Genomic DNA, 112,218 nt, shown 5'->3' on the forward strand with positions numbered 1-112,218 from the left:
AATTTTAAGAATTATTTGCTCAACTCTATACAGATATACTTGAAAACTCCCATGAAATAGATTTTTATTTTTTCTCTTTTATACCCCATTCCCATTTCCCTTACCCCTTAGGGATCTAACCTATTGTCTTTACTGTTGACACTTTTATTTGTAAAATGTCTTTACAAAATGTGAGTCGATGTTTTATGTGCATTTCTTTCTAACACATGTAAATAGTATTGTACCATATATTTCCCTTCTTTTACTTAGTGCTGTTTTAAAAACACAAGTTTCTAAGATCCATCCATGTACCCACCCCATTTTGCCTATCTTCTCTTCCAGCTATGGGCACCCAGGTTACCACCAACTTACCACACTGCTAAGACTACAATGAACACACTGTGGCATGTCCACATGAGTATGGATGAAAACTTCATGCAAATATCAGATTATAGGATGAATTTCCTTAATCTCTCTGGAGAGTGCTTTCTCAGAATGGTTGCACCAGTCTACACTCCCACCAGCAATGCAAAAATGAGACTCTATTTTCATAGCTCTGCTAAACATTGGCATCATCCAGCTTTCTTATTTTTGTCGGTTCACTCGGTGCAAAATGGCATCTCATCACTTTTTAAAATTGAATTTCTCTATTTTTTGCATCTCTTCATCTTTGATAAATTGCCAACTCATACCCCTTGCCCATTTTTCTTAGGGGATGGTTGTCTTCTGAATGTTGACTTAAAACTATTGTAGCAAGAACACATCATGAGGTCTATCTACCCTCTGAAATTTCTTTAAATATGCAATTCAGCATTGTTAGCTATTTCAAAGAAATATTAGCACGTTCATGCTCATTGACACACTATTCACAATAGCCAAGATGTAGAAACAACAAAATGCTTGTTGATAGATGAGTAGATAAAGAAAATACAGTATATGTGTGCATGCTAAGTTGATTCAGTCATGTCTGACTCTTTGCGACCCTATGGACTGCAGCCTCCCAGGCTCCTCTGTCTTTGGAATTCTCCAGGCAAGAATACTAGAGTGGGTTGCCATTACCTCCTACAGGGGATCTTCCCAAGGATTGAACCTATATCTATTATGCTTGCCGCATTGGCAGGTGAGTTCTTTACTACTAGCGCCACTTGGGAATATTGTTCAGCCTTTAAAAAGAAGGAAATTGTGTAATATGGGCCAATGTGAATAAACTTTAAGGATATTATGTTAAATGAAATAAGCCAGTTAGAGATGGAGCTCTTCCTGTTAATTGATTTTAATCATCTTTTGTTTTTCTCAGGTTTTAGCAATTGCAAAAATTTCCTTTCATTGTCTCTCCAGAAACCATGTCCATGGTATTTGTTTTTTTAGCAGAAATTCTTCATTCTTAATTTTGAAGTAAAAAGTTGCATCAACATTTTTTCCTTATGATTTGTAAGTTTTCAGTTTTGATTAATAAGACCTTCACTACCCTGGCTTAAAAAGAACGTAATAGTTTGCCTTTTATGTTTAAGTGTTTGATCCACTTATGATTATCTGTATATACAGGATCAAGATCAATTTTTATTTTTATCCATAAAGTTAGGTGATTATATTTCATGGGGAAATGCTTGTAATATGTTGGTATATAAATGTATAGGCCTATCTTCAAATGCTCTGTTCTGTTGTACTAGTAGTTTATATGTTTTTGTACTAATATTACACTGTTTTTAGAACAATGGCTTCACTGCATGAATTACTGCTTTTTATAACACTGACTTAGCTCTTCATGGACCTCTATCCTTCCAAATAAGTTTAAGTTTATTGAATTTTTCAAGAAATCCAATTAAAATAAACAATTTTATATTTAAAAAAATTTAAAAATAATAAAATAAAATAAATAAAAATAAAAATTACTTAAGCATCTTTAAAAAAAAGAAATTCAACTAGAAATTTAATTCGGATTATGTTGAATATATTGGAGAAGGAAATGTCAACTCATTCCAGTATTCTTGCCTGGGAAATCTCATGGACAGAGGAGCCTGATGGGCTACAGTCCATGGAGTTGCAAAGAGTTGGACACCATAGTGACTAAACAACAACAAAATATTGAAAATATAAATTTAGAACAAATTTACATCATTTTAATGGTAAATATTTTATCCATAATCATGGAATATCTCTCCATTTATTTAGATCATCTTCCATGATCTTTTATTAATGTTTTTAAGTTTTCTGTAAATAGGGGTTGAGTGTTTATGATTAAAATAGTTCCTCAGATAGTTCATGATTTTTATCACTTCAAGGATTTAAATTATGAAAAAATGTATATTTTATTACACTTTCTAGTTAGTTTTTACTGCTATTGATTTTAAAAACTGATCCTTTGACCAGCAATTGAATTCTCTTTTTAGTTGTAATCATTTGTCTGTGAGTTCTTTTGCTACCCAGGTATATGATTATAGCATCTGCACATAATGATAATTTTCTTTCTGAAGTTCCACCCTGTCCAATCTCTTCTGTTTTTTTCTTCATAGCAGTGGCTAGGACCCCAGGCAAAATGTTAAACAATAATTGTGGACTTATTTGTCCTGTTTCTCCTGAGAGATAATTATCTGTGCATATCTGGCATTTCTGCATGTCTTACAAGCAGAAATGCTGACTGCTTCTATATTCTCTTTTTAGAGATGCTTGTATCCAAAGTAAAAGGCAGATTTGGCTACAGCCTTAGGAGTAAGGGATAGTGTCTCTCTCCAGAGAGAAGGACAGGCATACTTCTCATGATACACCATTTGTGTTCCTAAATTAGTTCAGGGTTTCTCTCCTATAACACAGCCTTCATTGTGTATGCAGTGTCACTGAGTCCTCTGAATGTAACCTTGTGGGAATTTGGGCTTGGGAAACAGGCACAAGAAAATACGGATTTCTGCTGTTGTAAATAATAAAGTCCTATATTTCTAAACCAGCAATCCCCTGTATTCTGCTAGGAAACTGCAGCAAATTAACTTGTAAGCTTGCAACGATAAAATCTACAATCATTTGTTTGTAATAACCCCAAATTGATGGCACAAATGTTCATCTATGATGGAACTGATACATAAATTGTAGGCTGTTCATAAATTTGGAGCATGATAAATCAAAAAAAAAAAAAAGAACCACTGTATTAAAAAGCATGGAAGAATCTTGCAAATATGATGCTGACCAAATGAAGCTAGACTCAAAGGAGCACATACTTTCTTTTCAAGTAAAACTAATATCTGACTACAGATTAGAAGTCAGGACACTAGTTATCCTTGGCATGCACTGTTGCAGAGGTGGTAAGTGATAGCTAGAAGAGACACATGGGGGCTTCTAACATTCTGGCCATGTATTTCTTCATTTAGGTGCTATAACACAAAGAGCTCACTTTGTGAAAGTTGATGTATTTATCACTTCCACACTTTTCTGTATACATGTTATATTCTAACAAAAGTTATTATATATATATATATTATTTCATTAAAAGTAATCAACAGAAAATAATTTGTATCAAAATAGACACAGTTCATAGGGGAAATGATTATACCTTAAAGGTGTCATATCAAATCAGTTGAGAAAAGATAGACTATATAAAATTACATTGAAGCAAATGTATAATGACTTAGGAAATAAAAATCAAGCAAAATCCTTTTCTAAATCCTTGTGCCAAAATGCATTTAGCAGAAAAATTTCAAATGCAATACGTGATTCCATAGTAGTATAAAAAATGACATAACTTATTTTACACTTTTGATGTGAAATATTTTGTGGGATACAAAGGAAAATGTCAATGAATTTGCCTAAAAAGTAAAAACTCCTTTTAAAAATAAACCATAATAAGATTAACAAGTACCCTTGAGAGACTATTTCTTAGACCCTGCTTCTTCCAACTTGCCAAGTATTTGATTACCTCTAAATTGTTCAGCCATGAAATTAAAAGACACTTACTCCTTGGAAGGAAAGTCATGATCAACCTAGATAGCATATTCAAAAGCAGAGATATTACTTTGCCAACAAAGGTCTGTCTAGTCAAGGCTATGGTTTTTCCAGTGGCCATGTATGGATGTAAGAGTTGGACTGTGAAGAAATCTGAGAGCTGAAGAATTGATGCTTTTGAAGTGTGGTGTTGGAGAAGACTCTTGAGAGTCCCTTGGACTGCAAGGAGATCCAATCAGTCTATCCTAAAGGAGATCAGTCCTGGGTGTTCATTGGAAGGACTGATGCTGAAGCTGAAAGTCCAATACTTTGGCCATGCGAAGAGTTGACTCATTGGAAAAGACTCTAATACTGGGAGGGATTGGGGGCAGGAGGAGAAGGGGATGACAGAGAATGAGATGGCTGGATGGCATCACTGACTCGATGGACATGAGTTTGGGTGAACTCCGGGAGTTGGTGATGGACAGGGAGGCCTAGCGTGCTGCAATTCACAGGGTCACAAAGAGTCAGACACGACTGAGCAACTGAACTGAACTGAACTGAAATTGTTCGGCAACAAAATTTATGTTGAACAAAAGGAGAGAATGACAATTTTGAACTTTAGCTGAACCCTTCGCTCCCAGAAAGCAGTAATGGTTGAGAGATTTCCACTGTTTATTATCTGGGAAATGGCTAAATCCAATGACCCACCATATTCTGGCATTTCCCAAGATAAAACCTACCTCCATCCTTATCAATAATTCCTTCGTCTACTTCCCTCTGTACAAACAAGGCCCCCTCCTTTTCTCTGAGTGTGCTTGGTCACTCAGTCATGTCAAACTCTTTGCAACCCCCTGGACTGTAGCCTACCAGTCTCCTCTGTCCATGGGGATTCTCCAGGCAAGAATACTGATGTGGGTTGACATGACCTCCTTCAGAGGTCCTTCCCAACCCAGGGATCAAACCCAGGTCTCCTGCATTGCAGCAGATTCTTTACCAACTGAGTCACCAGGGAAGCCTTTCTTTGAGTAATTTCTCATTAATGAATGCCTTCCCAATTGCAACAGTCTGAATAAAATAATTTCCTAAAATATTAATCAACAAAATTATAATAGAATTGACAAATTCATAACAAATATCTGAACATATAATGTTCTTATTTTCTTAATACCAACAGACACTTATAAATCAATATTATTTAATTTATTTATTTTTAATTGAAAGATAATTACTTTACAGAATTTTGTTGTTTTCTGTCAATCCTCAACATGAATCAGACATAGGTATACATATATGCCCTCCTTTTTGAAACTCCCTCCCATCTCCCTCCCCATCCCACCCCTCTAGCTTGATACGGACCCCCGTTTGAGTTGCCTGAGCCATACAGCTAATTCCCATTGGCTACCTATTTTACATTTGGTAATGTAAGTTTCCATGTTACTTTCAACATACATCTCACCCTCTCCTCTCCTCTCTCCATGTCCATAAGTCTATCCTCTATGTCTGTTTCTCCACTGTCTGTGTTAGTCGCTCAGTCGTGCCCTACTCTTTGCAACACCATGGACTGCGATCCACCAGGTTCCTCTGTCCATGAGATTTTCCAGGCAAGGATACTGGAGTGGGTTGCCATTTCCTTCTCCAGGGGATCTTCCCAACCCAGGGATAGAACCCGGGTGTCCTGCACTGCAGGCAGATTCTCCACTGCTGCCCTGCAAATAAATTCTTCAGTACCATTTTTCTAGAGTCTGTATATATGTGTTAGTACACAATATTTGTCTTTCTCTTTCTGACTTACTTCACTCTGTATAATAGGCTCTAGGTTCATCCACCTCATGAGAACTGACTCAAGCCTGTTCCTTTTTATGGCTTAGTAATATTCATATTGTGTATATGTACCTCAGCTTCTTTATCCATTCATCTCTCAGTGGACATCTAGACTGCTTCCATGTTCTAGCCATTGTAAATAGTGCTGCAGTGAACACGGGGATACATGTGTCTTTTTCAGTTTTGGTTTCCTCAGGGTATATGCCAAGGAGTGAGATTGCTGGGTCATATGGTGGTTTTATTCCTAGTTTTTTAAGGAACCTCCATACTGTATTTCATCATGGCTGTATCAATTTACATTCCCACCAACAATGCAAGAGCGTTCCCTTTCCTCCACACCCTCTCCAGCATTTATCATTTGTAGACTACTTGATGATGGCCATTCTGACCAGTGTGAAATGATATATCATTGTAGTTTTGTAAATCAATATTTTTTAACCTAGCAGACTGACCAAAAAAACTGTTAAACTTTCATAATGTTCAGTATTGGTGAAAACGTAGGAGAAACAAGCAGTCTTAATATATTTGAGTTTATACTATCATTGTTGGTGCAAATTTTTGGTAGGCACATAGCTATAAATATGTCAAAACTGAAAAAAAAAAATTGGCCCAGCAATTTCAACTTTAGGAACTTACCTTGTATATGTACTTGCAAAAAGTTGCCTTGACATGTATACAAGGATATTCACTAAATATTATTTTAGAGCAAAAAAGAGTGGGGGGGGGGGGGGGAATCCTTACATGCTCTTTAATAAGAAATTAAATAAATAAATTCTAGTTCATCTATGCAGCTAAATGGCTTCCCTGGTGGCTCAGTGGTAAAGAATCTGCCTACCAATGCTGGAGATTCGGGTTTGACCCCTGGGTTGGGAAGATCCCCTGGAGAAGGAAATGGCAACGCTCTCCGGTATTCTTGCAATAGGACAGGACTGACTTAGGAAACAACAACAACAATGTATCCAATATAGCCAAACATAAAATAGCTCCCCCCACCCCCATGGTTCAGTGGTAAAGAATTTGCTTGTCATTGTGAAGATGCAGGAGACATGGGTTTGATCTCTGGATCAGGAAGATCTTATGGAGAAGGAAATGGCAACCCACTCCAGTATTCTTGCCTGGAATTTCACGGACAGAGGAGCCTCTGACTATAGTCCATGGGGCTACAAAGAGTCGGACGTGACTGAGCGACTGAACAGCAACAACAACATATAATAGGAAATAAGTGCTTACATAAAGTGATTCACAGGATGATTTCATACATTTAGCAACAACAACAAACACAAGATGTAAGTGTGATTCCATTTATGTATCAATTCCATTTGTGTGTACACATGAAGCTGCTGATAGTCATCACTTCTGCACATTGAGAGCAAGGTTTTCTTTGGTAGTTTTGTATGTCTTTTTTTCATTTGACATATCTTTACAGTTACATTTAACCCATTTTCATGTCTGACTTACTGGTTCTTAACTCCAGTCCGTTCTGGAACAAGTCAATTTTAAAATATAGAATCTATGTCTATCAGTTTCTCTTTATCTTCTATCCTGGCCTTGCTAGGTCAGCCATATTCCCTCCAACTCCAATGCCTGTAACCAGCAGTACCCCAATGTATTAGTCCAGATACTTTCAATCTACTAGGCATTCATTTATCCTCATTCTCTCTCTCTCTCTCTCTCTCTCTCTTTCTCTCTCTCTCTGCCTTCCTCTCCCCATCATTTCTCCTTTTTCTCTATCCTCTCTCCATTGCACAGTTCATTAATTTGATCATCAAATGAGAAATAACATGATATGTTCAGTGACTTTTATGGTTGTGATATGCATCAGATGTGGAAATAGAATGGAACGGGAAGGACAAATGCTCCATCACAACAGCTTATCCTTTATTGTCATCTACTAGAGAACCCAGAGCTGGTGCTGGCGTAGCATTTCACTGTGAAGAAAACTGCCAGTTATAGAAAGAAATACACGGAAACTCATCATTATATATTCTAAACTTTTATGATACTTTTCTTCTGAGCTTTTAAAATTCTGCTGGATAGGTATCATTTTTCTGTTTATCAAGATAGAGGAACTGAGCCATAGGTGAGATTAAGTGGCTTGTTGTAAGAGTTCAAAGCAAGCCTGATAAGAGTTAGAAATCATTCTGGTTGTTGAGCCCAGCTTCTCCACCACAGTGATCAGAGGATCAATATCACTTTTCACCTCTGCAGGACTACAATTTCTAAGCCTTTACTGTGTCTCTCTGTCATGCAAAATTTTTAAAACGCTTCATAAATACATAACCTTTTCATTTCAAATACACCCCAAACCCTGGGGTATTTCTCACTACATAGCCCGGAGACACTGCTGCCCCTGGGTGCAGAGACGAATGAGAAAAGGAAGAAAGTACATTTAATTTCCACCTCAGTCACTGAATTACAGCATCTTCAACAAGTGACTTTGCTTGTATGCTCTGACTTCTCAGCTACAGAGTTTGGATAAAACTTTACTTCTCCTTAACTAAAAGCTACTGAGATAATTTGTTTAAAACCCTTGGAGCTCAATGATACTAAATGAAAAGGAAGAACAGGAGGCCATCTGTATCATTCTATTACTGAGTTAGGACCTCAGAAATCTGTATTGCTTCAGAAAGTTGTCTTCCCCAGCAGTCCCTCTGATTTATTAAAGCTCACAGGGTGCTTGCAAAGGCAACAAATCTAGAGAATAGGGTAGAAAAATAAACCACATGCAACTTGGCCTCTGTAAGCCATTGTTATGTCTCTGAATAACCTGGGTCAAATCCACTTACAGGCAGTGTAATTTTAGGTGGGTTATTTACTCACTGTGCCTCAGTTCCTTTGTTTAGAGAAAGGGGTCTAAAACTGTTATCAACATCCTAGTATTGTGAAATTAAATTAGTTAATATGTACAGATAACTTAAAAGAATGTCCAGCACATTATATGAACTAAAAATGTGTTAGCCGTAGTTATTGTTGTTATTGATATTAATTATATATTTATACCTAACCTGCCTCTTGAGAAATCTGTATGCAGGTCAGGAAGCAGCGGTTAGAACTGGACATGGAACAACAGACTGGTTCCAAATAGGAAAAGGAGTACATCAAGGCTGTATATTGTCACCCTGCTTATTGAACTTCTATGCAGAGTACATCATGAGAAACACTGGACTGGAAGAAACACAAGCTGGAATCAAGATTGCTGGGAGAAATATCAATAACCTCAGATATGCAGATGACACCACCCTTATGGCAGAAAGTGAAGAGGAACTAAAAAGCCTCTTGATGAAAGTGAAAGTAGAGAGTGAAAAAGTTGGCTTAAAGCTCAACATTCAGAAAACGAAGATCATGGCATCCGGTCCCATCACTTCATGGCAAATAGATGGGGAAACAGTGGAAACAGTGTCAGACTTTATATTTGGGGGCTCCAAAATCAGTGCAGATGGTGACTGCAGCCATGAAATTAAAAGACCCTTACTCCTTGGAAGAAAAGCTATGACTAACCTAGATAGTATATTCAAAAGCAGAGACATTACTTTGCCAACAAAGATCCGTCTAGTCAAGGCTATGGTTTTTCCTGTGGTCATGTATGGATGTGAGAGTTGGACTGTGAAGAAGGCTGAGTGGCGAAGAACTGATGCTTTTGAACTGTGGTGTTGGAGAAGACTCTTGAGAGTCCCTTGGACTGCAAGGAGATCCAACCAGTCCATTCTGAAGGAGATCAGCCCTGGGATTTCTTTGGAAGGAATGATGCTAAAGCTGAAACTCCAGTACTTTGGCCACCTCATGCGAAGAGTTGTCTCATTGGAAAAGACTCTGATGCTGGGAGGGATTGGGGGCAGGAGGAGGAGGGGACTACAGAGGATGAGATGGCTGGATGGCATCACTGACTCGATGGATATGAGTTTAGGTGAACTCCGGGAGTTGGTGATGGACAGGGAGGCCTGGTGTGCTGCGATTCATGGGGTCACAAAGAGTTGGACACAACTGAGTGACTGAATTGAACTGATATATAATTTCTTATATAATATAGTATATATATTATACTATTGTTACATATGTTAGAATACATGAGATGTGGATTTGTCTAAATCTCACAAATGACCCAGTCATTCTATTAATTGGAGTTACTTTGCACTGAAATGTTCCTGCTTTAGACAAGCCAAGGATCAACAAATGTTTTTCTGTGAAGTGCTAGATAGTAAATATTTTTGTTACAGTCTCTGTCACAACTACTTAGGGTTCAGCTATTTTTGTACCTTGAAAATAACCATAAAAAGATTTAAACAAATGGGTGTGGCTATGTTCCAGTAAAACTTCACTTCTAAAAGCAAATCATAGCTTGCCAGCCGCTAAAATGAACTGAGAAGCCTTTCATAGTCATTGGTTTTACTTAGTGAAGAAAACTGGGACCTCAAGAAGGAAATTACTCTTCCTCCCAAAAGACATGAGATAAAGCATATTTCCCATTATTACGCCCCAGATATCACCTCAAGGCAAAACGATGATACTCCTACAGGACAGAGTGCTCAGATTAGAGAGCAAGGCCATAGTACTGAGGGAGAAGCCACTCCTAGAGCAAGGAGTAGGATGCATTTTGTAAAGAATCAGAAAAAATAATCATCTCTGAGAACATGGTTGATGAAGTTTTGGTACTTAAAATGAGTCTTGAGCCTTATTAGATGTAGAGACTGAGAACTTTCTGAAACACTAAGAAATACTTTATTTAAAAGGCTTCCCCTGTGGCTCAGTGGTAAAGACCACACCTGCTGATGCAGGAGACATAAGAGACAGGGTTCGATCCCTGGGTTGGCAAGATCTTCTGGAGAAGGAAATGGCAACCCACTCCAGCATTCTTGCCTGGAGAATCCCATGGACATAGGAGCCTGGCGGGCTACAGACTATGGGGAAGCAAAAGAGTCAGACACAACTGAGCAACTAAACAACACACAGATCTCAGCACACATTGGTGTGGGTCAGGAACAACGTGGAGGTGGCAGGGGTGAGGGGGCATCACAGAAAAATTAAGGATCCAGCATAACACAAGCCATGCAGGATGAAGAGAAATCTGGACCAGACCAGAACCAAGAACTATTCTCATAGCTACTTAAGAGTTTTTACCAGGTCTGTAGTGAAAAGAAGCTAAACAATAATATCACAGCTGCTTCATATGTCATTTACAGTTTTAGTACTTAGCTGAGGATATTATTCTGTCCTCAGGGTATTAGTTGCTCAGTTGTAGTCAACTCTTTGAGACCCCATGGACTGTAGCCTGCCAGCCCCATGGACAGTAGCCATGCCCGGTCAGTTGTGTCTGACTCTTTGTGACGCCATGGACTGTAGTCTGCCAGGCTCCTCTGTCCATGAAATTCTCCAGGAAAGAATACTGGAGTGGTTTGCTATTTCTTACTCCAGGGGATCTTCCCAACCCAGGGATTGAACCCAGGTCTCCTACATTGCAGGCAGATTCTTTACTGGCTCAGACAGTAAAGAATTCTATTCCTAAGATACTGAGATATTGAAATAATTTCATTGAAACCTTGTAGACCTGGTGGCTCAGCTGGTAAAGAATTGGCCTGCCAATGAAGGAGACACAAGAGTTGTGGGTTTGAAACCTGGGTTGGGAAGATCCCTTGGAGAAGGAAATGACAACTTGCTCCAGTATTCCTGCCTGGAGAATCCCATGGACAGTGGAGCCTGGCGGGCTACAGTCCATGGGGTCACAGAAAGTCAGACATGACTGAGCAGGAATGAACAGCCCAAATGGACCTAGGGAAAATAAGATGAGGGCTCCTCCTGCATTACTTCATTACTAATTTAACACTTGGTCAATTTGTTGTGCATAAGGACATTCTCATCCTAAGCATTAAATATTTACTGTATGAAATCCCTTGGGATGAGAGGTTTTCGAGAGGAATTTAAGGAAGAAGATAATTTGAAAAATGACTGGACCATAAGCTTCTTAAAGGCAGGAACTCTAATGTTCTGTTAACCATTAACGTACCTTGTCTGAACGTTAGATGCCCAAACAGATGTTGAACAAATGAATGAATGATCATTTACACTGTATAGTTATATTTGGAGTGTCTGTGTCTGCACTCAGTTGTATCCTACTCTTTGTGAACCTATGGACTATAGCCCACCAGGTTTCTCTGTCCATGGAATTTTCCAGGCAAGGATATTAGAGTGAGTTGCCATTTTCTCTTCCAGGGGATCTTCCTGATTCAGGGATCAAACCCACATCTCTTGTGTCTCCTTCATTGGCAGGCAGATTCTTTACCAACTGTGCCACCTGGGAAGCCCATACAATTATGTTTAGAATAACTATATGTCATTTATGTTTTTACTCTATTGGATAAATTCGGTCATTCTCGATCCACTCAGTGCTTCACAGAGCTCTATATTAAAATTCTCCTCCAAATATTATCTTTATTATATGGCAAGGTGGACCTTCAGAACTACCATGGTCAAGAGCATTGCCCAGATTGAGTAAAAAGAGCAAGCATTAACAGTAAATCTATTTCTCTCTATAAATGTTCTACATTAACATATATAAGACTTCATAAACTAAATGAAATCTTTAATTTATGGGACTAATGAAATGTTTTCCATGTAATTCTCCCTAGGTTGTTTTATAGTCTGCAGTGCTACATTTTTAAAGTAACCAAAACAGCATTGGAACAATAAATGCATCTTCACTTAAACTATTCTGCCATAATCATAATTTTAATTTAAATCACTATAAATTTGCATTATTAAGTAATTTGAAAACAGGATTTTAAATAATTGAGATATAAGCTTTGCCATAATTGAGACAGAGGAACAAGGCTCATTCACAAGAACGGAGATATCTTTTTCCTCAGCCTCCTAAATGTTATCCTGGTTAGCTTAAAGGCATTTAGAGTTATTTCTTTTTTAAGTGCAGGAGGATATTGCAAAGAGATGGAGATTATGGTAAGTGGAAGGCTTATAACTTTCAAGAAACTCATATTATATATATATATCATATTATATATATATATATATCTCCAAGGGATCTTCCCAACCCAGATTTCAAACCCAAGCTTTATGTTTTATATATATATAAAATACAGGAGCCTGGCAGGCTACAGCTATGGGGTCACAAAGAGTCAGACACGACTAAGCGACTGAACACACTTGCAATATATGTGTGTATGTGTATATATATATATAAAAAACATAAAGCTTGGTCAAAGGTTGTTTATAAATTAAAACTTTGAAAAATTAGATATATCAAACATTCTTTCTGAGAAAGAAAAACAAACAAAACTTTATAATTGTCAACAGTCATTGGAAGTGTTCCCAATCATGCAGTGCTAAAAGTGGGCAATTAGAAAATGTTTGTATGTGTTGTGATTAACAATGTAAAGCCAGGCTACAATTTTAAAAATTGGCCCCATCACTTTCTAGGTGTGTGGGGACAACCGTGTACTTAATGGCATTAGGATGAGCTAGGTTACTGTCCAATAACAGCCCCCCTAAAACACAGTGACTTACACAATAAGCTTTACTTCTTACTCATACAAAGCTTACTATAGGTTCTCACAGCCCTCCAGGGCAGCTATGATCCTTCAGTTGGCCTAACATTCCAGACTGCTTGAACCTGATACATTCTTCATGTTGGCAAGGGCATCCATGTCATCATAACAGGGAAAGAGAAAACATGGAGAACCCAAGCGTCAGTTCAATATTGAGTACTGTGAAATCGGCAGAAAAGAAAATTAAGACAAAGTTAACCTGAACTATTTAAAAACCATATCATCAAAATTCAGAACTTGAAAGGGCCTAAAAATGATCCAGTCAAGCCCTGTATTTTACAGATGTGGAAACACACTAGAGAAAGTATAAGAATGTTTACCCAAGGTTATACAACCAGCAATAGCACAGTCTGGAATGAAATCCAGATTTCTCTCCTAGCTCCCTACTGGCTGGAAATTCCACCACTAACCTTTGGAAGTGTAGTAACACTCTTGCCCCTCTGTCATATGGTAGAGACCAGGGCAACATGATGCTTAGGTATCCTATCCCTTTTCTAAAATTACGTTTAATAGAAAACCCAGAAATGATGGTAATGATAGGGAGAATGTCTGCAGGCCTCAAATGTTATTGTGACACTTATTATTTATTCCTAATCATGGCATTTTAGCATTGTGATACATATTATCCAACCCAACTACAAAGCCAAAGTTAAACACCATATTGAAAATTAACTGAGAACCTTTTTACTCACACTGCTCTGCAAGGTCCACTGCTATCAGTAGAAAGAATCAGAGTGCTGAGCTAGCTGTCACAGGTGGCTTTTGTTTCCATTTGCTGAGTGAAAGAGAAATTGAACAGTATGTCAAGATTAGTGAAGGGTCTATTGTGTCTATTGAAGGGTATGGCCGGCAGTGACTAATACAGTCACTTTTCACTTGCACAAAGTCAGGTTCAAAATGTAGCTTCACTTATCTTCAATATGAAAGGAATGATCAGAGTTCTATTATCACATCCATGTACTTAGATCATTACCATATGAACCTCGTCCTTTCCCTTTAAAGGCAGCCTTCATGTCACGAGGCTGAGCTGTGAAGGAATACTACCCTAGAACATCCTGGGAAATACTGGACCAGAGCTATTGCTGTTACTTCTTTGTTAAGCCCCACATCTTTCAAAACTGATGATTCTTAAAATGAGTTCAGAAATTCACTTATTGTACAAAACACCCCAAATACTCTGGATAGAAATGTTTTTGTGAGGTAACCTCCCTTTTATGCCCTATATACTGTTATCTAACTTTAACAACTAGAAATTGTTAATTATTCAAAGAGCAGCTTGCTTACTTTATGACACTGGCACAAAATAGTTACATGCCTAAAGTCAGAATGTCTCCACCCGAAGAGTCTCCAAAATCTTGTTTAGTGTAGTGAGGACCGTAATGACATTCTTAAGTACAATAGATATTTTTAAAACAAACAAAGCCAGTACCTCCTATTTTCTTTAAAATAGCATTGATGATATTCTTCCTCCAGTGGATTATAGATCAGAGAGGTCTAGATAAGAATAAAAGCAGCCCCTTAGCAAAGTAGCTTGGACCTCTGAAATGAAAACAAGATGCTATTTTTCATTCACATCAAGCCTGAGCAAGTATTTGGGTTAGTTTTATATGTCAAAACCAAAAGGTAGGCTTAGCAAAGACATTGTCTCTTGCTTCAAATAAGGCAAGCTGAGGAGATGTACATCATTTCGCTCACACACAGAACTCCCCTCCCTTTTGTTCTTGCTTCTCTCCTGCTTAGAGCTGACTGACTCCTCCTTCCTGCAGCTCTGAGGATCACAGGCTGACTGAAGAACACAGCAGTTCCGATGGGGAGCTGTGCTCAGTGACTCTCTCTCTCATTTTCTCTCTGTCTCCCTGTCTGTGAACCGGCCAAGCTGAAAACTACCCGATAATCTGCCTTTGAATCCAGCTCTGGAACCAAATGCATCATTTTACTGCTCTTAAAAAGTGAATACAGTTTGATTACCTCAAGCCAAAGCTGCTTTGCTCCACAAGAAGGACCCAAAAGGATCCAGACATCATTGTTTTCCAGTCTACTTGAGGAGCTTTTGCTTTCATGCCTGAAACTTGCTGGTTTCAGGAGGGAGTTTTTGGCTTTTTAATTGAAATGTTGAAAAGTTTCTTATTGCTGCTTTAAGTGGAACCCATTTTTCAAATATGAGTTGAGTCAGGTCTAATGGAGACTTGTCTGACCGTATTCTGCAGGAATGACCGTGGAACATCTTGAGGGAAACTTGGTAGGAGAAAATGAGATCTGATTTGCAACTAACAGCCATGCTTATTAATTGTGAGACTATTTACAGACCTACTGAAAAAGAAATTGAACATTGACCAAGAATAATGTCTGTGTTTCTCAGTAACTTATCAACAGATGACTCTAACCTGTGGAAAGGAAACCATAATTCGACAGACCCTTTAAATCCGCCAGGAACCGTGAATATCTATCTTTTTTGCCTGACGTGCCTAATGACTCTGGCAGCCCTGGCAGGCAGCATTTATTCACTAGTTTCTCTGCTGAAAATGCGGAACAGAACAGTTGTGTCCATGCTTGTGGCTTCCTGGTCTGGGGATGATCTCATGAGCGTCTTGTCGGTGACCATCTTCATGTTTTTGCAGTGGCCAAATGGGGTCTCTGACTACTTCCAGTCTCTGTGCACCATCTCTGCCTTACTTTATTTATGCCAGGGCCTCTCGAGCAACTTGAAGGCGACTCTCTTAGTCTCCTACAACTTTTACACGATGCACAGGGCTGTGGGGAGCCAGGCAACCTCCAGAAGATCTGGCCAGGTGCTCGGCGTGGCGCTGACCGTGTGGGCAGCCAGTCTGGGGCTCTCCGCGCTCCCTCTGTGCGGCTGGGGCGCCTTCGTGCGCACGCCTTGGGGCTGTCTGGCCGACTGCTCCAGCTCCTACGTGCTGCTCCTCTTCGCTGTGTACACTTCGGCTTTCGGATTACTAGCCGGCCTCTCGGTCCCGCTCTCTCACCAGTTGCTGTGTTCCGAGCAGCCGCCGAGACTTCACGCCAACTACCAGGAAATTTCCCGCGGCGCTTCCACTCCAGGGACCCCTGCAACTGGAGGGAGAGTGCTTTCCCTGTCCCCAGATGATGCTCCAGGTCCGGCCCCGCGGTGCTCTGGAGAATGCTCCCCGAGCTCGGACACCGTGTTTGGACCGGGTCCACCCGTGAGGAGCGGAGGGCCAGGGCAGGAGCCGGGGCACGGTGCTGCCTCTGTGGCTGGAGACTGCAGGCGCGAGAACCGGGGCACTCTCTTTGGCACCAGGAGCTTCACCGTGAGCGTAGCGCAGAAGCGCTTTTCTTTGATCTTAGCGCTGATAAAAGTCACCCTTTGGCTGCCCATGATGGTAAAAGTGCGGTTGCTCACGGTGTGCGGATGTGTATGCCAGACAGTATGAGTGCGTGTTGAGACCAGCGCCCCTGGTTTGGAGGGTCACCCAGAGATGTACAGTTTAGTCCGCTTACAAATCTGCCTCGGTTGGTTTTAAAGAAGCGCTTGGAGGAAAGCAGTTCACGAGTAGGACTAGCAGCCCCGAAGCCTTTGCTAAGTGCTTCTCGGTTCAAAATTAGGGAGGAGGGCGGGGAGCGCTTTCAGGCGCGGGAGACTTAGTTTTCCCAGATCTGTCATGGTCAAGGGTGTTTTCTCTCCGAGCAGTGTCTGGGAGTATTCAGAAAAGGAGGGAGACAGTGAAGGAAAACAGCGTACGCCTCTGTTATTCCCCCAGTCTTCAGTCCTGCGCTTATCTTTGCTCCATTGCTCCCTAGTAAGGTCGCAGCCCATCCCCATCAGGAAGGGAGGAGAGGCATAACCACTAGTACAGAGAACAGAGAGTAGACAAAACAGGCTTTTGTTCACGCCTCCAAGAGAGAGCCAGAGGAGAGAGGTGGCAGGTGGTGCCCTAGTGTGACCAGCATGGCCTGGCAGGGGTGAGGGGCTAGGGATATGACAAAGGACATCTGGAGTACCAGGTACAGGTTTCACAGATGCTGGCCTGTTTTCTGGGATAGCGTTTTTTCATATGGTGAACTGTGCTTTCCTGGTGGAAACTTGAGCTGGCAGCCAGCACAGACCGGGCACTCAAGAATGGAAACCCTCAAAAGCCTGTGCAGTCTGGGGCAGCTGGCCTCCTCTCAAAGGATCCTGGTAGCCCCAAACCAATGATGCCAGCCCAGGAGCAGAGCTTCTAGCTCTCAGATAGGAAAGGGGCCTGGAGAAGGGAGCTGAGGCATGCTTGGGGGAAAAAGGCTTGGCAAAGTGGAAAACGTTTTCCTGGGGTAGGTCTGAAGCTCTCTGCTTTTACAGATCCACATGGCAGTCCAGCACATCTCGGGGTTTCAGAGCCTTCCCTTTGAGATGCTCAGCTTTATGCTAACCCTCCTGGCCACCACTGTAACTCCAGTGTTTGTCTTGTCTAAACATTGGACACACTTGCCCTGTGGCTGCATCATCAACTGCAAGCAGAACCCATATGCAGTGGCATCGGATGGGAAAAAACGTAAGTCCTGGATAGTGCAGAGGTTGAGAACAATATGCAGAGGGTCAAAACCAGAAAGGTGGTCTATTGAGAAAGTTGCCTTAGTAGGTGATGAAGAGTCCAAGGACAAGTTAAATGGTGCATAAAAGGAAGAAATGTTAAACAATTATCAGCACAGTGCTGGAGTAAATTTTAAATGAGGCAGGTTTGAAACAACTCTGTGAACTGCATGTACATTGAATGGTTATTTTAGGTGATTAAAAAAAGAGAGAATTCATTCAACCCAGCATGAAATCAACAAAGGACTTTAGATGTTATATCCACCATAACTCTTAGCTCTGAGTAGAAAATAAATCCCCCTCCCAAGTCTACGTAGGAGAAGCCTGCATCTTTGAAAAGTTAAAATTCATTATGTTAAAGTTTATTATTATTGAATAGAACAGTAAAGAAAAGCATTTCCATTATTTTGCAGATTGTATTCTTCCAGGGTGTTGGAAAATTTTCAGAGTAAGCAATAGGAACACCTAAAAACATTTCCAAAACAAATTTTAAGTGTATGCCTCTGCTTTTAGAAAACATACAGATATATACACAGATGACATCCCCCCCAAATACCTATAATTTCAAGAAAGGACAAAGGTTGGCAGAGTTGTTCGTGTATAAATCTCATCATTAGTTACTTTTAAAAAATATATTTTACAAACTGCATCTTTAACAGGAATGGAATCAATTATAAAGCTCACTAGAGTGTAATTGTTCCTATACTAAGACAGGAAAAGTTGAGGAATGGCCTGTATTTTTTGCTCTGTCAGGAAGGAAAAAGATATCTTTTTTGTCATTCCAGAAAAAAGATAGGATGTTCTACATTTAATCAATTCAATACACTAATAAATGCATTAGTGTATGCTGAATTAACTCTTCCATTAATTGTCCTTTGCTCAGAATAAGCAAGTATATTTTTGTTTAACAAAGAAGAAAGAGTGAATGAAAACAGTCCATCTCAGACTATATTAGGGCTATAAAAACTGGAGGCTATTAAAGAATACTCTGTAATCAATTCTTCAACAGGGCTATTTTATAACATTCAATAGTCATGAACTGCTCATTTTCCATGTATTCATGACATTTAATGTCTATATAATTTTCAAATAACCTGAAGATTTTTTTAGTGTTAAGGGTGCCATAAAGTTTTATTGTCAATAGATGCCAAATTCGTCTATGCCCTTAAAATACAATAATCACAGAACTTGTAATAAGTGTGTGCTTCTGGAGATTAATATCCAGAGCAACAGTGACATAGAAAATGAATAATAAATCTTTTTGATAGAAAACACAGAAGAACATAGAACATATAAAAATTATTTACAGACCTGAAAGTTCTACCATTCTATCAAACATTCATATTTTGCCACTAAATTAATGAAACAATCCCACTTTATATATTTAAAATTGTAAGAGAGACAAGAAGAATTTAGAGCAGTCTTTTTAAGAACTAAAGGACACCTCTATCAAAGTCAAAAACAAAGCAGTACAACATTTCTATCACTATAAATCATCTAGGAAGCAGTCTCTCTGGTACTGCACAAAACAGAAGAACCTACAGCAGGCTGGTAGAATCAATAATCAAGTTACTATCTCATGTTTGAAATTAGAACCACACCTTTCAAGATCAAAGTAATACTTTTCCTCTAAAATTCCCATTGCCTTTATTTGTATAGGGCAATACAGGGAGAGATGTAAAAATTCAAGGAAGATGTTGAAATGTAAGCCTAGAGACTCACGGCTTCAAAAACAAAACGTGACAAACATTCATTTAAAATGGCTTCATTCTCTTTTGATCCCAGGCTCTGCCACAGGGAAATTATAAGAATGGTGTATTTTCATTGTGTGACCCACCATAAATTTTCTTATTGCTAGGATGACACACAATTTTGAAACTCCAAAGATGGCTCATCCTCAGGTGGGCAGGAGCTTGATCAGTTACTTGATATAGTACTTTGATTTTATATAGTTATAGTACTTTGATGGCTCCAGTTTCACAGTTAAGCTTTTTCTCCCTAACAAATTAATGTCCCCCCACCTTTAATTTTTTTTTGTTGCTGTTGTTTTGGTTTTTGTTGAAAACTCCAGGAACAAGAAAAGGAGCATATTTTTTCCTAATTCATACTTACCGTAAATATGATATAAACATGATTCTACATCTCAGCTTCACTATATGGAAACTGAGAGACATGCAACCAGAAAATGAAGTTTCCAGGGATAATAGTTCTCTCCCGTTTTCAACAATAATCTGTATTACTACTGTCTCAAGACAAAAGTGGTTTTAAAACAAGATGGTTTTAATACAGAGGTCTCAGGTGGCAGACATTTGGGTTGGATATGGCTTTCACACCCATTTTGTTTTAAAATTAAGCAGACAGTTCAAGTAAAATACTTTCTAAGTATAAAAATCAGATTTTCAGCTTCCTTTTTTTTTGATGAAGTCAAAGTATCTGGTGGCATATTACGCTGAAGAATTGTATTTATAAGCTGACTTATAAAATTACTTATTTTATGTCTAAAATTGTCATTGGCAAGATGTGATTAAAATCAGAAGACTAGAGCTAATTCACGTCCTAAATAGGATTTTGCTTTTCAGAACAAATGAGCGTGTGTGCTCAGTTGTGTCCAATTCTTTGTGACCCCATGGACTGTAAGCTCACCAGGCTCCTCTGTCTGTGGAATATTCCAGGCAAGAATACTGGAATAGGTTGCCATATCCACCTCCAGGGGATCTTCCCCACCTGGGGACTGAACTCACGTCTTCTGCATTGGCAGACGGATTCTTTACCATTGTGCCACCTGGGAAGCCCCAGAACAAATGTAACGGTGTACTTATTTCTCATAAGTGTAGTATTGATTTCCAAAAGATCCTGACTCTATCCAGATGGTCCTTAAGCTTCTTGTAAGTTACTAGTCAGTTACTGTTCACCTTGTTATATTGTTATAGCCTATTATCTTCATTAGTTAGTCAGAATTTACCTCTAGTGTTAAGGAAAAGTAACTAACAAGAAATATTTCTATTGGTTACATTTTATAATTAGCATACTTCTGTTAACTTAAAGATAGCATATTGGAGACATTCTGCTTTTATTAACATATTTCTCTCAATGGTCTGATTAGCAGTACAGCAATTTCCCATAGAGGCTAATAACTCCAATTCTGGAGTCAGGTTTAAATTCAAATCTCTTTAAGTAAGTAATCTTAGGTTTCCTTTATCAGCCTCAGTTTTCTCAAATGCAAAATAGAACCAATTTGCCTATTATTATGTAGGGTTGTTGTTTTGTTAAATGACATGACCCATGTGCCTAACTGGACCTGGAATGCTCTAGTTCCCCATTGTATCTTTCACAATCAGACTTCCTTCTTGAAGCCTACCTCAGACTGCCTCTTGCACCTCATAACATGCAGGTAGATTGTCCATTGAACTAATTCTTTAAAAATCTTGCTCATTTTTGCTTTCTATACTTCATAGTTGTGATGTGTAGCTAATAAGATATATAGCTACAGATATCAATTTACATGATAAAATTGGGGTTTTATGACAGTTTTTGTTTGCTTAATATCCTTGAATTGACCACTTGTCACTTTGTATCTTATTTTAGAGAAAAAGAAAACCTATCAATAATTGAAACATCCCTTTATTCAGCTTTCACACTATTAAACTAAAAATTCTAATTTAATTTTACTGAACTATATTATTAGAAAAACTTAAGTAGTACTGTAAATGAGACAGTGGATAGTGTTAACATCTGTTTCTACTTTTCTATTTTCTTTGAATAGAAATTTTTGTTTGTGTCCTGGTTCAAACAAAGAGTGTTTTTGGCTCAAATACTGAATGATAACTATAAATTCTGTCTTTCAGTCAGTGAAATTGGTTTGTAAATCTTCAGTTCTGAGACAGTTTCAGTAATAGAATCAGCATATGAATGACACAAGGATGTACTAGGAAATAAATCAAACTTTACCTGTTGTTTTCATAGAAAGTTTATAGTTTTTAATAAACTTTTTCCCCAAGGATCTCTCAATGTGTGCTAAGTGTGTGCTATAAAACACAGAGCTATCCAAGTAGAAAAAAGTTTTGAAATGAGCCATATTTGAAAGATGAAAACCAAAATATTACATGGTATTTTGTCTACCATCTTGATATAGCTTCATTCTTAATACTCAAAAATTATCTAGTATTTAATGACATTCACACAAAACAATTATATCACTTTGTCACGTTCTCATTTGTTATTTTACTAAAACTTTATACTGTATTCACCAAATAGTAGTAGTGTATATAGGATATCATCATATTTCAAAACCATAGAAAGTTTTATGCATTCCTGCCAGACTCATCTTGTAATTAATAAGGTATAGACATGTTGTAAAATGCTTAATTTCACAGAAATATAAATATATGCACATTTTTACAATTCATTTCAAATTATTCATGCTATTTTTAAACATTTAAAAACTATTTCAGCATTATCTAATTTTTAATGTATTCATTTTTAAACATAAATGTCAGCAATGATATACATTAAAATATTGAAAGCAGTTATATCTATTGTTGGTATTGTCAGCTGAATAGCTCAAAGAATATTAAAAGCTTCCTTTTTGAGTTTTTTATTTTAAGGATAAATTGCTTTTGTTATGTTTATTTATCTATTTGGCTGTGTTCGTTTACAGTTGTGGCACGCGGGAACCTCACTGTATCATGGAGATCTTTTGTTTAACACGCAGACTTTCTCTAGTTGTGGCACATGGGTTCAGTAGTAGTTGTGGCAGCATGGACAATCTACTTGTGGTGTGCAAGTTTAGTGACGCTGATGCATGTGGGGTCTTAGTTCCCAGACCAGGGATAGAACTCACATCCCCTGCACTGAAAGGCAGATTCTTAACCACTGGACCACCAGGGAAGCCTCTATTAAGAGCTTCTTAGTTAATATCTAGTAAAATTAAATTTATAAACTATGTATTTTATCCTAAAATAAAGAAATGCACAATTGGTAGACCAATATAGCTACCCTAAAACTGAAAGTATATGACTTTTTTTAAATTTATAGTTAAAGTTTTAAATAAAATTTGTTAAAAGACTTCAGGATTCTGGAGCTGTATGTATGTCAAGGCTTTCATTGTGTAAGTGACAACAGTTAGACCCAGAATGACATGATGGCTTGAACTTGTAAGGACTATTTTTTTGCATAATTGACAAGATCATTTTAAGAGTTCATACTAATCAGGTTTAACTCACTTTCTTATTTTTATTCACTTTGTATATTCAAATGCTGTTTACATCTACATTCCTAATCATGGAATTTTGTTTTTGTTTTTACATAGCCAAGAGGAGATGCTTTGAATTCAATCTATCATTTCAGCAAAGTTATGGAATTTATAAAATAGCACATGAAGATTACTATGATGATGATGAAAATTCTACAGCCTGTCACAATCTCATGAATTATGAGTGCACAACTACAAAAGACTCTCAGAGAGACACTCATATCTTCAGTGCCATAAAAGTGGAAATCAGCACCACACCCTCTCTGGACAGCTCCACACTAACAAGCATCAACAAATGCACAAACACTGACATTATAGAAGCTGAAGAGGAGTCCCACAATGAAAGAGGTGTTGACCCACTACTCTCTGAAAAAGCAGAAGGTGATATTAAATACGATGAAACCACCTTTTTGGAAGGGCCAGAAAGAAGACTTTCTCATGAAGAGAGTCAGAAACCAGACCTTTCAGACTGGGAATGGTGTAGGAGTAAATCAGAAAGAACCCCTCGTCAGGTACAGTAAAGATTGCTATTATTGTAAAGTAAAAATAAGACCAAGCATGACAGCATGCAAAAAAATTATCAGTTGTTTATTTCATTCAAGATAGTATTCACTTTCCTCAGTTAATTTCCATATTAGATTTATTTCAAAGTGTCTTTTGAAGGACTTCTAAATGTTTTTAGTTAGTTCTATACTTTCATTCAAATTCTATATATTTGGGGATTAGCAGAGTTAAATATGCTTTTTGAGAAGAGTAGAGCATTCTAACTTCATGTAATCTGTATAAATTCAGACTAGACCCTTGAAACTTATTTCAAGTTAATTAACTTACAGGTTTATTTTTCTTCACCTGAAAACTTTACACAAGTCCTTGAAAGAGGCCTGGGGGCAAAAGTTTATACAACTAGTGATGAAGAAATAGTCCTATTGCAACTGTATTAGATAGCTAACCTATTAACCTTGCTGAAATTAGTCCTTCTAATACTCAGCAAGGAAAAAAAGATCTATTTCAGAATATACCCAAGTGAACCTTTACAAAAACCCTGCTTAATGTTCCATCTTTTTAAGGATTGAAGAATGTTTATATAATGTTTTTAATGGAAGAATTTGTACCTTAAGCTCATCTCATTCTTTCCTAGATTTCAGCCTGCCTGTAATGGTGAGGAGTACTTATTTTATTAAAATCATAGTGTGATATTGATATAAGATTGTTCTTTCCTCTAAATGCTCATATATGATAATTAAAGTTGCCTTGCTTTCCACACAATTGATTTACTAGGAAAAGATACCTTTTTCTACCTGACAGTATAAATCAAAATCCACTTGCCCATAGTCTCTGAAATTAAAAATACAATTCTTTAAATATCCACTAGTAATAATGTAATCATTGATCAAAAATATGACCATAAAGCACCAATTATGAATATGAACAGAATAATCTGAGATTTCCTTTATTCTTCTAATTAATTAAAACTATGAGTTTTACTTTGATATCATCAGTTTTAAAAGTTGGATAATATAACAAAGCATACAAAACATATGATTAAAAATAATTACACATAGTGTTCTGTGATTGGATATCTCAAAAAAAAATCACTAAATATTTACTGTAAATTAACAAATATAATAAAAAGTATATTACTAATAGGACACACACATTTTAAAAACAATGTGGTATCCCAGCTAAAAGGGGCCTCCCTATAATATCATCATCAATTTGCTCCTAAATAATCTAAACCTCCTGGTTTTCTTGCACTTAAAAATTAAGTAATATTCATGATGAAGTGAGTATGTATATGTGTCAGTGTGCACCCATGTTCACCCCAGTAACTTGGAACCACAGTACCCTGTGCTATTCCTCTGTCCCATCCTCATGCTTACCTCTTATTGGTTACAGCTATCTTGACTCTTGCTCATGCTTTTTGGTTTTACTGTATTATCACAACTGAGTGTATTTCTAGCATAATATATTCCTTAGTTTTGCTTGTTTTGAGTTTCCTAAAGATAGCAACATATCTGGGTGGGACTTGTGTTTTTTTCCATACTACCTTACTTTAAATGACTTCATTTTCTAATTTATTTTGTCAAAACAATGGGAAATGCTGCCTCAATTATCAGAACTTACAGCTGTTATTTAAAAGCCTTTAGTTATATTTTTGAAGAATATAATCCATTCTCCTAGAATTGGGGGAATATGTAAAAGGATCAGACACTGCTTACATCTAAGTATATTGTCTTATGAGAATAGTGATGTGCAACTTACAAACCTCTGTAAATCAAAAACCAAAATGATATATGGAAAGCACAAAATGCTGATCAACCCAGGTATCTTTCAACTACAAAGATTTCTTATTAAGTATTAATATTGTAACATCTGTGAAGAGCAAATAGTTCAGGAAACTGATTTTAAATGATCCTTTAAAAATATTTAGTGGTAAAATAGATAATACAATGCTTAGGGAAGGTAAATTTATATTTTAAGAGACTAATTAAAATTAAATGAAATACTATCATAAATCTTAAAACAACAGCAAGAAATCCTTAAGCTACAGGCTGATGTTATTGGTATGACTTTTCCTTAGCATATCACCTATGGGCTTTAAGGTTAACATTATAACCAAAATGTATTCTAGGGTTGAAAAGCTTTTCCTCTGACCAAAGATTGGTTTTAACTCTTAACCTATTCTTCACCAGCAGATGTTTCATGGGAAAAGGTAATGACTTGAAAAGCACTTTCTTTTCATTCTCTCCTTCCAAGTTCTTTCTTTGCTCTGAAATCAACTTAACTTATATATATTATAGTGATACATTAAACTTTGGTAGATATTGTAGTAGTTATGAAAACACTATCTTTTTATCTTCTATGGTTGTATTTTCTAACATTTAGGTTCAATTTATCAGCTTATTGAATTATCCATGTTCTTTGTTATGGGGATATAAAAAACACAGGTTTGATTTAAAATGTATTTTACTGTCCCTCCCGTATTTTTACAATGCGCTCAATCATTCAGTTGTGGCTGACTCTTTGCAACCTGATGGACTGTTGCCCGCCAGGCTCCCCTGTCCATGGGGTTCTCCAGGCAAGAATACTGGAATGGGTGGCCATTTCCTACTCCAAGGGATCTTCTCAACCCAGGGATCAAACCCATGTCTCCTGCATCTCTGCACTGGCAGGCGGATTCTTTATCACTTCACCACCTGGGCAGTAACCCCCCTCCCCTTTTTTTTAGAATACAATAAACGTTGCTTTTTTTTTTTTTTTAGTGTTTATGCAAGTAAACAAATTCTCAGTATATCCTGTTGGAAATTCTGGTAGGCGTGAGAGTGTCAGATCAAAGTTAAGTTATAAAGAAAATGGTAGTAGGAGGACTTGAGTAGGTTTAAATGCTGTCCAACAAAATGTATCAGAGGTGAGAGCGTTTGTAAGACTAAACTTCAGTGTTATACTTAGCCACACAATTGCTTCTTTTTGAACCCCTAGTAGGTTGAATCTTAAGCAGTTTATTGTTTTAAAGTTCAGGAAAAAAAATGGAAATATCAGAGGTATTCAGTTACAAAGTTTTAATGTGGTTGCCATGGTATGACTGTCCCTCAAATGAAATAACAATTTTCTAGAACCTCAAAGTTTTGTCATCTTTGAATGAAGAAAATTGTACTTCTAAAATAACTTGGTAGCTTACTGGAGATCACTTTGGGCTTTCCTGGTGGCTCAGAGGGTAAAGCGTCTGCCCACAATGCAGGAGATCTGGGTTTGATCCGTGGGTCAGGAAGATCCCCTGGAGAAGGAAAAGGCAATGCACTCTGGTACTCTTGCCTGGAAAATCCCGTGGACAGAGAAGCCTGGTAGGCTATACAGTCCATAGGGTCGCAAAGTGTCAAACATGACTGAGCGACTTCACTTTCACTTTTTCTCTTTTAATACTAATCTCATCAGGTTATCCATGGATTTCATTTTCTCTTCTTTTAATTTGTTGTCTTAGAGCCCTAGAAATTCATTTATTACTATGAATTAGCAACAAAGATATGCTGTTATCATGCACTTAGTCCCACTTATAATTCTATATCATCATAGCATTTAAAACATGAAAGGTCCTCTACTACGCCAATAGAATATAGAAAAATAGATTCTGAAACAATCCTCAAAAGTGCTGGAAGTGACTGCTTTTTGAATTAGCCATACCAACCATTTGGAATAATGAAGAATAAACCAGCAAGAACTAACTTAAAACTCACTGGGGAAATCAAAGAAATTTTAATTTTAAAGAAAATGTTTTAACTATCTAAAAATAGTTTTACAAATCAAAGTTAAGTACTTCTTTGTAATATTTAAGTACAGCTTTAATATCTAATCACCAAGAGATGGATATTAGTTTAAAGAATGGGGCAAAGTCATTCATATCAATGTATAGCAAGAGCTACCACAATGCTGTAAAGTAATTAGCCTTCAGTTAAAATAAATTAATTAATTTTCTAAAAGTAAAAAAAGAATGTGGGGATAAAACATTTGAGTGATGTAACATCAAAACTCTAATAAAGAAATACACTGCAAAAAAAAAGAGGATGGGGCAAAATCAATCCTTGTCACTTAATATATGTCCCCAAAGTGAAATAAGACTTGAATATCCCAGTATACATATCTCTTTCCTCTCCCTAAAAAAGTGCATCTTCTCTTTTCATTTTAAAAAATAAACTATTAAAAATTTAAATAAAGCATAAGATGTTAGTGTTCCTCTGACACTGTCACCTTGATAATTGCAAATGCTTAAACTTGTTCTCTGAGTAATTTTTGCCATTTTTAAACTGAAGTGACATAAGGGGAAAACTCACATACCACCTCCTGTTTGTAGCCTCAAGGCAAAGATGTAGCCTCATCTGAACACAAAATGAGTGTTTGGAATATAGATTTTTTTTATATTTAGCTACATCTGTTTGTTTGGAGTGGTTAATTCCACTCACTATTCAGAGATCTGAAAATTGTTACACTGCTTTCTTTTTTCAAAACATTTATAATCTCTTTTGTTTTATGATTACAAGGTAATATAATTATTGTAGAAAAAGTTTAGAGTTTGCTGCTAAGTGAAGAAAAACACTCACTTTTAACCACCCAGAGTTAATCACTGTTTACATTTTATCATATAAAACTTTAGGCTCTTTCCTAAGCATATATTTTCACTTTTGACAGAAATGGGATTGTAGTGCACATATTGTTTTGAAATCTGCTTTTTTCCACGTAAGAGTATAATTTTCACCTGATTTAAATTGTTTGAGCCATTTGTGTGATTATCTGGTATAGTTTAGAATGGCTGTTTAGAGTGTGGTTTAAAAACTTGTTCACAAATGTAAATTTGATCTCAAGTATTTAAAGTCTTGAAAGTTGAAACTAAGGAAATTTCATTGTAAACTAATTTGAATATTTCATAACATATTTTGTGATCCTCACAGCATGTACCATTTGCTGAAATGAAATAAAATTGAGCTAACTATTCAATTTCTATGGATTCAAGAGGATTAGCATTGGGTCAAGGCTTATGTAGAATCTTATTCACTTTTTAAGCTAAGGGTTGTGTTAATATCCTCAAAAAATGCTATGGTTTAAACCTTCAAGGCTTTGTGTTGGAACGGCCCAGTTATGGCTTAGATCTCTTCTACAGCTCCAATTGTTATCCCTTATTTGAACTCAAGTAGCTGGAAACACTATATTTTAAAATCCTTTTATTGTGAACTCACTTTAGAGTTATAAAACAGTTTTTAAAATAGTATGAGAGTTCTAATATATCCTTCATCCACTTCTATTAATGTTAACATGTTACATGATGATAATATAATTATTAGGGAATTAATAACTAATTTATAGACCTTATTTCAGTTTTACTAGTGTCCTGTTTATGTCCTCTTTTCTGGTCCAGAACCTGTTCCTCAATTCATTACTGCAGTTACTGTCATGCCTCCTCAGAGTCTTCAGTCTCTAGCAATTCCACAGTCTTTTTGTCTTATTACAGATGACTTTGACACTTCTGAAGACAACCAGCCAGTTTGTTTCATTTTGCTTTGTTTCTAGAATATCCTTGAGTTTGTAATTAACACATGTTTTCTATTAATCAAATTGAAGTTGTAAATTTTTGACAAGAATAACGCAGAAGTGCTGTTTGCCCTCCCCAGCACACCATATCAAGAGGTTCATGATATTGATATGTCTATGACAATGATATAAACTTTGATCACTTGGTGGTGTCTGACAGATCTCTCTATGTAAAGTTACTATGTTTCCCTTTGTAAATTATAACTATTTTGTAGGGAGATATTTTTGAGGCCACGCTATGCAAATGTTCTGTTTCCTATCATACTTTTGCCCACTAATTTTAGCATTAATTTATGAATCTTGCCTGTAACAATTATTATGTGAAAGTGATTTTCTATTTCTATAAATTCTTCTATATTTATTATTGGAATTATCCTGCAAGAAAAAAGTGATCTCTTCTCCTGTTATTTGTGTTAGGATGAGATCATAGATACTTATTTTAATCTATATGTTATTAGCAACACTATTATTTATTTTATCACTCCAGTTAGCCTACATTTGGCCATTGGGCTATTCTGAGGTATTCAGGTTGATGCCTTTATCCATTCAACATGCCATTCTCATCTCTTTTTAGCACTTCCTTACTTTCTAACAACACAAGGTATTAATCAGTATCATCTTGTATTTTTCCTGACCCATTCCTAGAATCAATCATTTTCCTGAGGAGTTCTAGTTCCTTCTGTTAAAGAATGGGATTTAGAAACCAACATCTGGGTTCTATTTATTGTTACTAGTTATTGTTACTGAGATGTCGTGCTTCTAGACTCTATCATTGGACAGATCATTAATATATGTATGTATGCTCATGTGTGTATGTATATATATATTTTTATATCAGTTTCTCTTTAAAAATCATTTAAAACTATGAGTTTAAACTGACAGCTCCTAGTCCAGTCGAATATCCCAGCATTTATTCAAACCCTTCCTTTTTCTTTTTCTGATAGTGAGAAAACTGGTTCTCATTCTCCACAGATTTATTTACTTATCTGCTCTATCCTGATATACACATAAAGTAGTTTTAGAAATGCTAACCCTAGTGGTCCAGTGCCTAAGATCGAGGGCTCCCAATGCAGGGGGTCCATGTTTGATCACTGGTCAGGGAACTAGATCCCACATGCTGCAACTGAGAGTTGACACGCCTCAACTGAAGAACCCCCATGTTGCAACTAAAAGAAAACGCATGCTGCAGTGAAGACCGAAGATCCTATGTGCTGCAATTAAGATCCAATACAGCCAACTGCATAAATAAATATTTGAGAAAGAAGTACTAACCCATACTGCTGCTGCTGCTACTGCTAAATCACTTCAGTCGTGTCCAACTCTGTGCGACCCCATGGACTGCAGCCTACCAGGCTCCTCCGTCCATGGGATTTTCCAGGGGAGAGTACTGGAGTCGGTTGCCATTGCCTTCTCCCCTAACCCATGCTAGTGTGGGAAAAAACATTAACTAGAATATAATAGTTGTGTATAGCTTTTTTTATTTTAAACCTTAGAGTTGACACAGTTGTCCACTTTTAGTTAGGTTAGTTATTTTCATTTCCATTCCCTTCATTTTGTATTACATATTGAGTTTCTCTCACATTCTTTTTGATTTTGATTATTTATGTTTAAGTATGTGAAATTACTGGGTTTCTCCGGTCACTCAGTAGTAGTAAAGATCCTGCCTGCCAATGCAGGAGACATAAGAGATGAAGGTTCAATCCCTGGGTCAGGATGATCTCATGAAAGAGGAAATGGCAACCCACTCCCATATTTTTGCCTGGGAAATCCCACAGACAAAGGAGCCTGGCAGACTATAGTCCATGGGGTCGCAAAGAGTTCAATATGATTTAGCAACTAAACAGCAGCAGCAGCAGCATGTGAAATTATTACCATGTTTCCAAGAGTCAGAACTATTGAAAAGGTAGACCATCCACCCTCATTCCTTTTTCCTACTCTCATTTTCCCATTCTTACCTCCTGTTCCCACCTATCCCCTGTGAATAATCAGTATCATACTTTCTAGTTTAATCATCCTGTATTTCTTTTTGTGCAAAGAGAAGATACATGCACATGTTCTTACATCTTCTTCTTCCTTACATATATTCTTTTATACTTTGCTTTTTTCATTAAGTAATATGTCCTAGAAGTTTCTATATATCAGTCATAGAGATATTTCTCATTCTTTATATAACTGCATAATAATCTATAGTGTAGATATACTATAGTTAATTCCACTACTCTCTTATATGCCCCTTAGATTATTTCTGATACTTTGCAATTAAAAATAATATTGCAGTGAATAACCTTATACAAATGCATTTTCATATTGTTGGAAGCATATCTTTAGGATAAATGCCTAGAATTAGAATTTCTAGGTCAAAAATTAAGTGTAATTTTGTTAGAAATGGTCATACAAGTTTGCACTGCCACCAGCAGTGTGTAACAGAAGACCCTTTCCACCACCTCCTCAATAATAGAATATATTATCATGCTTTTTAGTTCTTGCCAGTCTGATAGTAGAGAAATGCTATCTCAGGGTTGTTTCAAATTATAGTTATATAATTGTAAATGAGTTTAAATTGTTTTCATTTAAGAGCCTTTCCCTGGTGGCTCAGATGGTAAAGCGTCTGTCTACAATGTAGGAGACCCAGGTTCGATCCCTGGGTTGGGACGATCCCCTGGAGAAGGAAATAGCAATCCACTCGAGCACTATTGCCTGAAAAATCCCATGGACAGAGGAGCCTGGTAGGCTACAGTCCACGGGGTCGCCAAGAGTCGGACACGACTGAGCGACTTCACTTCATTTTTTTTGTTTTTTGTAAATTGTTTTTATCTTTTCCCATTTTTCAATTGGATTTTTGTCCCTTTAGCCTTTAATTTTTAAAGGTTCCTTACATATTGCGGATATTAGTTCTTTGTGACATATGTTGTAAATATTTCCCCAAGTTTTCCATTTGTCTTTTAACTTTACTTACTCTGTCTTTTGTATGCACAATTTTTAATATTTTTATAGTAAAAATATCAACTTTTTATTTACTTGTCTCTGGATTTAGAAAGTCAGTTTTTTATTTTATTTTGTTGAAGTATAGTTGTTTTACAATGTTGTGTTAGTTTCAGATGCACAACTCAGTGGTTCAATTATACGTTCTTTTTCAGATTAGTTTCTTCCCCATGGACAGAGGAGCCTGTTAGGCTGTAGTCCATGGGGTCGCTGAGAGTCGGACACGACTGAGCAACTTCACTTTCACGTTTCTCTTTCATGCATTGGAGAAGGAAATGGCAACCCACTCCAGTGTTCTTGCCTGGAGAATCCCAGGGACGGGGGAGCCTGGTGGGCTGCCGTCTATGGGGTCACACAGAGTCGGACACGACTGAAGCGACTTAGCAGCAGCAGCAGAGTATGTTGAGTATAATTCCCTATGCTATACAGTAGGTGCTTGTTGGTTATCTGTTTTATATGGTATAAATATGTTAATCCCAACCTCCTAATTTATCCCTCCCTGACTTTCCACTTTGGTAACCATAAGTGTGATTTCTATGTCTGTGTGTCTATTTCTGTTTTGTAAATAAGTTCATTTGTGTAATTTTTATTTGTCTTTCTCTGTCTGCCTTAGTTCATTTAGTATGATAATCTCCAGGTCCATCCATGTTGCTATAAATAGCATAATTTCATTCTTTTTATAGCTAAGTAATATTCCATTGTGTGTATGTATATGTGTGTGTGTGTATACACATACACATGTATATCTCACATCTTTATTCATTTATCTGTCAATGGACATTTAAGTTGCTTCCATGTCTTCGCTATTGAGAACAGTGCTGCAGTGAACATTGGGGTACATATTTTCAAATTATAGTTATATCTGGATATATGCCTAGGAGTGGGATTGCAGGATTGAACAGTAACCCTATTTTTAGTTTTTAGGGGATCTCCATACTATTCTCCATAATGGCTATATATAGTGGCTTCAGTATACATTCCCACCAACAGTGTGGGAGGGTTCCTTCTTCTCTACACTCTCTTCAGCATTTGTTGTTTGTAGACTTTTTGATGATGACCGTGATGACCAGAGGAGAAAGCCAATTTTAAATGGAGTTCACTCGAGTTTTCTTACTTGTATGGTTTTAGTTTTTACATTTTTATCTCCAATCCGTTTGGAATTTATTTTTGTGTTCGGTATAACATGTGAATATTTTAGACGCTTACTCCTTGGAAGAAAAGTTATGACCAACCTAGATAGTATATTCAAAAGCAGAGACATTACTTTGCCGACTAAGGTCCAGCTAGTCAAGGCTATGGTTTTTCCTGTGGTCATGTATGGATGTGAGAGTTGGACTGTGAAGAAGGCTGAGCACCGAAGAATTGATGTTTTTGAACTGTGGTGTTTGAGAAGACTCTTGAGGGTCCCTTGGACTGCAAGGAGATCCAACAAGTCCATTCTGAAGGAGATCAGCCCTGGGATTTCTTTGGAAGGAATGATGCTAAAGCTGAAGCTCCAGTACTTTGGCCACCTCATGCGAAGAGTTGACTCATTGGAAAAGACTCTGATGCTGGGAGAGATTGGGGGCAGGAGGAGAAGGGGACAACCCAGGATGAGATGGCTGGATGGCATCACGGACTCGATGGACGTGAGTCTGAGTGAACTCCGGGAGATGGTGATGGACAGGGAGGCCTGGCGTGCTGCGATTCATGGGGTCGCAGAGTCAGACACGACTGAGCGACTGAACTGAACTGAACTGACTCATTATTTACTAAAGGGAGTCATTTATTTAAAACTCAAATATTATCCACAGTGTTTTGAGACATTATCTTTATCTTACACTAAATTTCCATATTTACTTGGGTCTACCTCAGGTCTTTCTATTCTATTCAGTATTTGTCTATTCATGCACTGGCATCTCACTGTTTCAATTAGAGAGACTTTTAGATTATAATAAATTTTAATGTCTAGTAGTCCCGACCTCCCCATTCCTCTTATTTTTTTTTTCTTTCTCAGTATTTTTCTTGCTATTCTCGTATGCTTGCTTTTCCATAACAACTTTGATTTCAACTTGTTTACGTCCTTTAAAAAAGCTTTATCAGGATATTGTTAAGTTTATGTTGGTCCAAAGAAAATGTTATCATGTTAAGTTGTCCTATCCTTTTCATTTGTTCTAGTTCACACTTGTATCATTCCTATAAAAGATTTAAAAATGCTCTTCCTATAACCTTTACACGTTTTAGTTAGGTTTATTCTTGAATATTTGATATTTTTTTTATTGTAAATGAGGTTTTTCTCTAATATCTGGTACTCTAGATGGTTATTGTCTGTGTGTATTAAAGATATTGATTCCTGCCCCTTAGTACTATATCCGTTATACTACTATATTATTTTATTGTTTAAATAAAATCATTGGTTATCATTAATTATTTAGGATTTTCTCAGTGTACCATCATACCATCAACAAATAGAATAGTTTTACTTCTTCTTTATCAATACTTATGCCTCTGTTTAATTTCTTCTCTCTAGTTGTACTTGCTGATCCCTCTAGAATAATATTGAATCGGGAAAGAGACAGGGAAATCAATCTTGCCTTGTTTCTGGTCTTAGTGGAAGATTACTGATTTTGTCCCATTGAGGAAAATACTGGCTCTTGTTACTTTCTCTAAGGCAGTTAATTTAATCTTTGGTGATGATGATGACTATGATTAATACTTATGGAGCACTTGCTATGTGTCATACACAGTACATATAATTGTTTATTTAGAATTCATAAGGATTATCTGGTAGATCAGTTCAATTCAGTTCAGTCATGTCTGACTCTTTGAGACCCCATGGACTGCAGCACACCAGGCCTTCCTGTCCATCACCAATTCCTAGAGTTTACTCCAACTCATGTCCATTGAGTCAGTGATGCCATCTATCCATCTCATCCTCTGTCATCCCCTTCTCCTTGCACCTTCAATCTTTCCCAGCATCAGGGTCTTTTCAAACGAGTCAGCTCTTCCCATGAGGTGAAAGTATTAGAGTTTCAGCTTCAACATCAGTCCTTCTAATGAATATTCAAGGCTGATTTCCTTTAGGATGGACTGGTTGGATCTCCTTGCAGTCCAAGGGACTCTCAAGAGTCTTCTCCAACACCACAGTTCAAAAGCATGAATTCTTCACTGCTCAGCTTTCTTTATAGTCCAACTCTCATATCCATACATGACTACTGGAAAAACCATAGCCTTGACCAGACAGACTTTGTTTGGCAAAGTAATGTCTCTGCTTTTTAACATGTTGTCTAGGTTGGTAATAGCTTTCCTTCCAAAGAATAAGCATCTTTTAATTTCATGGCTGCAATCACCATCTGCAGTGATTTTGGAGTCCCCCCAAATAAAGTCTCTCACTGTTTCCACTGTTTCCCCATCTATTTGCCATGAAGTGATGGGACAAGATGCCGTAATCTTAGTTTTATGAATGTTGAGATTTAAGCCAACTTTATAACTCTTCTTTTTCACTTTCATCAAGAGGCTTTCTAGTTCTTCTTCACTTTCTGCCATAATAGTGGTGTCATAAGGGTGGTATCTGGTAGATATCATTACTCAATTTTATAAATGAAAAAAACTGAAGTAAGTTAAGTCTAAAGTCCATCAGAGCCTGGGTGCAAACTCAGACCATGTGACTCCAGAGATGGTCCACATATCCATTAACATAACTGCTCCAGAGAGATCGATTTGATAGTTAACACATCATTTCTTACACTAAACTCTAATCTATTCCTCTCACATAGTCAGATTAATATCACCTGGGACACTTTTTAAAGTGTCTTGACTCTACCCACAGAAATTTTGGTTTAATTGATCTGGAATCAGATTTGGATATCAGCATTGTGTAAACTTTTCTGTGGGTGGATATTTGCAAAATATATAATCAACAAAGAACTTGTATTTGGGATATATAATTCATAAAGAACACCAATAAATCGATAAGAACATGACAGATAACACAGTAGCATATAAGCCAAAGATTTAAACTGATACTTCTCCTAAGAGAAATTCAAATAGCCATATGCATATACAAAGGTATACCACATCATGAATAATATGGAAATCTCATTTAAAAAAGCAATGAGATACCACTGCACACCCACAAGAATAGCTAAAATTAAACAATCTGACAATGCCAAGAGTTTGGAAATGTAGAAAAACAGTAAATCATATGAACTGCCTGTGGAGTAAATTGTTAAAATCACTCTATAAAACAGATAATAGCTACAAAAGTTAAATATGTACAAGCCTTGTGACCCAGCAATTCCACTCTTGGATATACACTCTAGAATGCACTGTCCAACACAGTAGTCACTAGCCACATGTAACCATTTAAATCTAAATTTATGTAATTTTTTTAAATTTAAAATTCAGTTGCCCATTTGTACTGACCACCATTCAAAGTCCTCAGTGTCTAAACGTGACTAGTGGCTACTGTATTGAACAGCACAAATATAAAACATTTCCTTGACTGCAGATATATTAGACAATTCTACCCTCAGTTTAGTTCAGACGCTCAGTTGTGTCCAACTCTTTCAGACCACATGGATGGCAGCACACCAGGCCTCAATGTCCATCACCAACTCCCGGAGATTACTCAAACTCATGTTCATTGAGTCAGTGATGCCATCCAACCATCTCATCCTCTGTCGTCCCCTTCTCTTCCCACCTTCAATCTTGCCCAGCATCAGGGTCTTTTTCAGTGAGTCAGTTCTTCACATTAGGTGGCCAAAGTATTGGAGCTTCAGCTTCAACATCAGTCCTTCCAATGAATATACAGGACTGATTTCCTTTAGGATTGACAGGTGGGATCTCCATGAAGTCCAAGGGACTCTCAAGAGTCTTCTCCAACACCACAGTTCAAAAGCTTCAATTCTTTGGGATTCAGCTTTTTTTATAGTCCAACTCTCACATCCGTACATGACTACTGGATAAACCATATCCTTGACTAGATGGAACTTTGTTGGCAAAGTAATGTCTCTGCTTTTTAATATGCTGTCTAGGTTGGTCATAACTTTTCTTTCAAGGAATAAGTGTCTTTTAATTTCATGGCTATAGTCACCAACTGAAGTGATTTTGGAGACCAAAAAAATAAATCTGTAACTGTTTCCACTGTTTCCCCATCTATTTGCTGTGAAGTGATGGGACTGGATGCCATGATCTTAGTCTTCTGAATGTTGAGCTTTAAGTCAACTTTTTCACTCTCCTCTTTCACTTTCATCAAGAGGCTCTTTAGCGCTTCTTTGCTTTCTGCCATAAGGGTGGTGTCATCTGCATATCTGAGGTTATTGATATTTCTCCCAGCAATCTTGATTCCAGCTTGTGCTTCATCCAGCCCAGCATTTCTCATGATGTACTCTGCATATAAGTAAAATAAGCAGAGTGACAATATACAGACTTGACATACTCCTTTCCTGATTTGGAACCAGTCTGTTGTTTCATGTCCAGTTCCAACTGTTGCTTATTGACCTGCATACAGATTTCTCAGGAGGCAGGTCAGGTGGTCTGGTATTCCCATCTCTTTCTGAATTCTCCACAGTTTATTGTGATCCACACAGTCAAAGGCTTTGACATAGTCAATAAAGCAGAAATAGATGTTTTTCTGGAACTCTCTTGCTTTTTTTGATGATCCAATGGATGTTGGTATTTGATCTCTGGTTCCTCTGCCTTTTCTAAATCCAGCTTGAACATCTGGAAGTTCATGGTTCACATACTGTTGAAGCCTGGTTCGGAGAATTTTTTTGAGTATTACTTTACTAGCATGTGCTGCTGCTGCTGCTGCTGCTAAGTCACTTCAGTGATGTCCTACTCTGTGTGACCCCATAGATGGCAGCCCACCAGGCTCCTCTGTCCCTAGGATTCTCCAGGCAAGAATACTGGAGTGTGTTGTCATTTCCTTCTCCATTACATGCATGCATGCTAAGTCGCTTCAGTTGTGTCTGACTCTGTGCAACCGTATGGACAGCAGCCCATCAGGCTCCTCTGTCCACGGGATTCTCTTCACAAGAATACTGGAGTGGGTTGCCATTTCCTTTCCCATGTGAGATGAGTGCAACTGTGTGGTAGCTTGAGCATTCTTTGACATTGATTTTCTTTGGGATTGGAATGAAAACTGACCTATTCTAGTCCTGTGGCCACTGCTGAGTTTTCCAAATTTGCTGGCATATTGAGTGCAGCACATTCACAGCATCATCTTTTCGGACTTGAAATAGCTCTACTGGAATTCCATCACCTCCACTAGCTTTGTTCATAGTGATGCTTCCTAAGGCCCACTTGACTTCACATTCCAGGATGTTTAGGTGAGTGATCACATCATCATGATTATCTGGGTCATGAAGATCTTTTTTGTACAGTTCTTCTGTGTATTCTTGCCACCTCTTTTAATATCTTCTGCTTCTATTAGGTCCATACCATTTCTGTCCATTATTGAGCCCATCTTTGCATGAAATGTTCCCTTGGTATCTCTAATTTTCTTGAAGAGATCTCTAGTCTTTACCTTTCTATTGTTTCCCTCTATTACTTTGCACTGATCACTGAGGAAGGCTTTCTTATCTCTCTTTACTATTCTTTGTAACTCTGCATTCAAATGCTACCTTAGAACACATTTGTGTTTTTGGAAAATCAGTTCATAATAACCACAGCGTTTAGGGATAACCAAAAGTCCATCAACATCAGAATAGGTAAATAAGTTGTTGAATTTTTTACAATAAAATACCACAACCAGAGTATATTTTTCATAAAGCCAAAGAAGCTAAACTTTAAGTCCTTGGCTTGCCCTCATCTCTTCCTAGGCTGGCAGTAGCCTTAGCAATGTGTTCATATGGACATACATTTTATTAAATTAAGAAAAACGACTTTTCTTATCTTTTCTCTTAATGAACACCAATACTAGCTTCAAGTCCCTCAAAATCTGTTTCAACCCCTAACCAAAATAACATGCAATTTAATAAACTAGAGTACCACATAATGTCTCCCAAAGAAAGGCAATGTCAAAGAATGCTCAAGCTAGCACATGATTGCACTCATCTCACATACTAGCAAAGTAATGCTCAAAATTCTCCAAGCCAGGCTTCAACAGTATGTGAACCATGAACTTCCAGATGTTCAATCTGGATTTAGAAAAGGTAGCGGAACAAGAGATCAAATTGCCAACATCAATTGGATCATCAAAAAAGCAAGAGAGTTCCAGAAAAACATCTATTTCTGCTTTATTGACTATGCCAAAGCCTTTGACTGTGTGGATCACAATGAACTATGGAAACTTCTGAAAGAGATGGGATTACCAGATTTCTCTGCCTCCTGAGAAATCTGTATGCAGGTCAAGGAGCAACAGTTGGAATTGGACATGGAACAACAGACTGGTTCCAAATTGGGAAAGGAGTACATCAAGTCTGTATATTGCCACCCTGCTTATCTAACTTATATGCAGAGTATATCACGAGAAATGCTGGGCTGGATGAAACACAAGCTGGAATCAAGATTGCTGGGAGAAATATCAATAATCTCAGATATGCAGGTGACACCACACTTACAGCAGAAAGTAAAGAGGAACTAAAAAGCCTCTTGATGAAAGTGAAAGAGGAGAGTGAAAAAGTTGACTTACAGCTTCAGAAGACTTAGATCATGGCATCCAGTCCCATCACTTCATGCCAAATAGATGGGGAAACATGGAAACAGTGAGAGACTTTATTTGGGGGGCTCCAAAATCACTGCAGATGGTGACTGCTGCCATGAAATTTGAAAATGGTTACTTCTTGGAAGAAAATTTATGACCAACCTGGACAACATAATAAAAAGCAGAGACCTTACTTTGCCAACAAAGTTCCATCGAATCAAAGCTATGGTTTTTCCCTTTGTCATGTATGAATGTGTGAGTTGGAATATAAAGAAAGCTGAGTTCAGAAGAATTGATGCTTTTGAACTGTGGTATTGGATAAGACTCTTGAGAGTCCCTTGGCCTGAAGGAGATCCAACTAGTCCATCTGAAAGGAAATCAGTCCTGAGTATTCATTGACAGTATTGATGCTGAAGCTGAAACTCCAGTACTTTGGCCACCTGATGTGAAGAACCAACTCATTTGAAAAGACACTTATGCTGGGTAAGATTGAAGGCAGGAGGAGAAGAGGATGACAGAGAATGAGTTGGTTGGATGGCATCACTGACTTAGTGGACATGAATTTAAGTAAGCTACAGGAGTTGTGATGGACAGGGAAACCTGGCATGTGCAGTCCATGGGGTCACCAAGGGTCGGACACAACTGAGCGACTGAACAGAACTGAACTGAACTAACACATAATATGAATGAATTTTGCAGATATAATGAAAGAAACGTTAAAAAAAAAGGAGCATGTAATTTATTCATTTATTTATTTATTTATTTATTTTTGATTGAAAGATAATTGCTTTACAGTATTGTGTTGGTTTCTTCAAAACATCATCATGAATCAGCCATAGCTATACATATGTCCTCTCCCTGTTGAATGTCCCTCCCACATCCCTCCACATCCCACCTCTCCAGGTTGTTTCAGAGCCCTGGTTTGAGTTCCCTGAGTCATACAGCAAATTCCCATTGGCCATCAATTTTACATATGGTAACAATGAATGTTTTCATGTTATTTTCTCCATATATCCTACCCTCTCCTCTCCTCCTCCTCCATCTTCATAAGTCTGTTCTCTATGTCTGGGTCTCCATGGTTGTAAATAATTTCATCAGTATCATCTTTCTAGATTCCATATATGTGTGTTAGTATACAATATTTGTTTTTCTCTTTCTGACTTACTTCACTCTGTATGATAATCTGTATGTTCATCCACCTCATTAGAACTGACTTAAATGCATTCCTTTTGTGGCTGAGTAATATTCCATTGAATATATGTACCACAGCTTCTTTATCCATTCATCTGTCAGTGGACATCTAGGTTGCTTCCATGTTCTAGCTATTGTAAATAGTGCTGCAGTGAACATTGGGTTATGTGTGTCTTTTTCAGTTTTGGTTTCCTCAAGGTATATGCTGAGGAGTGGGATTGCAGGGTCATATGGTGGTTTTATTCCTAGTTTTTAAAGGAATCTCCATACTGTCTTCCATAGTGGCTGTATCAGTCTACATTCCCACCAGCAGTGAAAAGGGTTCCCTTTTCTCCACACCCTCTCCAGCACTTATTGTTTGTAGATGTTTTAATGATAGCCTTTCTGACTCTAGTGAGGTGATATCTCATTGTAGTTTTGATTTGCATTTCTCTAATAATGAGAGTTGTTGAGCATCTTTTCATGTGTTTATTAGCCATCTGTATGTCTTCTTTGGAGAAACGCCTTTTAGGTCTCTCCCACTTTTTGATTGGGTTATTTGTTTTTCTGATATTGACTTATATGAGTTGCTTGCATGTTTTGGAAATTAATCGTTTGTCAGTTGTTTCACTTGCTATTATTTTCTCCCACTCTGAGAATTGTCTTTTCACCTTCTTTATAGTTTCCTTTGCTGTGCAAAAACTTTGAAGTTTAATTTGGTACCACTTATTAATTTCTGTTTTTATTTCCACCACTCTAGCAGGTGGGTAGTAGAGGATCTTAAGCCTGTGTTTTCCTCTAAGAGTTTTATAGCTTCTGGTATTACATTTAGGTCTTTAATCCATTTTGAGTTTATCTTTGTGTATGGTGTTAGGAAGTGTTCTAATTTTGTTCTTTTACATGTAGCTGTCCAGTTTTGCCACACCACTTATTGAGGAGGCTATCTTTGCCTCATTGTGTATTCTTGCATCCTTTGTCAAAGATAAGGTAACTGTAGGTATGTGGGTTCATCTCTGGGCTCTCTATCTTGTTCCATTGGTCTATATTTCTGTTTTTGTGCCAGTACCATACTGTCTTGATGACTGTAGCTTTATAGTCTGAAGTCAGGAAGGTTGATTCCTCTAGCTCCATTCTTCTTTCTCAAGATTTCTTTGGCTGTTTGGGGTCTTTTGTGTTTCCACATGAATTGTGAAATTTTTTGTTCTAGTTCTGTGAAAAATACCATTGCTAATTTGATAGGGATTGCATTGAATCTGTAGGTTTTATTTGGTAGTTTAGTCATTTTCACAATATTGATTCTTCCAACACAGGAACATGGAATATCTCTCCATCTGATTATGCCGTCTTTGATTCATTTCATCAGTGTCTTGTAGTTTTCTGTATACAGCTGTTTTGTCTCCTTAGGTAGGTTTATTCCTAGATATTTTATTCTTTTTGTTGCAATGGTGAATGAGATTGATTCCTTAATTTCTTTTTCTGAATTTTCATTGTTAGTATATAGGAATGTAAGTGATTTCTGTGTGATTTTGTATCCTGTGACTGCTAAATTCACTGATTAGCTCTACTAGTTTTCTGATAGTATCTTTGAGGTTTACTATATATAATATCATGTTATCTGCAAACAGTGAGTTTTACTACTTCTTTTCTGATCTGGATTCCTTTTATTTCTTTTTCTTCTCTGATTGCCATAGCTAGGACTTCCAAAATTATGTTGAATAACAGTGGTGAGAGAGGGCACCCGTGTCTTATTCCTGATCTTAGAGGAAATGCTTTCAGTTTTATACCATTGAGAATAATGTTTGCTGTGGATTAATCATATATGGCCTTTATCATGTTGAGGTAGATTCCTTCTATGCCCATTTTTTGAAGGGTTTTTGTCATAAATGGGTGCTGAATTTTATCAAAGGTTTTTTCTGCATCTATTGAGATTTTCATATGGTTTTTATGTTTCAGCCTGTTAATATGGTATATCACATTAATTAATTTGCATATATTGAAGAATCCTTGCATCCGTGGTGCAGACTTGACTTGATCATGATTTATATCTTTTTGATGTGTTGTTGAGTTCTGTTTGCTAGAATTTTGTTAAGGATTTTTGCATCTATGTTCATTAGTGATATTGGCTGGTAATTTTCTTTTTTTGTGTGTTGTTTTTGTCTGGTTTTGGTATCAGGGTGATGGTGGCCTCCTAGAATGAGTTTGGAAGTATTCTTTCCTCTGCAAATTTTTGAAAGAGTTTTAGAAGGATAGGCATTAGCTCTTCTCTAAATGGCTGATAGAATTCATCTATGAAGCCATCTGGCCCTGGGCTTTCTTAGGAGTTGGGGGGAGAGTTTTGATCACAGTTTCAATTTCAGGAGCATGTAATTTATGATTGTATTTAATAAAGTTTGAAAGCAGACACAGCTAAGTGATTTAGGGATATGTACAAAAATGGTAAAACCATAGAGAAGAGTTTAGAAGCAGTTATCACAGAAATCTGAACAATGTTTGTCATTAGAAAGAAAATAAGCTGGAAAGTACACATGGGGTCCCCGTGGGTGCTGAAAAGGCTCTATTTCTAATATTGGGGAGTGATGATTATACTATTTTATACTGTGTATTAATCTTTAATGCTCTTTAGATCATGTGTTATATTTCACAATTTTAAAGTTAAAAATAAATAGTTTGTCTAGATGATTCTGATGAGCACCCATTGCCCTAGGCCTCTCATCCTGCTTTGCTTCTGCTGCTTGGGCCACCCAGAACCATTCTGGTACCTCTCTGACTTGCTGTTGCTGCTGCTAAGTCACTTCAGTCGTGTCCGACTCTGTGCGACCCTATAGACAGCAGCCCACCAGGCTCCCCTGTCCCTGTGACTTGCTGTTAAGTTAATGAAATATGGTTACCTAATTCTTCACATTGCTGTCCTTTCTCATCTAAATATAATTACTTTGCTCAATCTTTTTTTGTGTGACAAATTCACTTAAATTAGCCCATAGCCAACTAAGCGACTAAGCATATAGAATCAAACAGAATGTTCAGGCTGTCTTCTTCACTCTATGAGCTATAACTCTCTTAATGCATCTTAAGGTCACATTCAATTATTCGGCAGCCATATCACACTGCTGGTATGTTTAACATCAGCTGACACTGTTAAGCCCCTTTTGCTCATGCTGCTGCTTAGCCATCTTGTACCTTTGTAGTCTGTTGTTAAGACTCATATCTTATCTGAACTGTTCAAGTTCATCTAGTTCCATTCAGTTCACTCTTCCATTTTTTCAGCAATCTTTTCTAATGCTATCAAAATGCTTTCAGATGCTGATTCTAAGACCTTACTTCTATACTATAATTCCAAAATTTGTACCACCCATGAGTTTAATAAATCACCCTTCATATTTTTCATTAAACTGTTGATTAAAACTGTGGAGCAAGGCAGAGCTAAAGAAAGAGGCCTAATGTATACTAGCAGAAACAAGTCCCTCCTTTAGTCTGGTTTATTTAAAAATACCTTTGGTACTGTGGTTCTAATAGGTATTTATCTCCTTCATTACCCTTGCAATGAATATATTTTTACTCCCTCTTTTTCACATGAGTGTCATTAGGATATTGCATGATGCTTTAATGAAATACAAATATAAAATTTTCTATTGCATCTCTTTTATCTGCCATTAGTTAGTTTGTTTATTCAACAATTAGTATTAATAGAAACACTATGGATGTAAAAGAGCTTCCCAGGTTGTGCACTGATAATGAATTCACCTGCCAATGCAGGAGACTCAGGAGACATGGGTTCAATCCCTGGGTTGGGAAGATCCCCTGGAGTAGGAAATGGCAAGCCACTCCAATATTCTTGCCTGGAAAATTCCATGGACAGAGGTGCCTGGTGGGCTACAGTCCATACAGTCAGTCTAAGGGGTCACAAAGAGTTGGAAATGACGGAGCATCCACACAAACATGGATATAAACATGTAAGCTTCTTGCCTTCAAGTTAGGAAATAGACTTTCAAGCAAATAACTGCACCTCAGTGAGAAAAGAATGGACAGAACACAGACATGTTTAGACCATAGAGGATGCAATGATTAGGTCCAGTAATGCTGAAGAAGAAATGAATTGGTCTAGTGAGACATAGTGTCGGTAAACTCATACTGTGTCATTATCTTAAATCTTTTTTCTTGACTTTCAAACTTTATCTTTTCATCAAGTAAATCTTTGAAATTTTCGTGGAGTTAATGAAATATCACCGGTCTAGTTTATTAGTATCACTTTTTTTCCATTTGACAAAGGAGAAACATTTGCACATTTCCAATGCTCAAATTCTCATTTGCTTAAAGGTCATCAACCATGTTTATACAGAAACTTTTCCTGGTAACTTTGAATATGATCATTTTCAGGGATATATCTTACACCCTTGCAGTTGCAAGATTCTCCCCCATTAGTCCTTATTTCAAGTTGTACTTACTTTATTCTCACAGGTGTTTTCTTTACATTTTAAAATTCCTTTACAAAGGACACATAAGCAAATTAGGATCTGGGGATATCTTCTTTTTTTGTATCATCCTTCACTTGATGACATTGACTACAAGCAGTGGCCTATCCCTTTCTTTGATCTTCTGATCTGAATGTATTTCCATAGTTTGTTGCCCTCAATATTTTCACAAGTCACAGATAATTTTCTTCATTTATCCTTCCAAAGACCAATCTTCCCATCTTTGGTGATGAGTCATTTATTCTAGAGGTCCCCTTAAGCCTGACCTGACCTGCACTGAATTTTTAATATGCAATCTTCTCTTCTTCCTCAACTAGATCACTTATGACTACGTAGCCAGAAATGTAATCTTGTGCTCATATCTATGTTTGCTTCTCAGTTTTTCGTTTCAAAGTTGGCTTATGAAAGTTTAAAGCTACATCCAACGTACAAGCTACATCCAAGCTTTCCCTCCCAGTTATCATGTATTCTAGAAATAAACATTTTTTTCCTTACATGTCCAACTCTTCCAATTTGCCAATCACTTCCCTTATTGGTCAGAATTAGAGTCGAAGAAACTGTACCCTATTACTGCCTGTAATCTCTTTGAGGTGAAACCATGAGCAAATCAAGGCAAAAGCACCCTAGATGGCCTACTTTATGTTTAAAAATACCTTCAAGCCAAATCTTTGGAAAACATTGCCTTGCCTCTGGGCAAACATATACACTCCGCCTTCCTGAACATATCTCTGGTTCAAGAGCCATCTTTCCTGTATCTTTAGCTATGATCTAGAAATGTAAATTCAGTTCATGGACACTATCTGCAAAGCCAGAACAGTTTTGAAATAACCACTAAACTAATTCCACTTATGGCCCATTCATGGTAACAAGTGATTTTAAGCAGCTACAGGAATAAAAGGGGGGAAAATCTTTTAAGAATTTAAGAAAGTAGCTAATTGTGTTTTGCCTTTCATCTTTCAAAGAAAGATAACTTGAACTAATCCCCTCCTCCCATGAATCCTATAGCAACAAGTGGTAAAACAAAGGCTCAAACACATAGGTCATCCTGTGAAACAATTCAGTCATATTTTAGTGTAAAAGTCCAGCAAGCATCTTATGAACATCCATTCATTTTGGAGCAAACATTACTCTAAGCAAAATGAAATTTAATACTAGGTTGTAATCATGGGTTATAATGTATTTTCACTCTAGCAGTGACTAGTCTTTGATGGACTATTGCAGATAGAGCATGAGCTTTGAAAATGGGCAGGCCTGAGTTGTCTTGCCTCCACCTCCTTGTACTCCTGTATCTTCACAGATAATACAGGCAAATAATAAAACAAATGTTGAAAAAATTAGATAAGATAATCATATCAAATATTTATTTCAGTGTTTAATGCACAATAATATAATAAGAATGTTTGATGCTGTTATACTATTCATTCTTTCATTCAGCAGCTGGTCAATGAATGCATACTTGGTGCCAGGCAGTGTTTAATGCAAAATAATATAATAAGAATGTTTGATGCTATTATATTATTCATTCTTTCATTTAGCAGCTGGTCAATGAATGCATACTAGGTGCCAGGCACTATGCTTGGTGCTGATGGTAGAATAATCAACAAAACAGAATCCTCTCTTTCATTGTGGGGTAGTTCTTAATATACAAGAGGAAAATTAAATTAATGAGTATTTAATAAGTAGAGGGCATAATAAGGGCTTCCTCCCTGGTGGCTCAGATGGTAAAGCATCTGCCTGCAATGCGGGAGACCCAGGTTCGATTCCTGGGTCGGGAAGATCCCCTGGAGAAGGAATCCACTCCAGCACTCTTGCTTGGAAAATCCCATGGATGGAGGAGCCTGATAGGCTACAGTCCATGGGGTCCCAAAGAGTTGGACACGACTGAGCGACTTCACTTTTGGGTATAATAAGAGTGTCTAACTGAAAATCTAGGAAAGACTTGCCAAACTATAAGGCTTTTGCTTAAACAGAGACCCAATGACAAGTAGGATTTAGCCATACAAAATGGGAGAGAACACATCCAGGAAAAGATCTGTCAGACTTGAAAGCTTATCTTCTTTGTAGAATTTCCTCATTTCTACAATCCTATAACAAATGAAGGACTTCCTTGGTGGCTCAGATGGTAAAGCATCTGCCTACAACGCGGGAGACCTGGGTTCAGTCCCTGGGAGGGGAAGATCTCCTGGAGAAGGAAATGGCAACACACTCCAGTATTCTTTCCTGGAAAATCCCATGGACAGAGAAGCCTGGTAGGCTACAGTCCATGGGGTCACAGAGTCAGACACGACTAAGCGACTTCACTTCATAACAAATAAAAGTAGAAGATATATATTCTAGATACATTTCCCCAGATCTACTGAGTAGTTTTAAATTTCCTATGAAGATATTCAAGGTTACCTATAAAATGCTTATCAACTTAATTCCAAGAACTGAGGAAGGTAGTTTTACAACTTCTGTTTCATTGCAGTAACAATGAAGCAGGAATCACTCCAGAAATTATGTCACCTAATTCAATAGAATATAGTATTATATTACGAGGGGAGGCTTTGGGATTTTTATATAAGCAGAGCATCAAAATGACAATCTCCTTGTAGAAGGGACTTATATTAAAGTGGTATTTAACTCACTGATTATGTTAAGTGGTAGTAAGCTCACTGTTTTCCATTGGAGAGCAAATATATTGAAGTAACTTTGGGAGCATTATTGAAGAATATTGAGGAGGATAGGAAGAACTTCCCCTAGATTGTCCATTGGCACAAATACTATATGTTATAAGAAGTATTGTATAAGACAAGTAATGTAATCTCTGGCCATTAGTAAGCTCATAGGACTACTACAAGGATTTTTTAATCCTTAGTAGTAGTTAGTTAGTTACATTGGGTCTTAGTTGTTGCAGTGCATGGACTGTGGTTATTGTGGTCTGCAGGCTCTACTAGCGGCATGTGCACACATGGTCTTAGTTGCTCCATAGCATGTGTGATCTCTGTTGTCCTACCAGCAATCAAACCCTTGCCCCCTGCATTGGGAGCATGGAGTTTTAGCCACTGGACCACCAGGGAGATTACTGCTATGAGGATTTACTACTGTAATATAAAATGATTTCAAATACATGAAACCTTTTACACATGTATATGATTATGATATTACATATATATGCCTTCCCAAAGAAGGGCAATGCTTATTTCACATGCTAGCAAAGTTATGCTCAAAATCCTTCAAGCTAGGCTTCAGTAGTACATGAACTTCCAAGTGTACAGCTGGGTTTTGAAGAGGCAGAGGAATCAGAGATCAAATTGCCAACGTTCATTGGATCATGGAGAAAGCAAGGGAATTCCAGCAAAATATCTACTTCCAGTTCATTGACTACACTAGAGTCTTTGACTGTGTGGATCCCAACAAACTGTGGAAATTCTTAAAAGGATGGGAACACCATACCACTTTACTTGTCTCCTGAGAAACCTGTATGCACAGCATCAAGTAACAGTTAGAACTGGACATGGAACAACAGACTGGTTCAAAATTGGGAAAGGAGCGTGACAAGGCTGTGTATTGTATTTAACTTTTATGCAGAGTACACCATGCAAAATGCTGGCTGGATGAAGCACAAGCTGGAATCAAGATTGCCAGGAGAAATATCAATAACCTCAGATATGCAGATGACACCACCCTTATGGCAGAAATGAAGACGAACTATAAAGCCTCTTGAGAAAATGAAAGAGGAGAGTGAAAACGTTGGCTTAAAGCTCAACATTCAGAAAACTAAGATCTTGGCATCTGGTCCCATCACTTCATGCCAAATAGATGGGGACACAGTGGAAACAGTGTCAGACTTTATTTTGTCACTACAGATGGTGACTGCAGCCATGAAATTAAAAGACGCTTACTCCTTGGAAGAAAAGTTATGACCAACCTAGATAGCATATTCAAAAGCAGAGACATTACTTTGCCCACAAAATTCCATCTAGTCAAGGCTATGGTTTTTCCTGTGGTCATGTATGGATGTGAGAATTGGACTGTGAAGAAGGCTGAGCACCGAAGAATTGATGCTTTTGAACTGTGGTGTTGGAGAAGACTCTTGAGAGTCCCTTGGACTGCAAGGAGATCCAATCAGTCCATCCTAAAGGAGACCAGTCCTGGGTGTTCATGGGAAGGCCTGATGTTAAGACTGAAACTCCAATACTTTGGCCACCTCATGCGAAGAGCTGACTCATTGGAAAAGACCCTGATGCTGGGAGGGATTAGGGGCAGGAGGAGAAGAGGATGACAGAAGATGAGATGGCTGGATGGCATCCCTGACTCAATGCACATGAGTTTGGGTGCACTCCAGGAGTTGGTGATGGACAGGGAGGCCTGGAGTGCTGAGATTCATGGGGTTGCAAAGAGTCAGACATGACTGAGCAACTGAACTGAACTGAATAATATAGATAGGATAATAATAGTATATTATGCTATTGAATTAATGGATAAATGTCAGTGAAAGTAATTATGTATTTCAAGTTGGATGATGGAGATGACTTATGTGTTTGTTAAAGAATTATTTTCCTGCTCTCTGGTAAGGAGAACTCAGGATGTCAAATGACAAACACTTTTGAATAATAGTGCCACAAATATACCTCAGGTAATATCTTCAGATACTTCTAACAGTCCTGTCCAGGTAAACGGACCATCTGTCTTTGGGCCAGAGGAAAGCTGCCAACAACTCTGGAAACACTCTATGGGAATTTTTGTTTCAAGTTCTGAGATGGATTTGGGTTTTAAAGATAGAAGTGAACAGAAGGGAGGAGTCCAAAACCAGTCAAAGGATAAAGGTGATATTTATTACACAAAATAATAATTGACAATTTTTAAACATTTATGGAAAAATATAGGTTACAACTTGCTTTTCTTATTCTCAAAATATTAACTTTTTAGTAGCATTTATTCACTTTTTAATGCTGTTTAAGATCAACTTTTACATGAAAAGTATAGTTTTATACAAAAATTAGAAAAAAAATATTGCAGTCTGAATATTTGAAAAGATATTCATGTTATGAATACAAGCTTTGCTTTATGTTTAATGAGCTTAATCTCTGGAGAAATACTTAATAAAGAAAAGCACCCTAAATCCAGTGGTTCTCAACTCTGTCTGAGCTGATAAATTATATGAGGTGTTTTCAAGAAATACCAATAGTCAGTCCCCACTTCCAACCTACCAATTGAGGATCTCAACCAGTTAGCTCTAGTATTCAATGTTTTTTAGGCTGTTGATTTCAATGAACAGCTTAGATTTAGTACGACTAGTCTGTACTTTATAAACCAAAGTTACAAAGTAAAGGAAAAACTGCCCCAGTTGTAATTAATCCTTTCCTCTGCCCCTTATTTTTACTGGAATCATGTTCAGCTCTATGAATGGGATGAGCCATCATACTTCAATGGTGAAAACTAAACAAGGTTGACTTGATCCAGTCATTCTTCAATTGGCCAAGTCAATCAGGTGTTAGTAACTATGTCACTGAACAAATGACATTGCTTCCTCTGAATCAGTTCCTACACTGATGAGGTGAATCATGACCACTTTTAATTATTTTAAGATCCAAGAGCATATATGGAAATATTTGGGTCTTTGAACTTGTCATTTTACCCAAATTTCAATTATAGTAACTATATTCTGCTTACATCATTTCCCCATGATTTTTCAAGGTTAGTGTTTCTTTCTTTCTTCTTTCTTCTGGTCTTTTCTTTTTAAAATTACACCCAAATCTTCCTATTCTCAGTTGCATATATTGAGAAACTATAATGGTTTCAATTCAGCTAGAAATAATCATTCTAAATGGTCTAATTTTTAATTTAGGATAAAAGACTATAAAAATAAGCAAGAAAAATATCAGAGATGGATGAAATTGACACTTCATCTAATCAACAAAGCAATTTTCTTCCCCAGTGAGTCTTTATTTCATGAAGTTTCTTTCCTTTTAAAGCCTTTAAGAAAATCTGGATGAAAAGAAAAAAGGGTGCTTTACCTTCTCTAATCATAATCTTAATGGGAATTTGTATAGCACTTCACAGTGTACAAAGAACTTTAACATATGTTGCCTAATTTTATCTTTCCCCTAGACAGTAACAAATGTTTTCATCTGTTTGAGGAATAAATAAATTCAAGTGAGATTAATATTTCAGTGGTGCAAATATATACCTAGGGATATAAGTGGGCTTCCCTGGTGTCTCAGATGGTAAAGATTCCACTATAAGCACATGAGATTATAAATTTTGCTGATATAAAGTATATATGGCAAACAATTCTTTAACAAATAAAACAGATGCTACTCTTAATTGTACATTCCATATAGCCACTTGATTCTCAGAGAATACTTTCATTGATTTCTGCCAAAATTTTGAATTCATACTTAAGTCTCAATTGTCAAACAGATGTATTTCTCATAGGAATGTTGGTTAGCATTCTCATATGTTAATGAGTAAGATTAAAGTAAAACAACAAAGATGTGTTGTCCTTTGTTTGTCAATGATATAAGAAAAACTTCTTTGAATCAGATAACACTTTTTAATTTTCTGTGCTTTTCATAATGTAATTGGCTATAGACAAGACACAGTTCAGTTCAGTTCAGTGCAGCCGCTCAGTCGTGTCCAACTCTTTGTGACCCCATGAATCGCAGCACGCCAGGCCTCCCTGTCCATCACCATCTCCCGGAGTTAACCCAGACTGACGTTCATCAAGTCTGTGATGCCATCCAGCCATCTCATCCTCGGCCGTCCCCTTCTCCTCCTGCCCCTAATCCCTCCCAGCATCAAAGTCTTTTCCAATGAGTCAACTCTTCGCATGAGGTGGCCAAAGTACTGGAGTCTCAGCTTTAGCATCATTCCTTCCAAAGAAATCCCAGGGCTGATCTCCTTCAGAATGGACTGGTTGGATCTCCTTGCAGTCCAAGGGACTCTCAAGAGTCTTCTCCAACACCACAGTTCAAAAGCATCAATTCTTCGGTGCTCAGCCTTCTTCACAGTCCAACTCTCACATCCATACATGACCACGGGAAAAGCCATAGCCTTGACTAGACAGACCTTAGTCAGCAAAGTAATGTCTCTGCTCTTGAATATGCTATCTAGGTTGGTCATAACGTTTCTTCCAAGGAGTAAGCGTCTTTTAATTTCATGGCTGCAGTCACCATCTGCAGTGATTTTGGAGCCCCAAAAAATAGTCTGATACTGTTTCCACTGTTTCCCCATCTATTTCCCATGAAGTGACGGGACCAGATGCCATGATCTTTGTTTTCTGAATGTTGAGCTTTAAGCCAACTTATTCACTCTCCTCTTTCACTTTCATCAAGAGGCTTTTTAGCTCCTCTTCACTTTCTGCCATAAGGGTGGTATCATCTGCATATCTGAGGTTATTGATATTTCTCCTGGCAATCTTGATTCCAGCTTGTGTTTCTTCCAGTTCAGCGTTTCTCATAATGTACTCTGCATAGAAGTTAAAAAAGCAGGGTGACAATATACAGCCTTGACGTACTCCTTTTCCTATTTGGAACCAGTCTGCTGTTCCATGTCCAGTTCTAACTGTTGCTTCCTGACCTGCATACAGATTTCTCAAGAGGCAGGTCAGGTGGTCTGTTATTCCCATCTCTTTCAGAATTTTCCACAGTTTATTGTGATCCACACAGTCAAAGGCTTTGGCATAGTCAATAAAGCAGAAATAGATGTTTTTCTGGAACTCTCTTGCTTTTTCCATGATCCAGCGGATGTTGGTATTTGATCTCTGGTTCCTCTGCCTTTTCTAAAACCAGCTTGAACATCAGGAAGTTCACGGTTCACATATTGCTGAAGCCTGGCTTGGAGAATTTTGAGCATTACTTTACTAGCATGTGAGATGAGTGCAATTGTGTGGTAGTTTGAGCATTCTTTGGCATTGCCTTTCTTTGGGATTGGAATGAAAACTGACCTTTTCCAGTCCTGTGGCCACTGCTGAGTTTTCCAAATTTGCTGGCATGTTGAGTGCAGCACTTTCACAGCATCATCTTTCAGGATTTGAAACAGCTCACTGGAATTTCATCACCTCCACTAGCTTTGTTCATAGTGATGCTTTCTAAGGCACACTTGACTTCACATTCCAGGATGTCTGGCTCTAGATTAGTGATCACACCATCATGATTATCTGGGTCATGAAGATCTTTTTTGTACAGTTCTTCTGTGTATTCTTGCCACCTCTTTTTAATATCTTCTGCTTCTGTTAGGTCCATACCATTTCTGTCCTTTATTGAGCCCATCTTTGCATGAAATGTTCCCTTGGTATCTCTAATTTTCTTGAAGAAATCTCTAGTCTTTCCCATTCTGTTCTTTTCCTCTATTTCTTTGCATTGATCGCTGAAGAAGGCTTTCTTATCTCTTCTTGCTATTCTTTGGAACTCTGAATTTAGATGTGTATATCTTTCCTTTTCTCCTTTGCTTTTTGCTTCTCTTCTTTTCACAGCTATTTGTAAGGCCTCCCCAGACAGCCATTTTGCTTTTTTGCATTTCTTTTCCATGGGGATGGTCTTGATCCCTGTCTCCTGTACAGTGTCATGAACCTCATTCCATAGTTCATCAGGCACTCTATCTATCAGATCTAGGCCCTTAAATCTATTTCTCACTTCCACTGTATAATCATAAGGGATTTGATTTAGGTCATACCTGGATGGTCTAGCACTTTTCCCTACTTTCTTCAATTTAAGTCTGAATTTGGTAATAAAGAGTTCATAATCTGAGCCACAGTCAGCTCCTGGTTTTGTTTTTGCTGACTATATAGAGCTTCTCCATCTTTGGCTGCAAAGAATAGAATCAATCTGAAAATAGTGTTGGCCATCTGGTGATGTCCATGTGTAGAGCCTTCTCTTGTGTTGTTGGAAGAGGGTGTTTGCTATGGCCAGTGCATTTTCTTGGCAAAACTCTGTTAGTCTTTGCCCTGCTTCATTCTGCATTTTAAGGCCAAATTTGCCTATTACTCCAGGTGTTTCTTGACTTGCTACTTTTGCATCCCAGTCCCCGATAATGAAAAGGACATTTTTTTTGGATGTTAGTTCTAAAAGGTCTTGTAGGTCTTCATAAAACCATTCAACTTCAGCTTCTTCAGCGTTACTGGTTGGGGCATAGACTTGGATAACTTTGATATTGAATGGTTTGCCTTGGAGACGAACAGAGATCATTCTGTCGTTTTTGAGATTGCATCCAAGTACTGCATTTTGGACTCTTTTGTTGACCATGATGGCTACTCCATTTCTTCTGAGGGATTCCCGCCCACAGTAGTAGATATAATGGTCATCTGAGTTAAATTCACCCATTCCAGTCCATTTTAGTTCGCTGATTCCTAGAATGTCAACGTTCACTCTTGCCATCTCTTGTTTGACCACTTCCAATTTGCCTTGATTCATGGACCTGACATTCCAGGTTCCTATGCTATATTGCTCTTTACAGCATCAGACCTTGCTTCTATCACCAGTCACATCCACAGCTGGGTATTGTTTTTGCTTTGGCTCCATCCCTTCATTCTTTCTGGAGTTATTTCTCCACTGATCTCCAGTAGCATATTGGGCCCCTACTGAGCTGGGGAGTTCCTCTTTCAGAATCCAATCATTTTGCCTTTTCATGCTGCTCATGGGGTTCTCAAGGCAGGAATACTGAAGTGGTTTGCCATTCCCTTCTCCAGTGGACCACATTCTGTCAGACCTCTCCAAGTGCATTTATAATTCTTAATAGCTGCTGTTGTTCCTATATAAGACTCCCTGGAGAAGGAAATGGCTATCCACTCCAGTATTCTTGCCTGGGAAATCCTATGGACAGAAGAGCCTGGTGGGCTACCGTCCATGGGATTGCAAAAGAGTCGTACGTGACTTAGCAACTGAGCACGACTGTACAAGTCTAAAAGATCAGGAAAACTATTAATAGTCAAGAAACATACAACTTTCAAACATTACATAAATATTTTGAAGGCCCTGACTGTGTTTTCATATCAGTAAATTTAAATTACTTTTATACAATTTCCTGCTTTCCCACATATGGTTTGGTTTTGTTGTTGCTATTGGCTGTATTCATCAAGGTTTGGAAAACATTGTCTTTACTTGACAGAGTGTATGATTTATTAGGTATCCATGGTTTTAGTCTTGCTCTAGAAATTACTGAACAACCTGATTTTAAATATACTAGATTTCCCCAAATCTACCTCTTCACTTTTCTACTCACATCCTAAGAATAAATCAGTTCTTTAAGAATATTATTTATTTGCTTTTCTAGGATAGAATCTTCAAGTCTGATTTCGTTTCCCAGAATGTTAGTATCCCAACACTCACATTTCCTCTAAAATATGCCAAATTTTAAAATTTCTTCCCCAGGATAGCTTTTCACATATATGAATTACAGACTTGCTGATCTAAGACAATATAATTCAGACATGCAATATGTAAGAAAGTATTTACTGTTTTTACAAAGCCAAAAGGGAGGATCAGCTTGAATGACAGCTAGGAGACAGAAACTACTTACTGAAGAGTTGGAATTCAAGCTCCTTAGACGATAATTATCATAAGGCCTCTGGCAGCTGATTGGTTAGTGCTAATCAATGAACATCTGCATATTTATATAACTGGAATATTTAAAACATTTAGATTTGGGTAGAAGCCTATAGTATCTAAAACTTTCTTCCAGATGTATTCTAGAGTAACTATTTTTGTTAATTTAGTTGTTAATCTACATTGGACTTTTCATCTCAGTTTTCTGGGACCAGATCTTCTATGCTCTAAAGATGCACTGTCTAACAATGTAGCCACTAACCAAATGTAGCTTCAGTTCATTTCAGTTCAGTTCAGTAGTTCAGTTGCTCAGTCTTGCCGACTCTTTGTGACCCCATGAATCGCAGTACGCCAGGTCTCCCTGTCCATCACCAACTCCCGGAGTTCACTCAGACTCATGTCCATTGAGTTGGTGATGCCATCCAGCCATCTCATCCTCTGTTGTCCCCTTCTCCTCCTGCCCCCAATCCCTCCCAGCATCAGAGTCTTTTCCAATGAGTCAACTCTTCCCATGAGGTGGCCAAAGTACTGGAGTTTCAGCTTCAGCATCAGTCCTTCCAAAGAACACCCAGGGCTGATCTCCTTTAGAATGGACTGGTTGGATCTCCTTTCAGTCCAAGGGACTCTCAAGAGTCTTCTTCAACACCACAGTTCAAAAGCATCAATTCTTCGGCACTCAGCCTTCTTCTCAGTCCAACTGTCACATCCATACATGACTACTGGAAAAACCATAGCCTTGACTAGACGGACCTTAGTCGGCAAAGTAATGTCTCTGCTTTTGAATATGCTATCTAGGTTGGTCATAACTTTCTTCCAAGGAGTAAGCTTACATTAATTAAAATTAGAGAAAATTTAAAAAGTCGTTTTGTCAGTATCATTAGTCACATTCCAAGTGCTCAGTACTTCATGTGTCTATGGCTACTTCACTGGCGGAGAGTGAAGTCAGAACGTTTCTATCATTGCAGAAAGTTCTACTGGATGGAACTCCTCTACAACTTCCATGTTTTAAAGCTTATTTAAATAGCTGAAGTGCATTTAGCTATTTGAGCTGGCACAAATTTGCCAGCCCAAACTCAGGAGGCTTCAGTCTGCACTAAAACACCTACAAAACATTTGATTTTATATATACTAATCGCAAACAGTCAGACACAACTTAGCAACTGAACAACAACAATACTAATCCCAGGAGACATATGTTTCCCTTGCTCTCTCTGATTTGGAAGTCTCATAGGAGATAAGGTCATGTTCAACGATGATCTGGACCTATCTCCCAGGTGGCTTCAGTAATTCGGATGGACTCTGCCCCCAGCCTAAGCGATGGTTCTTTCCTCTGTGCCTTTGTAAATGCATCTTGTGCTTGTGTTCATTTGCTACGTTGGGTCCGACTCTTTTGAGATCCCATGAACTGCAGCCCACCAGGCTCTTCTGTCCATTGGATTTTCCAGGCAACAATACTGGACTTGGTTGCCATTTCCGACTCCAGGGGATCTTCCCAACCCTGAGACAGAACCTGTGTCTCCCTTATTGGCAAGTGGATTCTCTGCCACTGAACCACCTCAGTTCAGTTCAGTCACTCAGTCGTGTCCGACTCTTTGCAACCCCATGAATCGCAGCATGCCAGGCCTCCCTGTCCATCACCAACTCCCGGAGTTCACTCAGACTCACGTCCATCAAGTCAGTGATACCATCCAGCCATCTCATCCTCTGTTGTCCCCTTCTCCTCCTGCCCCCCTAGGAAGCCTAAATGCAGCTGTGCTCAGTTGCTTCAGTCGTGTCCAACTCTTTGTGATCACATGACTGTAGCCTACTAGGTTCCTCTGTCCATGAAATTCTCCAAGCAAGAATACTGGAGTGGGTTGCCATTTCCTTCTTCAGGGGATCTTCCCGACGCAAGGATCAAACCCACATCTCTGTCTCCTGCATTGGCAGGGAGGTTCTTTACCACTAGCATCAATTATAAAGCCCAGGTGCAGCTAACCTGTCTTAAACATGTGCTTTTGTAATTATGTATTTGCGTGTCTGCCGCCTCCACCAGATGGTGATTGAATCTTTGTGCCTCCTAGAGTCTTTATATGGTGCCTGGCATAAGCCTGGCATGAGTTCCATAATGATGAAAAAAATGGATGAATAAATTATCTGGGACTCAACCGCTCCCAGATTTTCTACAAGTGGTTACCTTTTCTCAAAACTCTGAGGTAATCCATTCGTTCCTTCTCCTCTCCTGTGTTAGTTCCCACTCACAGTCACTAGAAAGTGTCCTCATACAGACAAAGTGGTTCTTTGCTTTATTTGAATATGTATTTGCATTCGTGAAGTGTTTAGCATAACAGTGGGATCCTGGTTCTCCTGACAGTGGCCAATTCATGAGTCAGAGTTTTGCTCTTCCTCTGCCTGTGCCGTGAACAATATGGTTCTGTGCTCCTGTAGTCCACCTGCAGGTCTCGTGGATTGGCGTCTTCAGAGCAATAGAGTTGAATGGAATAGAGTCACAGGATGCTTAAGTAATTATAACCTGCCTGCCCCGTTCCTGCCTTTTAGCTCTACAGACCTTGCTATAGTCGTATTTTCTTTGGAAGCACAGAGTCCTAACTACTGGACCACCAGGGAAGTCCCATATATTCTCTGGATACTGCTTTCAAGGAACCAAAAAGTCATTGCTTAGTCAGTCCTCAGGTAAGCGCATATAGTTAAAAGCTGAAGTATTGGGCTTCCCTTGTGGCTTAGCTGGTAAAAAATCCACCTGCAAACAGGAGACCTGGGTTCGATCCCTGGGTTGGGAATATCCCCTGGAGAAGGGAAGGGCTACCTACTCCAGTATTCTGGCCTGGAGAATTCTTGGGGTCGCAGAGTTGAACATGACTGAGCGACTTTCAGGTTCACTTTCAAGTATTTATAGACTCAAAATAAGAGTTTAGATGCATGGCAAAATGGGGGGTGGGAGATACAGGGACAAAGACAGATGTTTGAAATTCTCCTAATACACACAGAAAAAAAAAAGGAAAATTTAATATCAAATTGGTACTGTTCCCACAAATTACAGTTCATAACAGCCCATAGACTTTGAAATGCTGCTATTTTCCACAGTTCATTTTGTAGATGAGAAAATCTAAATGTAAATGTACTTAAAATGTAAGGTAACAGAATCATTGGTATTTTCCAAATAAGTTATTAACTAAAACTTAATTTTCCAAAACAACCTGAAAAAACAGTGGTATTGTTTTCAAAGTAGATGTTATTAGAAACTGTGTATGGTTCACACATCAGTGTGCTTTCCTCTAACTCAAAGTAGGCAAAATAATATTATTTCTTTTAAAAGCCTTTGCCTCTTGAGGCAAATTATAAATAATCACTGGTCTTCCACAAAAGTAATGCTCAGGCTTATTTTTCTCACTGTCTTATTTTTTGCTTCATATTTCTAGAGCCATACCATAGGGGTTCACAGGATGTTTACTGTTTAATAATAGAAAGCACAAGTATAGTGAAAATGTTTCCAGGTTCTTTTCTCTTCTCAGGGTAAATTTTTCAGCACTCTGGAGAGTGCCAGGGGCTTGCTTGATGTGACGATAATAGACTCTATAATAAGAAATCCTGGTTCTCTAAATGTGGTTTTATTTATTTTCCACCATTCCTGTGAGGTAGGAGAAGGTACAGCTTTCTGAGGTTTAATAAGACATCCAGATATAGAATATAATTGAAAGGGAAATCGTTTAGGCTCACTGACTCCTGCTCTACCAAAATTAAAGAAGACAATGAACCCTGATGTATGCTTGGCTCCAGTCAGGTTTGAGTTTATGTCAGGTCACTGCATCTTGACCTTATGGGGAGAATGTCAAGGTACATTCGATTGGGACTATATTATTCACTCAAAAAAAAAAAAAATCATTGAGTCCAGGACTTAGGTATTATTATTCAAAGGCAATAAAATAGAGCCCTTGCTCTCAAAAGGGATCAGGAAGGGAGGAGGGCACAGATAATGATTCAAGATAATTGATTACTATCGTTTGGGCAAAACTGCTACAGGCACACTTAATTCTACTGAAGAGAAAACTAAAATAATCACAGCTTTCTGTCAGCTTTGAAAGGAATAATAATTCATCCTGAAGAAAGAGTGGGAAGAAGAGAGCACACAGAGGCATGAAAAGTCCAGGAACTTTCCACATTTTTGTTTCAGTACAAAATTGCTACTAAAAAATTGCACTGATAGGTATTGTTTATATATATTCAATTATGCATTTTAAAATTGAGTATGTGGTGACCATAATTCTGAGATTTTCTTGGATATTTCTTTTAAAGGGGGAAAGAGAAGAAAAATATACTTCAACCCTTCTTCCAGAAGAGAAAAGCTGAATTCACCACAGATGAATAGAAAGGAAATACATGTTTAATATATTATTTAACATATTAAATAATGCAATATTTTAAAATACTATAATATTTGTAAAATATTGACTCTCCTATTTAGGCATTCCTAACTTTATTAATTAGATATGTCTTTACAAGAAAAAGGTAGTTTTTAGATGACCAAATCTTAGTGTCAGCTCTACAAGAATTAAATCTGCAGTGGCTATGTTTCTTTTTTGTCCCCAGTTCTGTGTTTTTTTCAGCAGCATCTTTCACAGGAGTCTCTTGCCTATAGAGAATGAACAGTCTGTCTAAGGCAAGTGGCTGGGTGGACTCAAAGAGTGAGAGGTGGTCTCTTCTGAAGATATGATGAATGTGGCCTTAAGGAACTGGTTTATACTACAAAGGGCTTCCTATTCAGTCAGGTAGATGGATACAGGCTCCACTGTGGAAATATGATCTCTTTTAAAACATCTGTACATACAGCCCTTTCCTATGATCACAGAGTCACACCGTGAAACATCATCATCCTTCTACCTCAATAGACTATTCTGTTAAGGTCATGTTTCAATTTGGGCTTCCCTTGTGGTTCAGCTGATAAAGAATCTGCCTGCAATGCGGGAGACCTGGGTTCGATCCCTGGGTTGGGAAGACCCTCTGGAGAAGGGAAAGGCTACCTACTCCAGTATTCTGGCCTAGAGAACTTCATGGACTGTATTGTCCATGGGGTCGTAAAGAGTCAGACACGACTGAGCGACTTCCAGTCACTTGAATATGGGCGTGGGGAAGTCACCTGTCAGGCTGATTCTATACTGGTGCAGACAAAGGTAGAGAGGCACTCTTAGTCTTAAGGAACAATGTCTAGCTCTTTGCACGTGTGTAAGTTGTAATTGTGGTCTCAGAAGCACAAAAGCTGACACTTTCTAGTTCTGATTTATGACCATTTTCAACCTTGACTTGACACAATTCCTCTAAACATTCACCTCACAGGGTATTGATGTGAAATAAGCTAAAAGTGTGATGCATCTTTCAAATACTAGGTGTTTATTGTTGATTAAATATCTACTTATTCATGTATTCACCTAACTAATATTTGTTATGAGCCATTAGTCAGTCCCCTTATCTGTACCAAAGAGTCAGAAGGTTACAGAAATTTGCAAGTTATCGCATCAGAGAACTTTGGATTTATGCCTGTCTCTCAACCAGTTCTTAAGGGTATATAGTTCATCTGTAGACTTGATGGTAAACAGACCAAAAGGAGGTCCCCTAAAATCACATAGCTGGTAAGTACCTGGACAAGATTGTAATCATAGTGTCAGACTCCAGGGTTCTCTTTTACCTCTCTTCTTGTCCTACTGTGCTCTATAAGTAGCCTCAAGAGGACTAGACAGTTGCTCAAAATGAGCACAGTGATTGGTTTATTGAAATTTTACAAGAAATTTGTACCCAGGGCTGTCATGCCTATGGTAAGAGTTCCTCTTCTGAATTTAAGCTTCTTAAGTTTAGGTAAACTCAGGTGTCTTCCAGCCCTAAAATGCTATGTTATATAATTCATTCACACACTGCACTTACCACCAGTCCAAAGAAATATTTGAGTGTCTATTCTGGATTTTCCAACTCCAAAAGCTACACAGGGTTTGAATAACCTCCAAACTCACTGTCCTTGCTTGCCCTATAGCAGGCATACTTCAAGTTTCTTTGCAGGGAACAAGTTTTCCGCCTAACATCTAAAAACCCAAGACCTCAAACATCAGTTCAGTTCAGTTCAGTTGCTCAGTCATGTCTAACTCTTTATGACCCCATGAATCGCAGCATGCCAGGCCTCCCTGTCCATCACCAACTCTCGGAGTTTACCCAAACTCATGTCCATCGAGTTGGTGATGCCATCCAGCCATCTCATCCTCTGTTTTCCCCTTCTCCTCCTGCCCCCAATCCATCACAGCATCAGGGTCTTTTCCAATGAGTCAACTCTTTGCATGAGGTGGCCAAAGTACTGGAGTTCCAGCTTCAGCATCAGTCCTTCCAATGAACACCCAGGGCTGATCTCCTTTAGGATGGACTGGTTGGATCTCCTTGCAGTCCAAGGGACTCTCAAGAGTTTTCTCCAACACCACAGTTCAAAAGCATCAATTCTTTGGTGCTCAGCTTTCTTCACAGTCCAACTCTCACATCCATACATGACCACTGGCAAAATCATAGCTTTAACTAGATGGACCTCAAACATAGACTGATTCATATACAATGAATAAGCTCAGATATGCACTATAAACTCAAATAATTAAAGAAATAGTATTTCTCAAAACATAGGCATACATGTAATCATACTCACAAAGCAAATAATATGCATTCACAGCTATAGCTTACTTACATATCCATTTGGGGGAAGTCCATCAGATAAGTGGTAGAAGAGAAGGTGAAGAAGAATCAGCAGTGACTCATACATCATCCTCTTCTGCATAGAAGTACTAATAGATATTCTATAGTTATTCAATGACCAAAAAGGAGTAGTCATCCTGATGATGGGATTTCAACCATGATCCCCAAGTTAGCTCTGTTGTTGCTGTTCAGTCACTAAGTTGTGTCTGACTCTTTGCTACCCCATGGACTGCAGCACTCCAGGCTTCCCTGTCCTTCACTACTATCTCCCAGAATTTGATCAAACTCATGTCCATTGAGTCAGTGATGCTCTACCCTGACACAAAGTAATTACACATAAAGTCACATAAGCCCCAGGATCTTAGTTGGCTTTCTTGTTGCTAGGCAGAATTTGGATTCTGTCTCTGGCATGGGGACTGATTATGTGACATGGGGCAGACTCTTTGCCTTTTTATCACACCTGAAAAATGAGATGTTTGAGAAAATGAAAAGATTGGAACTAGGTAAACTCAGGTCTCTCTCAGCCCTAGAATGCTATTGTATATAATTCTTTCACACATTGCACTGTCACCAGATTTCACTTTAAAAAGCTTCTCCCCAAGGTAGTAGGGCTTCTCTATCCCAGTTATGTAAGCTCAAATTTTAGGCTTTCTCAGCTTACTATGGAAGGTACCACTAGGCTAGGGGCAGTAATGGTAAAGAACCCGCCTACCAATGCAGGAGACATAAGAGACACAGGTTCAATCCCTGGGTCAGGAAGATCTCTTGGAGAAGGAAATGGCAACCCACTCCAGTATACTTGCCTAGAGAATACTGTGGACAAAGGAGCCTGGCGGGCTACAGTTCATGAGGTCGCAAAGAGTTGGCCACAGTATAGTACACACACACATGGCAACTGAATTATTGCCTTGATATTTCTTATTGAAGATGTTTGTATCTATTAATACTACTGAGCTGTGCACCTTGAGGCAGTGATTGGTGAAGCAAACAGACTTCTGTTTTGAATAAATCTGTCCATGTTTGAGTAGTTCTGAATTACTTGATGTGATAAAAGAGTCTGGAAATGTTTCTACATGAGAAAATGACTAGACCTTTGCTTTACTAGTAATAGCTATTTATAACTTTTATTCTTTTAAGTTTAGTTTACTGGAAATAAAGTCTCACCTGAGACTTCAGGAAAATGCCTGGAGCTTTAAAATCTTCAGTTTTCTAAATCTCCTCTGAACTTTCAAGTGCAGAGGGCTTGGTTTCAATCCAGCATCTGTATGTAACTTTCTTCCTCAAAGGTCAAAGTAAAATTGTAGCATCACTGTGTCTCAAGCATATGCCTGTGAAATATGGGACTCTTCCTGCTGGGAAATTTGCCAAACAAAGCATAAATTAGAACTTTGTCAGGAGAAAACCCATAAATGATTTGACTTGAGTTTTCAAGAGTCTACATATAACTATATCAAGTCAACAAGCACTTTTTAACCCATTTCAGTGCGCCCAATACTGTCTTTCATATTCACTGCTGGGGACTGAAACAACATAAGAACTGAAAATACTGGTTCTTGGACTTCCCTGGTGACCCGGTGATTGAGCATCCACCTGCCAATGCAGGGGACATAGGTTTGATTCCTTGTCAGGGAGGATTCCACATGCTGTGGGACAACTAGGCCTATGCAGCACAACTACAGAAGCCTGTACTCTAGAGCCCATGCTCCAAAAGAGAATAGCCCCCACTCGCCACAACTAGAGAAAGCCCCCGGATAACAAAGAAGACCCAGCACAGCCAATAATAAAATAAATAAATGATTTTTTAAAAAAGTCTCAACATCATCATTCAACAGCAAATTTTTTTTTTTTTTTTCAAATACTGCTTCTTTTTAAGTAGAGAAATCCACATAGAAGTAGGTGCCTACAGACTCAGCCAAACCCTATTTAAATTATCTCCTATCTTGGGACCACCCATGACTTAAAGGAAGTAGAGATGAGTGTGTGCTCTAAGATGGTTTAACTGTGGCCTGCTCAGTAAAGATTCTCAGCCCCAAGCCTGTTTTCTGAGTTTCCTCTTTCCCCAGTCCTCCCACAGCTGGGTCAACTAATTTCATCTTCTGCAGATCCAGCCTATTTATTTTCAGAGCAATTTGAGTTTTAGAGGCTATAAATAAGTGGCCTCTGGCCCAATGCCTCCATTCATCCAGGATTATTATAACAGCCCTTTTCAGATATGGGGCATAGGCGGTGTGTCCTGGGGTACCCCTGCTATGATCTAAACCAGAGCCATTTTTACTCTTTCCAGATCTTGACTTCCTTATCTCAGCCTTAATCCTACCCCAAATTCCAGCTAACAGCAATTTATAAAAAATCAGTTCTCTGAAGAAGCAATTTTCTGAATGACTAATTCACTGAATTTAATACATTTATCAACATACCAACAATTTTTTTAGAGAAATTTCTTTTTGAGTATATTAAATGAATTTGGATATATTATTTTTGAATATATATTTGAAAATATATTTTAGTTGAATATGATCAAGCATATGTTGTTTAGTTGCTAAGTCCTGTCCAACATTTTTTGTGACCCCATGGAATATATTTCTTATAAACTTATTCTTCATGAAAATATTCATAAGAAAAATGAATGACCCATATGACCCCCAGCATTTAATAAATTGAGCATTATTAAAATAAAGCTAGAGTGAAACATTAATAAATTCAAAAAAACTGTTGATCTGTCTGAGCTTTTGATAATCAGCAGCTTGATTAAATGGTTAAATTTGACAAATTGATCTTTTAGTAAACTGGCTTTCTGCAAAATAAATTTTGGTGAAAGAATCTAGGTTGACCACGGTGCTGTGTCTGTGTTTCCACGGACAGACTGATGACTAACCTTCCTGAATTTCTGTTTCTTTCACCACCCACCTGTGGCTGAACTCAGCTACACCTGGCCCCAGGTGTTGATGGGAGAATGGATGCCACTTCCTGAATAGCTGAGATTTACTCATGTGACTGAAATGCCTTTGCTGGCTATCTTATATCATCAATGTACTCAACTCCTTTTCTCCTCACTCCCTCCTGCTCAGCCTAACTGGCAAATTTCAAGATGCAACACAGCCAAAGATCTGTCCTCTTTTTCTTTCAAACTTGAAGTTTTTAAATGTTACCTTGTCTCTCATAGTAATGCCAGAGTTCTAAGAAATCTTGAAACCCAAAAGGAAATATCAACTTCCTGTGTTGAAAAAACTTTCCTGCATTTAACAGAATAAGCTCTGTTGGAAGGTGTCTTGTTGTTTGGAGTATGATGGAAGTAGTTGGGCAGGAAAATAGGTAATTGTAACATCAATTGGACTCATTTAGGTTGAGAATTACTCCTTACTCTCTTCTAAAGACAAATGAGTATTTCTAAGAAACTTGTGCTAGGAAGTAATCACATCTTTTTTTTTTTTTTTAATTTTTTATTTTTACTTTATTTTACTTTACAATACTGTATTGGTTTTGCCATACATTGACATGAATCCAGCACGGGTGTACATGCGTTCCCAAACATGAACCCCCCTCCCACCTCCCTCCCAATAACATCTCTCTGGGTCATCACCGTGCACCAGCCCCAAGCATGCTGTATCCTGCATTGGACATAGACTGGCGACTCGATTCTTACATGATAGTATACATGTTACAATGCCATTCTCCCAAATCATCTCACCCTCTCCCTCTCCCTCTGAGTCTAAAAGTCCGCTATATACATCTGTGTCTTTTTTGCTGTCTTGCATACAGGGTCATCATTGCCATCTTTCTAAATTCCATATATATGTGTTAGTATACTGTATTGGTGTTTTTCTTTCTGGCTTACTTCACTCTGTATAATCGGCTCCAGTTTCATCCATCTCATCAGAACTGATTCAAACGTATTCTTTTTAATGGCTGAGTAATACTCCATTGTGTATATGTACCACAGCTTTCTTATCCATTCATCTGCTTAAAACATAGTGCATATCACGACATTCAATTTTAAGTGCTATCACAATAACATATGACTCCACGCTCTTGCATAAAAGGACTTCAGATCATCAAATCATTATCTTTATTTCTCTGATTAGCTCTTAGTTAAGGTGTTAGTTCCACATCAAATATCTTTTTTTATTTTTTTCCAGCTGTGCGGAGCCTGAGTTGTGGCTTGCAGACTCTTAGTTGCAGCATGTGGGGTCTAGTTCCCTGACTAGGGATAAAACCCAGGCCTCTTACATTGGGAACACAGAGTCTTAGCCACTGGACCACCAGGAAACTCCCACATCAAAACTCTTAAAACAAAAAAGTCTGTTTTAATCTTGAAGCTTCTCACTCCCACTAACACCAAATATATTGACTTTATATTAAAAATCTTACAGCAACTAGAGATTTCTGGTATGGTAGGGAAATTTTCAAAACAGTCATTCAGTTCAGTTCAGATCAGTTCAGTCGCTCAATCTTGTCCGACTCTTTGCGACCCCGTGAATCGCAGCACGCCAGGCCTCCCTGTCCATCACCAAATCCCGGAGTTCACTCAGACTCACGTGCATCGAGTCAGTGATGCCATCCAGCCATCTCATCCTCTCTCGTCCCCTTCTCCTCCTGCCCCCAATCCCTCCCAGCATCAGAGTCTTTTCCGATGAGTCAACTCTTTGCATGAGGTGGCCAAAGTACTGGAGTTTCAGCTTCAGCATCATTCCCTCCAAAGAAATCCCAGGGCTGATCTCTTTCAGGATGGACTGGTTGGATCTCCTTGCAGTCCAAGGGACTCTCAAGAGTCTTCTCCAACACCACAGTTCAAAATCATCAATTCTTCAGTGCTCAGCTTTCTTCACAGTCCAACTCTCACATCCATACATGACCACTGGAAAAACCATAGCCTTGACTAGACAGACCTTTGTTGGCAAAGTAATGTCTCTGCTTCTCAATATGCTATCTAGGTTGGTCATAACTTTTCTTCCAAGGAGTAAGTGTCTTTTAATTTCATGGCTGCAGTCACCATCTGCAGTGATTTTGGAGCCCCCCAAAATAAAGTCTGACACTGTTTCCACTGTTTGCCCATCAATTTGCCATGAAGTGATGGGACCGGATGCCATGATCTTCGTTTTCTGAATGTTGAGCTTTAAGCCAACGTTTCCACTCTCCTCTTTCACTTTCATCAAGAGGCGTTTTAGTTCCTCTTCACTTTCTGCCATAAGGGTGGTGTCATCTGCATATCTGAGGTGATTGATATTTCTCCCGGCAGTCTTGATTCCAGCTTGTGCTTCTTCCAGTTCAGCATTTCTCATGATGTACTCTGCATAGAAGTTTAAATAAGCAGGGTGACGTACTCCTTTTCCTATTTGGAACCAGTCTGTTGTTCCATGTCCAGTTTTAACTGTTGCTTCCTGACCTGCATATAGATTTCTCAAGAGGCAGGTCAGGTGGTTTGGTATTCCCATCTCTTTCAGAATTTTCCACAGTTTATTGTGATCCACACATTAGTTATAAGAAAAATGAAATTCTAAATATTTGGAGACCAACAGAACTGAATTTTAAAATACTGCAATTCAAACAATAAAACTTTATTTTGTCAGCACTCTTGAAAAATGCTACTTGAAAAATCTTTATTTCTCAAATCAAAATTTGTAGTGATTGTTGATCTGCAACATTTATAATGTACAGTTATCTGAAAAGCAAGTATACACTGAGCAACAAGAACACCAGTTCTTTAGAGTATTATCTGTCACACTGTGGCCACATGAATGGAAGAGACAAGCTCACATGAATAGCAACAGCCCTTGAGGTCTAGTGAATGCACCTGGATAGTCTGCAGAGACCATCTCCCAAGGGCATCCAGGTTGTTTTCAGTATATTTTAACCTGGAAAAAAAAATCTGTCTTGCATCCATTATGTTGTTGCACTTAATTGCCTCTTTGAGGTTTTTCCTAGAACAGTGATTCTTAAGCCTGACTGACCATTAGAATTACCTGATAATGCCCAGTCCCTACTAGGCTAATTAATTAAAATTTTCTGAGTGTGATATCCTGGTATTTGTATTTTTTAATTTTCCTGAACTGCTGGTGCCTATCTAGATTTGGGAACCACTAGTTTAGAGTATAATATCTGCTAAATGCAAACAGTAAATTAGTTATAGGATTTTTTCCACCTGCTTTTTCAGCTCTTGGGCTTGGTTGTTAGCTTTCAAGGTCCTACTTTTAAAATCCTGTATATGACATTAGAGTAGCTCAATAGGTGGTGTGCTTGGGTTTGCTCAGAATTTATTTGGACATATGACCTAATAGCATGTAGTTAAGCTAACAAGTGTCTTTTTCTTTTTTACTCTATGTGAATAATCTTAGCCTTAAGTGCTTTCAGTTCAGTTCAGTCGCTCAGTCGTGTCTGACTCTTTGCAACCCCATGAATTGCAGCACGCCAGGCCTCAAAATTGGATATTGACAGTTTGGATTTAATTTACTTAGGCACAACAGTTTTGACCTTGAAATAGTCAAAATTTAGTGTTAATTATTAATTTAAATATTAAATTTGAAGCATGGTAATTTCTAAAAGAAAGATGGGAAAGAGAGAGATTAATTTGGGGTGGTATTAAAGGGTTATTTGCAGAATACAAGAGCCTATTTGATGAACCACCTGATGAAAGAATGATCTCCATTTTTCTTAGTCATAGTAAGGCTCACATAATTCTCATCAGTATAAAGGTTAATCATTAATGAGCAATTATCTCTACATTTAGTGAAATTAGGTACAAAGAGAATCACAAAATGCTTTAAGAAGATTCAGCAAATATATTTGTCACTTAAGTGACACTTCAAGGTGGTTCCTTGAACACACCTGATATTAATGAAATCAGACATCTAGATAATAAAAATCACTACCTTTGTGAATTATCTTTTTAATATTTCCCTTCTGCGAGAGCAGTCAGCACCATGCTGGTGTGATCCTGTAACAGTAAACTGAGCATGGCATCTTGTATGCAGATGGAGCCCTGAGGTGAGGTGTGGAAGAAAGGACAACAGCTAAGTCAAAGAATGTGTCATAGTAATCTCAATTATTCTTCATGTAAAAGGAAATTTAAATGGGGCATTACATGGAGTAATATTGATTTATTTCTATAAATTATGTGAATAATAATTTAATGTAGTTACATAAATGTAGGAATAAATAATGTAGAAACAATTCTCTTGCAGAAAGGACAGTTTTCCAGCTTACCTAATTTTGTTTTGTGCCATGTTTGTGTTAAATGGCAACAGTGAGGGTTTGGGAAATGAGCATCAGTTCAAACAGTAGGAAAAAAGTCTTTCCACCAAGCAATAATTATGTGGATTCTTCTGGTACAAAATAATGCATGCAGTTAACTCCAGGGCAGTGGATTTTCAGAATAAAATTTCAGCCCCATAAGGAATGGTATATCACTGATGCTTACAAGTTTAACCAATAGGAAAACACACACTCACTTTATCAGAGGAGTTAATGAACAAGGACTAGCTAATGTAAAAACTGTGTGCCACAACAAAAATATTTATATTCATTTACCATACAATCTTAAACCTTTGATTTTATAGGATATATGTGAGGGTTGGGAGTATTTTGTTGTTTTTGTTTGTTTGTTTGTTTTAGTGTTTCAACCAAAAAGATGAATAGAAAACACACACCCCAACATTTACATCTTAGATTTTTAAATAAAAAGAATGCTATGATGGTATGAAAGGATGAGCAACAGAGTCATAAGTCATACACTCCCTGATTTCAAAACTTACTATACAGGCACAGTAGTCAATACAGTGTGGTGCTAGCATAAGGATAAAAATATAGATAAATGAAACAGAGTTGAGTCAAGGGAAAAAAAATCTTCACATTAATGGACAATTGATTTTTGGCAAAGAAACCAAACAATTCAACAGGGAAAAGATAGACTTTTCACCAAATGGTGCTAAGAGTTGGATATCAATATGTTAAAAAAAAAAAAGCTTAGACCCTTACTTTATACCGTATACACAAGTTAAAACAGGTCAACGATATAAATGAACTTAAATGGCAACACACTCCAGTATTCTTGCCTGGAGAATCCCATGGACAGAGAAGCTTGGTGGGCTACAGTCCACGGGTTGCAAAGAGTTGGACACGACTGAGTGACTTCACTTCACTTAAACTACAAAACTTGTAAAGGAAAACACAGGAAAAAAATCTTTATAACTCAGATGACCATTATATCTACTACTGCAGGCAGGAATCCCTCAGAAGAAATGGAGTAGCCATCATGGTCAACAAAAGAGTCCGAAATGCAGTACTTGGATGCAATCTCAAAAACGACAGGATGATCTCTGTTCATTTCCAATGCAAACCATTCAATATCACGGTAATCCAAGTCTATGCCCCAACCAGTAATGCTGAACAAGCTGAAGTTGAACGGTTCTATGAAGACCTACAAGACCTTTTAGAACTAACACCCCAAAAGAGATGTCCTTTTCATTATAGAGAACTGGAATGCCAAAGTAGAAAGTCAAAAAGCACCTGAAATAACAGGCAAATTTGGCCTTGGAATGCGGAATGAAGCAGGGCAAAGACTAATAGAGTTTTGCCAAGAAAATGCACTGGTCTTAGCAAACACCCTCTTCCAACAACACAAGAGAAGACTCTACACATGGACATCACCAGATGGCCAACACTATTTTCAGATTGATTCTATTCTTTGCAGCCAAAGATGGAGAAGCTCTATATAGTCAACAAAAACAAGACCAGGAGCTGACTGTGGCTCAGATCATGAACTCTTTATTACCAAATTCAGACTTAAATTGAAGAAAGTAGGGAAAACCACTAGACCACCCAGGTATGACCTAAATCAAATCCCTTACGGTTATACAGTGGAAGTGAGAAATAGATTTAAGGGCCTAGATCTGATAGATAGAGTGCCTGATGAACTATGGAATGAGGTTCATAACATTGTACAGGAGACAGGGATCAAGACCATCCCCATGGAAAAGAAATGCAAAAAAGCAAAATGGCTGTCTGGGGAGGCCTTACAAATAGCTGTAAAAAGAAGAGAAGCAAAAAGCAAAGGAGAAAAGAAAAGATATAAGCATCTAAATGCAGAGTTCCAAAGAATAGCAAGAAGAGATAAGAAAGGCTTCTTCCGCAATCAATGCAAAGAAATAGAGGAAAAGAACACAATGGGAAAGACTAGAGATCTCTTCAAGGAAATTAGAGATACCAAGGGAACATTTCACGCAAAGATGGGCTCGACAAAGGACAGAAATGGTATGGACCTAACAGAAGCAGAAGATATTAAAAAGAGGTGGCAAGAATACACAGAAGAACTGTAGAAAAAAGATCTTCCTGACCCGGATAATCACGATGGTGTGATCACTAATCTAGAGCCAGACATCCTGGAATGTGAAGTCAAGTGGGCCTTAGAAAGCATCACTATGAACAAAGCTAGTGGAGGTGATGGAATTCCAGTTGAGCTATTTCAAATCCTGAAAAATGATGCTGTAAAAGTGCTGCACTCAACATGCCAGCAAATTTGGAAAACTCAGCAGTGGCCACAGGACTGGAAAGGGTCAGTTTTCATTCCAATTCCAAAGAAAGGCAATGCCAAAGAATGCTCAAACTACCACACAATTGCACTCATCTCACATGCTAGTAAAGTAATGCTCAAAATTCTCCAAGCTAGGCTTTAGCAATACATGAACCATGAACTTCCTGATGTTCAAGCTGGTTTTAGAAAAGGCAGAGGAACCAGAGATCAAATTGCCAACATCCACTGGATCATGGAATAAGCGAGAGAGTTCCAGAAAAACATCTATTTCTGCTTTATTGACTATACCAAAGGCTTTGACTGTGTGGTCACAAGAAACTGTGGGAAATTCTGAGAGAGATGGGAATACCAGACCACCTGACCTGCCTCTTGAGAAATTTGTATGCAGGTCAGGAAGCAGCAGTTAGAACTGGACATGGAACAACAGACTGGTTCCAAATAGGAAAAGGAATACTTCAAGGCTGTATATTGTCACCCTGCTTATTTAACTTATATGCAGAGTACATCATGAGAAACGCTGGACTGGAAGAAACACAAGCTGGAATCAAGATTGCCAGGAGAAATATCAATAACCTCAGATATGCAGATGACACCACCCTAATGGCAGAAAGTGAAGAGGAACTCTAAAGCCTCTTGATGAAAGTAAAAGAGGACAGTGAAAAAGTTGGCTTAAAGCTCAACATTCAGAAAACGAAGATCATGGCATCTGGTCCCATCACTTCATGGGAAATAGATGGGGAAACAGTGTCAGACTTTATTTTTGGAGGCTCCAAAATCACTGCAGATGGTGACTGCAGCCATGAAATTAAAAGACGCTTACTCCTTGGAAGAAAAGTTATGACCAACCTAGATAGCATATTCAAAAGCAGAGACATTACTTTGCCGACTAAGCTCCGTCTAGTCAAGGCTATGGTTTTTCCAGTGGTCATGTATGGATGTGAGAGTTAGACTATGAAGAAGGCTGAGCGCTGAAGAATTGAACTTGATGCTTTTGAACTGTGGTGTTGGAGAAGACTCTTGAGAGTCCCTTGGACTGCAAGGAGATCTAACCAGTCCATTCTAAAGGAGATCAACCCTGGGATTTCTTTGGAAGAAATGATGCTAAAGCTGAAACTCCAGTACTTTGTTCACCTCATGAGAAGAGTTGACTCATTGGAAAAGCCTCTGATGCTGGGAGGGATTGGGGGCCGGAGGAGAAGGGGACGACCAAGGATGAGATGGTTGGATGGCATTACTGACTCCATGGGTGTGAGTCTGAGTGAACTCCGGGAGTTGGTGATGGAGATGGAGGCCTGGCATGCTGTGATTTCATGGGGTCGCAAAGAGTCGGACACGACTGAGCGACTGAACTGAACTGAACTGAACTGAACCATGAATTAGGCAAAGAGTTCTTAGTCATGATATCAAAAGCATAAGTCATAAAAGAAAAAATTGATAAAATTGAACATGAAAATAAATAATTAAATAGGTTTGAAATTAAAATACACTTGCTCCTTGGAAGAAAAGTTATGATCAACTTAGATAGCATATTAAAAAGCAGAGACATTGCTTTGCCAACAAAGTACTTTTCCATCTAGTCAAAGCTGTGATTTTTCCAGTAGTCATGTATGGATGTGAGAGTTGGACTATAAAGAAAGCTGAGTGCTGAAGAATTGATGCTTTTGAACTGTAGTGTTGGAGAAGACTTTACTGCTCAGCCTTCTTTATGGTCCAACTCTCACATCCATACATGACTACTGGAAAAACCATAGCTTAGACTATATGGACCTTTGTGGGCGAAGTAATGTCTCTGCTTTTTAATATACTGTCTAGTTTTGTCAACTTTTCTTCCAAGGAGCAAGCATCTTTTAATTTCATGGCTGCAGTCACTGTCCACAGTGATTTTGGAGCCAAAGAATAGAAAGTTTGTCGCTGTTTCCATTGTTTCAGCATCTATCTGCCATAAAGTGATGGGACCAGATGCCATGATCTTTGTTTTTTGAATGTTGAGTTTTAAGTCAGCTTTTTCACTCTCCTCTTTCATCTTCATTAAGAGGTTCTTTAGTTCCTCTTCCCTTTCTGCCATTAGAGTGGTGTCATCTGCATATCTGAGGTTGTTGATATTTCTCCCGGCAATCTTGATTCCAGCCTGGAATTAATTCAGCCTGGCATTTCGCATGATGTACTCTGCATATAAGTTAAAAAAACAGGGTGACAATATACAGCCTTGATATACTCCTTTCTTGATTTTGAACCAGTCTGTTGTTCCATGTCCAGTTCCAGCTGTTGCTTCTTGACCTGCATACAGGTTTCAGAGGAGGCAGGTAAAGGGAGTCTGGTATTCCCATCTCTTTTTAAGAATTTTCTATAGTATGTTTTGATCCACACTGTCAAAGATTTTAGTGTAGTCAATGAAAGAGAAGTAAATGATTTTCTGGAATACTCTCACTTTTTCAATGACCCAACAGATGTTTGCAATTTGATCTCTGGGTTCCTCTGCCTTTTCTAAATTCAGCTTGTACATCTGGTGCTTACAATAACAGGTAACGTTTTTGGAAACATAGCCTCTTCTACATACTTTATGGCTTCCCTGATTGCTCAGTTGATAAAGAATCCACCTGCAATGCCAGAGACCCTGGTTCGATTCCTGGGTTGGGAAGATCCTCTGGAGGAGGGATAGGCTACCCACTCCAGTATTCTTGGGCTCCCCGTGTGGCTCAGCTGGTAAAGAATCCGCCTGCAATTCGGGAGACCTGGGTTCGATCCCTGGGTTGGAAAGATCCCCTGGAGAAGGGAGCGGCTACCCACTCCAGTATTCTGGCCTGGAGAATTCCATGGACTGAATAGTCCGTGGAGTCACAAAGAGTCAGACTTCTTACCTTACTTCATTTAATTCTCAAAATATTCCTATGAAACAGGCATTATTGTAATCCCTTTATAATATGTTAAAGGAGAGGGAAGCACAGGGAAATTGCCCAGTGTTACCCCTGTCTAAAGTGATAGAGCCAGATATGACTCCAGAGTCCAGCCTCTCGAACCACTGAGCTGAATGTCTCTCAAGAGCGTTGCCAGGTAGGGAGTGTTTTACAGTCTCCATTTCTGTTACAATGGACTTCCCAGATAGCACAGTGGTAAAGAATCCTCCTACCAATGCAGGAGACACAAGAGACACAAGTTTGATCCCTGGGTCAGGAAGATACCCTGGAGTAGGAAATGGCAACCTACTCCAGTATTTTTATCTGAAAGATTTCATGAACAGAGGAGCCTGGCAGACCATAGTTTATGGAATCACAAAGAGTGGAACATGACTGAGCAGCTGCTTATGCATGCATCTCTGTTATAATGACCCTGTTTTCTTGAGTATTTTTATATAAAACTCTGTAAGACAGGAATGTCCTGAGTGTATGCTGCTCCTTTCTTCCTGTTTCTCTAAGACAAACAGTGTGTGGGTTAGGGAATTTGTTGTCCACTCTTCCAAAATGGGCTTCCCTGGAGGCTCAGACAGTTAAGAATCAGCCTGCCAGTGCAGGAGACCCAGGTTTGATCCCTGGGTCAGGAAGATGCCCTGGAGAAGGAAATGGCAATCCACTCCAGTATTCTTGCCTGGGAAATCCATATATAGAGGAGCCTGGCAGGCTGAAGTCCACAGGGTTGCAAAGAGTCAGACACGACTGAGCAACTAGCACACACACACACACTCACCGCCGAAATAGCATCTGTTTGGTATTAGTAATTGGGAAAAAGTATACACATACATATATATGTTGTGAATATACACACATTATTTGACTTTGTGGTAGAACTTTGAATTTAATCCCAGTAACTAATCTCTTTGTACACATTGCTTCATCCTGAAATGTACAATGTACATAACGAGGAATAACTTGAACAGAGAGAATTGACTTATAAAAGCTACTATAGATGCAGTTTTAGAAACTTTAGTTGTAGCAGAAGAAATGAGTATCTTTAAGAAAATCAAAGCCCTGACTCTAAGTCTTCTTTTTAAACAATTTGATGGGTAGTGCTAAAAAAAAAAAAGCCTCTTTTAGCAACTAAAATTTGAATAATTAAAGCACTAATGATGAAAACAAGGGAATTGTTTTATACTTTTAATCAGGGATATGTACATACACTTAGTTCCAGTATAGCTCATCTTTTATAACTTTTTCAAGATTGACTGCCACTATGGGTTATGAGTTATGACAAAATATAATTTTGTTCATGAAAATTTTCACTAGTAGGGTCTGTTCAGCATGTTAAAAAATTAACATCCTGGCACATCTAGTCCTCTGGTGAAAATAATGTCCCAGTTTCAAGTCGACAAAATAGCATAAAGGTGTTTTGGACAGAAATTTATACATGTTTAATACCAACAAAGATGCCCAGTGGCAAGCTTTGATGATAGTATTGAAGAGAGTTCACTGGGGAGAAAAAAAAAAAAACTGTTAAAAGAGATGAAAGTCACTTGAAAAAATACAATATTTACACAATGTAATATTTTGGCATGCAACTGCTGAGGACAAAATGTTCTCAAACCATTTAAAATTTTTTCAGGGAACGTTTCCTACTTCAGTTCAGTTCACTGTCTTAGTGGTGTCTGACTCTTTGCGACCCCATGGACTGCAGCATGCTAGGCTTCCCTGTCCATCACCAACTCCCTGAGCTTGTTCAAACTTATGTCTGTCGAGTCAGTGATGCATCTAACCATCTCATCCTCTATCATCCCCTTCTCCTGCCTTCAATCTTTCCCAGCATCAGGGTCTTTTCCAATGAATCAGTTCTTCGCATCAGGTGGCCAAAGTATTGGAGTTTCAGTGTCAACATCAGACCTTCCAATGAATATTCAGGACTGATTTCCCTTAGGATTGACAGGTTGGATCTCCTTGCAGTCCAAGGGACACTCAAGAGTCTTCTCCAACACCACAGTTCAAAAGCATTAATTCTTCAGTGCTCATCTTTCTATATAGTCCAACTCTTACATCCATACATGACTACTGGAAAAACCATAGCCTGACTAGACAGACCTTTGTGGACAAAGTAATGTCTCTGCTTTTTATTGTGCTGTCTAGGGTGGTCATAACTTTTCTTCCAAGGAGTAAGCATCTTTTAATTTCATGGCTGCAGTCACCATCTGCAGTGATTTTGGAGCTCAAAAAAATAATGTCTGCCACTGTTTCCACTATTTCTCCGTCTATTTGCCATGAAGTGATGGGACCAGATGCCATGATCCTTGTTTCCTGAATGTTGGGCTTTAAGTCAGCTTTTTCAGTCTCCTCTTTCACTTTCATCAAGAGGCTTTTTAGTTCTTCTTTGCTTTCTGCCATAAGGGTGGTGTCATCTGCACATCTGAAGTTATTGATATTTCTCCCGGCAATATTGACTCCAGCTTTTGCTTCATCCAGCCCAGCATTTCTCATGATGTACTCTGCATAGAAGTTAAATAAGCAGGGTGACAATATACAGCCTTGTTGTACTCCTTTTCCTATTTGGAACCATCTGTTGTTCCATGTCCAGTTCTAACTGTTTCTTCCTGACCTGCATACAGATTGCTCAAGAGGAAGAAATTCCCAAGAGCTCCTCAAAATGGATTCCATAAGCTGCTGTCCCCACCTTGGGCCCTGAGTAGGAAGAGTATATGTGTGCCTCTTTGCATTGATTCCATCTGGATTGACCTGATTCCCCATCTCATTTCTTACCTGTCCCTGGATCAATGGACTTTTGGGTCTTTATCCTAGCTGGCATCTCAGCAGCATTTGACATTATTATATCTCTATTCCAGAAAGTGAAGAAGAACTAAAGGGCTTCTTGATGAAAGTAAAAGAGGAGAGTGTAAAGTTGACTTAAAGCTCAACATTCAGAAAACTAAGATCATTGCATCCGGTCCCATCACTTCATGGAAAATAGATGGGGGAAAATGGCAGACTTTATTTTGGGGGGCTCCAGAATCACTGTAGATGATGACTGCAGCCATGATATTGAGACACTTGCTCCTTGGAAGAAGAGTTATGACCAACCTAGACAGCATATTAAAAAGCAGAGACATTACTTTGCCAACAAAGATCCGTCTAGTCAAGGCTATGGTTTTTCCAGTAGTCATGTATGGATGTGAGAGTTGGGCTATACAGAAAGCTGAAGAATTGATGCTTTTGAACTGTGGTGTTGGAGAAGACTCTTGAGAGTCCCTTGGAGAACAAGGAGATCCAACCAGTCAATCCTAACAGAAATCAATCTTGAGTGTTCACTGGAAGGACTGATGTTGAAGCTGAAACTCCAATACTTTGGCCAACTGATGTGAAGAGATGACTCATTGGCAAAGACCCTGATGCTGGGAAATATTGAGGGCAGGAGGAGAAGGGGACAACAGAGGATGAGATGGTTGGATGGCATCACCATCTCAATGGACATGAGTTTGGGTAGACTCCGGGAGTTGGTAATGGACAGGGAGTCCTCGCGTGCTGCAGTCCATGGGGTTACAACGAGCTGGACACGACTGAGCAACTGAACTGAACTGAACTGAACTCTTCCCTTGGTTCCCATTACATTCTACATTTCTGATTATTCTCCTTGCTCTTTGGCTTCCCCTTCATGGAGTCTTTTATGATCTCTCTTATCTCTGCCCATTCCTTAAATGTTCATGTTCTTCAGATTCCTCTTCTCATTTCACATACTCTCCTGATTCAGTCTCATCTCAAATATATAAACAGGTGGATTCTTTACCAGCTGAGCCACAAGGGAAGCCCAAACAAATGTATATTTCAGGTCAAATCTCTCCTGAACCCCAAGTCCCAATATCCAGCTTCCTCCTGAATTTCCCCAGTTGGACACTCATCAAGCACCTCAATTCCAGCTTTCCAACACTGAATTCTTAATTTTCTCCTGACCCTTACATCCCATCCCTCCAAACTTGCTTCTCCTCTGTGTTCCTTCTCTGGAAATAAAACTACCTTCCATCTAGTTGACTAAGCCAGATACCTGGTCCACCTTCTTGATTCTTATTTCTCTGTCACAACTCCTATGAAATCAGTCTCTAAGCCCTTCATCATAAATATATCTTGCTATTTCCATGTCTTACCATAGCCATTGTTTCTCCCCTGATTTAGATCACTATTCTCTCTTCTTTGATGGCCTCTTTTCTGGTCCTCCTGCAAAGTCTGAACCCTTCCAAAATATTTTACTGACCATGGAACAGAATAAATTTGCAAAAATGCAATTTTCATCATATCAACCATTTGTTTAGAACACTTTGTGGTTCCTTTATCATTCAGGACAGGGTTCCTTAATGTGGCTCAAGTGATTGGTTACTGTGTTTTCATCTCTCCTCAATCCTCTCTTAAACTCCTTGCTCCAGTTTTTCTGACTATTAATCATTTTACTTTTTGAATGTGTCCATGCTTTTTCTTTCCACCAGACCTTTGAACCCCCTAGTCAAGTGTTCCATCTAAGAAGTGTTTTTAGAGGATCCTTCAAAGATGATCTAGTACTGCATGCTAGTATGTGATCTCATGTCTAATGCTTCACCAGTGGTGGTGCTTTAGTCACTAAGTCATGTGCAACTCTTGCCACCCCATGGACTCTAGCCTGCCAGACTTCTTTGTCCATGGGACTTCCTCAGGCATGAATACTCAAGTGAGATGCCATTTTCTTCCCCAGGGGATCTTCCCGACCCAGAGATCTAACATGCATCTCCTGCACTGCAGGCAAGTTCTGTACCACTGAGCCACCAGGGGAGCCCAACAGTAGTGTGTCTCTAAATAAGCCTGATCTTCATTCTATGATTTCTCACTACTGTCACTTAAGACATGTATACAGGTTATGTGGGACTTGACTATTACATATTTGGAGGAGATATATTTTTTAAGTATACAAATCATGAATAAAAATAAGGCATGAAAATTAATATTTATTTAGAATAAGAGAAGAAATCACAACAAATTATCATTACCCTGGAGATTCAGGCATCTTTTTTTCTGAGATCTCTTTTAGGCCATTTCCCAGGCACACTTACCTAGAAATGCTTTCTAATTGTAACCTCATTTCTCATTCCCCACTCTGGGTACTTCCAACAATAATCAGTTCTCAGAGTAGCCCATTTCTTGTGAGTGGCTCTGGAACATTAAGTTTAAGATAGATTCGTCTCCTCCCTGAAGTTTTTATATTTTTAATAGATTTTCACATGTCATAACCAATGCACATACTCGTTTGCTTTTTTAAAAATTTGTAATTCTGACTAAAGCTTTAAAATCAGAGACTAGGGGCTTGTAGCAAGATATTTCTTAGCATCCTCTTCTGAAGTGTTCAGTAAATTAACCAGGAATTATTTACTTTGTGTGACATCACAGCTCTATCTTCATTTTCTTGTATCTGTGGTTCCCAAATCAGGCTTTATATAGGAATCACTGGGAAAGCTCTTTACAAATTAAATTCTTGGTTCTGATTGTAAACCTACTTAGTTAGATTCTCCCACAGTGAGACCAGATATCTATATTTTTTAACAAAATATACTGGCAATTCTTGTGGAGTCAGTTCAGCACCAATCTTGGCATTTGAAAACCACTGGTCTAAAGAACTGAAGAAGGCAAGTGGAATGCCTGACTCATTGAAGAACAATAGCGCCAATCAGTAAATTAAATTTTCTTCAAACACTTTCATAATACAGAGACTCATCGGTTTTCAGAACCTAGATGCTCTACTGCAGATTTCTAGGACTGCCACATTAGGATAGCCAACTTATTCTGAAACCTTAATGATTGTGAGGAGAGAAAAAACACTATCAATTGGCCTAAAAATTTTTTAAAGACTTTGGAACGTCACCAATTTTCACCCTGTGAAGTCAAAAACATGCATTAGTGCATATGGCTGTCTTATCGCCCACTACACAAATAACTTACATAAAACAAAAATTCAGGAAAAGTTTAAACTTAAGGTTCTGAGTAATTCCATCATTTTATACCCTCCCTGGAATAGTGTCTGGCTAAAACATGTAGATTTTATTAACACAAAGACTTTAATCTATTCCTGATGTTGTTATATATGTGTATGTTATTCTCTCCCAGAAATAAAAATACTATGTCAAATGTGCCCTTTCCACTTTCATAAGACTCACTTCCTCTGAAAGCAAGTGGTTAATTTCTGAGAAGTGTTCAAATGGGTGATGTGTAACTGCATCATTAGCGTTCTCCTCTTTGAGATCTAATAATATCACTAAGACTTTTTAGTTAATATTTTCTAAAGATCCTTTGTAATAATGTTTTTAAAAAGAATTGCTTTAGTATTTTCTGTGTGGGATAGAAAGGATTTGGAGACCTTGACTTCTAAATCAGACTGAGAAAACAATTTCCACATGTCATATTCTATTGCTTTGCATGGAGTGAAAAGAAAGAATGAAGCAGTCTTTTCATACTCCTTTGAATTGAAGATTTGAAAGTTTTCTTTGTGTTTTCTTCAAAAGAGAAATGAGTCACATTAGGTTTTCTCTTAAGAATAATGACCTTATTGTTTTAATAAAAATAACATATGATTCTATTTTATAAATTCAAGCAATACAGAAAAGCATCAAAAAGAGAAAGACAACTAACCTTAAATTATGCAACCAAGGAAGAACCACAGTTTTCCATGCACATATACAGAGAGAAAGATGGATGGATGGATGGGTGGTGGGTGGGTGGAAAATCATTTTATACCCTCCCTGGAATACTGTCTAGCTTATAGTAGATTCTCAGTAAAAACACAGTAAATGAATGAATTGTATTGAATAATAGAATAAAATAAATTAGCTTTTCTTCTGGAACCATACTGCCCAAATTAGAATCTCATTTCTACCACTTAATATAGTTTGGCCTTGAAAAAGACACTTAACATCTCTGCGACTCAATTCATCTGTAAAGTGGGGATAATAATACTACTCACCTTAATCAATGACATTCTTAAGTGATACTGGATTGTGTGTGTGTGTGTGTGTGTGTGTGTGTGCATATAATTACACGTACAGTGGTGGAAGGCACATTGCCTACTAGTAGATTTGGGGCCGACTGCCATGAACCTTGTTGTTAAGTGCAAGCAGTTTTACCAATCATTGTTTTTGTACCAGCAATGAACATGTCAGCACAATGAAAATAGCAAACAAAGCTTTCATATTATTATAAAAATTAGTTTTGACTATACAGATCTCCCTCATTTCGAGAACTACTTCTTGCCAAAATAAAATTGACAGCCAGAATTCTCAGGATATTTTCAAGTCATCTTCTTTCTGTACAACTGCTTTTGGAAGTGGGTATCTCCTCTGTTTCTTTTTGGGGTCACTACTCTTCATGAGGCCGAGCCCTTCATTTGGTTGTTGCCTGAACTCATGGATGTTATTTTTTCACCTCATTTTATTACTGGATGAGACAGATTCTGTGATTGGACTGCATTCTACCACCTTCATCCATAAATATATTTTTGGTTTTCAGTTAATTATAAATAATTGTATTTTTTTAACTATTAAGGTTGGAGTTTCTCTTCCATTGAATGGGATTTTGATTAGATAAGGTTTAGTCAGGGGAGCAGAAGCACAATAGTTATTGGATAAGAGACTTATTTAGAATTGTGGGAAATCTGGGGAAGAGAAGAGTTGAGAAGAGAAGCTGGAGGCTCAGATCCAGAGTTAACAATCAGTCAGTTTAAGAAGCCATGTATGTCTTGTCCCCAAGTAGGAACAGGAATGGGGAATTTGTGTAGAGTTCTATGAAAAACTGTTGCCTGTGAAAGATCTGGCTTAGACTGTAAAGAATCTGCCTGCAATGCAGGAGAACTGGGTTCAATCCCTGTCTCAGGAAGATTCCTTGGAGGAGGAAATAGCAACTCATTCCAGTATTCTTGCCTGGAGAATCCCAAGGACAGAGGAGCCTGGCAGGGCCAGGAGTCCATGGGGCTCCAGAGTCAGAAACGAGTGAGCAACTAAACTCTTTCACTTTTCACTAAGAAAAACTGTTCCTATGAATAAGCCACAGCTTCTATGGGTCCACAGCCAAGTATCCAAGGGTGTATCTGAGCCACTGTTGGTGTCAGAAGCTACTGCCAGGAGTCAGGAAGCAAAGTTAGATGTGGAGCAAGGGAGTCAGATGACACGGTGGCACATGCTATGTATCTCTACTTCTGTCTGTCTCTGTGCCTGCTTGTGAGAGGAGTTCCAGATGATTGTGGCCACTACCTTTTCTCTACCTTCCAAATATTGAGCAAGCCCTGTCTTGGTCAGTTCTAACCTGGAAGCATACAAGGAAGATACAGAGAAGGTAATTCTAAAGTTAGCTACACAGATAGAGCAGAGTTTGATGACATACACTGTCTTTTGTTAAGGTATAAATATTAGAGTTATCAAATGATTATCTAGATAAAGATGTATAGAAAACTTTCCAGAGAATTTTGCCACTGTTTTACAAAAAAATAATTTTGAAAAATATTAGGAGAAATTCCCATTAATTTAGGTAGCTCATAATATCTACATAGGCTGTAGAGTTGAATGATTCTTTTATTCAAAAGGATTAAAATTCTTAAAATTATAGTCACATGGAAGTCATCCTTAATTTTCTATGACCCGAGGGCTATTTGGTGTATATTCTTAAGATAATTTTATAATTGTAAAAATGTACAGTAATGTATTATTTTTATCATTGAAAAAAGTTAACTATAAATGATTATGCTGCTGCTGCTGCTGCTAAGTCGCTTCAGTCGTGTCCGACTCTGTGCGACCTCAGAGATGGCAGCCCACCAGGCTCCCCCATCTCTGGGATTCTCCAGGCAAGAACACTGAAGTGGGTTGCCATTTCCTTCTCCAGTGCATCAAAGTGAAAAGTGAAAGTGAAGTCGCTCAGTCGTACCCGATTCTTAGCGACCCCATGGATTGCAGCCCACCAGGCTCCTCCATCCATGGGATTTTCCAAGCAAGAGTACTGGAGTGGGGTGCCATTGCCTTCTCCAATAAATTATTATACATACATATATAATACACACATACACAAACACATATATACTCATATATGTAGGATTCTACATGGTCTTTTAACTATATCTAGTGTTCAATAGATATTTCCTATGGTTGAAGATTTAAATTAGAACTATATAAGCATCATGTAACTCTCCTTACAGGTTTATTTCTAAACAAAGGTTTATAATCTGCTTCATTTTCTTCCTTGCTGTTTTATTTTCCCACCACGGGCATTTTCAATGAAGAGAAAGCATGGCAGCCTAGATTGAATATACTTTGAAAGCATAAAAAATGTTCCATCAACAGCAATGTCCTATTGACAAAGGAGGGGGGTGTGTCTTTGAAGGGTCTTAGATCCCTAATTTGGGGGGCACATTTTTAAGGGAAATTTTTATATTTCAATTCCTTTCAGAAGAGCATCTCTGCTTAGATATTTTTCAAGGAACAAAATGCTTTCTTTGAGGTTGCTGCTGCTGCTGCTAAGTCGCTTCAGTCATGTCCGACTCTGTGTGACCCCAGAGACAGCAGCCCACCAGGCTCCCCCGTCCTTGGGAGTCTCCAGGCAAAAACACTGGAGTGGATTGCCATTTCCTTCTCCAGTGCATGAAAGTGAAAAGTCAAAGTGAAGTTGCTCAGTCATGTCCGACTCTTAGTGACCCCATGGACTGCAGCCTACCAGGCTCCTCTATCCATGGGATTTTCCAGGCAAGAGGACTGGAGTGGGGTGCCATTGCCTTCTCTGTCTTTGAGGTTAGCTTTGCCAAAGTAGAGTCAAAGAATATAGAAATGCAAGAACCAAAAGATACTTTGGGGATCATATGCTTGACCCGCTCTTTATATGGATAATGAACTAAAGGCCTAGAGTGAATGTGCTACTTGTCTAGAATCACATAGTTATTATTTATTGGAGAACAGTGGCTTATTTCAGCGTCTCCTGAAAATGCTCTTTTAAAAATACTTCAGTTTTTTAAGGAACTTCCATACTGTTCTCCACATTGGCTGTATCAATTTACATTCCGACCAACAATGCAGGAGGGTTCCCTTTTCTCCACACCCTCTCCAGCATTTACTGTTCATAGATTTTTTGATGGTGGCCATTCTGGCCATGAGGAATGATACCTCATTGTAGTGCTGATTTGCATTTCTTTGATGATGATTGATGTTGACCAATTTTTCAAGTGTCTGATGGCCATCTCTGTGTCTTGAGCGGGGGAGGAAAGAGAAGGTAGGATGAATTGAGAAAATAGCATTGACATATATGAGTAAAATAGAGAGATACAAGGAATCTGCTATATAGCACAGGGAACTCAGCGTGGTGCTCTGTGATAACCTTGAGGGATGGGATGGGGAGGTGGTAAGAGGAAGGCTTATGAGGGAGGGGATATATGTATACATGTAGCTGATTCACTTTGTTGTACAGGAGAAACTAACACAACTTTGTAAAGCAATCATACTCCAATGAAAATAGTTTAATTAAATAAATTTAATTGAGGAACATTTTATATAATATATAATTCTCTCAAGTGTACAATTCAATGATTTCTAGTAAATCTGTTTCAGAACATTTTCATCACACTGGTTAGATCCCCTGTGCCCTTTTATGCTTAACATATAACCATCCTTGTCCCAGGATACCTCTAATCTGCTATCTATCTCCATGTGTTTCTTGGTTCTTTTTCCTATATTATGCAGTCTGATAAAAGTATTTTGTCTACTACATTTTTATGAATACCATCAACATGAATTTTAACACATTTTCTAAAGTACAGTCATCTTATTTAAAAAAATGTATTTGTCCTTTGGAATTGTCTTATGAATGAAAATATACATTCATTCTTGACCTAATTGAGGTTCATGAAGTATGAGAAAAGAAATTTGTGCAACAGTTTTTAGTAGGATATCCCTAAGTTATACAACACCCAGTTGAATGGTGTTTAGCATTTAGCTGAGAAAAACCATTTCTTTTCTTATAATTCATCAATCCTGCTAAAATTGTATATTCTAAATAGAATCAATGTATGTTGATTCTATTTAGAATCATGATGTTTTCTTTCAAATTACAGTCTATTCTCTATTTGTTAGAAGAACAGAAAGAGTTGGTAGCACATGGAAATAAATTTGGATACATACCATGTTGTCAGGGAATGTTTAACAGGAGGATTCCTATGTGCTGTTTCTCATAAATCCTCTGTTCGTTATCAGTTTCTGGCAACAGAAACAAGTGGAACAGCACGCCGCTCCCAGGACTGAGGTCATAGGATGAGACATGTATGAATCTCCTTCAGTAAACATTCTCCTTACAACAAAACTGCTTAGTCTCGATCCTCTTTCTTGAGATATGAATTGTCTCTTGACCTTATGACCATTGTTAATCCCTTGTTCCCTTGGTAATGGTTGCTGTATATTTGATATTCTGATCTGTATCATTGTCAAAAGAAATTCCGTATACAACAGCCTATATATACTCACAGAAAGATCATTAAAGCACCTCTGCTCCATCAGAGCTTGTGTCCCCGTGTCTTTCTCTCTCTCTCTCTCTCTTTCATTTTCTTATCATCGACTCCAGACCACCAGGTTCTAGTCCATTAAAGGACTGCAACACCATGTCTAAACCAAAATGTCATTATTAGAGATACAACAAGAAATTCAGTTTCTACTAGACTAGAGAATGGAAAACCTATCCAACAATCCCAAGAGCTACAACACAGTTAAATTCAGAATACCCACAGGATTTCTTATAGCCTGTGATGATTGTGCTCATGGGTTCAGATAAAGTCCCAAAGTATGAACTGAAAATATGAGAATAATAATTACCATAAATAAAAAATAAAGCAGTTTAAATGCAAAGATATATTCATTTCAGAAGCTTATGTTTTGGTCATAAGATCAATGTAAAATTAAGATTCATGCTGAAACATGATCATTTTTCATCAGATGGTTACTCATTTATAATAGATGCCATTTGAATAAAATATTAGAATAGATGAAAGGCATGTGAAAAGATAAGAGTTTGTTTCTCATCACATTCAGCTATAAATTGGCTCTTGGGGCCTTTCTATTAACCTGTCAACTGAAATTGAATTCTCTCCTCTACTTCTCTTAACTGCTAATACTAGAAAATAACAAATTGTGTTCACTTGTGAAATCATATAATTTTAGAACCATAAGGCTTACAGGGGTATGTCCTTTGCTACTTAAAATGTGGCCCATGGACCAGCAGCATCAGCATCATCTGAGAAATCTTTTTAAGCACAGAATCTCAGACCTCCACAAACCTACTGAATCAGAACCTGCATTTGAACAGAACAAATGTTCTTAATTTTGATGGTCTAATTTATTAATTTTCCTATTACAAATTGTGCTTCGATACCACATCTAAGAGCTCTTTGCTTAGCCTTAGGTCTCAAAGATTTTCATCTATGTTTGTACTAAAATATTTATAGTTTTACATTTTACACTAAGTCTGTGATCCATTTTGATTCAATTTTTGGATAATATATGAAACTTAGTTCTAGGTTAATTTTTTTACCTATGGATGTCAGTTGTTTCTGCATCACTTGCTGAAAAGTCTATGGAATTGGTTTTGCACCTTTGTCAAAAAGCAGTTGGGCATATTTGTGTGGGTCTACTACTCCTGGGTTCTCTATTCTATTCCATTGATCTACACGTCTATCCGTGCACCAATAACACAGTCTTGATTTTTGCAGCTACACTGAAATTAGGTAGACTGACTGCTCTCACTATATTAACTTTTTTTTTGTTTGTTTGGTTTTTTTTTTGTTTTTTTTTTTAGTCTGGATTTTTTTTTTATGTTTTTTTTTTTAATTTTTTTTTAATTTTAAAATCTTTAATTCTTACATGTGTTCCCAAACATGAACCCCCCTCCCACCTCCCTCCCCATAACATCTCTGTGGGTCATCCCCATGCACCAGCCCCAAGCATGCTGTATCCTGCGTCAGACATAGACTAGCGATTCAATTCTTACATGATAGTATACATGATAGAATGCCATTCTCCCATATCATCCCACCCTCTCCCTCTCCCTCTGAGTCCAAAAGTCCGTTATAGACAGCTGCGTCTTTTTTCCTGTCTTGCATACAGGGTCGTCATTGCCATCTTTCTAAATTCCATATATATGTGTTAGTATACTGTATTGGTGTTTTTCTTTCTGGCTTACTTCACTCTGTATAATCGGCTCCAGTTTCGTCCATCTCATCAGAACTGATTCAAATGAATTCTTTTTAACGGCTGAGTAATACTCCATTGTGTATATGTACCACGGCTTTCTTATCCATTCATCTGCTGATGGACATCTAGGTTGTTTCCATGTCCTGGCTATTATAATCAGCGCTGCGATGAACATTGGGGTACATGTGTCTCTTTCAATTCTGGTTTCCTCGGTGTGTATGCCCAGCAGTGGGATTGCTGGGTCATAAGGGAGTTCTATTTGCAATTTTTTAAGGAATCTCCACACTGTTCTCCATAGTGGCTGTACTAGTTTGCATTCCCACCAACAGTGTAGGAGGGTTCCCTTTTCTCCACACCCTCTCCAGCATTTATTGCTTGCAGATTTTTGGATCGCAGCCATTCTGACTGGTGTGAAGTGGTACCTCATTGTGGTTTTGATTTGCATTTCTCTGATAATGAGTGATGTTGAGCATCTTTTCATGTGTTTGTTAGCCATCCGTATGTCTTCTTTGGAGAAATGTCTATTTAGTTCTTTGGCCCATTTTTTGATTGGGTTGTTTATTTTTCTGGAATTGAGCTGCATAAGTTGCTTGTATATTTTTGAGATTAGTTGTTTGTCAGTTGCTTCATTTGCTATTATTTTCTCCCATTCAGAAGGCTGTCTTTTCACCTTGCTGATATTTTCCTTTGTTGTGCAGAAGCTTTTAATTTTAATTAGATCCCATTTGTTTATTTTTGCTTTTATTTCCAGAATTCTGGGAGGTGGATCAGAGAGGATCCTGCTGTGATTTCTGTCAGAGAGTGTTTTGCCTATGTTCTCCTCTAGGAGTTTTGTAGTTTCTGGTCTTACATTTAGATCTTTAATCCATTTTGAGTTTATTTTTGTGTGTGGTGTTAGAAAGTGATCTAGTTTCATTCTTTTACAAGTGGTTGACCAGTTTTCCCAGCACCACTTGTTAAAGAGATTGTCTTTACTCCATTGTATATTCTTGCCTCCTTTGTCAAAGATAAGGTGTCCATATGTGTGTGGATTTATCTCTGGGCTTTCTATTTTGTTCCATTGATCTATATGTCTGTCTTTGTGCCAGTACCATACTGTTTTGATGACTGTGGCTTTGTAGTAGAGCCTGAAGTCAGGCAAGTTGATTCCTCCAGTTCCATTCTTCTTTCTCAAGATTGCTTTGGCAATTCGAGGTTTTTTGTATTTCCATACAAATCTTGAAATTATTTGTTCTAGTTCTGTGAAAAATATGGCTGGTAGCTTGATAGGGATTGCATTGAATTTGTAAATTGCTTTGGGTAGTATACTCATTTTCACTATATTGATTCTTCCGATCCATGAACATGGTATATTTCTCCATCTATTAGTGTCCTCTTTGATTTCTTTCATCAGTCTTTTATAGTTTTCTATATATAGGTCTTTAGTTTCTTTGGGTAGATATATTCCTAAGTATTTTATTCTTTTCGTTGCAATGGTGAATGGAATTGTTTCCTTAATTGCTTTTTCTACTTTCTCATTATTGGTGTATAGGAATGCAAGGGGTTTCTGTGTGTTGATTTTATATCCTGCAACTTTACTATATTCATTGATGAGCTCTAGTAATTTTCTGGTGGAGTCTTTAGGGTTTTCTATGTAGAGGATCATGTCATCTGCAAACAGTGAGAGTTTTACTTCTTCTTTTCCAATTTGGATTTCTTTTATTTCTTTTTCTGCTCTGATTGCTGTGGCCAAAACTTCCAGAACTATGTTGAATAGTAGCGGTGAAAGTGGACACCCTTGTCTTGTTCCTGACTTTAGGGGAAATGCTTTCAATTTTTCACCATTGAGGATAATGTTTGCTGTGGGTTTGTCATATATAGCTTTTATTATGTTGAGGTATGTTCCTTCTATTCCTGCTTTCTGGAGAGTTTTTATCATAAATGGATGTTGAATTTTGTCAAAGGCCTTCTCTGCATCTATTGAGATAATCATATGGTTTTTATTTTTCAATTTGTTAATGTGGTGAATTACATTGATTGATTTGCGGATATTGAAGAATCCTTGCATCCCTGGGATAAAGCCCACTTGGTCATGGTGTATGATCTTTTTAATGTGTTGTTGGATTCTGATTGCTAGAATTTTGTTGAGGATTTTTGCATCTATGTTCATCAGTGATATTGGCCTGTAGTTTTCTTTTTTTGTGGCATCTTTGTCAGGTTTTGGTATTAGAGTGATGGTGGCCTCATAGAATGAGTTTGGAAGTTTACCTTCCTCTGCAATTTTCTGGAAGAGTTTGAGTAGGATAGGTGTTAGCTCTTCTCGAAATTTTTGGTAGAATTCAGCTGTGAAGCCGTCTGGACCTGGGCTTTTGTTTGCTGGAAGATTTCTGATTACAGTTTCAATTTCCGTGCTTGTGATGGGTCTGTTAAGATTTTCTATTTCTTCCTGGTTCAGTTTTGGAAAATTGTACTTTTCTAAGAATTTGTCCATTTCTTCCATGTTGTCCATTTTATTGGCATACAACTGCTGATAGTAGTCTCTTATGATCCTTTGTATTTCTGTGTTGTCTGTTGTGATCTCTCCATTTTCATTTCTAATTTTATTGATTTGATTTTCCTCTCTTTGCTTCTTGATGAGTCTGGCTAATGGTTTGTCAATTTTATTTATCCTTTCAAAGAACCAGCTTTTGGCTTTGTTGATTTTTGCTATGGTCTCTTTTGTTTCTTTTGCGTTTATTTCTGCCCTAATTTTTAAGATTTCTTTCCTTCTACTAACTCTGGGGTTCTCCAATTCTTCCTTTTCTAGCTGCTTTAGTTGTAGAGTTAGGTTATTTATTTGACTTTTTTCTTGTTTCTTGAGGTATGCCTGTATTGCTATGAACTTTCCTCTTAGCACTGCTTTTATAGTGTCCCACAGGTTTTGGGTTGTTGTGTTTTCATTTTCATTAGTTTCTATGCATATTTTGATTTCTTTTTTGATTTCTTCTGTGATTTGTTGGTTATTCAGAAGTGTGTTGTTCAACCTCCATATGTTGGAATTTTTAGTAGTTTTTCTCCTGTAATTGAGATCTAATCTTAATGCATTATGGTCAGAAAAGATGCTTGGAATGATTTCGATTTTTTTGAATTTATCAAGTTTAGATTTATGGCCCAGGATGTGATCTATCCTGGAGAAGGTTCCATGAGCACTTGAGAAAAAGGTGAAATTCATTGTTTTGGGGTGAAATGTCCTATAGATATCAATTAGGTCTAATTGATCTAATGTATCATTTAAAGTTTGCGTTTCTTTGTTAATTTTCTGTTTAGTTGATCTGTCCATAGGTGTGAGTGGGGTATTAAAGTCTCCCACTATTATTGTGTTATTGTTGATTTCCCCTTTCATACTTGTTAGCATTTGTCTTACATATTGCGGTGCTCCTATGTTGGGTGCATATATATTTATAATTGTTATATCTTCTTCTTGGATTGACCCTTTGATCATTATGTAGTGGCCTTCTTTGTCTCTTTTCACAGCCTTTGTTTTAAAGTCTATTTTATCGGATATGAGTATTGCCACTCCTGCTTTCTTTTGGTCTCTATTTGCGTGGTATATCTTTTTCCAGCCCTTCACTTTCAGTCTGTATGTGTCCCTTGTTTTGAAGTGGGTCTCTTGTAAGCAGCATATAGAGGGGTCTTGTTTTTGTATCCATTCGGCCAGTCTTTGCCTTTTGGTTGGGGCGTTCAACCCATTTACGTTTAAGGTAGTTATTGATAAGTATGATCCTGTTATCATTTACTTTATTGTTTTGGGTTCGGGTTTATACACCCTTTTCGTGTTTCCTGTCTAGAGAATATCCTTTAGAATTTGTTGGAGAGCTGGTTTGGTGGTGCTGAATTCTCTCAGCTTTTGCTTCTCTGTAAAGCTTTTGATTTCTCCTTCGTATTTGAATGAGATCCTTGCTGGGTACAGTAATCTGGGATGTAGGTTATTGTCTTTCATCACTTTAAGTATGTCTTGCCATTCCCTCCTGGCCTGAAGAGTTTCTATTGAAAGATCAGCTGTTATCCTTATGGGAATCCCCTTGTGTGTTATTTGTTGTTTTTCCCTTGCTGCTTTTAATATTTGTTCTTTGTGTTTGATCTTTGTTAATTTGATTAATATGTGTCTTGGGGTGTTTCGCCTTGGGTTTATCCTATTTGGAACTCTCTGTGTTTCTTGGACTTGGGTGATTATTTCCTTCCCCATTTTAGGGAAGTTTTCAACTATTATCTCCTCAAGGATTTTCTCATGATCTTTCTTTCTGTCTTCTTCTTCTGGGACTCCTATAATTCGAATGTTGGAGCGTTTCATATTGTCCTGGAGGTCTCTGAGATTGTCCTCGTTTCTTTTAATTCATTTTTCTTGTTTCCTCTCTGATTCATTTATTTCTACCATTCTATCTTCTATTTCACTAATCCTATCTTCTGCCTCCGTTATTCTACTATTTGTTGCCTCCAGAGTGTTTCTGATCTCATTTATTGCGTTATTCATTATATTTTGACTCTTTTTTATTTCTTCTAGGTCCTTGTTAAACCTTTCTTGCATCTTCTCAATCCTTGTCTCTAGACTATTTATCTGTGATTCTATTTTGATTTCAAGATTTTGGATCATTTTCACTATCAATATTCGGAATTCCTTCTCAGGTAGATTCCCTACTTCTTCCTCTTTTGTTTGGTTTGGTGGGCAACTCTCCTGTTCCTTTACCTGCTGAGTATTCCTCTGTCTCTTCATCTTGGTTATATTGCTGGGTTTGGGGTGGCCTTTTTATATTCTGGTAGTTTGTGGAGTTTTCTTTATTATGGAGCTTCCTCACTGTGGGTGGGGTTCTATCAGTGGCTTGTCAAGGTTTCCTGGTTAGGGAGGCTTGTGTTGGAGTTCTGGTGGGTGGAGCTGGGTTTCTTCTCTCTGGAGTGCAGTGGAGTGACCAGTAATGGGTTATGAGACATCAAGGGTTTTGGAATAATTTTGAGCTGCCTGTATATTGAAGCTCAGGGGAGTGTTCCTGTGTTGCTGGAGAATTTGAGTGGTATGTCTTGTTTTGGAACTTGTTGGCCCTTGGGTGGAGCTTGGTTTCAGTGTAGGTATGAAGGCATTTGATGAGCTCCTATTGCTTAATGTTCCCTGAATTCAAGAGTTCTCTAATGTTTTCAGGCTTTGGATTTAAGCCTCCTGCTTCTGGTTTTCAGTTTTATTTTTACAGTAGCCTCTAGACTTCTCCATCTATACAGCACTGATGATAAAACATCTAGGTTAAAGATGAAAAGTTTCTCCACATTGAGGGACACTCAGAGAGGTTCACTGAGTTACAAGGAGAAGAGAAGATGGAGGGGGTAGTTAGAGGTAACTGGAGTTAGATGTGGTGAGATCAAAAGAGGAGAGAGCAAGCTAGCCAGTAGTCACTTCCTTATGTGTGCTCTATAGTCTGGACCGCTCAGAGGTATTTACGGAGTTATACGGGGAAGAGGAGAGGGAGGAAGTAGACAGAGGTGACCAGGAGGATAAGAGAGAGGAATGAGAAGGAGAGAGACAAATCCTGCCAGTAACCAGTTCCTTAGGTGTTCTCCACCGTCTGGAACACACAGAGATTCACAGAGTTGGATAGAGAAGAGATGGGGGAGAAAAGAGACAGAGGCCACCTGGTGGAGAAAAAGGAGAGTCCAAAGGAGGAGAGAGTGGTCAAGCCAGTAATCTCGCTCTCAGGTAAACTTGGGTAGTGAAGTTTGGGTTTTTAAATGTACAAAATTGACAACAGAAACCTAAGAGCAAAGATTAAAAATCTAGAGTAGAGGTTGGATTTTAAAAAATACAATATTAAAGAAAAGAAGCAGAAGGAAAAAGGAAGAAAGAAAAAAAAAACACAAGAATTATTTAAAAAACAAACAAACAAAAAAACAAAACAAACCAAAAAAAAAAACAAAAAACCACCACCAACCATCCAAAGGCTATATATGGTGTTTGCCTTAAAAAAAAAAAAAAAAAAAGTCTTTTTTTTTTTTAATAGTAATAGTAGGTTATAGAAATAAAAATTAGAGGATAAATAGAAGACTTAACAATTAAAAAAATAGTTAGAAAAAAAAAGAAGAAAAAAAAGAAAAAAAAAAGGAATGATTTTAAAATTATTAAAAATATATCTGGCCGTTCTCTGATGTTTTGGGCCGTGTGGGATCACTTCCAAGGTGGTTCCCTCTGTTTAACTTCTTCTGTTTGCTGGTTTTTTAGGCTCACTAGTTCAGTCGCGCTGTGGGGAGGGGGGATGCTGCAAACAAATAGCACTGTCGTGTGCACAGTGTCTCAGCCCCGCCTGACTTGTCCCTTCTTGCGGCGTACAAACCACTCCGGCTCTACGATGCTCAGCCGGGAACCGTCTGGGGCCGGCCCTAGGCTGCGTGCACTTCCCTGGTCCAAGCTGCTCAGGCCGCCCTCAGAGGCACAGATTCGGCTGGGACTGCGTTTTGTGCCCTTCCCAGGTCCGAGTAGCTCAGGAGTTTGGCGAGCGCGATCGCCTCGGCATGTCACCTTTTCTGCCGCTGCTGCTCAGCTTTCTGGGTGGACCGCTGGCGTCCCCCGTGAGGCAGATTGTGAGTGTCCAGCACCCCCAGAAGTCTTAGCAAAGAGGCCTGCTTGCAGTTAGGTAAGTAAAGTCTCTCCGGGTCTGCAATTGCCCCTTTCCAGTCCTTACGGCTCTGGCTGCCTGTCCCCGGCGGGGGATGGTCTGCAGCCGGCTTTTTCCGTTCCGTCCTTTGTTCTGTGCTCGGTCCTGGCGGTGTCTTATGTTCGAGCTTTTCGGGCGGTAGCTATCCCACAGTCTGGTTTGCTAGCCCAGGTTAGATCGTTCTGGTTGTGCGTGGGGCGTTCCTGTCCGATTCTTACAAAGCACTGCAGCCCGCGCCTCCCGCGCGTCCCTGCCCTGCCCCCACTTCCCAGTGGCGGATGCAGGCGTCTGTGCCGCTTTTCCGCTGGGGGAGTTACTGTTGGGCTTGTAATCTCTTGGTCTTAATTATTTCTTTATTTTTCCCTCCTGTTATGTTGCCCTCTGTGTTTCCAAGACTCGCCACCGACTCGGCAGGGAGAGTGTTTCCTGGTGTTTGGAAACCTCTCTTCTTAAAATTCCCTTCCCGGGACGGGCTTCCCTTCCCGGGACGGAGCTCCCTCCCCACCTCCTTTGTCTCCTTTTTCGTCTTTTATATTTTTTCCTACCTGTTTTTGAAGACAATGGTCTGCTTTTCTGGATGCCTGATGACCTCTGCCAGCCTACAGAAGTTGTTTTGTGGAGTTTGCTCAGAGTTGAAATGTTCTTTTGAGGAATTTGTGAGGGAGAAAGTGGTCTTCCCGTCCTATTCCTCCGCCATCTTTATCCCGTCCCCTATATTAACTTTTTTTCAAACTAAGTTAATGTTTCTGTTCATTTGTCTTTTCATATTAATTTTAGAATAAACATGTCTGTATATGCAAAAAAACTTGATATTTTATTAGGAATTACATTAAATCTATTGGAGAAGGCAATGGCACCCCACTCCAGTACTCTTGCCTGGAAAATCCCATGGACGGAGGAGCCTGGTGGGCTGCGGTCCATGGGGTCGCTAAGAATCAGACACGACTGAGCGACTTCACTTTCACTTTTCACTTTCATGCATTGGAGAAGGAAATGGCAACCCACTCCAGTGTTCTTGCCTGGAGAATCCCAGCGATGGGGAAGCCTGGTAGGCTGCCGTCTATGGGGTCGCACAGAGTCGGACATGACTGAAGCGACTTAGCAGCAGCAGCACACTAAATCTATATATCTATTTGTGGAAAACTGAAATATTTAATGTAATGAATCTTTCAACCCATGTACATGATATGTCTCTCCATTTATTTGGAGCTTCTTTCATTTTTTTTCATGCATCATATAGTTTTCCACCATATAAATTCTATATAGGCTTTGTTAGACTAACAGTTAAGTATTTCATTTTTTGAGCAATTGTAATTTCCAATTTTGATGTCTATACAGTCATTTGCTTGTATATAAAAAAGAATGATTTTGCGTGTTTAACTTGAAGGCAACTTTGATTAGCTTATTTATTAGTTCTAGGAGTTTTTGTAGATTCTTTGGGATTTTCTGCCTAAACCAAATAGTTTTTCTGCATCAACTCATTTAATTATATGACTTTTCTTCTTTAACCTTCTTTAATATGGTGGGTCACATTAACCTGTTCCTGAGTAGTGAAACTAGCTTTGTATTTGAAATAAACCCCACTTAGTCATGAAGTTTAATTCTTTTTATTGTTTGCTTAATTCCATTTACTAATATTTGTTAAAATGTTTGCATTTATATTAATGTTATATCTTCTGGAGTTTTCTTTTTAGGGATTGTCTCGTTTAGTTTTAGTTTCAGAGCAAAATTAGCGTTTATAAAATGATTAGGAAATAAAGATTGTTAAAATAGCATTAAATTATCAACATCCTCCTAAGCCCCTTATCTCAACTTCTAGTACTCGATATTAGCCTCAAAATCATTGTGGTTTCCTCCGTTTTACTTGCCTCCCCAAACAGCTAATAGTTATGGAGCACTTAGTTTGTGTGAGGCACTCAGCTAATCATTTTACATTCATTAACTCATTTATTCATATTTTGCAAATGAGACAAAGATACTGACTCAGCTGATTTCAAAGGCAGGTATACATGACTCCACAGCTGTATTTGCCCAGGACCATCCTCAATCACAAGAGTTTTGCCTCTGCAATTCCCCTGTAGTCCATCCCACATATGCATTTTCTACTATCTGTACTGAAGTTCAGATCTCTTTTTCTTTTGTACATCTGCATGCTCAGTCACAATGAGTTAAAAAACTTCCTAATTGGTTTCCCTAAAACCACACTCTTCTTCCTCCAATCTGTCTTTCACAGGTTACCCAGTTATCATGTTAGATCAGAAGAAGCATAGCAGAAAGCATATGAACTCTGAGATGATTTTAAATCACAACTCAAAACTTAACTTTCTATCTAACCTAAGTCAATTAACTTCTTCTCATTTCATTTATCTATAAAATGAAAATAATTTTACCTTCCTTATGGATCATTATATTACATTTCGCATGTAAAGTGCCTGTATAAAATGCAGGGCCTCTACATAGTAGACCCTTCATACATCTTAATTCCCTTCCTTTTTGTAAACAAAAATGAGTGGTCCCCTCTTAGTTATGAGATGTGGTTAGAACTCGTTATCCTGATGGACAGGGCTCTTGACCCTAAGCCCAACCTGTTTCCAGTCTTATTTCCCTCTGCTATGTCATTTCCTCCAAATTCCAATTTGCCTTCCCTCATCCTGGAGTACATTTTCCCTACTTTCCTGCTAACTTGTCCTACTTAGAAATCACTCTCTCTCTCTCTCTTTTTTTTTTCCAGTTTGGAAAATGGCATTTGACTTTATCCTTGACAATGTTTGGGTGGGTTTACAATAAACTTTTGGAAGCACATTAAAAATTACGTGAAGATTACCAGGGAGCCTGGTGATCTTCACTAGTTATGCCATAAGTGCTTGTGAGGTATGTGCAAAGTACACAATAGTAATGGTCTGAGTTTTCTAAGTTTAAATTTCTTTTTAAACCAAGTGTTTTGTATGTTTCTTTTCAATAAGTGCCAAAATGTGTCAGTATTACATGTAAATAATTGGGGGGTTTTATTTATTTATATATTTACTTGCCACACATTGTGGCTTGCAGGATCTTAGTTCTCTGACCAGAGATTGTACCTGGAACTATGGTAGTGAAAGCACCAAGTCCTAACCACTGGACCACCAGGGAATTTCCATTTAAAAAATGTTAATTCTTTTATTGTAGCATAGATTCTATTTGGAAAATGTTTATAAAGTTTTATGGACTTTTACAGTAAAGTGTAGAAACAATTTTCTAAAAGATCTCTAAATACTCCCTTCTCTTCCTACAGTGCATAAATCCCTCCATCTCCCTTGTTCCCATGAGACATCACAGGCTCCAGCTGGATTAGGAGAGTAAAGTGTTACTCATATTTTAATCCCTAGCTCTACTCGTTGAAGTAGCAAAAGGGCTAAAACAGAGTGTTTGAGACAGATAGTCCTGGATCTGAATTTGACTATGCCATTTCCTAACAGGTACTTCCCTGGTGGTTTAGACAATAAAGAATCTGCCTGCAATGCAGGAGACCCAGGTTCGATCCCTGGGTCAGAGAAGACCCACTGGAGAAGGACATGGCAACTCACTCCAATATTCTTGCCTGAAGAATCCCATGGACAGAGGAGCCTGGCGGGCTGTAGTCCATGGGGTCACAAAGTGTCAGACACGACTGAGTGATTAACACACACACACATTTCCTAACTGGAGTTATTGCCCCATGAGCCAGTTATGTCATCTATAAAATTAGGATGATGAATGTCTTTATTTAAAAAGGTTGATGTGAAAATTAAATAAGAAAATATATATAAAGTGTTTTAGTAAGAAGTCTAATATATGTTTGGCAGATCAGTAAGTATTTGTTATGGTGATTATCAATCCCAAATTTGCTACTCAGTTGTGAGACTCTTCATCACTATAAAGACAAATCTTAATTTATACCTCAAAGGTCTGTGAGAATTGAAAGTGGAATATGCTAAAATACCTAACACTTTCTGTGCCACATAGTAGGAGCATAGAGGCCCTGCTTTCTCACTCTTACTCTTTTCTTTGAGCAATTCATGTGTCTCCTTCATTTCGGTTTACTAAAGATTTAAATGAAGGTGACGAGATGACACGAGGAATATTTGGGAAATTAAATATATGAAAATATATCAATCACATAGTTTTAAATAAATTTCCAGATGTAAATTATTAATAGTATAGCTTGTCATTTTTCTTACAAAGTTTTCACTCTCCCTGCTATTTATTTAAGTGTCCCTATATCTTCTCCTCCAATCTCTGATACACTGCTTAATTCCTCAGTGTCTATACTTTGAAATGCCTAAAATTCACCTAAATCACCTCAAGACCATCTACATAATTTTAATTTGGATTAAAATTGTCAGTCACTTGGATTATTTATGAGTTAGTGATAGAATTCTATCTTCCAGGGCAGAAAATCTGTGATCCACCACTTCCAGCTAAAGCAGATTTCTTTTAAAGTGGCAACATGGTGGAGTGGAAAGAGCATGTAACTCAGAGTTAAACCACCCAAGTCCTGGGGCCAGTCCTCCTACTATTACCTGTGTGGCCCTGGGCAGATTCCCTGCTCCGGCTGCCAGCTCTCCTTTTATAAAATGGTCTCTTATGAGCCCTATGATCCTATGTGTTGAAATACTGCTTTCATAAATTGAACAACTCAGATAATCATCAGAAACTTCACCTGTTAGGAGGGATGTTTTAGAGCAACTCTTTTATATTATAATTTCACCCTGGATTCACCTAGAGGTTTGCAGTGAAGAAATAAAAAGTTCTCTATGCTCAAGGTCAGTTAGTCTGAATCAATTATCACAGCAGATTATTTGTGCTAATGTGTTTACATGACTTGCTGTCTCCTCCTAAAGCATTACTGAGGAGACTGCTTTTCATTTTCAGATAAAAGAGCTCCCAGCCACCTACGCTCAGGAATACAGAAATAATGGATTATCATAAATCCTGACAGCATATGCTAATTCATAGACTTTTAAATGAAAAGAAAGCAGAGACTATGAAATGAGTAGGTTTATGTTCTCTGAATCTATCATTTTTTATCATGCAATAAACTTTCACATACAATTCAGTCCCTCAATATTTGATTTGATTTTTAAAAAGAGTATGGTCTAACACGACCTTCTGATGCACTTTAACTATCATAATTTATTGTATAAGACTGTTAAAATACAAATAGATATTGTAAACAGCAATACAGTTATCCCCTGCTTTTTGAAAATTCACTGTATTCCACTTCACTTTTATGAAAGACCTACATTAGTACCTCTTTTCACTAACCGAAAGAAATCTGAAGAGGATTTTTTATTTTAATAAGAAAGGCAAAAATGAAAATAACATTCAGTGTTTGTTTTGCAACAAGCCTTTATAGAAGCAGCACACACCCAGAGCTGCAGGAATGGCACCACTCAGCTCCTTCTCTGGAAAATGTACTCAGCATCTCAGCATCAAGCTGCCATAGCTTTGAACTGTGTCTGTGAGCATCTGTGCTTTATCTCAGTTTATTTTGTGTATCTATTGGTAAGATGTGTCCTAGAGGAACTGCTTCTTCACTTTATACCACTTCAACTTATAAAAGGGTTCATAGGAATGCTCTACTTTCAGATAGCAAAGGAAACCTGAATTTTTAAAAGTTGATCTTATGTTTTGTGCTTTAGAAAGTCAAGATAAACAAAGCACCATTGTATAGGACAGGGAATTATATTCAATATGCTATGATAAACCATAATAGGAAAGAATTTTTAAAAGAATGTTATGTATATATATCTGAACCACTTTGCTGTACAGCAGAAATTAACACTACATTGTAAATCAACCACACTTCAATTTAATAAAAAGAAAGAAAAGATATGGAATCTAAAAACTCTACAAAGTCAATGCTGTGGATTCATTCATTCATAGAAACATTTATTCACACAACAAATATTTTTTGAGGGGTTGTCATGTGCTAGCCACTGTTAGAGATAGCAGAGAAAATCAAGATCAACAAGGAAATGTTCCTTTCCCTTGAGGAGATTACATTCTATGTGGATTTGACAGACTTGTTACAGTTCCAGTCTCCACAGGCAAATAGGCAGTTATACAACTTTGTAAAACGTTTATACGCATATTTATTTTTGTGCCTCTTTGCATAAAATATTGTATTAGTTTTGTAGGGCAGCTGTAACAAGTTATCACAAACTTAGATAGCCTAAAACAACAGAAATCTATTGACTCATATCTCTATGCTCCTCTGAGGCTCTAGAGGAGGATTCTGTCTTGGTTTATGACAGCATCACTCCAAATGCTGTATGCTTTACATGTTCACCTTCTCTCTGTGAATCTATATCCAAAATCTTGGGATTAAGGTTTACTCCAATCCAGTATGACTTCATCCTAATTTGAGAACATCTACAGTGATGCTAGGCTTCCCTGGTGGCTCAGTGGTAAAGGATCCGCCTGAGATGCAGGAGACATAGGTTCAATCGCTGGGTGGGGAAGATCCCCTGGAGAAGGGAATGGCCACCCACCCCAGTATTCTTGCTTGGGGAATCCCATGGACAGAGGAGCTTGGCTGGCTACAGTCTATGGGGTCGCAAAAGAGTCAGACAGGACTTAACAACTAAACAACAACAACAAAGATTCTATTTCCAAATAGGTCATATCAAATTTTATCTTAAATGTGCTACAAAAATATTATCACCAAGATTACCAATTGTCTTTACCATTGCTTTCAGCATATACTTCTACACAGACATTTTGAAATATATATATTTATTATTTATTTGGCTGCATTGGGTTCTAATTGCAGCATGTGGGATCTAGTTCTCTGGCCAGGGATCAAACTTCAGCCCCCTGCATTGGAAGTCTGGAGTCTTAGTGACTGGACCACGAGGGAGGCCCCCTACATATTTTTAATTATTCTGCAATCAAATCTGCCCATCTTGGACTTTGTCATTTCTAATTTTCATTCCAGATTTGGAAGGATCTTCTTCACTCAGATTTTCAAAGAATTACTAAGATTCAAGAAATAATTTTTGCATATTGAAAAGGGAGTCTGATTTCATTTTGTAGTGAATAGCCAATAATATGTAAAGGCCCACTTGAATCCTTATTTTGAAATGCCATCTTCATGACATACTATGCCTGGTTTCTTGATTCAGACTTGCTTGATCAAATCTTGCCATTAACACCTTGTATTAATGACATAGCTTCATATTATGTTTGCAAAGTCCCCTCATTAGTCTGCTCTCAAATTTCTTGGTTATCCATAAGCATTTACTCTTTGAAATAAATCTTAGAAGAAATTTTTCATACTCTAAAATAAAAGTCCATTGGTATTCCATTGGAATTTTTATTAAAATGTATTAAATCAATAAAGTAAAAGAAAATTGTCATATTTAAACATAGAGTTTTCCCATATGGAAACGTTGTTTCTTCTGTCTCCTATTTATTTTGAACTTTTTTTTCAGGCCTCCTTTTCCCTCACTTCACCCAGGTTAGGTGCTTTTTTTCCCCATATTTTCATAATACTCCATCCTGGGTCTATTGTAGAGCTAATCATAGGGAAATCCAGTTGTTTATAAGCTTCAGTACTCTGCATTCTGTGGACTCTTAAGAGAGTCTCTTCATTCCATTACTATAGACCTCCTAGCTAGTCAAGTCCTAGTATACAAATCCGTCTGTTCTCCTACTTCTAGTCTGTCTCCATCTGAGTCCTTGTTCCTAAACCATAGTCCTCCTTCCACATCCTTGGGCTTCCCTTGTGGTTCAGCTGGTAAAGAATCTGCCTGCAATGCGGGAGACCTGGGACCAATCCCTGGATTGGGAAGATCCCCTGCAGAAGGGAAAGGCTACCCACTCCAGTATTCTGGCCTGGAGAATTCCATGGACTGTATAGTCCATGGGGTTGCAAAGAGTCGGACATGACCGAGTGACTTTCACTTTCACTTTTCACTTTCCATATCCTAAAAGAGGTGGAAAATCCTGCTGTTCTATTCAAATTCTTTCAGCTCCCTCCTTGAATCTTTATTATTGCTCCATTAGTTCAAGTTCCATTTTCCCTCACTTAGAGTAATGTTTCTCTAACTTAAATAAAAGACAAAAGAAAAAAATTATATAAACCTCTTATGATTTTGCAAACAAAATTTGGTATAAACTCCTTACTCTTGTACTTCATATACAACTCTAAACAACTTATTCATTACTTTCATAACAGGTAAAATTTAAATTACTGAATTAGCTTAAAGTAACAGTATGATCTTCCTGAAACTAACCTTCCAACTTTGAATTATGAGTATAAAGTATGCTCAGATATATTTCTTTATACTCTGCCTCTGTGTTTTTATTTACGTGACTCTCAATCATGGTCTTTGGAATATTTCACAAAACAATTTCGGTAACTGGGGACTCTGTACTATTTCAGAATAACCAGTCTTCATACTTAGCTAAACTCTGGCACTATGCAGCTCTCAAATGCCAGTTTTAATGAGTTGCCATTTGATAACTCAGTAAAGCTTGTTTTCTCATTTGAAAATAAGGTTAGCATGGAGGAGCTATTGAAATCTGCAGTATTTAGATGTATAAAATCAGATACAAAAAAATATATTTGCTTTTGCTTTGATAGTAACTGCTCATCAGTGATGCAGGTTGGTTACATATAAAAATATAGTTACACTGTTGATTACGCAGTGAAAATTCTTTTTAAGAGACATGCCAGTGCTTCTGGGCACTGACAACTTAGTTTTCTCATCCCATCTTTTTTAAACTAGCATGCTCCATAGGAGTTTGTTTATAGAATGTACGATGCTAATAAAAATACTTAGGAACAATTTTTAGAGTACCGATGTAGGGATTTTTTTTCCTTTTGATAAAGTATAATGTAAGAAGGGTCGCTTTCATGTTAACTAGCTCTCAGAATAAAGAAGGCTGCACATACAATTCACATTATTAAATGACAGCCAAATTTTCTGATTAAATAATGTGTTAGTCAATTTTGATTTAGAAAAGAAAAAGAAGTTTCTGGATTTTTCTCAGGATGGAAAGTTTTTAGGTTGGACCTTAAACTCACAGCTTACTACTCAGAAAGCAAGGCTTTAAAAACTGTCAATCTTTTCTTGATTCTTCAGATCAATTTCAAATGACACCCCTACATAAATCTATCAGAGGTCCTAGCTCTATTGTTGTTCAGTTGCTCAGTTGTGTCTGATTCTTTGCAACCCTATGGACTGAAGCATGCCAGGCCCCCTTGTCCTTCACCATCTCCTGGAGTTTGCTCAACCTCATGTCCATCGAGTCAGTAATGCCATCCAACCATCTCATCCTCTGTGATCCCCTCCTCCTGCCTTCAATCTTTCCCAGCATCACGGTCTTTTCTAATAAGTCAGCTCTTCACATCAGGTGGCCAAAGTATTAGAGCTTCAGCTTCCACGTCAGTCCTTCCAATGAGTATTCAGGATTGATTTCCTTTAGAATGGACTGGTTTGATCTCCTTGCAGTCCAAGGGACTCTCAAGAGTCTTCTCCAATACCACAGTTCAGAAGCATCAATTCTTCACAGCCTTCTTTATGATCCAACTCTCACATCCATACATGACTACTGGAAAAACCATAGCTTTGACTAGACAGACCTTTGTTGGCAAGGTAATGTCTCTGCTTTTTATTATGCTGTCTAGGTTTGTCATAACTTTTCTTCCAAGGAGCAGTCGTCTTTTTATTTCATGGCTGCAGTCACCATCTGCAGTGATTTTGAAGCCCAAGAAAATAGAGTCTGTCATTGTTTCCATTGTTTCCCCATCTATTTGCCATAAAGTGATGGGACCCGTGATCTCATGGTCCATGATCTTTGTTTTTTGAATGTTGAGTTTTAAGCCAACTTTTTCACTCTCCTCTTTCACTTTCATCAACAGGCTCTTTAGTTCTTCTTTGCTTTCTGCCATTAGAGTGGTGTCACCTGCTTATCGGAGGTTATTAATATTTCTCCCAGCAATCTTGATTCCAGCTTGTGCTTCATCCAGCCCGGCATTTAACATGATGTACTCTGCATAGAAGTTAAATAAGCAGGGTGACAATATACAGCCTTGACATATTCCTTTCCCAGTTTTGAATCAGTCCATTGTTCCACGTCCAGTTCTAACTGTTGCTTCTTGACATACATGTAGATTTCTCAGGAGGCAAATAAGATGGTTTGGTATTCCCATCTCTTTCAGAATTTTCTAGTTTGTTGTGATCCGCACAGTCAAAGGCTTTAGTGCAGTCAATGAAGCAGAAGTAGATGTTTATCTGGAATTCTCTTCCTTTTCTGATGATCTAACAGATGTTGGCAACTTGAACTCTGGCTCCTCTACCTTTTCTAAATCCAGCTTGAACATCTGGAAGTTCACAGTTCGCATACAGTTGAAGCCTGGCTTGGAAAATTTTGAGCATTACTTTGCTAGCGTGTGAGATGAGTGCAATTGTGTGGTAGTTTGAACATTCTTTGGCATTGCCTTTCTTTGGGATTGGAATGAAAACTGACCATTTCCAGTCCTGTGGTTACTGCTGAGTATTCCAAATTTACTGGCATATTGAGTGCAGCACTTTAACAGCATAATCTTTTGGGATTTTATCTTTGGGGATTTTATCTTTTGGGATTAAATAGCTCCCCTGGAATTCCATTACCTCCAGGAGCTTTGTTCGTAGTGATGCTTCCTAAGGCCCATTTGACTTCGCACTCCAAGATATCTGGTGCTAGGTGAGTGATCATGAGCACACCATCGTGGTTATCTGGGTCATTAGGATCTTTTTTCTATAGTTCTTCTGTGTATTGTTGCCACCTTTTCTTAATATCTTCTGCTTCTGTTAGGTTGATACTGTTCCTGTCCATTATTGTGCCCATCTTTGCAAGAAATGTTCCCTTGGTATCTCTAATTTTCTTGAAGAGATCTTGAGTCTTTTCCCATTCTATTGTTTCCCTCTATTTCTTTGTATTGATCACTGAGGAAGGCTTTCTTATCTCTCCTTGCTATTCTTTGAAACTCTGCATTCAGATGGGGATATCTTTTCTTTTTTTTGGGGGGGGGGATATCTTTTCTTTTCTCCTTTGCCTTTAGCTTCTCTTCTTTTCTCAGCTATTTGTAAGGCGTCCTCAGACAACCATTTTGCCTTTTTGCATTTCTTTTTCTTGGGGATGGTCTTGATCTCCACCTCCTTGCTCTATTAGGATAGATAGAGCTGAAGTTTTTATTTTTTACACATCTTTCCCACTCAGTCATCTGTGAGGTCTTTGGATGCATGTAGTGAAAATTCAGAATCTTACAGAGAGTATTCAGAAATGTTTAACAAATGATGAATACATAATAAATAGTTTACCCAAAGTGGCCACCACTCTTAACGATGCTCTGCTGCAGTACTGAACTTAGGTATTGTCTCTCTGTTTCTCTTGTTTCAGTCATACAAGTAAAATTGAAAAAGTTTTTTCTTTGCCTCAGTAGAAGAGCAAACTTAACTTTATGGTGTAAATTTTCAAAGTTTATGGTCCTTTAGGGTACAAGGCCTTAAATATAGGTCCCCAGGTTCCCTTATGGATAAACAGAATTGAATCCTTCTCTTTAGTATTTAACTGGGAAAGACTAGTGATGTGTCTCATGTGTCCTAGACTGTATTTTTCTTGGTCCCTAAATTCAATGGGTGTGACATGAAGTCACCCTGAATGAAGCTCATGATGCATCCTCCCTTAAAATTTTTACCTAAGTAGATAAGAATCCACACTGTTCCTTAATAGAGGACCCTGGTTCTAGGCTTCCCCTAGCCACTCATAGATCCATGGCAAATAGGGTTACCAACTGTCCTTGTTTCTCTCGGACTGAGAGGCTTCCGGATGCAGGAATTTCAGTGCTGGAACTGAGACAGCCACAGGCAAACTGGGAAGGGCAATCATCCTAAATTGACAAAATGCTATGAGCCCTCATGCCCATTCCCCTGGTGAAAGAAACATTTAAGCCAGTCCAGTGAGTAATTCCAATCTCTATAGATGAAGACATACATATATATAAAGTGTCTGCTTAACCATCCCCTACCCCACCTTCTTCTGGACTAGCAACATTTCTTTAGTTACAGCAATGGGTTGTGAATCTTACCCAAATGATAAAATCACCTGGAGGGCTTGCTAAATACAGATTATTGAACCTCACCCCTAGAGCTTTGATTTCAGTAGGCCTGGAGTCAGACGCAAAAATAGCTTTTCTTGTAAGTTACGAGCTGATACTGACAATGCTGCTCTGGAGATCTAGCTTTTAGAACCGATGCTCTAAAAGTTTGCATCTTACTGTCTTCTTCTGAAACTAACTGGGCTTCCCTGGTGGCTCAGATGGTCAAGAATCTGCTTGCAATGAAGGAGACCAAGTTTGGGTTGAGAAGATCCCCTGGAGAACGGAATGACAACCCAGCTCAGTATTCTTGCTGGGAGAATTCCATGGACAGAAGAGCCTGATGGGCTACAGTCCTTAGGGTTGCAAAGAGTTGGACACAACTGAGTGACTAACACTGTTACTGTCTGAAACGAACATGTAATCAAAAAAGTCAATTTAAAGTATGAAGGCATGAATCAACAATATAAAGTACACACTATTGGAAGAATTAATCTTTATTTCTTATGCAGTTCTCAGTGGTGAGTACAGTTTAAAATCAAAATTTTAATACTTTAAAATGTAATATAAATTTTTGTAGGGGTGTGGGGGAGTTCTCTATTACCAGGTTTACTTTAATGACCGTGATTTCTCTGTGGAAAAGTAAGCACACTGTACCACACAGTTCTGATGACATTTGCTTCCTTTACTGTGTGCTCAAATCTGCAGTTGAAATACTCTTTATATTTAATCTGAACCACAGTTTCACAATTGTCACTGTCTCTGCTTCCCTGGTGGCTCAGAGGCTAAGGCGTCTGCCTGCAATGCGGGAGACCCGGGCTCAGTCCCTGAGTCTGGAAGATCCCCTGGAGAAGGAAATGGCAACCCACTCCAGTACTCTTGCTTGGAAAATTCCAGGGACAGAGGAGCCTGGTAGGCTAACAGTCCACGGGGTCGCAAATAGTCGGACACGACTGAGCGACTTCACTTACTTAATTACTGGCATACAAAGGGAGGGAAAGTGCATTCAGATCACAGTCTGCACTTCTCTCAACCTATGAAAAGTTTTTAATGTAACTGAACATGTAACAAAAATATAAAAGCTATACATTTGATTTTATCCTTATAGTCTGCCCAACTCCTGCTGACCACAGTACACACACCTTGCTTTCAACTGAGAAATATCCTCAAAGGTAGGTTTCTGACTGCCCTCATTTCGATGTCATATTTGACCTAGAAGAAGCTAAGTACAGAGCTTTGATGGCAGAATTTCAATCATGTATCTGTAAAAGGTTTCCATGGAAATGAGTCTGAACCAGAATAACATTACCATTATCATGAAAAAAAAAAAAAAGAGGAAAAAATGAAATGGCCCCCTCTCAGACACTAGTTTTCAATAATAACCATTTTTGTCTTTGTCCCCAGCGTTCCGGAGGTGCTCTGGCCATTCCCTTGTGTGCATTCCAGGGGACCGTGTCTCTCCAAGCCCCGACCGGGAAAACCCTATCCCTGTCTACCTATGAGGTGAGCGCAGAAGGGCAAAAAATAACCCCAGCCTCTAAGAAAATAGAAGTCTACCGATCCAAAAGTGTTGGCCATGAACCAAACTCAGAAGATTCTGCCTCCACATTTGCGGACACCAGTGTGAAAATCCACTTGGAGGTTCTTGAAATTTGTGATAATGAAGAGGCCCTGGACACGGTGTCAATCATTAGCAACATCAGCCAGTCCTCCACGCAGGTCAGATCGCCTTCCTTACGCTACTCACGGAAGGAAAACAGATTCGTTTCCTGTGATTTAGGGGAAACAGCCTCATATTCTCTCTTTTTACCCACAACTAATCCCGATGGTGATATCAACATCTCCATTCCAGACACTGTGGAGGCACACAGGCAGAACAGCAAAAGGCAGAGCCAGGAGACTGTTGGCTACCAGGAGGAAATCCAGCTGTTAAATAAAGCTTACCGGAAAAGAGAAGAAGAAAGCAAGGGTGACTAGTGATCATTTAGCCTGATAAAGGCAAGAATGGCTCTGCAACTTCAAATGACTAAACTAACACCTTTGTTCTGAGGCTTATTGATTTTCTTTTTTATTTGTTGGTTTACACTTAACAGTTAATTATTTTTAGCACAAACAGCTGAAACTAGTGCAAACACTTAAGTGCTTTTGATGTGTTACTTATAGATCACTCACTGTGGCAATTAAAAGGTTCTGTTTCCTATACGATTTCTAAAAATCTTTTCTAAATCAAAACCCTGGTATAGTTTACTAATGTTTTCACCTGTATCTGTCAACCTCAGAGTAAACAGAAAATTGTATAAAGTCATTGAAAATATTGTTCTCATGCACGTGTCTTGACACATAATGTTGGCCCTTACTGCAAGGGGGAAAATGACATTTGGGGAATGGAAGAAATATAGCAAAACTCTGAGTTGTATGTGAAGAAAGAAAGAAAGAAAAAGAAGTTGCTCCATTGTGTCCAACTCTTTGTGACCCCGTAGACTGTAGCCTACCAGGCTCCTCCGTCCATGGGATTTTCCAGGCAAGAGTACTGGAGTGGGTTATAGGTGAAGAGGCTTGCCTAAATGTGGCTAGTAAAGCAAGCTTATTACAGTTACTGCTTTAGCTTCATACTGATATCTAGGAAATACATTCCTGCATAAAATAGCAAATAAGCTTCCAACTCTGAAACATGCATGTCCCTAGTCTATACCTAGTTGTTCCCTTCATTTCTATAAAGTACAAATTGTTTACTGATTTTTTTATTTCTCTCTTAAATATGAGTGTTCTCCTTTCATCTTTTCAGTATGTTGACTGCTCTTAAAATAAATATATTGTATGTTAGAAGTAGAATTGGAAGTAGCTCTTAAACATATTGGAAAAGGTTGTAAATATATACTTATCATTTCTAGAAGTGTTTTGTTTATTTAAACAGAAACTAGGAAAAAAAACACTCCAAGATTAAGTTCTGTGAGGTACACCCAAGTAGAGTAACACAATTCTGGGTAGAGCAGAGGAAAAATCCTCTAAGTCCAAATTAAAGGGTCTGTTTCTAAGGCTACAGATTTGGCAAACATCCTTAGCTGCTCTTGAAGCATAGAAAATTTTAGTTCACCTATATTCCAAGTTTAGGTGCTTTTTTATTTCCTTCGCAAAGATGTGTGTGCCTCAAGCAAAGAAACAATTCAATATAATTTATTGGTTGTGAGGTATATATTTCAAGATTAATTTTTAAATGTGTTACATTGCAAAATGCAGATATCACCTTGTTAGAATAATAGTAACGTACGTATCAAAAATTAAGAAGTGATTTTTCTTTAAATTGCTTTATTCTGATCTTTGTGTAAACATATATTAAATGTATTACTTAAATGTTTATTTTTCAAAGTTATTAAGATTGACATTCTACAGTTTTAAACTTTGTACACTCTCACTTTACTCACATATCTTTGTTATTACTTACAGACAGTGAATTATTTTTTTAAATGATTTATTTTGGCTTCCATTTCATTATGTTGAATCAGAATTCTAAATTATTTCACATAATCATTCAGATTGTTTTATCTTTCGATTATTTTTTTTTGCTACCAAGAAATCATTTTCAAAATAATTATCTCAATGGATTTTCCTTATCTTTCATTAACTCCTCAATATATCTTTATTTAAACTCGAGAAGCAAATGTAATGCCACCAGTAATGTTTGAAAACAAAGCTTAAAATAATGTATAACATATAAATTCAAATTCAGATGTATTCTCATTACAAATATAGTTAATTTAATATTTTTTAAGATCAAACTTGAGGGTTAATATATGACAAATGGCCAGATTAATCTGACAGTATAAATCAAGTGTTAAATGCCTGTTATAAAAGCAAAAGTTGAATATTCTAATAATGCTTTATAAAAGATGGGTTTTGATATGTTAAATTTAGATGTAGAACTTTATAAAACAGAAAAGCGATTTTGCTGCTTAAAGTATAATTTCTACCAGCAAGGAAATTACAAACAGAATCATAATAAAAATGAAGAAAATAATAAAGGCAGCTCCTTTATAACTGTGCAGCACTTTGAGTGGAAAGGAGAAGATGATGAAAATCAAGGTTTAATGAACATAAGGACTTGATTGTAAGACAGTAACAGCCCTTTTCTCTCCTGTGTGGCATTTTCTTTTCACTGGACTTGGGCCTATGCTGGGGGAACTGAATACAAAACAAAAAAACACTAGGATATTCCCATTTAATTGTCTTTGGTTGTTGAATTAACTATATGATGGATACACTTAAAAGTTCTGTTGTACTGATACAATACCAGGATTATTTACCCTCAAGCCATAGACTAATCAGCATCATGTTGGTAACCTGTAACACTTCAAACTCCAAGGCAACAGGAAATGGATCTCAAGAAAAATCTACAGGGGCCTATGCTAAAACATGAATGGCTCCTATCAATCCCTGTTAAGAGAGGGAAAAGTTTGACTGCTGCTGTTAAGTCACTTCAGTCATATCTGACCCTGTGTGACCCCATAGACGGCAGCCCACCAGGCTCCCCTGTCCCTGGGATTCTCCAGGCAAGAACATTGCAATGGGTTGCCATTTCCTTCTCCAATGGAGGAAAGTGAAAAGTGAATGGGAAGTCGCTCAGTCGTGTCCGACTCTTCGCGACCCCATGGACTGCAGCCCACCAGGCTCCTCCATCCATGGGATTTTCCAGGCAAGAGTACAGGAGTGGGGTGCCATTGCCTTCTCCAACTACACCAGTATAAAATCTGCCTACTCTTTAATGTGATTATGATTGTAAAAATGTGTTCTGGTATAGGACATATCCTTGTAGATATTTTGGGCTATGTTTAAATATCTTACCTTTGCATTGTTATATTGTTCTTATTATTAATAAATGCTCTACTTCATATAGTTTAACTCTTTTCTCCACAGACTGATATAGCTGAAGACAAAAACTGTTTACTTAATAAAAATATCACCACCTGGTGGTGACTCCTATAAACTGAAAAGTCATAATACCTAAAATTTCCCAGTAATATAAAAGCATATTACATAATCCCAAAGACTTCCAAGAGTTATGACTGACAGAGGCAACCATTTTGAAGACAGCAAATATCACAGTATTAATTAGAACATAATTTTTAAAAGGCTTGGTAATGCATTATTCGGAAGTTTTTTCTCAATGTAGTTCTGT

At 38.1% G+C, this 112,218-nt stretch overlaps 1 protein-coding gene across 1 annotated transcript; it reads left to right on the forward strand.

Moving 5' to 3' along the window:
* Positions 1-15,607: 15,607 nt before the first annotated feature.
* On the forward strand, positions 15,608-109,022 carry GPR149 (G protein-coupled receptor 149). The gene is made up of 4 exons (XM_052649960.1): positions 15,608-16,627; positions 17,584-17,776; positions 23,123-23,577; positions 108,450-109,022. Exons 1-4 carry the CDS (start codon positions 15,608-15,610, stop codon positions 109,020-109,022), a joined length of 2,241 nt encoding a protein of 746 aa, XP_052505920.1.
* Positions 109,023-112,218: the final 3,196 nt, after the last annotated feature.

This window comes from Budorcas taxicolor, chromosome 1 (assembly GCF_023091745.1).
Source record: "Budorcas taxicolor isolate Tak-1 chromosome 1, Takin1.1, whole genome shotgun sequence".
In the NCBI taxonomy this organism is placed as follows: Eukaryota; Metazoa; Chordata; class Mammalia; order Artiodactyla; family Bovidae; genus Budorcas; species Budorcas taxicolor.

Coding starts and splice junctions, on each gene's coding strand:
- GPR149 (XM_052649960.1), top strand. CDS start 15,608: ATGTCTGTGTTTCTCAGTAACTTATCAACAGATGACTCTAACCTGTGG. Junction 16,628..17,583: donor CCCTTTGGCTGCCCATGATG/GTAAAAGTGCGG, acceptor CTGCTTTTACAG/ATCCACATGGCAGTCCAGCA. Junction 17,777..23,122: donor GGCATCGGATGGGAAAAAAC/GTAAGTCCTGGA, acceptor GTTTTTACATAG/CCAAGAGGAGATGCTTTGAA.